Consider the following 144,179-nt stretch of genomic DNA (forward strand, 5'->3'; position numbering starts at 1 on the left):
AGAACAGTGGGAAGTCCAGTCATAACTATTTATGCATTATAAATATAGGGGATAAAAGCTATAAATACAAACTGACATTTGTTTCAGCAAGAAGTACACAAATGCTATTTTGATTTTAGCTTATCTGGCCAAGAAAATGATCTAAATTAAAAAGGATAAGATGCTGATATTAGGCCAAAATATTGTAAGCAAGTTTCTTGAAGCTATAAAGCAAGTTTATGTTCCTATTCTAAAATAATTATATTTCAATGTGGAAAATCTTCATAGAGGAGGATGCTTACTCTGTTAGGAACTCTGGAAGACTAAGGACAAACACACGCTGATATTGCCAGAAGGAACAAAGGTGATTTCTACACACAGATGCTCTCGAATGATTATCAAATGGGTACTTTGGGGAGAGGCCAGGTGATCTGCAGTCTGAGAGTTCAGAAAGAACTTTTACTTGCTAATTTGCTTTCTTGATGGGTCACTCATACGGTAGCCCAGGAGAATACTGTTGAAATTGTATTTTTGATCCATTTGACCCAATGATCTGTATTATTGAAGAAATGTGGTCTGGATACTATTATATTACAATATTATATGTTTTTATTCCTTAAGTGCACTAGAAATTGGTTGATTATGTGTACCCAGTGAAAGTCGATAAATGGATTATTTGTTGCAACAGGAACAAGAAGTGAGGAAAATAAATGTAACCCCCCCCAACAATACCATCAATTTTTTTTCTGGTTTCTTGCCCTAGGAAGGAAAGATTCTTAAACAAGGATACTGAAATTCAGCTTCTGTTCCACCGACTGGTTCTCCACTAATGCTTCTAGTGAAAGAGAAGGTCATTCCCAGTAACTATCTGAATGAAGCACTAGATATCACCCCCAGTCACATTATTCAGACCTTCTTCATGAGAACACTCCTAACATATGTGGACTTAGCATGTCTCTTCTGTAGACACTTCTGTTGTTGTTCTTGCACTTTATTATGGGAAACTGTACACATTCTGAGAAGTAGATGGAATAGAGATGTGGTTAGTATGTAATAACAGTAGACTAACCTTCTTACTGAAACAACTAGGAAAAGTCAGATAAATTATGCAAATTGAGTTTTTAAAGGTATCACTGAGTAGTTGAAGCAACAGGATGAAATGAACTGAAATTACAGAGAGATAAATCCATTCCAAAGTAAACTATGACAGCCAGATGTTTTCCTCTGGGAGTATTTGAAAATTCTGAGCATGGGCTGAAGACAGACTTTAGAATTCACAGAGGGGTTTTATAAAAAGAAAGAGATCAGCATAACTTTGGGAGTTTATATGGGTCTGGAGTATTAAATTGGGGACTTCAGGAGTCCCACTGCTTGGGAAATTTCCCCATGGGCCATTTTCTGAGTTCTAGGTCTACACAGGAGGCTCAGGAGGAATGCAAAGCACCTCAAAAAGGCAGAGTGGGGTCCTGGGAAGTTTCACTGCCTAAAAATGACAGCCAATATTCCTCAAGCTCTTTGATAAAATGTAAAGCTATGTGAGGATCTACAAAGATCATCTGAAGGCAGAAGCCAATCTCCTTCAGTGTTTCAAGATTAAAGAGGCTAGCACCAAAAACATCTCAATTAAAATCCCAGAAAGGATTTAAAATAAATATGAATCAGACCTACAACGGGTCTTATTAAAACTGCAGTCCAGCTCTGACTCAGCACAATCCTTGACTGAACTTTTTAGATGTTCATCCTTTCTCCCTCTCTTCCTAAGAAAGGAAATTGGAAACCTCTCTGGTGGGAAATTACATCAACTAGAGCTTTTATGGTTCTTCTACGGTAGAGCCAATATGGTCCTTAATGGTTCATTTTATCTCACTTATAATCAATAATTACTAGACAGAGAGTTGACCCATAAATAGTCCATATATTGGGGTTACCAGACAATGACATTAAAATTCCGTCAACAGCATTAACACAGTGTTTCATTGGTGCAAACACAGGCAAACTGAAGAGAGTGGCTGAATAGATATTCCAAAAACAAACCTACAGCTGTTTAGGCACCTGCTTTATGACAAAGCTGACTTAGAAGTACACAAGTAATATCAGCTTTTAATAACAGTGCTTGGTTAATGAGATGTTCATATGAGGGACAAATGTACTTTGCCCATCTCACACCATGGATAAGAATCAATTCCCTGTACATCATAAATTTATATGTGGCAGTTAAAACATCAAATCTTTCAGAAATAAATGTAAGAAGTCATCTTCATCACTTGGAATAGGCAAAAATTGTTTAAAATAGTACAAAGCATTTAAGATAAAGGAAAAAGTTGATAAAGTGGACTACATTAAAATTAAGAACCTGTATATATGAAAAGACGCCACTCAGAGTGTATAAAGACAAAGTGGAAGAAGATATTATCTTACATATACCTGAAAAAGACTCTTAGTCAGAACATATAAAGAACCCTTACAAATCAATAAGAAAAACATAAATATGCCAAAAAATTTGATAAAATATTTTAACATGTACATCACAAAAGATGATATCCAAATAGCCAGTACATCTATATTAAATGCTCAACTTCATTGTCATCAGGAAATTACACATTTAAACCACATTGTGATCCCATAATACTCCTGCCAAAAATTTAAAAAATGAAAAAGATGGAAAATACCAAGTGTTGGCAAAGATGTGGTGAAACTGGAACACTTCTTTAATGCAAGTATGAATATAAATTAGTATAATACCTTTGGAAAACAGTTTAGTGGCATCTCCTATCACTGAATAAATACACACCCTATAACCTATAGTAATTCTAGATATATACTCAACAACTGAACATGTATGTTTGCCAAAGGACATGAGATAGAAATTTCAGTGACACTATTTGTAACAACAAAAACCTGAAAATTCCAAATGTCAAACAATAGAATGGATGAGTAAATGGTGGTATATTCATATTTTGGAATATATGCAATAATATGAATGAGTGATTTACAAGTACATAAAATAATTCCCAAATATCTCAACCTAATATTGATGAAAAACCAAAGCACAAAGGAATATTCTATGTATATAAATTACATAAGTAGACAAAGATATGAGGTGAGATGCTAGGATGGATATAAACTGTGAGAAAGTGGGAGTATTAGCACTAAAGGGGACAGAAGTGGGGTCTTCTGAGGTTCTGCCAATACTTTGTTTCTTCATCTGAGTACTAGTTACACAGGTGTGTTAAATTTGTGAAAATCAGTCAAGATTTCCCTTACAAAGATGTTTTGAAAGTAGACAAAATAACATAATGAACTGCCACATATCCATGTAACCATACTCAGCAATAATGATCAGCTATGACCAACCTTGTTAAATATTTATGTGTAGTTACCATCTCTTATCAAACTAAGATACTACAATATTGACTATATTCCCTATGCTGTACTTTCATCTATGTGACTTATTTTATAATCACAAGTTTGTACCTCTTAACCCCTTCATCTCTTTTGCCCATCCTCAATCCCGTCCATTATGACAACTACCAGTTTCCCTGCTTATAAGTTTACATTCTCTGTTTATGAGTCTATTTCTGTTTGTCTGCTCATTTGTTTTATTAGATTTCACATACAAGTAAAATCATATGGTATTTGTCTTTCTCTGCCTAACTTACTTTAATTAGCATAATACCTTCTAGGACCACACATATTGTCCCAAATGGCAAAATTTCTTTCTTTTTTATGGCTGAGTAATATTCCATTGTATATATGCACTACCTCTTCTTTATCCATTTATCTGTCAAAGAACACTTAGGTTGCTTCCATATCTTGGCTATTGTAAATATCATTGTAATAAACATAGGAGAGCATTATAACTTTCTGGATTAGTGATTTTGTTTTCTTCAGGTAAATTCCCAGAAGTGGAATTATTGGGTCCCTTTGGTATTTCTGTTTTTAGTTTTTTTGAGATACATCCATACAGTTTTCCACAGTGGCTGCACCAATTTGCAATCCCACCAGCAGTGTTAAAGGGTTTCTTTTTCTTCACATCCTTGCCAACATTTGTTATTTCTTGTCTTGTTGGTATTAGCCATTCTGACTAGTTGAGGTGATATCTCATTGTGGTTTTGATTTGCATTTGCCTGATCATTTGTAATGTTTAGCATATTTTCATATGTCTGTTACTCATCTGCATGTCTTCTTTGGAGAAAGTCTATTCAGATTCTCTGCCCATTTTTTTAATCAGATTTTTTTTTTGGTGTTGAGTTGTATGAGTTCTTTATATATTCTGGATATTAGCCTTCACCTTATTTAAATATCCTCTCACTTCCCCCTTCTAGTATCATTTTGAAGCAAATTTCAGATATCATTCATTTCACATGAATTCACTTAATTAATTTTAGTCCGTATCTCTAAATTATAAGGGCTTTTTAAAAAATGTAGCCACATTAATATTGTTATACTGAAGTATTTGCCATAGCCCCTTAATACCATAAAAAATTCAGTTAGCATTCATGTTCCCAAATAAAGCATGTACATAGTTTTTTAACGCTAATGAAAGAGCTTTTGCCTAACTCCCCCTTTCCCTACCCTCCTCATTCCATCTTCCTAAATAGGCCTGGAGTGGTTTTTGGAGGCTCTTGGGTCCTGGCCATTGAGCATCCTGATGGGTTATATCAGTTAAATATTTCTTAGTGTCTACAGGTTCACAGTCCTAGACACTTTGCACAGGGGGAGAAGGAAAGGGTAGGAATGTAATTGACTATAGACACCTTGAGGTCTCAGAATCAAATCTGTTACACCACTGCTGTCGAATAAAACCAAAAGTAGGAGCCTGACTGGTTTGAGTACTGGGGAGATGATTTTATGTAAATGCATATGCATCCATAGAGAAAAATGGGAATGCTTTCTGTGGATCCAGAAGTTCACACTTTTTTGAAGTTAACTCAGTATAGGATCTGATTCCCATATTGCTTTCCTGACTTATTTTTCTCATCTAGTTTAACACTACAGACATGTATATACACATTACTAAGTTTAGTTAGTTACTAATGGTTTATTTAATGAATAAATGACAATATTTCCTGAATGTTATGCACACACACACACACACATACACACACACACACATTTGAACTCTTTAAAATGCTCCTCTTTCCAATGGATCTCTATGATAGGGTTATCTAGTTTTGTTATATGTTTTTTACTACATTCTGTTTTTGGAATGATGCATATGAGTAAACACATTTGATGAAATTGCTTTTTAAAAATCAACATTTTAAATTACAATTATAAGGCTCGTAAGAGAATTCACGTGGCAGAAAACAAAACGGCTTTCTGTTCCAAACTAGCTTTGTGGATTCAAGTGACATAATAATACAATGGGCATGTTTATCACTGTGGTTTGGGTATTTATATAAAGGAATGATGGTGCTTCTTGAACACCGGATGTTTAAACCAATGATACTGTCTTTTATGATAGCAAATGTGATTTATATTACCATGACCTATCTTCCCTCAACATGTCTTGATGTTAAGAGCCTTGAGTCATCATTCAGGAAATGGGCCTAAGCCCCTGAAATATCATGGTGTCTTCCTGGATAAGTTTTCAATTAATAAACTTTTATGGTGACAAAAGCAGGAGAGCACATTGGCAAAGCTACCAATACTGACTCTTCTGTCACTGTAATTGGCCTCAGTGACAAAAAGCAGGACATGGAAGAAACTTCTGCTAGTTGATTTTATTCCTGAAAATAGGAGTAATGAGTCCTCTTGCTCCCAATAAAAGATAAAGCCAACATTTGGGAGCTAATCTCTGCTTGATTTTGATTGGTTTCCTCTTTTACCAGCACCAAAGGGACATCTTGCAAATTTGTGCTATTTTTAATAAAGGGAAAAGAGTAATGATAAGGGCTTTTTATTGCTGCTGTTTTGGTTTTAGAATGAGTTCCTAGTACTTTTCTTGTGTCATCACTGGTATTTCAGTGAGAAGTTGGGAGAGGCCATGTATTAGAATGTTTTAAATGCAAGGAAAAGGAAGACTATACTTTTTTATTAACAAAAAGTGCAGAGAAAAATAGTTCCAAGATTGACTCAGTACCTTCATGATAGTGTCACATAGAATCTTTCCATCCTTCCACATCACTCTTAGCATGCCAGCTTCCATCCTCAGACTGTTTGCTTCATGTCACAAAATAGTTGCTACATATCCATGCATTAAATCCTCATGTTATAATGTCCGAAGTTGAAGGAAAGAGGTAGGCAGGAATTAAAGGGCCTTTCATCATTTGCTTCTTTACTGTAATCAACAAGAAAAATTATTCTCAGAAGCCCACCACCACCCAAGCCAACCTCCTCATGTCTCCAATTCTGTTCATACCCGGGTGGAATAGGATTACCTTAACAGTTTGGACCTATTATGGCTTAGCCTGGGGTTCATCAAACAAAATTCAGTATTTTTAAAGAAAAAGGTGGGACAGACATCTGGCAGGCAAGGAACCACATCTGTCCTGGGTTGCAATGTGGCTGCCCGCCATGCACCATTTTTGAACAAAAGTCCTCACGTGAGTTTTCCAACAGTGCATTTCCCAACATGTGTTATATGCCAAATGTAGGTCAACAGAAATCAACATGAAAAGTAAGAAAAAGATTTAAAATAATTTGCTTCATAATACTTTCAGTGTACAGAGATAACAATGCACAACACATATTTTAACAGAAGGCTCAGTCAGGTCATATATCAGAATGTAAACTTGCCCTTGCTAAATGAGTAAGCTGACATGAGGATAATACTTCCAATCTTACAATAACACCACAAAGAATTGACAGAAGTGTTAATAGATGAATGCAAGCTCATCACCACCATGCAAAAATAATTAAAGGATACGCACTTCTGATGATATTTCATCTTATACACCAGATCATCAAGTCATTTTTGTGAAATCAGAATAAAATAACACTGTGAAAATGTATCAAAGAACTCCAAAAGACAGCACAAAAGTCCACCAAAGGAAGGAAAAATCAACAAATGAAGATAGAGATTATATAGTAATTACTATTCCGGAACAAACACATCTGAATTTATCTTCTTCCCAAATATTTATTTCATTTGCTGAAATAGTTTTCCTGATGTTTTAAACTTTTCATATGGCTAGACACTCTGTGAATTGGCAACAACACTGTAAAACAGTGATGAGGCAACTCTATAGAGGATGAAGCAACATTTGGCAATATAAACACTTGATCAAAATGGAAGATCAACATCTTTGCAGAAATGTGTGCTCTATATATCAGCTTTTAATAACAGGGTCTATCAGGGCAGTAGATTGTTACTGTTTGAACAGACGGATGGCATTGGATCAGATTATTCCCAAGAATGGGACTGTAATCCTCATGAAAGGAAGATCACCCAAGAGAAAAGATGTAAATCTGGATATGCAGGTGCAGGAGAAGTAGAATGAAGACAGCACTTGGAAGCAACAGGAAGATAGTGAAGAGATCAAAGCTGGCAGCTCCTACTTGTGGGGATTCTTTGATGGCTTCTGGGGCTCCTTCTTAGCCTGAGCTACTCCTTTGTACCATGATCTTTTCTCCTACTCAAAGTGGCTCCCCTTTAAAAGGCAATGCAGCACACCCACACGGTGGGGCCCAAGTGGTGTTTCCCGGGACACTATTCTTCACTCTCTTCTCTCTTTATTCTAGATACAAGCCAAAGAGTTTTTGGTTTGGTTTGCACAGCCTTTCCTCTTCCCCTACTTGTTTTGTTCTGGAAGGTCCCTTACAGTTTGCTGAAGAGGGGGTCTAGCCAACAGAAGACACTGGCAGAAGATTGAAGGCTAGGAGGAGAAAAGTGAAGGTAGTTCTTTCCTGCTTCCTCCCTTCTCCAGAGCTGGGTGCCTGGCAATAGCCTTGTTCCTGCCTGCAGCCTCTCCTCCAGCCCTCCAGCTCTCAGGGGGCTCTGGTAACTATTCCTTCTCCTGTCCCTTCAGCCCCAACAGGCTCTCATGCTTTCCACTGAATTGCTGCCCGCTCCTGGAAGCCTCACTATCCAGCATTTGCTCTCTCAATCCTAACCAGCCTCTACAAGAAGGCCTTTTATTGCAATCCTTACGTTTGAATCATTTGGAGTAATTCTGTGTCCCTCTGGGACCATGATCACACAGCTGCTGTCTCTTAAAATTGGGCAACTGCCTCTTGAAAGATCAGAAAACTTGACAATACCAGGCCCATATTCTCACACCAAGCAAATCACCTGAGCAGAAAAAATTTTTAGCTTTTAGACCAGTGCTTCCCAAACTTTTGCGTGCCTGAGTATCATTTGGGAATCTTGTTTAAATGAATATTTGGATTTAGTAGTTCTGGGGCTGGGCCTGAGTTTGAGCATTTCTAACAGGCTTTCAGGCAATCTCAGTGTTGACAGTTCATGGACCACACTCTGAGCTGCAGGGTTTTAGACAGGACCTAAGCTCTCAAGTTTATCAGTCTCATGTATACTACTCCTTGCCTAGCATTTTCTGTTGCTCCACCAATCCTCACTCATTTATGATATTAGTCTGACTTGCAATCTTTGCTCCAGCTATTCAACTTGGTTGATTTCATTTACTCCAATGGTCTCAACTGTACCTCAAGTTCAGATTTCTCTTATGGTCTTCAGATGAAATGTGTCACCCCCACTTAGAAACAGTGATCTCAGAAAAGTTCCCTTTCACCTATCTACATTTAATTGCTTACAATTCCTGCTGTTTCTGCTCCCATTAACCTTTTCCATCTACCAGGCCTCACCATTTGCATTTCTACCGCCCCCAACCACACTCTCCTCATCACCCACCTGTTAGGACCATCTAACTGATCCCCTTTAATTTTTATGTCTTCCAACCCATTCTTTATACCAGTACCAGATTGTTTTTTCTAAGAAGCAAACTGAATGCCGTTCCACCGTCTTTTGGTGTCTCACACAACCTACAAGAGGAAAGAGAAAGCCCTTAACAATCTCACTTCTACCTATGAGGCAGCTACTCACCCACCAATTTTATGCTACAAGAGCACTGGAAACTTGTGTCAGACTTTCAGGTCCTCAAGATTTTGTCCATGCTTTCTTCTCCCTGGAATGCCTTCTGCACCATCTCTTGACTCCTGTAAACATGCCTAAGTGCTTTTCCCTCTAGGAGAAGGTCTTCAGGCCAGAAACAATGTCTTTTTTAGATCTCCAGGGCCTAGCTCAGAGGTCTTTATTAAGTGTTTGATGAATATATCATTTAAAATGGGAGATTAATGTTCCCATATTTCATTTCAGTTTGTACACTAAGATTTATTTTAAATGTTGTTAGATATTAAAAAAACCCTACGATATTTTCCTTGATAATTCTGGTAGTAGTGTTGTGATTTTTAAAGAAAGAGAGTAATTATATTCACCCTGGCTCCCAATTTGGCCTTCATTAGAGATTAACTAGTTACCTCCCTTGGGTCTGTGCTTAGAATCCCTCAGAGGGTGATAAAAAAATTTGTCCAGTGTTAACCCTAATTTGGATTAATTGTGTACCAGTTGAGCAAATAAGTAATTGTAATTTGTTTCATCTTCTTTAACCACAACCCAGGAAATTTATATACGGAAGGAATTTTTCTTGGGCAGGCAATTTGGGAATATTTATTGAGCACAGTCAGGATGAATCAGAGTACCAAGTCTCAGTGTTTACAGATTAAAATAATAATTACGTGAGGAGTGCAATGGAGGGAGTAGGTGAGGCAACTTGCTGAGACACAGAGATTATTAAATGTTAGAATTGGCAACCAAAGATGTTGCAGAATCTCTCTCCCTAAAAGTCCCTAAAAGCCATATACATCAACTTTGGGAAAATCACTCCACCACTCTATACCTTAATTTCCTCATTTGTAAAATGGGGAAAATAAAGGACCTTTTTCCTAAACTGCCATGAGAATTCAGTGAGATAATAAATGTAAAACAATTAAGTTAGATAGCAAGTATGAAACCCGGCTCACTGTGATCATTAATAATATTAGCCAGTGAGTAATCACTGTATCTTGGTGACTCTTAAATAAAGAGAAAGCAAAACCTTTATTACAGTGACTCAATTAAAAAATTAATCCATAGTCATTTCACCAAAAGTTTATCTTATTCCCTAGAACTCCATGAAAACACCTTTGACTTTAATGTTTGTCTTGTACTATGCTCTTAACACTTTGTCCTATTACTGAAATGATCATTAGCATAATAAATAAGCCTTTTGTAATGCTGCTTTAAACCCCAGATGACTATGTTATACAGCGCTTTATAGTTTAATGAGCACTTTCTCACACTTTGTCTAATTTGTTTCTAACATAATCCCATTGAGGCTGGTTTTACCATTTCCATTTTGTGCATAAGGGATTCAGAGAAATTAAATGACCAACCTAAGGTTTCAAAATTGCCAGATGGCAGATTGGGACTCAAACTTTGGTCATCTTACTTTAAATTTCATGTTACTACATGACTTTTGGGGTTGGCAGGGCATTTGTGGAATCTTCTGTGGGTAGACAGTACTTTGGGAGTGGGTTTGCTGATCTTTTGAGGCAATAGACCCTCTTCATAGCAGTTCTCTACATTGGTCTATAGTTATTTTACTTTCTAATAAGGAATTATTATATTTATATCATCCCTGGAAAAACAAAACCAAAAACAACCACATGTAAAAAAACAGATTACTTCTTCTTTTTCTTTGCAACAACACACATTATAAGTTTGAAATAAATGCAGGTCATTCTCCACTTAAGCTTTTGAGCTTCTCATAGAATATATAATGAAAAAGGTAGATTATTTTAGTTTTTAAAGGTATGAATGATTGTATGACCAAATATATTTAATCAGTGAATTTCTGCATCACTTTTAGTTGAGATTTTTTTCCTTCAGATAATGCAGTGCTACACTTTAATTTTGGAGAGGTTATTTCCTTAGTAAAACCACAATTTTCTGTTCTATCAATTCCAGTTTTGCTAATTTTCTATAGGATACTCCTTATTCCTCTGAGATTTTGTATTGCACATTAAACATCTGTTATTAAAATGTTTATTTTTGATAACTTATTTTTGACAAATGATTTCATTAAATAATAACTAAAGCATACTGTTGTTCAGTATGAGGGTTTGAAAAAGCCCTTACTAATTCTGCATAACTTGAAATTTTGTTGTCATAAATTTCATGCTATCACTTTTTGCTTATAGCATGTCTTTCTCTCATTTTGATAGGGAAATTTTAAAGAATATTATTGCAAATTGTAATACTCAGTGTGATGTAATCACATGCATGATCATCATCAAATTTCCCAGCAAATGTAGGCAGAGATGAGCCTTCCACATGGAGACACTATGGGGCTGGAGCCCCAGTACTTCTGTACTAGAGATCATTAAAAATATATATATTCAGAGCATAATCAGGTTCATTTTAAACTTTATCCAGTATCATTGTGATAAACATCAAAGCCATCACTATTTATAATTTAAACAATAGAGTGAGCCATATTATTTATTATAACAAATGTGATGTCACTATTTCTAATGTTATTAAAGCACTTATTGTTAATCAATAATAAATTTAGATTCTCATACTGCTCTTAGCAAGATCACCAGCAAGATTGTGGTTTCCATACAGAGAAGGTATTTTTGGTCCTCATTTTCTTTACCATTTGTCAGATTTTACAAAGTTAAGTATTTCTACCATTTTAAAACTCTCTCCTCTCATGGCCTTGTGGATGACAAATCCCTTTTTATCACTTTTTCCTTTCTCTGACGTTGTCCCTTGGAAATCAGAAGGATTAAAGTCATTCTAGAGTGTATAGCCACTCACCTAACCCTCAAATTGTTCTCCAACTTCATAGTATCTATCTTCCAGAAGTCTAATAAATCCTACCACCCTTTTCACTTCCACTGCTTAGGTTTGGGACTTTATTCTTTCTGACGTTCTGACCCTATGCCATCCTTACTGGTTTTTCTGAACCTACTCTTGACCTGTTGGTTTCATTCCCTACAATGCTGTTAGAAAGAACTCAAAATACAGAGTTTTAAACCCTGCAGTGTGGACAGCTCAGTTATAAAAGCATCCATTGTCTTTCATGCTCTTCCTTCCTTCTACTCCTAATGACTACTGACCCATGTTCTTGCAATTCCTTAATTTGCAGATCCTCTCCCACTTCTGAGATTTGCACATGCCATTCTTTCTGTCTACAATGGTCCTGCTCACATGCATCTTCCTTCACCACCTCAGTTTTCTACTGATTAGCTTCTACTCATTAAATAAGATGGGCTTTGCTTTCTTCAGAGAGCCTGCCCTGACCTCTCATCCACAGCACCCGCAGATGGAACTATCAAGAAACACACTTTCTCTTCCTCCTAGGCACCACATTCCCCAGCCTCCCTTGAGGCTATCATGGTCATATGGCCACAATGGGCCTGGCACAGAACAATGTGCCTAGAGCTGCTCCATGTTTTCCTCTTCCATGGCTCCATCCATATAAACAAGGCAACACAGGAAGCCCTGAGATGAAGATGGCAGAGTCAATATATGGAAGAATCCTTGTCTCTGAACCACCACTTGCAGGAAAGTTTCTGGCTGATGAGGAATACCTGTTTCGGACTTTACATGATTGAGGTGCCAGTCTCATTACTTATCACTACAGATGTCCAATGCAAATACACTGTATACTCTGGGGCACTTCTCTTTCACATTAAGTTGGTAGATCCTTATCTACTACCTAGTAAATAGTTACTGCTTAATAAATATTTCTGAATTAATCAAATGAGTGAATAAAAATGCTAGGAACAGAAAACGGAGAACATAACAGATGTGGCATCTTCAATTAAGTTGTCACATTTGACATCCAGATAGCTTAATTCAAGAAAACATTACAGCTTTTCCAAGGTAATTTGTCAATTACCCTCTTTAGAAATTTACTTTTCTTCAAATTGTATCTATGTTAGATCCAGATATATACATATGGTATGAAACATTTGTTACATTTTATCTTGGATAATTTTCTCTTGGAAACTCAGTTTTGTCCCCAACTTACTGAATGTAATATATTTGAACAAGTAAATGACAACCACAATCTTTTATTTACTTTTCTTGGTAATCTGCCTTTTATTTAGTAGGAGGTTGGTAATAGTCTTCTGCAAGAGCTAGAAAAGTTTCCTAAGGCTACCATTGTTATCTATTTTGATTTGTGAAGTTGGTAACAAAAGGACCATAGGTGAGATAACCTTCAAAGCAATAATTAAATTAAGTGATTCTTTTCCAGTAGCCAGGAATCAAATTTTAAAGCTCAAATTATGAAAACTTAGTGTTCGCCCATCATTTATGTAAGGTAGTCTAATAAAAAGACATAATATTGACTTAGAATGAACCACTCCTTGTATAATTATATGGAACTATAAAAGTGGGTGCAATCTATTGACTGTGTGAGAAAAGGAACAGTTCTCTACTTGGATGTGTATACCTGTGTGTGTGTAACAGTAGAAACAGGATGTCGTTTTCCATGAATAAAGGTAAGCACAATTTTTATTCAATATCTTGTAATTTTTGTACTTTTAAAGGATAATGCATATATTTCACATGTTAAGGCAAGGTTTCTGATATAAGAATTAGGATAATTGCAATTCTACTTCTATATCTAAAATGCTAGCTTGGGTTTAAACTGAAAGGAATGTAGGTTCTCATTTTATATTTGATGTTATTTAGCTTTAATCTGACTTAGTTCCCATCATGAGTTGAGTGACATAAAAACTTTATTTTACATCTAATTCTGTTTGAACTGTTTGAGCTATGGTTGCCCAGAATTCACTAAGAGGCTTAAGACTTGGGACCCTAAAAAGTTTTTCTCCTCAAAGACTGAGATATGTCAACATATCTTGGAAACAGTAAAACAAGAACATCTCTATATACTGAAGACAAACTTTAAACTACAGATATTTGTGGTATCTACTTAAAATAAATTCAATAAAACGTTTTCATATAATCATTTAAAATATCCTTGGGCTCAAAAAGTCCCATATATAATAAAGTTATTAAGGTAAATGGCAGAGGTGCTTAAAGAGAAAAGAGCTCTCTTTTGTGCTCTTACTGTGTCAGTCTAAAGTGATCTGAGTGTAAAGTTATAAAGTGCATAGCAGGTAGAGTTCTACCATAGGAACTTTTCATAATCAGCAGGTAGCTTCAGTGTACTTTCAAATCTTATACTGAAATACCACTACTATGAGAAATCTGCCAGTATCTCTCATTCACTGGCAGATATCATGGAAACACATTTTAAATGTTGGCTGTTGCTTCAGGTTAGATAGAAATAAAAGTTCACAGTGTAAAGATTAATTTCATCACAAAATTTTGGCTGTTGCTTCAGGTTAAAGTTTATATAAAAATTCATTGAAGATTTTCATCATTTGATTAAGTTCTGGAGTAAAAATTTATAGGAATATAATACAAATAAAATAAATGTATATACTTTACTTTATTCCAAAATTTGAAATACTGTTTGCCATAATACAATGGACTTTCAGCAAGGTTTTCCTTATCTAGGGGCCAACTTAATTAGCTTTCTTTAATATCTCACAATTTAAATAGTCTTATCAGATTTATTAATTGTTTCAATAACCTCTCTAGGAGACGAACACACAGTCCCCCTAGACCATGGTTGCCAAGGGCCCTGGGAGTGCTGCTGGCTTTAATAATCTGTGTGTATCAGTTGGCCTTTTCAGAAGTACACAGGGCACGATCTGCTTCAGGTGACTCTTTAACAAAGTACACTGAATTTCTCTGATTTCCTAGAAGAGAAGAGCATTTCACAGGTGTCAGCAGTAATGTGTGGGTGTGCGCATGCATACGTGTGTGCACATGTGTAATATCTCACTATTCATATTAAACAGAATTTTCCATCTGGATCTCAGCTGTCACCAAACTAATTACTTGAACTGATGAGTAGTAGAATCTCAAGAACATGAGTTTCCTCCCTCACTCCCTGACCCAATCCTTTTCTAATGTGACTTAAATATTTCAGGACATCCCATAGAAAATATTGGTCCTTTCCATATAAGTTGGCAGAAACAGGGCAGAATTTTTTTAGACTACATAGAAAATAAGAGAGAGAGATTTGATTAAGATAGCTGTCTGAGCACACATATCTACCTTCCCACCTGAAAACCTATGAAATGGCAAAAAATGCTGTTTTTTTAAATAACGTGTAAATCCAAACCAAGGTAGGAAAAAAAAAGCTACATTGCCACCAGTAGTCTAGAAATGTTAAAATTCTGGAAAGATGGAAGGTGGACAGGACCAGATCTACAGACATATAAATAAAGGAGAACACAAAGTAAATATAGGTGAAAGTAGACTGCAATGGGAAGAATGATGGGAGGGCCAGTGGCCGCAGGAAGACAGAGGTGGGCTTCAAGCATTCCTCACGTGGCTATTAACCGGGAAGAGATCGTAGGTGAGAGACTACTCAGTACCCCGCTTCTCTGACTTGCCCTCAGCAGCAGACAGCTATGGTGCTTGCTCACCAGCTACAGCGGGTGTGGGCAATGGGACCCCAGGGGCAGGCACTGCTCCAGGGAGGACAGGCGCTGCTGTACAGGAGGGAAGCTGAGGCTCAGTGCACAGGCCTCCCAGCTGCACAGCCGGCCATTCCCGCACAATCCGGAGGCTGACCTTGGCAAACAGAAGCAGCAAGAGGAGACACAAAAATGAGCAGACAGGGATTATTCAACATTTGAAGGAAACTAACAATATTATAAAGAGAAAATGAGGTCAACAGGACAAGCAGATCAGGACTTTAGAATAAAATGAAATAAAAATATGAGAATATTTTACACTTACAGAGACTCTACCAGAGATTTTGACATAAAAATTTCTTCATGAAATTAAAAAGAATACTTGATAGATGGACTTACTGAAGAACAAAATAATGGGGGGGTCGAGTTAAAGAATTTTGCTATGATATAGTGTAAAAGGAGAAAGAAGTAAAAGAAAATATATAGCAAGCTCTAGATGCAAGAGAAATGGAATAAGATATTTTAATATGTGTCCAGTAAAACCAGACAGATGTATAAACATCTATAAATCCAACTGGAAATGGCACCAATTCCTCCTTTTGCCAATTGCACTCCACTTTCTCTGAGAGGATAGGACACTATCCTTCCCTATTTTCAGTCCATGCAGTTTGGGCAAAGTTGGCTTTAAGTCTGACTTTGATAGAAGGCCTGTTAACTCAGATCTGGACAATCAGACCATTGTGTTTCTGGCTACAGTGCTTGGCTAAGATATTGAATTCATAACCCAATTAGAGCCAATGGTATATCATGACATTTTGTAGAGCAGGTAGATAATTCTGTGTTATAGTTAGAGATTTTAATACTCCTCTCTCAGTATAGAAGAACAGATAGAAAATCACTAAGAATATATATAACAACACGATTAGCCAACTGGATGTAATAACATATTCAGAAACTACTAAAAGACAGTAGAATACACATTCTATTCAAGAGTACATGGAACACTCTCCAGGATGGACCATTTGCCAGCCATAAACCACATTTCAATAAGTCCATGGATTGAAATCTTACAAAGTATGTTCTCTGAACACGACCAGATTGAACTGGAAATCAACAATAGAAAGAAATTTAGGGAAACCCCATATACTTGGAAATCAAACAGCACACTTCCAAAAAATAACTGATGAGTCAAAGAAGAAGCCACAAATGAAAATACAACAATTCTAAGTTTATGGGGAGCAGCTAACACAATGCTTAGAAAGTATTTTGTAGCTATACATGCTTGTATTATCAGGAAGACCCCCAAATCAGTAATTTCACATTACGTATCAAGGAAGTAGTGAAAAAGAGCAAATCAAACCTGAACTAATGAGAAAGAAAAATCAGAGAGAAAAAACATGTAAAACAATGAAACTGAAAGTAAAAACAATAGAGAAAAATTAATAAAACTAAGAGCTGGTTCTTCAAAAAGACCAAGAAAATCGATCTACTAGCTAAGAAAAACATAACATTACTAAATTTAGGAATGAAAGAGGGGCACGTTATTACAGAAACTATAACAATTTAAAGGATTGTAAGGGAATTTTGTAAACAACATTATGCCAACGAATAGATAACTTAGTTGAACAGATAATTTCTTCAAAGACACAAAATACCAAAATTTACTCAAGCAAAAATACAAAATCAAAAAAGGTTCTATAACTGATAAGAAAAGTGAGTTGGTAATTAAATATATGCTCAGAAAGAAAACAAAAACCCAGATAGGTCCACAGGGCTGCACTGTTGAATTTTATTAAACATTTTAGAAAGAAATTATACCATTACTACGCAAACTACTTGAGAAAATAAAGGGAGCATTTCTCAACTGCTTCAGTGAGGCTACTATTATACTAATATAAAAGTCACACAGAGACATCACAAAAAAAGAAAACTACAGACCGATGTTCTTCATGAGCATAAACACAAAAATCTTTAATGAAATATTAGCAAAGTGAATCCAGCAACATATAAAAAAAACATATAAAAACAAAAAAAATATTAGAAAATCAATTAACCTAAAAACAGCATAAAATGAGAACAAGCATAATAGTTGAAGAGAGCATCAGACAAAATTTAACAGCCTATTCATGATAAAAACTCTCAACAAAGTAGGAATGGAGTGTATGTTCCTTAACCTGATAATAGGCAACTATGAAAATCCTACTATTAACATTATACCTAATGGTGAAAAGTAAATGCTTTCCCTCTGAGATTAGGAATGTCCACTCTCTGGACTCCTATTCAACAATGTCCTGGAGCTTCTAATCAGTGCATTGAAGTGGGAAAGGAGAAGTTAAAGACACAGAGTTGGAAAGGAAGGAGCAAACTGTCTTTATAGTATAAACATGACCTTATGTGTGTATATTTTAAGGAATCCAGAAAAAAAAACTATTGAATTTAATGAGCAAGGTTAACAAGGTTGTAGGATAAAAGATCAATACAAAAATTCCATTGTATTTCTATATATTAACAACAGAGAATCTGAAAGTGAAATTAAGAAAACAATTCTATTCAAAATACCTTAAAACTTATTAAAATACATAGAAATATATGACCTGTATATGGAAAACTATAAAATAGCGGTACTGCTGAGAGAAATCAAGAAAGAGCTATATAAGTGGATGAAAAGATCATGTTTATGGATTAGAAGCCTTAATATTATTAAGATGGCATTTCTCACCAAATTGATCTATAAACTCAATATAACTCTTAAAAAATTCTAGCAAGTTTTTCCATGGAAATTGACAAGATCATCTTAATATTTATAGTGCAAAGGACTTAGAACAGCTAAAACAGTTTGGAAGACTTCACTGTTTGATTTCAAAATTTACCATGAAGCTACAAAATCAAGACTATGTAGTATTGGCTTAAACACAGACACATGGATCAATGGGATAGAAGAGGAAGTCAAGAAACAAACTCATATTTACGGTCAGTTGATTTTTGACAATAGTTTTCAGGCAGTTCTATGAAGAGAGTATAACTTTTTTCAACAAATGATAAAGATATCCACATGCAATAAAAATGAACTTAGAGCTTTCTACCTCACAATATACACAAAAAGTAACTCAGAATGGATTTATGTAAGAACTAAAACCATAAACTTCCTAGAAGGAAATATTGAAGAGAATCTTCTCAGTCTTAGCCTTGGCAAAAATTTCTATGTATAACACCGAAAGCACAAGCCACAAAACTTAACATATTAGACTTTCATCAAAACTTGAAAGGTTTGCTTTTTTTTTTCAAAAGATGCCATTAAGAAAATAAAGAGAAGTCATAGACTCTAAGAAAATATTTGCAAATCTAATAAAATACTTTTATTTAGAATAAAGAAATGTTACAACTCAATAGTAAAAAGACAACTCATTTAAAAAGAAGAAAAAATAATTTAATAAACATGTCACTAAAATGTCATATGAATGGCTAATAAGAAATACCATTAGCCATTGGAAAATGCTTATTAAGACCATAACAAGATACCACTAACTACGCAGTAGGGTGACTATAATCACAAAGATTGCTGACACTGTTTTTTAGGGAGGATATGGAAAAACTGTAATCCTCATACTGTGCTGGTGGGCACATAAAATGGCACAGTCAAGTTGGAAAACAGTTTGGCAGTTACATATAAAGCTAAACACATACTTTCATATGACCCTAGGTATTTAACCAAGAGAAATGAAATGAAATGTGCCCATAAAAAGATTTATATGAAAAAGTTCAGAGCAGCATTATTTATGATAGACAACAATTAGAAATAATCCAAATGTCTATCAATAGTAAAAGGATAAAGAAAATAAGGTATATTCATATAAGGAAAATTACAGAGCCACAAAAAAGGAAGAAACTATTGATATACACTATAGTATGGATGAATCTCAAGTGCATTATGCTAACAGAGGAAGCCAGATACAAAAGACTACATAGTGTATGAGTTCTTGAATCTAAAATTTCCAGAAAGAGCAAAACTATAAAGACAGGACACAGACTGAAGTTTGCTCAAGGCTGGACATGGAAGATGGGACTGACTGCATTTGAGCAGGACGGAACTTTCTGGACTGATAGAAGTATTCAAAATCTAGATTATGGAGATAACTTTAAAATTGTGTAAACTAAAAGTCATCAAACTGCACACTTTCCATGGGTGAATTTTATGTTTTTCAAAAAGATGCAATACAAATTTTCTTTTCCTTAGTAGGTTTATTGGACCTCTTTTCATGACATTATTGAGATAAGGCACTTAAGGTAAAGTAACCAGTTTTACCTTCAGTTATATGTACTATTACTAATATATTTGGATTAATGATGCTTTTTTAAAAGTAAACATTTTGTAATTAATTTTTGAATAAACGGAAACAAATTTATTTAAATAAAGTAAATTTTTTAGCTAAGTAAGATAACAAAATAATTCTTGATAATTTTGTTTAAAGTTACTGAGCTGATATATAACTGTTTTTATTTTCCCTGAAAACTTAAATAAAATCCTCTTTATTATTTTTTTTCATTTTTGTAAAGTCCTGTGAAATATCAAAAAGTAATTTGATAATAAAAGTTACCTTCTGGACATTTCTATGAAAGTTTATTTTATCTAATGATTATCCCTATTTTGGAATTAAAATAGGCATAAGATACTGCATTTTATTACTATCCATCAATAATTAAACTTCCAAGGGAATAAGATCTTGATTGTAAGTGGTTAGATACCATCTTGTTCCTCTCTACATTATGCATTTTGAAACCAGGATTTACAGTAACTTTATAAAAGAAGCCCTCCCTTTGAAAAGGAGGTTTTTGATGGGTAGGAAATAATTTTAACCATTAATAAGAAACACTGATGGGAATTCCTGAGAAGTCTTAGAGGGACACATACTAAAAAGTGCCTGAAATGGACAAAGTCCAACAAAAGACAAAAGAAAAAAATTAATGATTTCTATCTCTTTGTTTTCATAAGCAGAAAGTGGGAACAAGTCAACTCTGTAACACCAGTCATATTTATTTTCTGGAATTAACCCAGGAGGGGACAAGTTAAAAAGAGTACATGATTTGGGTGATGGAAACAGGTAACAAGCAAGAACAGAAGGTATCATCCTGTAGAGATTCTGTCCTGGCAGCAGAAGCCAGGGAGTACTCTGAAAGAGGGATGGGGGTCTCCTGTGACCCTCCTTGTAGCACACCCTCCAATGCTGGAGTTCCCTCGCCCCACATTCCTCTCTCAAGGCCACACAGCCAGCTGATGTTTATACCCTGACATGCCCCCTGCCCAGCTTCCAAAATGACCCCTTTCAGACTCTTGTCTTCTTTGTCTTAGTGCCCCCTTTCAGCTAAGTGTTAGGGGAAGAGCAATTGATCAAAAGAACTGAAGATAACAAATTAAAAGTCTTAATATTCTTATGATGCATTTCCTTTTTTAAACGGGGGCCTAATGTATGTAAAAGGCCAGGCAGCAATGATTCAAAGTTATTCTTTTCTATATTGGTTTGTCCAAATACATTACCTACTTCAGCTAAATAATAGCAAGGTTTGTATCCAGCTGGTCCCAGTTCTGTACTCCCTGAACATAGATGCTTGTGAAAAACTGCAGGTGGTTAAATTGAATGTTATATCCTTCACTGATCTTGCAAAAGGTCACATTTATGGGGTGGATCATTAGTGATAAGTTCAATACTATCTTTCCAAAGAATTCCATTCCAGGTGTAGAATTGATGGCAACCTGCCATATCTATTGGAATATGAAGGGGTGCCTTTGTATAGTTACACAGTATCATCATGCCACTCTACCTGTCCTTAAGTTCAGTCCAGTCTAGACCCTAGGTACAGGTTTGTGTAGACCTAGCAACACACAAATCTTTATTTAGTGTGGGCTCTATGCCAGGTCTTGTGTCAGGTGCTAGGGACTACCAGGTGAATATGAAAATCCAGGGTCATAAAGGAGCACACAGATTGTCCAAACAAAAGACTGTCAAAGCTAAGTTGTGGCCTGTACAAAGTGTAATCAGCTTTGAAAAGAAGTTTGGTTTATTTTGCATTCAAATTTTGAAGGGTAAACATAGCGGAAACAGTTTCAGAGGCACCATTACCTGTACATAAAATAACTAGCCTTCTATTTGAGAGGAGACATCACCCCTCCACAATTTACACCTATGTTTTTGATTAATAAATACAGCTCAGGCCCATGAAGATAAGCCTTTCAAACAAAGCTAAGGCTAAACAAGCCGACACTAGTCAATATGACTTACGTTTTACCTAACAGTCATTATATGAGTCATTCTGAAACCCCACACCGTGAGGGAATTAGTATTGTTATCCAAAGAAATGGAATCTGAGGTTCAAAGGGATTTGACCTAATCTCTCAAACCAGTGTTAGGATTTAGACTTTCTCCCTCTTCTTCTGTAAAGAGTTATTCTAAAAATCTTGTTGCCAAATCAAAGAGGCTTCTGAAACGAAGTGGACATGGCAAACACCGGCCCAAAGCCTTTCAGAAGGAAAAAAAATCATAAAATCTTCCCAATATACCCAGTTATCCTCATTCTCTACCCCCAACCTCATCTCTGCTGTCCCTCTGCAGAACGGGGTGGGGCGTTCTTAGGGTTTTATTATAAAACGCTCGATTCCCTGGATTCACTCGAACCAGCAACCCACTCAGGGTGCGCGCCGCTCCACCTGCAGCCGGCTCAGCAGGCCGAGCCTTCCGCTGAAAGCGGCGAGCCGGGGACGGACGGCGCGGCCGCCCCTCGCCGCGCGGGGACACCGGGGCTGCGGCCCTGCCTCCTCCCCGCGCCCCACCCGCTTCCTGAGCTAAAAGTAGCCTAAGCCGCATAACTTGCAGAAGTCCTCTCCGCCTCCGGGAGGGCGAGCTGCGCGCAGGCCCTCCACCGCCGGGTGCGTTAGACCTGGCGCGCAGTCCGCCTCCCCCGGCCCCGGCCCCCGCGCCCGCGCCCGCTCCCCGTGCCCGGCCCCGGTGCCCGCTCCCCGCCCCCTCTTGGCCTCGTCCCCGCGCCCGCTCACCGCGCTCTCCCGCCCCAGACGCCGGCGCACGTGGGGAGCAGCTGCTGCAGGTGGCGTCGCGGGTGGTGTCAATGAAGCGCAGCCTGAGGAGGATGCTGCGCCCTGGGGAGAAGGAGCCCCAGAGCGCGGTCTACCAGGGCGTGGGGGACGACATGGACGACTCCAGGGACTCGCTGAAGGTACTCGGGGCGCTCGGAGGGCGGTCCGCACGGGCTCCGAAGTCCGGGCGGGGGTCGGCTCTCCCTCACTTGGGCCCCCTCGGCTCGAGGCTTCCGAAAGCACAGCCCGGGACTGGGGGACGCGCGGCGAGGTGAACACAGTTTGCCTCGGGGCGTGAGTGCCGCGCGGGAGGGACCTTCCAGAATGTGGGGAGCCAGAGACCCCGCGCCGGTAAGGCGCCCACTCCGTGCCTGCTTTGTCTTTCTGTGGGTGTGCTTGTTGGTTCAACTTGTTTTCACTTGAAGATGGGCAGCTGCAGTCTGGGGTCTCGAGACCTATCCAAAACAAGTACTCGTGGCATTTGGCACAATCAGGCCAAATGAGGACTACATTTTGAATTTGGAATCAGGACCTAAAATGAGGACAAGTTTGGAGTGTGTGCTGTTCCGCTAGACCTTTCATAGATTTTATTTAGCCGGAAACGACTCGATGGCTGCATCTGGTAGTCGGACAGCTGTGCGGGAGGTGCGTCGGGGGTGGGGAACATCCTTGCCTTGTGGGGTGAAACAGAAACCAACACATGCAAGTGAAGCGTTAAGGAACTGCTGGCAGGACGGGCGAATTCCTTCACGGGTGGGGGCATCAAGAAGGACTGTGACCGTAGCATAATTTATTCAACCAATCCTGCATGGGTGGAAGAGGGGGCACTTTGAAGATGGGCAGGTGGTCTTCGGGAGGACTTAAGGGCTAGGATGGGACTGGATTTCTCTTAGAGTTCTGGGACATTCTGAGGGCAAGACGGCACACGCTCCCGCTCAGGCCCTGACTCCGTGGTCTCAGGATAGAGGCTGTGGGCTGCTCAAAACACCCGCCCCCGGATTCCTCACTTTGCTGGCAGTAGGAAGGAGCTCTTTTTAAGCGTTAAAATATTATTAAAAGTGTCTCTCCAAAACCCCACTCCAAATTCCTTTACACAGTGGAACCATGTGAACAGGTCCTTATATATGTTTTCCAGGAGGAAAATGTTCATATTATGTTTTATTTACACAGTATGAAATCACAGAGATTTCCGCTTTGATTTACTCACAAAATGTACTGTAGAATACTTTTAAGTCAGCACCTGGAGATGCACCTCACGCTTTTTAGCAACTTCATGGTATTCCGTTATGTGACTGTATCATAATTTAAGCAATCCTGCACGGGAGGACACTTAGGTTATGTTTGTTTTTGTTTTGCTATCACTCACATGAGTGAGTGCGTGTGTGGGTTTAGATATGGCTCTGTCCGCTGGTACCTTAGTGAGTATGTATGTACATTAGAGCCTAGCAAGTCTCTAGGTGTGTATGTATGGTCAAGAGGTATGTACAGCTTGAATTTTGGCCAAATGGCCCTCTAAACAGGTTGTATGAATTCACATTATTGCCAGTTATGTGTGGTAAATCAATAAAACCAGCAAACCAAGATGAGTCTATCTGCACATCCAGATTAAATGGTTTGTTGCCCATCCTCCTTAATATTAGTCAGGGTCTTTGGGCTTAATCCAAAGAACTGAGGTCATGAGTGGATCTGAAACACCAGTATAGTGTCTTTGGAATTAATATAATGGGACAGGAAGAAATTTTTAAAATTTGAAAAACACCAGAAACACTTCCTGTGCTCATCAATATGGTTTTGTTTTCTAGGGATAGTTGCTGAGTATTCTGAGGCACAAAGTCTCAAACTTATTTTTCTTCATGTTTTTGTTTGCCCTTAGTTTTATTGTCTAACTGGAGCCATTTATGTTATTTAAGGTATTTAAGGCCTTTGTAAGCCGCAGTAATGCTTGTAGATTGAGGAATATATATTTTATTACCTACAGTAATTCCAGATCATTCTGTAGAAATCTCAGTGGTGAGACTAATTCAAATCACTACATATACCACTGGAGAGTTCTGAACTCTAAGGATTCCTGATTTAACAGATAGGGTGTACATTGTTTTCTACAGGGAACACACTATCTCAGAAATACTAACAAAATTGAAGGATGGCAGAAACCTTACAAGATGAGAAATATTGAAAAAGAACCACCTGATTGATGCCAGTAACCTTTTATAGTGACTTTCTTTCAAATGCTTAGTACTTTAGCATTTGACCTTTCATTTGTTATAATTTCCCTTCTTTTTGCCCCATTACTACTTACATGTACTTCATTAAAGTAACCTTAAAGTACATATATTAGATATCTCCATTTTGAAGGGCTTGATTAGAATTAGTTACATTAACACTGATCTAGAATATTATGTTCTCTATCTAGTCACATATGTCAAAATCCAAAAGAATCTGAAGTGGCCCTGTGACAGAAGAAAACTATATTGAATGAATATAAAATAATGTGTCTAAATGGCATACTTGGCTTACTTCCAGAACTTTCTTTAATACATCTTTTCAAAGCCTAACTTAACATATCATGTACTGAATTCAGGCTGTTTAAACACGTCTGATGAACTTGTAATAAAGACTTTAAACACTTTTTTGTCATTGTGAATTCAGCAGTACCTTGTAAGCATTTGAACCTGGTACTTGTTCTCAATTGGGTTTGTGTTGAAAGCACATCACTAAACAGACTTATAAATTGCTCTCTCTGGTGGGCAATATAATCATTTTATAATTCATGTGGTAAATTTATTGCAAATGGATTTAGATAAACAGCTTCTTTGATAGGGTAAAACATTGAGAAAGAGCTCATTCCTGTAAGAGGCTTATTTTTTAATTTATTACTGAATATGTACACATTTGGAAATGTCAGATGCTCATTGTTATATCCTGTATTCACTAAAGCTCTATGTAGCTTATACAGAATCTTGTAGTTTTAAGTGGCACATCTGTAGCTAAGGGACTATCATCGAAGAGTGATTTCTCAGATACTATTCTGTGATGAAAGAGTAAAAACCAGAGTTCAAAATTTTAAAAGATTTCATTTTATTTCAATCTAACATCTATTGAATGAATCCTGATATGTTCAATTCTTTCTTAATTGTATTAAAATACATCAAGTGCTTTAACCCTTCATTTATGATAGCTTTCAATTTTAATAGTGAGAAATGTTCTGCTTATCTTTAAAATAACAATTATTTTGAAACATGAATTAGGGCTTTTGAGACATATATTATCGTGTATTGGAAGTGACCACAGTCAAAAGTAGAATTAAATCAAGTACTTGGATCATTTGTGAGGGATAGTTTTTGCATTTTCCAAAAGCAAGCACTTTACAGTGGGTTAAAAATATATGTATTTAATTCATCACATGGACCAACAGCAAAATGTTCTACAAGACTACATTTTCTCCTGGCAAACAAAATTCCTATATTTTCACTATACTTATTATTTTTTCAGATCATATCCCTTATATTTACTTCAAAACTTTTCTCAAGGCCTTTATTTCTACAACATATACAGGTTTATGATCAGAAAATCAAATCATTTATTGAATGTACTTGTCAATGCATAGGCATTTGCTTATACCTTCTGTCTGTAAGCATGTTTGTTCTTCAAAAAAATATTTACTTTATCATAAGCACAGTAAATAGTTTTTAATGATTAACTTATAATTAGTAAGTTTTACACATGGTTGTTTGAAGTAACAGTTTTTCACATACTTGTAGGTGGTTTTTGAAGGAAGTGAATGCAAATTAAAACGCTTTATGAAGAAACAGAAGGCATCAGGCAGATATGATGCGAACACCTCCCCTCTGCACCGTGCCGCAGAAGAAGGTCAAGTGGAGCTGATGGAAATGATCCTCAATGACTCCTCATGTGAAGGTATCAGAATGTTACAATGAGTGCTCCATAAATGCATCATACCATTAGATTCATTGGGAGGAGCACTATGAAGTGATTCTGAAGGATTCAGATTAGTTCCAGAGTATAAAGAGCCTAAATATCTCCCTTGGGAGTGTGCATTTCCCTATAGGCCAGTGATCCTCAATTTTTTCCACTGAAATACTGCAAAAGATACTTCAGAGATCTGAACACTGCACAACAAGCAAGGATGTTCAGAAAAATTCATACCTATTTTATGTATTCTTCTATAGTATTTCCATTGAGGTCATTCTATACTTAAATTACCTATTGTTGATAAGAGTAAGACTCCAAGAAGATATAACATCCTCCCTTACCCAAGCCTCATACACCCAACCTTGGTTAAGAAACTCAGCTGTAGCCAAATAAGGAAGGGGCACATCACAGAGATTTAAGCTTAGATCTTTAAATAAGACCTTTATTATTTAAGATAATTGTATCGGTATGGTAGAAGATGGATTGGAATTTGAAGTCCAATTAAAAAACTATTCCAGTAGTAAAGAGGAGATGAGAATCCATGAGAATTTTGAGGTTAGAATAAAGAGAAAGGGTGGGAGAAAACACTGAATGTGAGGAGTAAGTGGCAAGGAATTGAGTTACTTTGGGATCCCTAAGTTAGGAAATTAAGCTAATATTACAACCATCCAGAAAAGAAGGCATTTAAGGAAACAGAAGAAAAGTAAGGTGCTGGTATGAGGGGATTTGGTTTTAGTCATACTGATTTTGAAAGGCCCAAGGAACATTCACTTGAAAATATTCAGTAGACTAGTCGACTAATACTTTGTATTTTAGTAGACTAGAAATATGGTAGGAAAGGAGCTACCCCCACAGGGCCATTGTTGCATAGGAAATAGCTGAGTCTGTGGAAATGCACAAAAATCCTGTAGGAGACCACGAAATTGCCCACAGAGGTGGCTAAGGGTAGAACACCAACATTAAGGGTCAGAGGGTAAAAGAAAAGCCAGCCAAAGAATAGTGAAGAGCATGATGGAGAAGAGATTAAGGATCCACAGGCCAGGGGAGAAGTCACTGAGTAGATAGATTAGAAGGAACAGTTGCCACAAAGAGGTCAAGTAGGAAAATGACAGTAACCCTTATATCAGGAGGCCTCAATGGCCTTTGTAAAAGTGGTATCTGAAAAGTGATGGAGATAAAACCAAATTTAAGTTATTTAATTAGTGAATGTGAGTTTGTAACTTTAAGTTCCTATTTAAGTTTGGTGCTGAATGACATGCTGAATGGAGTATTTTGCCCAGATCAGACATAATGGTCATGGGATGTATGTGAGTATGTGTGTAAGTGTGTGTCTGATTGAGCATGAGGCATTTGAATGAATGAAAAGAGATAGTGACATGATACATGCTGGGAAGGGGAGAAATGGGAAATATAGCTGCAGCATGGTTCCAGATATTATAAATGGTCCCAAATCATATTAATGAGTGAGTACATTCCCCCCTCCTCAGACATAAAAATGTATTGCTGCTAATTAAAATGGTTGATAAAGCAGACAGTCATGTCTGTTTTAGAATAGATCTAAGACACGGCAATATGAAAGGGCATAGCCTTACACTGAGCTCACAGGGTAAATAGTACAATCTATTGTATTTATAGAAATATGGGGAAACCAGGTGTGACATCAGGGGCTCAAACTCTCGTTCCAGTCTTGTGTTTAACAACGTTGATGTCATACTTCTGTGCATCCCTTATAGGTGTCCATTAGGTGTTTCTTGAGAGCAGAAACTATATTTTTATTTTTTCATAAAGAAGGTGAAGCCTATGACAGTAATACTTGGCACTGAGCCTTGAAGTGAACAGACACGCAGTAGGTGTTGAATGCAGTCCCAGCAAACTCTAACCCGTATTTTGGTTTATTTATAGTGCTGAATGTGATGGATGACTATGGAAATACCCCTCTGCACTGGGCCACAGAGAAAAACCAGGTGGAAAGTGTTAAGTTTCTTCTGAGCAGAGGAGCCAACCCGAACCTCCGAAATGGCCACATGATGGCCCCCCTCCACATAGCCGTGCAGAACACACACAATGAAGTATTGAAGGTACGGTAGCTGGCTGGGTCCCACAGGGTTGAGCGTTGTGGAGTGGGCATGGACCTGTGTCCGACTGCCCTTTTGCGCCATAATGGTCAACCTGAGAGGCCAGGGTGAACAAAATGCAATGACAATGTCGACTTTGTTTCTGACCCTGTACTGATGATAGTGATGATGATAATGATGATAGTCATACCTTTACTGAAGAGTTCTTATGTACCAGCATTTTTCAAAGAGCTTTATATGTGTTGGGGTTTTAAATCTTCATTAAAAAAAAAAACTATGAGGTAAGTCTATTATTATCCCCATTTTATAGCTAAGGAAACTGAGGCCCAGAGGAATTAAATAACTTGCCAAATGTCTATAATTGGTGAAAACAAGAATTAGAGATTTTTTTCTTATCTTTTGTCCACAAGTTAATGCTTTCCTGCTTTTACCTGATTTAATGATTAAAAGGAAGTTGATGAACAAGGATGATGTGAAGAAAAATGAGAGAAATCAGGCTCTCTTAGACTATAGTAAACACTCAATAAAAGCCACTGTGGTTCATGTTAAAAAAAAAAAGAAGGTGATGAATGCCTGAGAAGACAGAAAACATTTATGATTTACTGTTTTTGTTAGAGTGAGCAACATGCCTTAGTGGACGGTATGTCTTAGCAGAAGACAAAACAATACTATTGGGAAATTTCTTATTTTTTTATACATGGCTTCAAAGTGAGTTTGGTCAAACAGAGGAAAGAAACCCTGGTAAATGCCTAAAGGGTAAGGCTTAGGCCATGGTTTTTAAACTGTGTCTAAGGGTCTTACAGACACACAAAAAAACACACACACTTACTTAAAGAGGACTGCAGTTTACAAATGGATCATGTTCCAGAAATTCATTTCTAAGGTAGGCAATTTGGAACTTACAGTAAGTTTTCTTATAGAAACAATATGGCGAATGATGACTTTTGTATTGTGCTAGGCCACTTGTCTTAGTTCCGGCTGCTGGAACAAAGCAGTATAGGCTGGGGTGGGAGCTTAAGCAGCAAAATCTGTATTTCTCATAGTTTCGGAGGCTAGGAAGTCCAAGGTCAAAGCACAGGCAGCGTTGATGTCTGGTAAGGGCCTGCTTCCTGGTTCATATAAGGCCCTCATCTTGCTGTGTCCTCGCATAGTGGGAGGGTTGAGAGATTTCTGGGGTTTCTTTTGTGAGGGCACTAATCCCATTCTTGAGGCTCTGCCCTTATAACGTAATCACCTCCTGAAGGCCCCACCTCCTAATATCATCATGTTGGGGATTCATATATCAATATATGAATTCCAAGGGACAAAAACATTTGTCACTCCACAGCAAAACCTACTTTGTCTATAAATCATCAAAGGGACCTCAAGGATGCCCGTGAACCCTATGCTCCCTTTAGCCCAAATACCTTCCTCTCCCCTGAGTGCCAGTGCAGGGCTCCTTTAAGCCAGGCAGAGAGGGTGTGAGGGGCGCGATCTTTCTGCTTTCCCTTTGTGCCTTGAGTATAGCTACCAGTTCTTAGCACATGGTATTATAATCATATGTTCATGTGCTTTTCTCCCCCTCTGGCTGGTTGTCCTTGAAGGAGGGACCGTGTGTGACTAGTTTAAATATCTCCAGTCCTCAGCACTGCTGGTAAATGATGGCTCTTGAAGGAATGAATGAGTAAAAGGGCGTTTTTGGCTGTAAGAGAAGGGGAGAACTTAGGTATCAGCACCTAAGATGAGTCAGGGCAGCCCCTGGAGGAAGTTATTGGGAAGGCCTTTGGCAATAGGCTATTTGTTTTTTAAATGTCTACATTATTCATCAACCAGGTGCTGCTTCTATATCCTCTGCACTGGGGCTTTGGTGACTGCAGGGACCCCAGAGATGCCACACATTTCCCCAGGGAACTCTCTGCAGGCTTTTTTTGGAAACAAATGCCATTGACTTAATTAATCTTGGCTCTGAAAGTGTCATTTGGGAACTCAAAGACAGCTAACAGTTGCAAGGCTATTGTTAATTAGAAATCAGAAATCCTCAGACTAACAAACATGGAAAGGTAGGTATCACATAGAAATACAAAAGAAAATTTAGAAATAAGCCCATAATTGGTTTATAACATGGTGGATATAACAAAGGTATTCCTGGGTGATACCAGAACAAGAATAAAACAAAAATAGGGTTATAAGAGAATTGAAATTAGCTGTTTTTCATTTGCTTCATAATACCAGCCATACCTATAACTAAAAATATTTTCAAGCCCCTGTGCTTCACCAGAGGTGAAGAGAATAGAAGGAAGAAGAGGAATTCTGGAGTGTCCCTCTGTGTGCTTGCACCTGCTGTGCTCTGGGCGTGCCTCCCCAGTTAACGCCCATGGGCAGGCCTGTCCCCACCAGCTCTTGCCAATTTAGAATGCTTCTTTGCTCTGCCAGCCGCCCCACAAGATTGCCAGTCTTTCCCATTAGCAAAATAGAAAACACAGACAATATGTCAGAAATAAATATTTGCTGTTTAAGGCCCCCAAGTCTATGCTATTTTGTTATAGCAGATTGAACTTACACTACTGCCTATGTGGTTATAAAGTAAAAACCTTGTGGTCACCTCAAGTTCTGGCAGAGATACCAATGGTATGCATAGTGTTCCCTGGGCACACTGGCCTAAGGGTGAGGAGGTGACCTTGTATCTCAATAGCCTGCAGGCCTTAATCCTTGGAGCCCAGCCTCCAAGTATCCAGTGGTTTGACCCTCCAGTGAGGCTTCCTGGATTCTCATGAGAGGGACCTCTAGAGGCCTCACCTGCAAGCCTGCAGACCTGCCTGGTCACCACTGAATCTGCACTTCACGCACAGTTTAGTTGCTCTCGCTGGGCCCCCTGCCACATATGATTTAGCACCGTTTTATAAAAGATTGTGTTTATGGTTATAAACAATAACATCCTAATAAAATGCTGTGAATCTCTGATCTAAGAGGACAAAGAGAAAAATCTCTTTTTACAGACTTGGGTAGGTTACTTTACATATGAATCTAGAGTTTGTTAAGAGCAAAATGTGAAGCTACCTAACGTTCATCAAATGAAACTTGTGTTCTCATTTTCCTTCAAACATCAATAATCTCATGTGTTCTCATGTACTAAATAGTTTAATTTTCTTTTATGAGCAGAGGTAGTGAAGCTAAATTCATTTGCTGACACATCAGGGCACATTCTATTAATAAGGGTCTCTGTATGCCCATTAATTTTAGGAAATAGCTTGCTTAATAAATCCTTTTTACACAAATTAATTTTAAGCACATCTTATAGTTTATCATAGTCTTACTGCAAAAGGGTATGTCTCTACTAGGCCAATTCAAAGATTTCTGTCTCACTAGAGACATTTATATAAGGTAATTATTGTTAGATTTAGTATAAAATGAAGACTGGTTAAAGATCTATAGATTCTTGGCCAGTGATCAGCTGCAATTCAACCAGGTGAAGGAAGTGGATAACTGGTCTTCAACTAAATTCCATCAGGAAAATAGCTTAACCATTTTATCAGGGATGCTAGTTTATTACATCAAAGAAAATGTTTCTGTTCTGGAATAAGTTTAAATTAGTTGAGTTAGGCTTTATCAGTGTTACATGGAACTTTTTTTTCCTCTACTGAAGAGAGTGGAGTTTTAATTGACATTTCTCAGAGTCCTTGCAACTGAGGTAAAGAAATAATAAAGAAAAAAAAAATGACTAGAGGAGAGAAAAATCCCTTCCCTCCCTCTTCCTCTGTCCCTTACCCCACCTCACTTCTTCCTCCTCTACCCACATATTCCAAATGGCTCCACAAATTTATTTTCTTGAAGATATGAGTTAATATAGCTCAATGCAGGGGCGGAGCCAGGATGGCGGCGTGAATAGAGCAGCGGAAATCTCCTCCCAAAACCACATAAATCTATGAAAATATAACAAAGACAACTCTTCCTAAAATAGAGACCAGAGGACCCAGGACAACATCCAGACCACATCTACACCTGCGAGAACCCAGCGCCTCGCAAAGGGGGTAAGATACAAACCCCGGCCGGACGGGTCCCAAGCGCCCCTCCTCCCAGCTCCTGGCGGGAGAAGAATAGGCAGAATGGGAGGGAGACGGAGCCCAGGACTGCCGAACACCCAGCCCCAGCCATCCGGACCACAGTGCAGACACAGTGCATGCACGGGGCCCTGGATACTAGGGAAACAGGGAAGCAAGAACGGTGAGCAGTTACCGGAGGCTGGCACCGGAGGACAAAAGAAAAGCGAGCGGACATCTTTTTTTGTTGTTGTTGTTGTTGTTGTTTTGTCGTGGTGAGTGCTTTTTGGAAGTCTTAAAGGGACAGGGACCCCAATACTAGAGAAACAGGGCAGCAAGACCGGCGAGCGGGTATCGGAGACCGGCGCCAGAGAACAAAAGAAATGCGAGCGGCCACCCTTTTTCTTTTTCTCTTTTTTTTGTTGTTGTTTTGTTTTGGCAAGTGCTTTTTGGAAGTCTTAAAGGGATAGGGACCCCAATACTAGGGAAACAGGGCAGCAAGTCCTTTGAGCGGGTGTCCGAGGCTGGCGCTAGAGAATAAAGAAAAACGAGTAGGCATTTTTTTTTTTTTTGTGTGTGTGTGTGTGTGGTCGTTGTTTTGTTTTGGTGGGTGCTTTTTGGAAGTTTTAAAGGGGCAGGGCAGGACACTTAGTCCAGAGGTAGGGAATCCGGGGATCTCTGGGCACTCTAATACCCTGGGCTGCAGGGAGCAGGGAGGCCCCTTACAGAGATAAATAGCCTCCAGGCCGCTCCCCCTCCAACGTAACTCCACCACTTTGGAGCGGCGGCCCGAGCCAGGCCACGCCCACAGCAACAGCGGAGATAAACTCCATAGCAGCCGGGCAGGAAGCAGAAGCCCTGTCTGCGCGCAGCTGCCCAGCACAAGCCACTAGAGGTCTCTGTTCTTCCAGGAGAGGAGGGCCACAAACCAACAAGAAGGGAGGTTCTTCCAGCCATCACTAGTCCCAGCTCTGCAAACTATTCCTATCACCATGAAAAGACAAAATTACAGGCAAACTAAGATCACAGAGACACCAGAGAAGGAGACAGACCTAACCAGTCTTCTTGACAAAGAATTCAAAATAAAAATCATAAACATGCTGACAGAGATGCAGAGAAACACGCAAGAGAAATGGGATGAAGTCCGGAGGGAGATCACAGATGCCAGAAAGGAGATCGCAGAAATGAAACAAACTCAGGAAGGATTTATAAGCAGAATGGATAAGATGCAAGAGGCCATTGATGGAATTGAAACCAGAGAACAGGAACACATAGAAGCTGACATAGAGAGAGACAAAAGGATCTCCAGGAATGAAACAATATTAAGAGAACTGTGTGACCAATCCAAAAGGAACAATATCCACATTATAGGAATACCAGAAGAAGAAGAGAGAGGAAAAGGGATGGAAAGTATCTTGGAAGAAATAATTGCTGAAAACTTCCCCAAACTGGGGGAGGAAATAATCGAACAGACCACGGAAATACACAGAACCCCCAACAGAAAGGATCCAAGGAGGACAACACCAAGACACATAATAATTAAAATAGCAAAGATCAAGGACAAGGAAAGAGTTTTAAAGGCAGCTAGAGAGAAAAAGGTCACCTATAAAGGAAAACCCATCAGGCTAACATCAGACTTCTCGACAGAAACCCTACAGGCTAGAAGAGAATGGCATGATATATTTAATGCAATGAAACAGAAGGGCCTTGAACCAAGGATACTGTATCCAGCACAACTATCATTTAAATATGATGGCGGGATTAAACAATTCCCAGACAAGCAAAAGCGGAGGGAATTTGCTCCCCACAAACCACCTCTACAGGGCATCTTACAGGGACTGCTCTAGATGGGAGCACTCCTAAAAAGAGCACAGAACAAAACACCCAACATATGAAGAATGGAGGAGGGGGAATAAGAAGGGAGAGAAGAAAAGAATCTCCAGACAGTGTATATAAGAGCTCAATAAGCGAGCTAAGTTAGGCAGTAAGATACTAAAGAGGCTAACTTTGAACCTTTGGTAACCACGAATTTAAAGCCTGCAATGGCAATAAGTACATAGCTTTCAATAGTCACCCTAAATGTAAATGGACTGAATGCACCAATCAAAAGACACAGAGTAATAGAATGGATAAAAAAGCAAGACCCATCTATATGCTGCTTACAAGAAACTCACCTCAAACCCAAAGACATGTACAGACTAAAAGTCAAGGGATGGAAAATCATATTTCAGGCAAACAACAGTGAGAAGAAAGCAGGGGTTGCAGTACTAATATCAGACAAAATAGACTTCAAAACAAAGAAAGTAAAAAGAGATAAAAAAGGACACTACATAATGATAAAGGGTTCAGTCCAACAAGAGGATATAATCATTCTAAATATATATGCACACAACACAGGAGCACCAGCATATGTGAAACAAATACTAACAGAACTAAAGGGGGAAATAGACTGCAATGCATTCATTTTAGGAGACTTCAACACACCACTCACCCCAAAAGATAGATCTACCAGGCAGAAAATAAGTAAGGACATGGAAGCACTGAACAACACAGTAGAGCAGATGGACTTAATAGACATCTATAGAACTCTACATCCAAAAGCAACAGGATACACATTCTTCTCAAGTGCACATGGAACATTCTCCAGAATAGACCACATACTAGCCCACAAAAAGAGCCTCAGCAAAATCCAAAATATTGAAATTCTACCAACCAATTTTTCAGACCACAAAGGTATAAAACTAGAAATAAATTCTACAAAGAAAACAAAAAGGCTCACAAACACATGGAGGCTTAACAACATGCTCCTAAATAATCAATGGATCAACGAACAAATTAAAATAGAGATCAAGGAATATATAGAAACAAATGACAACAACAACACAAAGGCCCAACTTCTGTGGTACGCAGCGAAAGCAGTCCTAAGAGGAAAGTATATAGCGATCCAGGCACACTTGAAGAAGCAAGAACAATCCCAAATGAATAGTCTAACATCACAATTATCGAAACTGTAAAAAGAAGAACAAATGAGGCCTAAAGTCAGCAGAAGGAGGGACATAATAAAGATCAGAGAAGAAATAAACAAAATTGAGAAGAATAAAACAATAGCAAAAATCAATGAAACCAAGAGCTGGTTCTTTGAGAAAATAAACAAAATAGATAAGCCTGTAGCCAAACTTATTAAGAGAAAAAGAGAATCAACACAAATCAACAGAATCAGAAATGAGAATGGAAAAATCACGACAGACTCCACAGAGATACAAAGAATTATTAAAGACTACTATGAAAACCTATATGCCAACAAGCTGGAAAACCTAGAAGAAATGAACAACTTCCTAGAAAAATACAACCTTCCAAGACTGACCAAGGAAGAAACACAAAAGTTAAACAAACCAATTACAAGCAAAGAAATTGCAACAGTAATCAAAAAACTACCCAAGAACAAAACCCCTGGGACAGACGGATTTACCTCAGAATTTTATCAGACACACAGAGAAGACATAATACCCATTCTCCTTAAAGTTTTCCAAAAAATAGAAGAGGAGGGAATACTCCCAAACTCATTCTATGAAGCCAACATCACCCTAATACAAAAACCAGGCAAAGACCCCACCAATAAAGAAAATTACAGACCAATATCCCTGATGAATGTAGATGCAAAAATACTTAATAAAATATTAGCAAACCAACTTCAAAAGTATATCAAAAGGATCATACAGCATGACCAAGTGGGATTCATCCCAGGGATGCAAGGATGGTACAACATTCGAAAATCCATCAACATCATCCACCACATCAACAAAAAGAAAGACAAAAACCACATGATCATCTCCATAGATGCTGAAAAAGCATTTGACAAAATTCAACATCCATTCATGATAAAAACTCTCAGCAAAATGGGAATAGAGGGCAAGTTCCTCAACATAATAAAGGCCATATATCATAAACCCACAGCCAACATTATACTGAACAGCGAGAAGCTGAAAGCTTTTCCTCTGAGATCGGGAACTAGATAGGGATGCGCACTCTCCCCACTGCTATTTAACATAGTACTGGAGGTCCTAGCCACGGCAATCAGACAAAACAAAGAAATACAAGGAATCCAGATTGGTAAAGAACAAGTTAAACTGTCACTATTTGCAGATGACATGATATTGTACATAAAAAACCCTAAAGACTCCACCCCAAAACTACTAGAACTGATATCAGAATACAGCAAAGTTACAGGATACAAAATTAACACACAGAAATCTGTAGCTTTCCTATGCACTAACAATGAACCAATAGAAAGAGAAATCAGGAAAACAATTCCATTCACAATTGCATCAAAAATAATAAAATACTTAGGAATAAATCTAACCAAAGAAGTGAATGACCTATACTCTGAAAACTACAAGCCACTCTTAAGAGAAATTAAAAGGGACACTAACAAATGGAAACTCATCCCATGCTCGTGGCTAGGAAGAATCAATATCGTCAAAATGGCCATCCTGCCCAAAGCAATATACAGATTTGATGCAATCCCTATGAAACTACCAGTAACATTCTTCAATGAACTGGAACAAATAATTCAAAAATTCATATGGAAACACCAAAGACCCCGAATAGCTAAAGCAATCCTGAGAAGGAAGAATAAAGTTGGGGGGATCTCACTCCCCAACTTCAAGCTCTACTATAAAGCCATAGTAATCAAGACAATTTTGTACTGGCACAAGAACAGAGCCACAGACCAGTGGAACAGACTAGAGACTCCAAACATTAACCCAAACATATATGGTGAATTAATATTCGATAAAGGAGCCATGGACATACAATGGCGAAATGACAGTCTCTTTAACAGATGGTGCTGGCAAAACTGGACAGCTACATGTAGAGAATGAAACTGGACCATTGTGTAACCCCATATACAAAAGTAAATTCAAAATGGATCAAAGACCTGAATGTAAGTCATGAAGCCATTAAACTCGTGGAAAAAAACATAGGGAAAAACCTCTTAGACATAAACAAGAGTGACCCCTTCTTGAACATATCTCCCTGGGCAAGGAAAACAACAGCAAAAATGAACAAGTGGGACTATATTAAGCTGAAAAACTTCTGTACAGCAAAAGACACCATCAATAGAACAAAAAGGAACCCTACAGTATGGGAGAATATATTTGTAAATGACAGATTCGATAAAGGCTTGATGTCCAAAATATATAAAGAGCTCACACGCCTCAACAAACAAAAATCACATAATCCAATTAATAAATGGGCAGAGGAACTGAACAGACAGTTCTCCAAAAAAGAAATACGGATGGGCAACAGACACATGAAAAGATGCTCCACATCGCTAATTATCAGAGAAATGCAAATTAAAACTACAATGAGATATCACCTCACACCAGTAAGGATGGCTGCCACCCAAAAGACAAACAACAACAAATGTTGGCGAGGCTGTGGAGAAAGGGGAACCCTCCTACACTGCTGGTGGGAATGTAATTAGTTCAACCATTGTGGAAAGCAGTATGGAGGTTCATCAAAATGCTCAAAACAGACTTACCATTTGACCCAGGAATTCCACTCCTAGGAATATTCCCTAAGAATGCAGCAATCAAGTTTGAAAAAGACAGATGCACCCCTATGTTTATCGCAGCACTATTTTCAATAGCCAAGAATGGAAGTAACCTAAATGTCCATCGGTAGATGAATGGATAAAGAAGATGTGGTACATATACAAAATGGAATACTACTCAGCCATAAGAAGAGGGAAAATCCTACCATTTGCAGCAACATGGATGGAGCTGGAGGGTATTATGCTCAGTGAAATAAGCCAAGCGGAGAAAGAGAAATACCAAATGATTTCACTTATCTGTGGAGTATAAGAACAAAGGAAAAACTGAAGGAACAAAACAGCAGCGGAATCACAGAACCCAAGAATGGACTAACAGGTACCAAAGGGAAAGGGACTGGGTAGGATGGGTGGGTAGGGAGGTATAAAGGGGGGAAAAAGAAGAGGGGTATTAAGATTAGCATGCATGGGGTGGGTGGGAGAAAGGGGAGGGCTGTACAACACAGAGAAGACAAGTAGTGATTCTACAACATTTTGCTATGCTGATAGACAGTGACTGTAATGGGGTTTGTGGGGGTGTCCTGGTATAGGGGAGAGCCTAGTAAACATAATATTGTTCATGTAAGTGTAGATTAAAGATAACAAAAAAAAAAAGAAAGAAAGAGAAGGGGATTACTCCCTGATAGGATAAAACTAACCGTAAATCAACGATTAATGCATGCTTTAAATATCCTTAATTTTGATCACTTAAAGGGTGTCAGATGATTGGCTATGGATGTACACTTTTCTGATAATATTCCTCTCTCTTAAAAAAAAAAAAAAGCAGTTCCTGTCTGGTGACCTCCAATGCGTTCTACACAGTGGTATAAAGGGCATATCAAAGTGTGGGCAAAGGGTCTGTTTGTGTTTATACAGAGGATCAAAGCCTAATTTGGCTACCCAGAAAATGAACTAGGATACGATATGAAGAAGAACTTCCAACATCGGCACTCTCTGGAAGAGTCATACCAGAAGATGATAATCTAAAAACCTCAACAAAGATCCAGGCGATGCTGCAGTTGTAGCTGCATTCATCCCACCGGTTCCTGGACTTGCCATTGGAATGAAGAAGGACATATCTAAGCTGGCCTGTGCATACAGTAAAACAACAAATTTGACTAGATCTATACTGTTGGAACTCAACCAAGAATTAGGAGAAGTGCAAGTTGTAGTGCTGCAAAATCTTACAACTACAGACTATCTACTGTTAAAAGAACATATGGGATGTGAACAGTTCCCAGGAATGGGTTGTTTTAATTTGTCTGATTTCTCTCAGACTGTTCAAGTTCAGTTGGACAATATCCACCATATCATAGATAAGTTTTCACAAATGCCTAGGGTGCCTAACTGGTTTTCTTGACTTCACTGGAGATGGCTGGTAATTATAGATCTGCTTCGGTTATGTAACTGTATTCCTATTATGTTAATGTGTGTGCACAGTTTAATTAGTAGTTTAAAACCTATACATGCTTAAGTTACTCTACAAGAAGATATGTCAAAGAAATAATCAATCTTCCCATGTTTTCTTCCATCTGCTACCTCTATAGCTTTTCTTCTTCCTTCCTAATTACAACCCTTAAATAGAATTCATGCCTCATATCGAATTCACTGTGTATCATAACTCCTCCAAGTGGTAAAGACACCTCAAGACAAATGCTGGGCATAGAAGCCACAGGGCATAAATCCACAAAGTAAAAAGCTAACTTTTTCAAACAATATGGCTTCTCTCTCACTTACCAACTTTACATTTCCCTGTATGGCCCCGGAAGATGACTGGTTAGCCAGAGACGGGTAAGATTCCTCAAGGGAGGAACAACCTAAGACAGGCACAGTCGCAGGGGGGTCTTCAGGTGAGAAATTGGGGATCAACAGAGGTGAGGCTTAGAACCTCACCCCCCCTGTTCTGAGAGAAATCTTCTGCATCCGTGGATGTATTATTGCCCTTGTCTAGCTTGGATTAACACATAGTCTACAGGCACACACCTGATCACCTACATTTGCTCTCTTACAACACTAAACTATGTTTTCTACCTTTATCTTGTATCTACCTACCACTTCAGCATTTTATTAAAAAAAAAATAATAATAATAATAAAGGGAGAAATGTGGGATTCACATATAAATCAAGTATAAAAATCAAACGAATATTCATATTTGACCTGATTGTTTATAGTTCATAATGAGTGATCAAAACCAAAAGTTTTTGTGATGACTGCCCTTGTACTGTTCACCATGTAAGAACTTATTCACTATGTAAGAATTTGTTCACCATGTAAGAACTTGTTCATTATGCTTCAGAAGATTGGAGACTGACGAGAATTAGGCTTGGGGTGGATTAATGATTGTGCATTGAGCATTGACTCCCCTATACAGAATTTTATTGTTGTTAACAATCATTTGATCAATAAATATGAGAGATGCCTTCTAAAATATATATATATATATATACATATATATATATAGCTCAATGCAATTGGGAGGTAGTACATGAGCTATGTTAACATATCTACAATTCTTATTCTATTTCCATAGAATAAGTTCTTATATATTTCCAGTTCCAAAACTTTATTTTGTCTTAATTGATGTGATATAGAAATCATCATTATTTCATCTATCTGAGAAATTTATGTAGTACCTACTACATGCAATGTTTTGTGACAGATTCTGTTGGAGTGGGATGAAAAAACATAAATAAGGACATAGTCCATGGCTCCAACAGCTTATTATCTAGTAGAAGACAAATACCCTACTTGGAAACCCATGTTAACTTTTTGACAATTTTTCCCTCTTCTGTGTAGGTCTTGACCGAGCACAGCAATACTCATATTAATTTGGAAGGAGAAAGTGGAAACACAGCTGTGATGATTGCATGCTCCAAAGATAATAGTGAAGCACTGAAAATTTTGGTTTGTATTTTTGTCACAGTTTTTGTTTTCTTTATCTTTTCATTAGTACACCATGAATTATTGTTATTTACAACAGCTTTCAGTTTCTCTTCTTAACAAAATACAAAATGCAGAAAATATGTCAGAAAAAAGAAGTTCTATGCATTAAAGAAAATGTGAGAAGATCAAAGTGAAAAGAAAATATAGACAGGAAAAATTAATCTGAAACTGGTGGTCAAGCTAGGATACAAAATACACAAAGTGTAAACAATCTGCATGTTAATAAAAGTGGATCATACTTCTGACTCTGAGCTTCGTTATAGTCAAGGAAAGATAAATATAGTCAAGTGTAGACTTACTGGGCTCATGAAATAAAAGCCAAGAGAAATAGCCATTCATATTCCCAAGATGAGAGGAAATTGCTGCCATGGGTTCTCAGAAAGGGAACCCTGTGTGATACCCCCTCCAGGGTCTTTAAGCTACACACCTAAAAATAGAGGCAGCCTGCTCTCTGTGGTGGGATTCCTGGGTGGCCCACAGAAACTCTGGAGGTGCCCATCCAAATGACTGACTCCTGTCCCGTGTAGCGCCCTTTCTGAGAGTGACACTAGAATTCCAGTAAATAGCTTTCTTTTAAATATTCCTTAATGACTTATATGTTTTTCAGGTCATGTTCTATCTTTTTGCCATTTGATTTCCCCTCTCCACCATCCCAGAGGATAGGAAAATGAAATAAAAGATTTTTAATTCATTTAAAATATCTTGATATTTAAATTGACAAATATTTTCTACTGTATTTACTAGATATCTTGGCAAAAATACATATACGCTGTCATGATTGGACCAAAATGGTAAATGTACTTAATAAAATCAAAGAAAATAATGAGCTAACTCTCTAAGAAAAATAAACCAAAAGAAAATCGGAATAAAGAAATGGTAAAAGTTGAAAAAAATAATAAATTTGAAATTATTTGATAGATCATGAGATTTCTTTGGAAAAGATAATAAAATAGATTTAGTATTGGCAAGTCTAACTACGAAAGAAAAAGACAATACACAAATCAGCAAAATTAGAAATAACAAAGGGATTTACCTGGATATGATGGAGAATTTTTAAATGACCAAAGTTTAGTATGCACAATCCTATCCTAAAAAAATTGGAAAATCCTTTTTTAATAGCTAAATACTGGAAGGTAAAGTTTCAAAATTAACTAAAAAATTAAGGACCTCTAGGGAACCATGAAGTGTTTAAAAAATATATATATATTGTCTAAGCTCTGGAGGCAGTTAATATTATAAGCTTTTATAAGTTTTACAAGTTCTTGCAGACTTGCAGGGAAAAAGTTTCCATTTCAGGAAAACTCTCTTAACTCAAGAAAAGAGTGAAAATATCCAGATTAATTTTAAGAATCAAAGATATTTCCAAAATCTGTCAATTCCCTTGAAATAAAAATGTAGGACAATTTACATACAAATATAGGTGCAAAATCCGAATAATCCTAGTAAATTTATTGAAATAATTAAAAAGAATAACAAGCAATACCATGTCAGTCTTATCTAGGGAATATACAGATTACTGTCAGATTATAGCACATCATTTAGCCTGTGCAGACAAAGCATATGATTAGATCCACCTATTTATTTTTAAAGGGATATAAATTTATAAAGTATTCTTATAAATCTATGAGGAAAACACAGACTTTGTTCCATAGAATATTGGCAGGGAACAGAGAAAGCTTAATTAATTTCTATAATAGTCAAAGAAAAACATGTTAAAATGAGATATCATTTTTTCATCTCTTAAATTGGAAGGATGAAAAAAACTTGATGATATTCAGTGTTAGAAAAATTTTGATCAGTCGAGGAATTTCCTTCTCCACAGATGTAAATACTTTTTGAGTCACCAAATCCAATTCTTGGAATACATCTTGAGATAATTAAAGCTATTAATGATATTAATATCAATGTTATATATATCAGAGAGAGAAAACTGAAAAAAAGTTCTATAATAGGGATTCATTGTATAGTTTTGTGTTCCCCGAAATGTAATATGTACTTAATAAGATCACACTTTTAAAGGATATTGTTAAGTAAAAACTTTTTGGATAATATGATTAAACAGTATTCACATAATAATTACTTTTGCAAGGAAATAAGACAAATTAATTGTCTTCTAAAATGTAAACCAATGCTGTCCCTAGAAGGCAAGATTACAGCTAATATTTACTTCACACATTTCTGCTTTTGTGTGTGTGTGTGTGTGAAAATAAAAGATATTTAAGACAAAACTGAAGTCCAATGATCTATAAAAAATGATAGTTGAAAATGATTGACTCAGAGGTCAAGTATTATATGATTGAGTTCTTCTAACATACTTTTAGTAGAGAACTTCCATTAGTGAAAATACCTGTTATATATAGTTTAAAGAGTGCTGGTCTAATCATTCATTAATTTATATAAATGTAAGGAAAAGAATCTGGAAATTATTTATTTGTATAAGGAATTGGGAATGGATGTAACAGGAGTCATGATAATATTTTTTTAAATCTCATATCCATTGAAATATGTGTGGCCATTAGTTTGTTGGAGTATAAAGATAGACTATTTTGTATCTACACTGTTTCTTTTTTTTCTTTTTTATTTATTTTATTTTTTTATTTTTATTATTTTTTATTGAAGGGTAGTTGACACACAGTATTACATTAGTTTCAGGTGTACAACACAGTGATTGAACATTTATATACATGATAATTCTAGCTACCAGCTATCATCATACAAAGTTGTTACAATATTTTGACTATATTCCTTATGATATACATTACATCCCGGTTACTTACTTATTTTACAATTGGAAGTCTGTACTTTTTGTTTGTTTGTTTTTTTGTTTTTTGAGAGGGCATCTCTCATATTTATTGATCAAATGGTTGTTAACAACAATAAAATTCTGTATAGGGGAGTCAATGCTCAATGCACAATCATTAATCCACCCCAAGCCTAATTTTCGTCAGTCTCCAATCTTCTGAAGCATAACGAACAAGTTCTTACATGGAGAACAAATTCTTACATAGTGAATAAGTTATATGGTGAACAGTACAAGGGCAGTCATCACAGAAAATTGTTTCTTCATATTTGGGACACACAGTGTCTCTAACTCAGAATTTTCCCTTAGTTCCAAAATTACCATCTTGCCTAGATTTCTTAAACTATGAAGCTTTTTTATATAATTTTACATAGACACAGAGTAATTAAATGGTCTGGGAAAGGCATATAAATTATTTTTCATTCTTGTAATTTGTGGTTTAACTTGTATCATTTAATTTTTTTCTTTTATTCTTTATTTTCCTCCAGTTAACTAAAGGTGCTAAGCCATGTAGATCAAATAAATGGGGATGTTTCCCTATTCACCAGGCTGCATTTTCGGGTGCCAAAAAATGCATGGAAATATTACTAAAGTTTGGTGAGTAGAGGCTTTCTGACATTACACAATAAAGAAGCCTAATCTGGTGAATGCTACTAATTTGAAAAGTATTTAATAGAGTTTATACTCGGGCTTTTATGTAAGCCTAGATGTCCTTTTTTTTTTAAAAAATTATTTCATCTATTTATCACATTTATTATCTTGAAATTTTTTTCTTCTAAAGGTGAAGAAAATGGATATAGCATACAGTCTCATATTAACTTTGTGAATAATGGGAAAGTCAGCCCTCTCCACATGGCAGTTCAAAGTGGTGACTTGGAAATGATTAAAATATGCCTTGACAATGGTGCACAGTTGGACTTGATGGAGGTAACTGTTCACATGCCACATGATACGTTTATTTAGAATTGTCATATGTTATTTTCCAAAAAGCCTTATAGCTTTTTAACCATTAATTTAGGTTGAAATACATGTTATTTCCTGCTGTTCATGAAACAGAACAAGAGAATATCCCGGATTTCAGACTATCCCAAGGATTTTGAGAGCTACCAAAAAAAACTGCAAACACAAATACAAATGCAATAAAAACAATGATACTGAAAATGTTGTAGCAGAAGTACTGTCAGAGTTGTCAAGAGCTGTCAGATTGCAAGGAAGCAAAATTGCTACCTATGATTCTTATATTGATGCTTGATTTTTTTTCCCTGGAAAGGAAAACTCACAGATAAATTTTAGGTTATATCATTAAACTGGGACTTTGACTAATTGATTCTGATAGCAAAACTCTTTACAGAATGGGAAGTGCACAGCCCTTCATTTTGCTGCCACCCAGGGAGCCACTGAAATTGTTAAATTGATGATATCCTCCTATTCTGGTAGCAGCGATATTGTTAACATTGTGGATGGAAATCAGGAGACACTGCTTCACAGGCAAGTTTCCTATGTACCATTCTGTGTATGTATTTTTAGTCTTCACGTGTTAAATTGTACTCTGCAAGAAAAAGTTAGCATTGTAGAAGAAGAGATTCTACAGTTCAAAAGAAAAGAACAGAGATAACAAAGATTCTGTGGTTCAAGTGGAATTTCTATGGTCCTCTGGAATTAAAGTAGAAAATTAAATAGATTTTCATAGAATAAAATCTCTGGAGGTATATTCTCAATCAGTGCTTAGTCCAGTGGATACAGGCTCAAGATTAATTTATTTTATGTGCAGGAGGTCAACATACATGACTTTTCAAGCCCTTTCTAATCTGCTGTATTTCCTCGTGTGTGTTTTATCCTTCCTTTTAGTGAAGCTAATGGAGCAGACACATATAGATGTTCCACTTTTCCCATCCTATTCCCCTTTCCACCCACCCCACAATTACATATACATGTTTTCAAGACATAGTTTTAAGAAATGATAGCCAAGCTCCAAGCCAGATAAATGTTTCTGTAGAGCTTAACAGAAATGTACATCAGGGAAAAAATAATCTGAAACTATAAACTCAGGAGATGCTAGGACAGGAAACAAGAGTGTAGATGGAGTTCAATTCCTTTGGGAGACCAGGATTAGTGTATGTGAAGGGTAGCTGAAATGAACCTTCTCTGTCTCTCTGTCTCCCTCCAGTTTTCTCTCTCTCTCTCTCTCTCTCTCTCTCTCACATACACACATGCACACACAGCTGTGAGCATACTGGAAACCTGGAATGGCAGAAAAGAGCTGAGATATTCCCAATAGATGAGTGGACCTGGAAATCCACAATATCCCTCAGGAAAAAGGAAACTAGTTAGACTGGGGATATGGGGGATGAATGTACACGTTAGCAAAACCACAAGCCACACTGGGTTCTGAGTAAATAGAAAAGAACCTCCCACTGAAGATGAGTTTGCAAACTGAACTTTCATGGCATAAAGGAAAACTTATTTAAAAAAAACCAAAATCAATAAAAGGCTAGTTTGCTTTCAAGAAAATAGAAAAATTAGGGCAATCTGTAAATAATTTTAAATTAAGGCTCTTTAAGATGTTCACAAGTTTAAAGAAGGAATAATCAGGTAAAAAGAAGTAGATTAAGATACCAGATTATGAAAAACAAATTGGACTTTATGAATTAAAATTGGTGATATAAAAAAGATCCAGTTAGAAACTGTAGAAATGGCAAAAAAAAAAAGCAGCTATTAAATTAAAACAAAGGCTGGAGATTCTGCACATCAGAATCATGTGGGGAGTTCATGAAATTCCAAAGCCAGTTCATATCCCAGATTACATCAGAATCTTTGGGATATGATTAAATCTTTGGAATATGTCAGGAATTTTTTAAAAAGTCAGTGATAGCCATATTTTCAAACCTAGTTACAAACCCAATGATCTGGGTATGGTTTAAATATGCCCATATACAACACAGCTTTAATAGACCAATATGCATAAGAAAGAATTACTTTAGGAAAATAGACCCATTTACTTGACCCATAAGTATCCTTAGCCTGGTAGTCACTCCTGCTGGATATACTCAATTTCAATTGACTAAAGTTTCTTGGACCAGTTCAGTCCAATTCTGATTAACTTAATACTGATCTAAAATCTTGGAATGTCCTTCTAAAAGCCAGTGACATTTGGAGTTTACCTTAAGCTTCAAAGGGAAGTTTGCTCTTTGGGCTAGAATTTCTTTTATTAATGTAGTATAAAGACCTCAGCACAGTGTTCTGGTGAAACAGTGGGCTTTGGATTAAGGGGAATGGAGTTCCAGACCTAGTATTAACATAGGTAGGTGGATGTTTTAATATAGATAGGACATTTTTATTTGTTCTGTGAATTGATGTTATCCTATGACTGACTGTGAGATAATACCAAAGTGATTTCAATTCTCCCCATACTTTGTCTTTGTCTTCATAAAACCTTAGGAAAGCTATCACTGCCTTGTTAACTTGTGATGAAGCGGATGTTTTGACGGCCGCAGATGAATTGTAGGCACATCTTGCAGGCAGCTGCTGTTACTCCCCATGGTCAGCGTGGTGACAGCCAGTTCTTCTGTCTTTTATTTTAAGCTCTTAGGACAGACGTTACTACTCACTTCAGAACTTCTTCATGATGTCTTTATATGGAGAAATAAGTTACTAAAAGATGAAGAAGAAAATCCTGTGATATATTTGATCTTTATTATTATTACTTTGAAAATATTACTCTGATCATATTCAATTATGGATTTTGAAAGGTTATTAATTCTCTTGCATTTTATTGTTATTAAACGATCATTTAAATTGACTTTCCAAGTATAGTAGCTTCATTTAATCTATTCATATCAATAGTATCTTAATATGCTTATATTTCTCTTTTACAGAGCCTCATTATTTGATCACCATGAACTAGCAGACTACTTAATTTCAGTGGTAACTATTCCATTGACAGGTTTTTAAAATTACTATGTACAGTTGAAAAATTATATAATTACATCATATAATTTTCAAAAATAAATCTTAATTTTTTTGTTTAGCATTAAAAAGCTTACAAAAAACAAAAAAAGACTGACACATCTGCAAATAGATGAGGCTGAATATGGAATGAGATATGTATGAACACGTAATGGCCAAACTTCATTACTATGACATTAGAAGTACCCAAAATGTACTTTTGATACCTGTTTCAGTGTTTTTAGCATGGGGAGCTGGTGGATACATGGCAAGGGAAGCTCCTCTTAAAATGGTCCTGGCAGAGTGTTAGGCCTTGAGATTCTCTTGGCCCTTCTTCAGCGCAAGTGGCTTGGAGGTGGAGATGAGACAGGCAGCGCAGATCACCTTCACCATGCACTGTAAGCTTCCACCCCAGCGGCCTCAGTGCCAGCTTTCAAACAATGAAAAACTGAGAAATTAAACATATTGTCCAAGGTCTGTCACAATTGAAAGCACAACATCTTTTTTCACACTAAGAAGTGTAATTAGCAGTCAGCTTTCGAATTAAATTTGAATAAGCTATTTATACAGATGAATACGTGATGTATTTATTTAAGCCCCACATCTCAGCCATGAATGTCGTTCCATTTGTAGTATTCAACATGTGTTTGCTGTCAATAGCAGCTATTGAAATTGTGACATATACATAGAGGAATCCTAGGAAGACTCTTTATCTACTATAGTTTTGTCATGTCTGGTTTCCTGTAAATGCAGCCATCCATCTCCTCACCTGGCAAGAGAACTGTAGCACAAAATCACCCACCGCCATCAGGCTTTCACAGGGGGCACTGCTGCCATTATCTGTATTCACTGGGTCCCCAAAGAGCAGGGAAATAGCCACAAACAGAGTTTAGGCTATTTTTTATTACCCTTTCCAAAAGATAAAATTTTTTCACAAACCTTTTAAAGGCCTTTCTTTCTTGTTATATTAAATATTATAACCATAACATATAATGGTAAGTATTGACTTGTTTAAAAAATACATATATATTTGATGTGACTTTTAAATACAAATTTTCTTAAATATTTAGCTAAAATTTTACTTTAGTATTTGAATTATTTCAATTCAGTTATTTAAGTTCATCTATTTCAGATGAAGTAGATTTTTAAAAAGTGAACAGTTTCTTGTGAATGTTTCTACAATCAAATATGCAACAAATTTGGAAGATATTTATTGTGGAAATTAAAAAATCTTACAGTAGAAATTAAACTGTTGCTATAGATCAAAGGATTTTATTTTTACGATTTACATAGTAATATAGATCTATTGCCAGATGTCAATTAAAACACTGTCATGGGTGGATAATTTTTGTTGTTGAAATTAGAAAAGAATGCCTTGATTTCCGATGTTATAACATATAAATTATAGGGAAATTTCAAGCAATTCCATAGTTAGCTACATGCTTGAGTCCTGGCCATATTATGGATACTCTATTCCAATGAATTGATACTATTTACAGATTGCACTGCAAGCTGTTTTGTCTGATCATAAGCTCTTTGTTGAATGACATGTTTTATTTTAGGGAGCAGATATTAACAGCATCGATTCTGAAGGACGTTCTCCACTTATATTAGCAACTGCTTCTGCATCTTGGAATATCGTAAATATGCTACTCTCAAAAGGTACCATGAGGGACCAAGCCAAGTCTTTAGAATTACTACTCAGTTTGGTTAGATAAACATTTACTCCCATTACTAACCATTTACTGTGGGCCAGGCTTTGGGCCAGGTGCTATAAATACAAAGATAAATAGAATACTTCCCATCTCTAGAATAGTTTTTAGTCCACTAAGGGAGTGGTACTTAAAAATATTGTTTCAGAACAGTAACATAACATTTATAAAGAAATTATTATTTCCCAGACATTTTACTGAACACTTTATCTACATTCTCTTAATTATTAATCCTGTGATATAGCTGCTATACCTGTCCTCATTTGAGATACTAACCTGATGTGATGATAACAAAGAAGAGAGTTATTGTCCCCTCTTCTGTCTTGATCTTTAATTTCCCCATCTTTATACTTGATGCTTTAAAAGGTAAGACTTCACATGGTGATTAATGTAAAAATCACATATTCTCTACCCCTCATTTACACATACACATACACACATACATCTTTAAATATATTTAAAATATATTTACTTTTCTTGTCTAATTTCCTGTAGGTTAAAGGTTGGCAAAGTTTGAAGTCAAAATCATTTATTTTCTTAAAATTGAAAATCTACCATAGGCCATGCTTTATATAAATGAGTAGAAGTTATATTTATATTGTGCTTTTTAAGGTGCCTGTGTAGACATAAAAGATCATCTTGGACGAAATTTTTTGCATTTGACTGTACAGCAGCCTTATGGATTAAAAAATTTGCAACCTGAGTTTATGCAGGTAATAGATATGTATGGATTTCCATAAACTGAGTTAAGTTTAACAGAGAGTAAAGTGATTTTCCTTAAGATTTTTGTTATTATGAAGGTTGATTTTAGATTTTAAAAATTATTTTTAAATGTACCGTATTTGAATATTTATTTATAACATAGTGGTGATTATAGTGATTCTAATAAATTGCATTGGGATTGAATTTTCCAAGTTACAGAGAGTTCCCATATATAAATAAGTTAGCTTTCCTTTACTCTTCGACAGTTACGAATTGCTTGTTAGTAGAAAAGACAAGTATATGTATGAATTAATAATGTTTCTGATTAATTAAAAAAACACAACATACTTGTTGACAGGTTGAAAAATTATCTCCATATTTGTCCTGAACATCTAATATTTGTTGAGTGATTAGTAGATGTATCTGAAATGTATCACATTTTTATAATAAATACCCTTTAATATTGTCAGTGCCCTTAAAGAATCAAAAATATATTTGGATTTGAATATTTGAAACAAAATGTTTGTTTATTGATTGGATTCAGTTGCTCATTTGTCATTTTTTAAATTTAATACTCATAAAAGATAAAGTAAACCTAATTTTAACTTCTCATCCTATTTGCCTAAGAGAACATACTAGCATCAAGCTCTTAAGTGTGATTTTGGGGAAAAAAGTGAAGGGAAGGGTGAGGAGGTGGTCTATAGCCAAATATGTTTAGAAAATGCTGGGTTAAAAATTTTAAGTACATTTCCCACTCTTAGGATTTCTCATAGCCTTTAGTATGGTAATGTACATTATAGGGAGACAGAGCATGCACTGTCTTCCATATTTAGTTTTCCCTAATACCCTAACTTAAAATTTTGCCCTCAAGTTATATATATTGACCCTTGTTGGAAAAATACTATTCTACAGAATAGTTTGAGAAACACTTTATTAGCATGATAGCAGAGTTATATTTAGAATATTTTTTTCCCATAGATGCAACATATTAAAGAGCTGGTAATGGATGAAGACAACGATGGGTGTACTCCTCTACATTATGCATGTAGACAGGGGGTCCCTGGCTCTGTAAATAACCTACTTGACTTTAAGGTGTCCATTCATTCCAAAAGCAAAGATAAGAAATCACCCCTACATTTTGCAGCCAGGTAAGGGTAACTTTATACAACGTATGAACATGTTTCTTTTTGTTTAATATTTGCTTTGAAAATATGAAATCTAATTTTTTCAAGTTATGGTCGCATCAATACCTGTCAGAGGCTCCTTCAAGACATAAGTGATACAAGGCTTTTGAATGAAGGTGACCTTCATGGAATGACTCCTCTCCACTTGGCTGCAAAAAATGGACATGATAAAGTAGTTCGACTTCTTCTGAAAAAAGGTGCATTATTTCTCAGGTGAGCGTATATGATGGGAATATTTATATATTCTTTTTAATTAGCCATTTCAGGCTGTTTTTCTATTTTATTTTTAATTATGATATCTAACTTACTATCTAGTTGCTTTTATCCATCTCATTGAATCTGCAAACATGTATGACTTCTCAAATATTGAAAGGGACATTGGTATTCCAGTTGACGAATGAAGACATCAAGGTCTATAGAGTTGAAGACTTGTTCAAGGTCACAGAATAAACAGCTTTGTGCAGAGTAGTTCGCAGAATGTTTGAAATACAGTGCTGCATATTTTACTTCATCATGCTGCCATTTTTTATGCAGATACAAAATTGTGTGTATGTGTACATGTGTGAATCATATTGTAGGTACATTTAAGATCATTAGGCTTGAAATTAGCTCATTTGTTATAAACGTAATAAATATTTCATCAGACCCACTTCTCAAATGGGTATTATCCCTTCCCACATCTCATCTGTAAAGTGAATGCACATATCTTTTCTTAACTTTTTAACAGTGACCACCGTGGTTGGACTGCTTTGCATCATGCCTCGTTGGGCGGGTACACTCAGACCATGAAGGTCATTCTTGACACTAATTTGAAGTGCACAGATAAGCTGGATGAAGAAGGGGTAGGTACTGTGTTTCTCAGGCCTATCCAAAATCTTGCCATAGAAGACCTTTCCAAAATGCAAGATAGCTTTCTTCTTAGCTGCTCTCTTTCTTTCTTGCCCCATCCATAGCCTTCTGTTGGGTTCTTACTATGCAGACCCTGAGAATGAGGAGGAAGTAAAGGGGACAGAATAAGGAGAAAGCTGAGGGGTGGGTGCATGTTGTGGACACCTCTTTAGTTTCACAGAGGCCGATCCACAGGCCTACAGGCATTGATGATACTATTTTCATCACACCCTGGTGAACTGAGAAAAATGAAGAGGGAAAGGGTAAGTTTTCATTAAACTAAGTGCATTTGATTTGAAGGACTGTTCTTTATTCTGCTATGATGTTCTTCCTCCTTTGTTGGAGAACAAGTATTGAAATGTGCATTCTTTCACAAAATATTGGAGATAGAGGATTGTCATTGCTTTTTTTATATGTCTTTATATGGCCAAACTAAAGATTGACTACATTATCTCAATCTCTGACTTTTTTTAGTTTTATAAGCCTGAAAAATCCCCAAATCTGGAAATCACTGCTGTACTAGACAATAAGGCTTCCAAAAGTATTTTCTTCTGTGTTTGTTCCAGTGTCCTGACCCTGAATGCTTGTCCGTTTGTGCTTGTGGAGTCCTACCACAAAAGCAAAGCAAAACAAACCACTTGGAAACCACATATGTTCACAAACCCCCTACCTTACACACACATACACAAAAATGCACACACATACACAGCACATTTGAAATACAAACATTATTTTGAAGCTTGATTCTGGAAACTAGTTTTAAATTTTATGTATTTTGATATTAAGTGGTTAGTTTTGTTAATAATTTCTTTCAAGCAGTTCAACAATGAGACAAAACAGTTAAATAGCTGGAGGACAATTAGCCATCATCACTGGATTTTCCTTGTCCTGTTTTTTTCTAAAAGAATACTGCACTTCACTTTGCGGCAAGGGAAGGCCATGCCAGAGCTGTTGCACTTCTTCTGAGCTACAATGCCGACATTGTCCTGAACAAGCAGCAGGCCTCCTTTTTGCATGTTGCAATTCACAATAAGAGGAAGGAGGTGGTTCTTACAACCATCAGGAACAGAAGGTATGCTGTCTTCCTGTCCACTGTCCTTTAGGGTCTTCTGAGTGAAGGATGATTCAGAACCTGAGAAGAAACAGGAAGAAAAAATACATTTCAGCTACCAATCACCATTTTAAAAACAGCGGCTGCTTACATAAAAATCTTAAGGAACTTCTTGGATGACAACAGACAAATGATCTTCACTTCCCCTTCTAAGTTGTGGGACCATAGGCACCTTCAGAGCACTCTTGGGCTCATGGGGCTCAAACCTGTGCAGCATCTGGCCCCACGGTAATTGTAAGGCAAGCTCTGCCCTGCCCTCTCTGAATTTGCCCAACACTCTACTCTCTCTTGCCAAAGAAACCCCAGAACTGGAGGTTAGCAAAAATATTCTCCAAGGTAAATCAGTTTTAGTTACTATCCTGCAGGTGGGGTAGACCAGATGCCTGAGGAGCTCTGGGGGACACACTGATGGGAATCTGGGGCCATTTGTCCAGATTTGGTTCCAGGAGGGCAGCCTGATGGGGCAGTTACTAGTTAAACATTACTAGTGTCGTCTACCTTAACACATGATCTTTTGTGGCTGTGGGTTTTTAAGCCATACTCTAAGGAGTTTAAATGATGAAGTTGGAGGGTAGTTTGTCCCTCTTCTTCTACATAAATTTTTGTATATAATCACAAATAGATATGTACAATGAATGGCCCAGTGTCACCTAACAGTGGACATGGCGGTGAGTGAGCAATCTCATATTCGAGGCAGATCAAGCCTGTGTGTGTGAGCGAGGCAGTCTCAAGATCCACCTGCTGAACATTCTTTTGAAACACCAGTCAGCGCAATGGTTCAACCAGAAGTTTTCTACTGATTATGCAGATGTTCTAGATTTTGCTGATTTTACTGATAGTATTAACAGAAAACTTGCATAGGTTTTAGAACTAGTGTCTATTGACATAGATAGGATCTTGGAAGTAAATGGGCTCTTCTTTACTTCCTGTTGTAGATTTATTTCCTCTTTGTTATCATTAGCATCTTCTTATCCTGTCCAAATGGATGGCAATGAAGAGAGGGGCAGAGCCTGCAATATTCTGGCAGAACCCATGCTTATTTATGTGTTTGATACACACTATTTTATAGATAATTCAACATTTGATATATACATGGATAAAATGTTTAATATGTTCTTAGTATCTTGTTGCTGTTGTATATATGTGAATGCAGATAGCTTCACCCAATGTGACCAGCTCATATTAATTCATGATTTCAGGAAGAAAAAAAGTTAAAAGCCTACTTCTTTAGAAGGCAGTTAGAGAAAGAGAACAGTGATTATAACAGCCATGCTGGAATTTGTCCTCATTTCTAATTTCAATTAATGAGCAAAAATGCTGTTAATGGATTGATTCCTGGTTTACATATTGGTTCCACTGGAACCAATTCAGGTTTCTCCTAAGGATATAATCTTGAGTTTTAGCTGATAGCTTTGTTGTTGCACAGAATGGAAGGATTAAGACTTGTATTTGTTTTCTTCTTTTTTTAAATTTTTATAGATGGGAAGACTGTTATACAGTTTTCAGTCATCATTCTTCAAGCAATAAGTGTCCAATCATGGAGATGGTAGAATACCTCCCTGAATGCATGAAAGTAAGCTCTCTAAACAAAACTCCTTCTGGGCACATGATTGGCATGTAATATAATTGAAATTTTATTATTGTAATCACAACTTGAATAATAGTAGTTTCCACCTTCGCAAAAAGTTACTAGTTTTCCATAAACCATCTATGAAGGAGGTTAACAAGGGAAGTTAGTTATTTAATAAGGACCTACTTGGGTTAATGAATCCTATTAGTTGTTATGTGGAACATAGGAAATATGGTCGACAGATATTTTTTTATCCAAATCATTCAAGACTAGAGCAGGGACTACTATTAGTGGCTGCTGGCTGAATAAAGCCTCTAGATGTGTTTTTTTTTTGGCATGCATATTATTGTTTCAAATTTACATTAGTAGGTAACATTTAAAACCAGATGCTTCTCTTAAGGATCTAGATATCTGGCTTCCTGTAAGAAATGAGAAGGTCTGGTGACTGCGCCTATCTTTTCACAAGGCAGGTGTCGCTGACCAAGTAGCAGCTGCTTCCTTTAGGTGGGCCAAGCACTCTCCCATTGGTACACTCCACCTCTTCCTTTTTTGTATGCACTAATGCCTAGTGTTAGTTGCCATGTATTGTCATTCTTGTGCAATTGCTTTCCTTGCAATAGAAAGAGAATTCCCTCCAGATGCCTCTATCCAAACTGTGAAGATGACAACCAGCCCAAGGAGAGCCAACATTTAAAGAACAATGGGAAAGAGCTCTTAAAGTCTGGCTCAGTTCACTCATTTATACTACCTGCCTGCCCTCTGTGAGTCTCCAGATGTGAGAGTCTCTCTGCTAGATTAAACACACATCCAGCACGTGACTAGGGGCACACTACAAGAGAAACACTCACAAACTGTTGAGCACATGTTTGTTAAAGGACATGGATAAAAGACCTCCTGGGAAAGTTGAGATTTGAGGATTGGGATAGACCTAGAAAAGTCAAGAAAAGAGGAATGACTCCAAATATCATTCATAGGGAACAACGTATTCAAATACTGGGAGAGGCAGGGAGACATAGTGCCATAAACTAGAGGGCCAGATTTGGACCCTGGTGGCCCTGGGATTTAGTCCTGGTTCTGCCTCTTGCTGTGCTGCTTTAGGCAAGTCATTTCGCCTCCTGAGATTCATTTGCTGTTTTCTTTATCTCTGAAACAGTGATGCTAGTACTCCTCTTACAAAGTGATTATGAAAGTTAGAGGCTCAATATATAAAATGTTCAGGATAGTGGGTTGGCCATGTTATACCTCCTACTACTTTAATGCTGCTTATGTAGTTATTAGTACTGCTAACCCTTTTATTTATTCAGTAAGCACTTAGCATGTGCTGAGAGCTTCATTTTTTCTGTCTAATAGCTAATGGAAATTGGAGCCAGTCCAGATCATAGATTAACATTTTAGATGTATAAATTTCATCAAAGGGCACACAAATATTCAGAATTGAAATGATCTTAGGTTCTCTTACTCAATAATTCCAGTTTTTGGAATCTTTCCTAATGAACAATTAGAGGTACAGACAGATTTATATACAATGGCATTTCCTGCAGCATTTAATAATAGTAAAAAAAAATGTTAGGCATATTCACATATGGAAAACATAGGATGAATTGAAGAAATTATATCAAAATGTTAATAAGAATTATCACAGTTGTGGAATTACAGTTGGCTTTTCTTTTCTAGTTAGTTTTCCATAATGACTTTGTATTGTTTTAGTATTGTGAAAAAAATTTTTAAGTAGGGGAATTAATTTAAAGGTCTTTCAGTGTAGCTCACATCACACTTCTGAATAACTTACATAATCCTTCCCACTCCCCCTGTATCCTCCCCTCTTCCAAGACAGCCCAAACCTTACTCTCTGCCTGTGCTGGTTATTGCAAAGCTGTCAAGTGGTAACAACCAGACCTGACTCTGGTTCTGCCTGGCACAACACTATGAACTAGCTTTGTCTTTATTATTCATGATGACAGTATGACCCTTAGTACCACTGCCTGGTCACCAACAGAGACTTTCTTGGAATATTTTAAGTCCCTCTGGTGCTTGACACCAGGTAACATGGTAATGCCCTCCTGGTGGGGCCTGGGTGCCTGTTTCTTCCCTTCAGGGCCCAACCCTCTACCTTTATATCCTGCAGGTGGGGTAGACTAGATGCCTGAGGAGCTCTGGGGGACACACTGATGGGTCATCTGGGGCCATTTGTCCAGGTCTGCTTCCAGGAAGGCAGCCTTATTGGGCAGTGTTTCTTTCTTGGGATCATGAATTTTGGACTCAAATTATTTATGTAGATGGGGACCTCACAAAGATACTTGTTCTCCCATAACCTAGAGGCAGCTCTACTGACCCTGTAAGTCTTCTCTCCCTTTGTTAAGTATCTAGAGGGCCTTTAACATTTGTCCCTATAACATCTGTCCCTGACTATCCTGTCCTCATTGCTATGGATGAATATTTTGTCAGTCTTGCTCAGCAGGCAAGTACAGAAGCAAACACAGTCCTCCAGGCTTGAGCAGTATAGAACATGGGATCTGGACCAAAGAAAGACCCCAGTTCTCAGCTGAAAAATCTCAAGGACAATAAAGTATCACTTAATATGCTGAGCAAAAGAATCCTTAATAACCTATATAGTCTTTAGAAGCCCAGAAAGACATCAAATCTTAGGCAAAACTAATGGAATATTTCTTACTCAAACTTTAGTAAATGCAAGTTCATTCTCAAGTGCATGATATTTTTCTGAGCACTTGCTGTTTCTGAGTTATGCAGTAGTAGTTGTGACACTTTATATTTTATTTCTGAATCACATGTATTATAGTTTATCTTTGAGGTGCAAGAAGCAAAGGAAGTGGAAGGGACTTAGGTGTTATTTAGAAATGGCATCAAATTCTTTCTCCTATCTAGTCTGCTGCTCAATATCTTTACCATTTGTTTCTCTCTCAAAGGAACTTTTAGATTTCTGCATGATGCCCTCCACAGAAGACAAGTCCTGCCAAGACTACCACGTACGTTGATCATATTATTGTAATTTGAACTTTATTTCATTATGATTCTATAGAGAATATTAAAAATAATGGTAGAGTTCCACAATATCAAAAGATGTAATCATTGTCTTCATTTGTCATATTGTGTTATCTACTTGTGAATTTTCCCCTTAGAACCTCTGTTTTCCCTCAATATTTTAACTGTTTCTAATACCATTATTTAGGGTTGTTTCTAGTCTTTATATTTTCTTGGGTAGTATTGCCTGAAGAATGAAGTTCTAAGAGATCTAAGTAATCTTTTGAGAACTCATCTTTTTCCATGACTACGAGTTATAAAGCAATTGAACAACAGCCTTCTAAGATATTTGTTTTTGGAAACTAATATGCAATAAGTTAATTTATTTTTCTTCAGGTGAAATGATTCAACTTTATTTGAATCATTTAATTTTCAGCAGAATTGTAGCTTGTGCATTTGATTTGTCTAGAACTATGTTGGAGTCTATCCCAGATTATAATTTTAAAAAATTTTATCTTCTACAGATTGAGTATAATTTCAGGTATCTACAATGCCCAATAGAATTCACCAAAAAACTATCACCTTCACAGGATATTACATACGAACCTCTTACACTCCTCAACGTAAGTCCACTGTGTTCACTGTCCAGGTTGTCTCTGCATGGGCTCTGTAATGTTGTGGTACAGTGGTTCCAGGAAGGAGCTTGAAGATAATTCCAGATTAATGGTTTTATGTCTGTGTCTGCCATGTGGCCTAACCCTTTATTTTTTAGTAAACAAAGAAGCCATTTTCTACAGTTGCTATAATTTAATTGCCTTAAAGTTCCATTCTCTTGACTACTTTAGTCCTAATGGTCATGTTAAACCTGCCCCAACCCAGAATCCAATAAATCACGGTCAACAGGCTGACAGGACTTGCTCCCCACCTCCATCCATGCACGGATAGACATACATATTCGGGTTTCCTTCTGTGTAAACCACAGAATAATTTAGGGGGTGACATTTTATAGTCATAGCTTCCAAGTTCAGTCAACCACTGGGCTCTTTGGTAAACGCTGACCTTCCAGAAGAGTGAACCCAATCTGACAGCAGGCCCTAAACACACAGTATGGATCCAAATTTCCCAGGAGACTCACTCCAAACCTGCTCTTATTCCAAAGAGTACTTTCACATTTCCAGCAGATGAGGCAGTAAAAGCCACCCCAGATGATCCACTGCAGTCTGCACCAGGGGTCTCAGCTTCAAATAACCACAGGCAGTAACAGATAAGTGGGCTTCTTGTTTAAAAGGACAGCAGCTAGTAGTTTCAACAAATTGTTGCCATGTGTGAATGGCAACTGGCTTATGTAAATATCGGCAACAAATTAAAGTCCTGTGTGTGCAAAGGAAAACATATGTGAGGGTTGGCTTTGCTAATTGTGGCCTACGGTCTAGATCTGTGGTTGTCTATTATGGCAACCATGAGCCACATGTGACTACTTAAATTTAAACTAATTACAATGAAGCTAAATCCATTTCTTCATTTTCAGTAGCTACATTTCAAGCAACTCAGATAGGCTATACGGCTTGTGGCCATCATATTGAAACACACAGATATAGGATATTTCCACCACACAGTTCTATTGGACAGCAATGTCCAATAGATCAATTAAGATCTAATGTCTTAGATCAATTAAAATTTTTCATTTTTATCCACCTTAAATGAACTCATTTCCCTACATGGGAACCTATGGTATAGACCAACCATCACCTGAGTGAGCTCTAGAAGGCTTACTGAATACGTGGAGTAGAAAGCGTGTGGAGTCAGGTGGATTTTATGCCCCCAAGGCTGCGATGGCAGCTGACTCTCACATTTGCTTTATGCAAAGCATTTTAGCTCTGCTGGAGTATGTTACATTTTACAGTCATTAGTGTAGTTCACTCAATAGCCAGGTGACATGAAAGTAACTACACTACAGTTATATGAAGGAGAATTCTTATGTATGTATATGGAAGTTTTCAAATTGTAATTTAAAAACAGGCCACACTTCTTTCAGAGTTTATTGTCTCCACCAGCGGAATAAGAATAGGGTGAAATAAAATCTTTGTAGCTTCTAATATAGGAATGGACTTTACATAATGTGGACTCAGTATAGTTTATATGAGACAGGCTTGCTTGAAGACACCTCACACAGTGGAGGACATACCAGCACATGACTGAATAGTACCTTAGTAACGCAGCAGATCTTGCCTTAGTTATAAGTGAGCTGAGTCAGGTTCTTCTGGAGGGATAGCCAGTCTGATATGTGTAGGAAATTATTGTGCACAAAAGTCTGAAAATCTAGATGGACCTGTCAGTGCTTAGATTTAGGCAAGACAGAAACCAGTCCCTTGGGCAAGCTGCCTGAAAACTTAGAATACTGAACCCTCGTCAAAGAGAAGCCAGGATTGGGAGTTTTCTCTTGTTCTCAGTGCTCTGTGCTAGTTGGGGGAGAGGCTACGCCAAGTATATGCCATGAATTTTCTTGCTCTCTTTAATGTACTTCTTGGATACAGGCTCACCTGAGGTGCAGGAACCTCCTAACTGGTCTCTGGATTTCTCACGAAGTCAGTTGGTCCTCGTAGTGTCATTAGGTTGATGTCTCCTGTCTCTGTGGGTGAAGGAAGATTCTTCCATCTTGCTAATGACACTTCTCTATGTATTTCTTGAATAATTAAAAATTTTGAAATAGATACTGGTAGTTTCTAATAACTCATGAACACTTATAACTAACAGACTAACTAAACTACTACTTCTGTGTACTGTATGTTTAAATTCCTTCTAGAAAGATAAGCCTGAGTTTCTTCAAGGAAAGAATAAGGTTGTAGCTCTATTTTTTTCCAGTTGTAACTTTGTATAAGATTAAAACACATGCTTTCCCAACTAGTAGAAATTAAAAAAGACAAAGTGAATCAAATAATTGTTTCTGTGTATCTCTAGCTTATATTTAACAATAATTCTTAATGTAATTTTTGATTTTTCAAATTTTCTTGAAGAAAATTTTTTATAATACCGAAAGATTTTTATAATATCAAAGTAAAGTTACAAAACCAGCAAACAAAAAGCCTATTTTATACTCAATAGTTTAATATGGTTGTATTTTTATTGGTCTCTGTATTTCTCAGACAATGGTACAACATAACCGCATAGAGCTTCTCAACCATCCTGTGTGTAAAGAATATTTACTTATGAAATGGTAGGTATTAAGTAGCATTTCTTTTTAATAATTTATTAAAAGTCTAGTAAATAATTATGTTTTAATGGTATTTCAGTGTTTTAGATTTTATTATTTTAATGTTTTACACCTTGAAAAAGAACTGTGCAAAATCCAAATTTCGGCATAAAAATGCTAATATTGTTTATCTTTAACATTAAATGAAATATTTGGGGGATATATTGTATAAGGCATGAAGAAGCATTCCTGGGTCCTGCAGTTTAGTGGACAATGAAGTGGGGGGGGGTGTTCCTGGAAAGAGCAATCAGATTGGATTCAGAAGATAGGAGCTAATGTCTCTGTTCTTCCATTAATTGGTAAGAGATTTTTTAAGTAAATTATGATTTTCTGGGAAGCTGAGATTCCTTTTCTGAAAGTGAGAACAATGAATTTGAAGATCTTAAGTTCTAAAGCTCAGTGAATTTACCAAATAGATTTTTGAGAGAGATAATTACTTTTTCTGCAGATATCTTAAGTAGATATTTTTTGTTGAAATTACTCAATTACAGTTTGTTTGTTTTTTGTAGGTTGGCTTATGGGTTTAGAGCCCATATTATGAACCTAGGATCTTACTGTCTTGGTCTCATACCTATGACCTTCCTTGTTGTCAGTATAACGCCAGGCATGGCTTTCAATTCAACTGGAATCATCAATGAAACTAGTGATCATTTAGAAATATTAGACAGCAAGGTATTTTCAGTTGGTTTTCAACTTTCTAAAATAAAGGATTATTAAAAAGTGTGTTTTTTGTTCTGAATACTATACCCATTATAAATCTGTAATATTAGAACTTTGATTATAATAAATAATCAATAGCCTTCATGAATAGCAGCAATTTCTCCTAAAATCTTTTATGGAATGAGAGGAAATATAAATAAATAGGTCAATAAATGAGTTTGTAAATTAATTTAAAAGGAATTGACATGTAAGAGATGCTTACTTGAATAGACCTTCAAAAACGGTCTACAAGAAAGCAGATTTGTGGCCGCCGGGGATTTTGGGGAGAGGAAAGTAATGCTTAGTGGGTATGGGATTTCCATTTGAGGTGATGAAATGGGATGGAACTAGATGGTGGTGACTGTTGCATGATGTTGTGAATGTACTTAATGCTACAGAATATACCTATAAAGGTACATGTAAAATGTAAAACTTTTAAATCAGTAAATTTTATGTTATGCATATTTTACCACAGTAAATACACACACACAAAAATTTTTTATGGAAGTCTACAGATTCATATTCCTTTAGAATTCAATTGGTAATTTTTGAGTCTCTCCTAGTTAGGACATTATGAAATGAGTATGTCATCTTTATATTGGCATCACAGTAATTTTCTGTTTAAAGCAAATATGGGCAGTACATAGAAATGACGAAAAAGAAAAACAAACTATATATTTAATTGTGGAAATTAAGAAGTTTAAGTGTTTATATCCCTCATAATTGCTTTTCCTGCACTTCTTTTGTTTCAGAATTCATATCCTATAAAAATTTGTATGATTTTAGTTTTTTTATCAAGTATATTTGGATGCTGCAAAGAAGTGGTCCAAATTTTCCAACAGGTAAACAATGCATTTTATATCTCTAAAGTTGCAGCTGTGAACTTACTTGGCCCAGGACTCCATTTCAAATGGGGTTTTCTTTGAATTCCTTTCTTAAAAGGAATGCTTTACCTTATTGGATAAAATTTCAAGTTATAATAAAATTTGGGGGCATAATTCTACTTTATGCTCTATTTCTTTAAACAAGGTGAGATCACACCCACAAATTATGTAAATTATCTGCAGGTACTTGCTTTGGTTGATATATGGCATTGATCCTTTATTTCTCAGTGTGGAGATTTAGAGTCTTTTATTGTTCATTTTTTTGTCAATGTTTTTTATAAGTTATACAACTTTTACACATTTTATTTTCTGTGGAAATTTACTGTTACATAATATAGACACATGGATATTTGTATTAAATAATGATGATAAAAGTGCTTTGCATTTGTTTAATGTTATACACTCCAAGTACTCTTATGTACTTTCAGTAAGTTGTCATAAGTCTGTGTTATACTGTATTGTTCCATTGTATCTAAAATAATTTAAGGAATATTATTTAATCGCTCTTGTCACTGTTTTCATTTTTTTAAAGATGAGAATTACAGATTATAGTCTAAATTGAACTATAAAGTTATATGATTTCTCTATCAGAATTGGGCTCAATTTTCTTATTGATATTTAATGGGCTACTCTACAGGAAATTTGATGTTCAAAACATGAAATCTTTAAGAATAGGAAGTGACACCAAATCATCTGGTAATGAAGTCCTAGCACAGGTTTTAAACCTCCTTGGAAGCAGCTTTAGTTAATTTGTATCCTGAGCCATCCACATGCATGTCCTTATACAGGCAAGAAGGATTTACTAAACCAATTTGTGGAACCACAGGAGTTTCCTAAGATGGAGTGGATTCTACGGGGAAATCCCAGAAACTTGTAGAATTTCCTTGGGCATGTTGCTCCCAAAGTGCCAGTTAACAGAAGAGGCTGAGCCACCTCCAGCACTGACCCATACCCAGGGCTCTGAGTTCTGTCCAGCATGGCAGGGACTGGCCACTTGGTCCTAAGCCTTCACGGCTGCAATGTCAGAGAAATGTCATTGCTGGTGGCATATATACAACCATATGTAAGATGCCAGGTCTCAGTCTGTACACGTGGTGATTCTTCATTCTTTTCAACCCCAGAAAGGCAATTACTTTTTGGATCATAACAATGCAGTTGAATGGGTAGTCTACACAACAAGCATCATTTTTGTGTTGCCCTTGTTCGTTGGTGTTCCAGCCTATGTGCAGTGGCAATGTGGGGCAATTGCTATATACTTCTACTGGATGAACTTCTTACTGTATCTTCAGAGGTATGACCAGCATGAGTGATTTCTGTATACCGTAGGCATTTTAACTACTCTAAGTGCTATCAACTTACAACTGGCTTGTTCCTTTTCCAATTGTTTTAGACTGAAGAGATCTTTACATACTACTAAGGAAAAGGGGAGGGAGGTTTGCAGTTCAGAGTGTAGACCAGGATTTCCCAGCCCTGGCACTGCAAAAATTTGGGGCCAGAGAATTTGTATTGTGGAGGCCTCCCTGGGCATTATAGAATGTTTGGCAGCATCCCTGGCCTCTACTCAGTAGTGTCAGCAGAGCCCCTCACAAACTGTGATGACAGACAGTGTCTCCAGATATGTCCAGAAACCCTCTGGGTGGGAAAATCACCCTGGATCAACAACCACTGGTCTAGACAAATCTAGATAAATGTGGAGAGAAACTGGGAATAAAAATACTGGTTATTCTTGTTCTACCTGGTATTTGGTAAGCATTTACTTTAGTTTAAATCTATCAAAATCAAGTGATGTGTATGGGGAATAATAGTGTATAAGAGAGAAAATAAGCCCAAACAATCTAATTCTGGAGGGGACAAAGAGCTAAGCTCTTCAGTCTCCCACAATTGCTAATACTGAGTTAAATGTTATTTCATATAATCTTTATGATAACCAGAGGTAAATGTTTTTACTTGTAGTGCATAAAAGAAGAAGCTTTAGCACTGAGTTAAGTAACTTGCCCAAGATCTCAGCTAAATCAAGATGTAGGCATTTTATCCAAGTCTTTCCAAGTCCCAGGACCATGCTTTCCCCAGCACAGTGTCTGGATTGCTGTGCCACATGCACAATGCTGAGGGCTGAGCCTAGCCCTTTGGAAGGAATGTGGTATTGTGGGAAAGCCATGGCCTGGAGGACAAGAAGCACCCATACAAGTCCAGACCTGCCACTCCCTTGGCTCTATAGTTATCAGTGACCTTAGTGAGTTACTGGAAATCTCTGGGAGCTTAGTTCCTGTGACCTCTGAAGTCCCTTTCAGCTTTAAAATCTTGTGATTCTTCCTATTAACAAGTTTTCTTTGCCAAAGGAAATGTACAAATTAGTGGCTGGATGATACTGTCATTATCTACCCAAACATTTCACTCTGCACTTTGCTGGGGGAGGAAAAGGAAACCTCAGACGGTTATGAGGGTGGTGAGTGTAAGTCATATGCATGTGTCCTGTAACATGTGGCTTTGGTGACATGAGCTCATTTAATCAATCTCTGCTGGATGCTTCACACAACTCTTCTCTCTGATCCCTTTACCAAGCACTTGGTAGCATTGTCATTGATACTGGGAAGCTATGACATTTCTCTCCTACTTTGGCTGAAGTAATATCCAGTGGTCAAATGGTAAAACGAAGGTAAACATTAACAAGGAAGAAAAAAAGGAACAAAACAGTTTGACAAACAGCTTGTAAATAAGATTTGACTGTTGATGGATTCTCAGGTCTCCTGTTAAAGTAACGGGCCTCAGTTATCTCCTCTGGGAAGCCTAGTACTGGTGCATGATAAATACTGACACTGAATGGAATCCAGTTTGACATGAGAAGTGAATAAGTTTTTTAATTTCTAAAATTTTCCTAGATTTGAAAATTGTGGAATTTTCATTGTTATGTTGGAGGTAACCATGAAAACTTTGTTGAGGTCTACCATTGTATTCATCTTCCTCCTTCTGGCTTTTGGACTCAGCTTTTACGTCCTCCTGGGTTTCCAGGTGAGGCAGTTGCATTAGTGGTGAATATGCGGCTGTAATAAGTGTCTATGCTTAAATCTTAATGGCCTAGAAAATTAACAATAATAATATTTGAATAGTTTATTTAAAAATGTGATGTAATAGCTTTCAAATGATGTTCATTGCAGTAAAAAATATGGTCTTACTAAATGACTTTTTTCCATTGTGATAATGTTTATGTATAATGCATGATGATTTGTTCTAAAAGATCTTTTTGATGACTACCACTACTTTATTAGTAGTTCTTATCACTTTCAGTAGCTGTAGGCCCATGATTGTAAAAAAATATTTTAAATACGACATACCATTTTACTTTCCAGGAAGCATAGTTTTCGCTGCATGCATTTTACATGTTGTTCTGACCTTGCCGTCTTTCCTCAGGATGCTTTCAGCTCTCCATTGCTTTCCATAATCCAGACCTTCAGCATGATGCTAGGAGATGTCAATTATCATGATGCCTTCCTAGAACCATTTCTGAGAAATGAACTGGCATATCCAGTTCTGTCTTTTGCACAACTTATAGCCTTCACAATGTTTGTCCCAATTGTGCTCATGAATTTACTTGTAAGTAATTTAACCTTGTGTTTTCTGTTTGTTGATCACTTGGGGCAGGTAACAATGATTAATTCTTCTTTGCCTCCTTAATCTCTCTCCATGAAGGGAAAAAGGGACTACCATAAAATCCATTTTTTCAACATTCATTTAGTACTTGGGGTATGCCAGGCACAGCCTGAGGCCCAGGGGATGCAAAAATATATGCTCTTGGCAATACTTAAGAATCTACTAAACGCCAGACACTGACCCAGGTTGTGAGCAACAGCTGTGAATGGAACACACCCACACCCAGTCCTTACCTTAAGCACTATACTGCCATGCCATGCTTGTCATGGGGATACATGCTGTGAACAACTACAAAGCAGAATACGGAAATACAGGGGAATGGAATATGCTGCTTTGGGTTTGCAGTGGGCATCAAAGGTTTGGAGGAGATCTGCATGGAGTGAAGGTTAAGACCTCATCTCTGCCCTCAAATTTCTTATTGAGCAGAGATTCAAGTGGGGAAGAGCCTCTCATGCAGAGAGCATCAGCAGCATCCCAGTGACACTCTAAACCAGTGAGAGGCTGGGCACCCTCAGCAGACAGGAATCAGCCCTGCCACAGAGAACCTGCTCTAGCTACGAGCGCCTGGGCCAATACAGGCAGAAGTAGCTCCCAGGTCCACGGAGAGCCCTAGCTGGCTTTTCAGTGCTTTTCCTTATTCATTTATGTGTACATGCACATATTCAGTATACTTTTTCTGAGTCTGACCATGCAGCAGTGACTGTGATAGGCATCTTTCTGCGAAGAAAAATAATAATACAGATTCCTTACTATTTTGATTCACTTATTTGATATAACTCCAGAGTTTTATTTTGATGACCTAGAAAAATAAAGGATGGCCCTAAGAATAATAAAGAACGACATAAAGGCTGCACTCTTCTCTTTGAATCACTTATTATTGGGAAAGATAATTATCTAGAGGAGACTTTTGCCTGTAAGTAGGACAGGCTGATGCCATGCTCACGGTCCACATATTCGGCACCCACTGAGCGCGCCACCCGCATATCCCAGAGGAAGATGGGAACCGGCGGAGCCAAGGCCGACAGCACTCTTTCCTTCAACGCTGTGGCTGCCGTCCAGTAGCACCTCCTCATCACCTGACTCAGATCGCTGGAAGCTGTTCTAGATCCACTTTCCCCCCTCTTCCTCAGTTCTTCCAGGAGCATTTGCCTCTCGCACCTCCTTGCAGTCAGCTTCCACACTCATGGTTCCTTTTTCATGCTGCTGCGGCAGCCTGAAGAGTCCGTCTCACCTCACTTCTTTGTCTAATGCTTCCTGCAAATTGTCACCATGGTGATGTTCTGATGAGGAAAAGCTGGGCTGGGCAGTGGCTTTTTCAAAATTTTTTCTATGATTCTTCAAAGGCTTCAGTACAGTTTAAAACCATCAACATAGCCCACAAGGGTCCTCGTGATCTACATCCTACCCAGATCCCACCCAGCTCCCCACTTGTCAGGACTTACCCAGACACACCACTCCTTTACTGGGTGTGCCAGAGTTCACACCCCCTGGGCTCTGCACAGTCTGCTCCTTTTCCTGGAAAGCCCTCCCATCTTGGGTTAGCTCTGTCTAAGCTCTCAACACTCTGCTCAAGTGTCATCTCCCCTGGGTGGACTTTCCTAACCAGTCCCTACCCACACAAACCTAAAATTACCTAGGTCTGAATTGGTGCCCCTTCTTTGTATTTTCATGGTTTTGAGGACACAAATCAGAAAAAGACAATAAAACCTCCTTTGTAGGTGGTTGTAAAGATGAAATGAGCTAATACAAAGCACTTAAAACAGGGTTTGGCACATAGTAAGCAATCAGTAAATGTCAGCTACTACTAAATATTAATAATTGATCCACCGTGTGACTTATAAGATCAGATACCTTCATAGCCCAATCAAGTATCTTGAATGGGTTGATAAGCAGCTGGTATGAGGCAGTTGGTTTTGATGGGGTCTGATATAAACTACAGAGAAAGCCCATCTGAAAGGCTTGCAAATTAAAAAACAAAACAAAACAAAAAAACATTATCCTGCCAGAAAAAAAACCACTTGCTGACTACGTATGGTTCTCAGTGAAGGATTGCACAGCCTAGAATATATACTCTTGTGTTCATTCCTTCAGCAGCTACTTTGTTTCCCTGCTATGTATCCTGCACTGTTCTAAGTGCTGGGCATACTGTGGTAGCCCAGACAGAGTCCTCATCTCATTGAATTTACTTGACTTTAAGCTTCTTGAGAGCAGGGACTAGCTTTTTCTCTCTGGCTGCAGCATACAGGAGGCTGGTAAGCACAGACAGGTACCGAATATGTACTGAATAATGAAGGAGTGACTATAAGCTGATTTAATTTGGACTGATCAGAACTGAGCTGACAGCCTCCCTCACCTGATTCTATCTAGTCATGGATTTCTAGATGGAGTTTTTTACCAGAGCCTCCCCCACTCCTAAAGTGTACCTTTTTCTGCCTGCCAAATACATATGAATTCCTTCATTGCCTCAACTTAATGTTTTAACTTTTCCATGTTGTCAAGTCAGTCTTGTTTATATCTTGGATGCTGAACTCCTGAAGTGTGTAACCATGTTGCATGACAACACCGATAGCATCTGCTATCTCATCATGCCCTGTCCTCTCCTAAAATAGCATATTTTTATTTTAAATTAAAATGAATGTCAGATTAATTTGTGTGTCTTAATTTTTCATGATAACACTTAAGATTATTGGACCCACCAATGTGGCCATCACTGTTGCAAAGATCTGTAGGCTTTGCAGTTTTCTGTATGGTGCATTAGCAAAGTGGGTTGAGGGCATTACATGCCCTCTCCCCCAAGGTAGCCAGAGAGACCCTAGTGCCTTTTTAGGTGAGCCCTTAAACTGGTAAGATTCAATGCTGTGTTGTATTTCAGATTGGTTTGGCAGTTGGTGACATTGCTGAGGTCCAGAAGCATGCCTTGTTGAAGAGGACTGCTATGCAGGTAGGTATTATATTTGTTTAATACATATTGAAATTAGCACCATTCCAGTTATCCATATACAGGAATAGCAGATTTCTGGAACACAGTTCTTTCATCTGGGTGTTTTAGTACTGAGAGGCACCCCAACATCCTATGCCTGTGGTGCATGTTCTCTGGTGAACCTGCTCTTGTCAGAGAATCAGAAGTGATGAGAAGATATCCTAGAGTAATCTCAGTAGAGAATTGGAGAAATGGCCCAACCCTCTGTTTATGTCAGCATGGTGCCAACCAGGCAGTGGAGCTGCTGGACCAAGAACATCAAAGTGTGAGGTACTCTGCCTTGTCACAGTCCCACTGTTTGAAGGAACTCTTGCTATTGTGGCCACAGAATTACAAGCTTCCTATGGCATGTGTTTTAGCAGTTAACTGCAGCCACGAGGCCTGTTCCCTTATGACATCCCTTTCATTTTTCTGGACAATTTCAGGTAGGATTTGTTAGAGTCAAAGGTTTCTGGAGAGGTCCCTGCTATTGAATCTTATGAAGCAGTTTCTTACTCTACTTTGAAAAACGATTTCTATGCTCTTATTTGAGCTGTTACATTTCAAATTTGGATGGGAATATTTGATGTTTTGAAAATATCTGAGGACCAGTTGAACACATGCATTCAGAAACTTAGGCCAGTTAAGAGAAAGAAAAGTTCATGCTAAGATACAGCTTTCTCCTCACTCTTCACTTTTATTTGTCACATGGTTTTCTTCTCTGTTATTCAGCCAGCTGTACATTAGCTTATATTTATTTAAAAAATTGCTCCTGTATATGGTATGTGCAAAGCACAGTACAACTTAGCATGAGACTCCAGAGGGATTAAAGGGTTGTGATCTTTGACTTTAATAAGTGAAATAAGTCTAATTAGAGAGCTTACCAACTAAACATCAAAGTCATTTTAGAACCATCCTTAAAACTCTACATTTTGTGACTAAGCTGTGTGTTATAAAGAGCTATGTGGTGACATATTCTATGTGGAAATTCTATGTGGAAGAGTTGGGATGTAAGCCAGGCATTGCAAGATGGGCTTTGGAAGGGCAGTGGTGCTGGTGCAGAAAGGAGGGACCCAGCAGGAGCCAAGGGCAGAGGGCAGACCCGGGGAGATGGCTAAAGACAGGTGCAGGGCCCCCAGGGCTGAAGGTGGGTGAAAGTCTGCTCCTGATGATAAAGGGCTTTATTTAAAAGCAGCGAATGCTATATTGTACACTTAAAACTGATATAATACTGTGTCAACTATACTTCCAATTAAAAAAGAGTAAGAAGAAATAAATAGATGTGTTCTTACCTCTCAAAAAAACAGAAACAGCAAAGAAAAACCTTAGCTTTGAATGAAAGGGCAGTGAATGATGAAGTGCTTTAAGTTAATTTTTGTTAGTGAGTGGGACATTATTATCAGCCCTTCTGAAGAACGAGAACAAAATAAAAGTAATATAAGATGATCTATTATTATCTTGGTGTAGTGGGGAAAGATTGGAGGAAGGAAGGGCCAATGACTGGTTATTACCATAACAAAGATGGAGGGAAGGACTCCAGATAGGTGGACGAGGAGAGGAAAAGGGATGTATAAACCTCTTAGTAGGCAGGTCAGCAGTACTTCATAACTAATAACTCTTGAAAATACCAGGAAAAATTTTTTTTAAAAATGAGAAAATATCAGGGAGAAGTCCACCAGACTACAGGGTCACTGCAGTTGATTTGAAAATTATATAGTATATTGTTGAAAATTATACATATATTAGATTTGATCTGTTCCCCAAAACAAAAGAGTACAAAGGCTTTAAAAAGAAGCAGGCAAAGCAAGTACTCCTGTATTACCTGTTGTTTGGGTCAAGGACAATGTTGACTTGAAAACCAAAAAGCCATTCTCTGAGTTGTAGTTGAAGCAACTCTACATCTGTGTCCGACTCTCTACATCAGACTTACCTCTGTCTGAGCCCATGGCAGAACTGGGGCATGAGGGGATGGCAGTGATGCATTTCATACAGGGATATTTTACCTCTTCTATGGTTTGAGAACCATCTCAAACACCAGTGAGCACAGAAGGGTCTCTGGGACAGCACATGCTGGGCGATGTGCGCACTAAGTGAACTATCAGTTCCTAAAGGAGGACTTGGACCTGTTTGATCAGTTTCTAACACTGGCATCCCCACTCTCCAGGGCCGGCTGGCAGCTGTAGACATTCCATAAACATTCCCACACATGCTACAAATCACAAAGAGAAACCCACGGAGCGCATTACTCTTCAGTGTGGGAAAGCCACTTGTTAGAGGAGGTGAAGATGCTCCCTTCACCCGGAGGAGCCACACCCAGTAGCTCCCACTGGACCCACCAAGATTGGACTTGGGTCTTTGCTTGCCATCCTCCCCAGGACTGTTTGTGAGAAAGGAAATCTGGCAGCAACTATGTAGAGAAACAGCAAGGTGAAGACACCTTTTCTTTATAGGTTGGCAAACACTGGACTTGAATAAATCTCTTTCAATCCATTTTGAGTAACTGAGTGATAACATGTGACCTCTCAACAATGTATACGGCAAGGGGAATGGCATATTGCCCTAAAGACCCAGGGGGAAAAAGGAACCCTGAAAGTTATTTATTGTAGAAACTTAAAGATGACATCTAATTGGTATTGTTAACATAATACCATAAAGTATCACTTACATTGAAAATGGAATGACATATAGTACGTTCAGTGGGAGCTGGTGCTATAAAAATAGAAGGGATGTGTTATGTGGGAGAGGGAGGTTACAGTTTTGAACAGTGTGGTCTGGGAAGTTGTTACCATCTCACCTTTTATGCATGCAAACCACTTCAATGTCCATTTATAAAAAAGCATGTGGTCTTAGGTTAGAAAGCAAAATCTCACTCCTATGGTAATTATACAAAACATAGCTAAATAGCAGACACAGAGGCTATTAAAGAGTCAAAGGTAAATTTGGCAAACACAAAGAAAAATAGAAAATATGAGCATTAAAGTAAATATAAACTCAAGAATGTTAAGTGAGATGAAAGATTACATATCTTAAAAAAGAAATTAAGGTAAATCGAGGGTAAGCTACTTTGCACCTGGTAGCACAGCGTGAAGAACATACAGATACTCTCAGGTGTACCAGCTCTAATCCTTTCGTGGCTTCCCTTTGAACCCCTCCAGGGAGGCCCTCCTTCTCCCGCCTTCCTCTCCCATCCTCACTTCCCCGTTGTGCTCATTTCATGGTGTAATGTTCCAGGAATACGGACTGAGTCTCCTTCTTCTTTATATGCCCAGTGTAGGTCACAGTCCCAAACAGTGAACACCTTCTCACTTAAATGGAATTTCTTCTTTAAACAGCTTACCCCTGACTGCAGATCGCTGCCCCTGTCTTGCCAGGGAATAAGGTGGGAGGAAGGGCAGGTGACTAGCAGGGACGGGAACTCGGCCAGCTCGGCTGCTTGTGCATAAACCAGGACACAGGAGTCAGTTTGCCGTCCGCCATCCTAACGATTGCTTCTGTGCAGTGTAAGAATTCCAGATACTCATTACTAATTCTTATCAATAAATCCCCAAATGCACTTTAGGTGGAACTTCATACCAGCTTAGAGAAGAAGCTGCCACTCTGGTTCCTACGCAAAGTAGATCAGAAATCCGCCATCGTGTATCCCAATAGATGCAGATATGGTCGAGGGTTCATAGTAAGTATGTAGCAAATATCAGCATAAATCATGTTATACTGCTTGGCATTTGTTCATTATGTTATTCCTAAGGGTTCCCTTATATAGACTTTTTTAAACAAGTGCATGATTAACCCATCATGTGAAACTGATGGGTAATGGGAGGGGGAGCATTTGCTCCCCTCTTCCAGTGGTTGATGCACTGCATTGGTGTTAAATATGTACCATGTCCCCATGAGGGCAGACAGGTAAGTGGACAGCTGTACCCTGTAAGTATCTTTGTTACAGTGCAGGTGTATTTTTTGTTTTACCTAGTTACATGTTCACTTACATATATGTGCAGATAATACCTAGAACACACATATAGATATACACAGATATACACACACACACATGCATGGGGAGTGTACAGTGTACAAAATATACAAAGTGCCACAGGCCCTTGCATTAAAATAGAACAAGGACTGAAGTGAGTCAAAAGTACAGATGCTAACCCTAACCGTGTCAGGGCTCCCTCCTATCTCTAGGAATATTCTTTCTGAGTTCTTTGTAGTTTAATTTTCCATTGCAGAGTCACAAAATGATAAAGTCAATCCAAGTATTGGCCTAGGGGCTTTATTCTAACTCTGCACTATCTCCCTATCTGATTTCACTCATATCCATGGTTGCAATTACTTCCAAAACACGAAAGCTCAGCAGTTGATTGTCTAGCCTAGAGCTCTCCTGTGAGTCCCAGGCCCCAATATCCATCTATATCTCCTTGGTCTTCACTGGTCTGTCTCAAAAGTACCTCAGATTCAGCATTTGCAAAACAAACTCGTGATCTTCACTCCTCCTGGTTTCATTCTCTCCTAACAGCCCCACAGGGAAAAGGGGTGAAGGCCTCATCCTTCTCCAAATTTTCTTAGTTAATGTCAGCACCATTCCGTGTCTGTGCAGGATGTCATCGGACATGCCCGCTCCCTCTCCTCACCCCTCACCCCCCCTCTGCCGTGTTGGCTCCATTGGCTTCTGGGCGGCCTGTGCAAGAGGTCATCTTTGGCCCACACTCCTGGAATCACCCTGCTCCTAGTCATTTCATATCTGCCCTAGACCCTCTCTTGTCCACCATTGCTTTAAAAGACACTTACTTAAAAACTACAAAAGCAGCATTTCAGAAATTTCCCCATGTGAAATTCACTTGTGTTGGCTAATGACACAGAGCAGTTTTAGAGAACACACAACTAACTCTGTATGGAATGCCAACATTTATGATGGACATTTTTCATGAGAAAATACAAAATGATTCAGATGAACCATTTCCTGGACAACTACCCACTCCAGTCAGCTCCTTCTTCTATATTATTTATATATCTTTTACATTCCTCTATTATAATATGTATGTATGTATAATTTTATAGCTCTTCATTTTATAGCTCTTTACATGTCTGTTTCTCTCAGCAGACTGTGAGTTCCTTGAGGGTCCTGGCTGTGTCTTAGAATACTTGTGCTAGCATGTCTGGATCAGTAGCTAAATCACAGCACTTGTTTAAGAAATAGTTTCTGCATTGAGTTCAACTTGAGTAATTATTAATATTTTATCCCATAGCATGTATTTCATATCTTTTGCACCCATGAAACAAGACAGGAAATACCAAATGTCGATACAGCTTTAGAAATAGAAATATTGAAGCAGAAATACCGGTATGTACTTTTCGTTTTTATCTGTATTTGAGACCTCGAAATGCTTAAATGATGTGCAAGTTATAGTGCCTGTTTGTGTTTATCTCACATATTGAGTCATCGTTTAACTGACTGATGCTGGTAGTATATTGAGAATCATGAGACATTTTTTAGACACAGCAACTTATTTGCTGTAATTCACTAATCAGTTTTGCAATCAGTGTCTTCATCTGCATTTTCCATGAGCCATCTGGCTTCATACATCCAAGCTCTGAAAGCTTTTGAGGTTCCCCAGAGAAGCTACATTGTACACACTGGTTAAGCATGAGGCTTTAGGGTTAATTTAGCCAAGCTCTCAAAGCCCTACTCAACTATTTACTAACTGTATGACCTTGGGCAAGTCATTTAACCTTTCCGTGCAACAGTGTGTAAATACTTAAAATGGGAACAAAAATAAACTAGTGATGAACTAACAGTGTAACCTTTAGGAAAAATCACTTAAAATTTATAATATGTAGTCCTTAGACTATGGATTATGACTACCTGGGCAAGGTTAATCTGATACAGAACACTTCTAGTCCCTAGGCCTTTCTGCACTCAAGGGCTGGAAAGATAATTGAATATAAATTGATGAAATATGTATGTCCCCTATAGGCTCAAGGATCTCAGTTCTCTTTTGGAAAAACAGCATGAGCTGATTAAACTCATCATTCAGAAGATGGAAATCATCTCTGAGACAGAGGATGAAGATAATCATAGTTCTTTTCAAGATAAGTTCAAAAAAGAGCAATTAGAGCAAAGGCATAGCAGATGGAATTCTGTGTTGACAGCAGTAAAGGCAAAAACCCACTAGCCCTTAGCATTAGTAAACCATGCCTGGAGCAGGGCTTCCTATGAGCAGTTTGCATGACTTACTGGGTCTAATTTCCAATTTGGGAAGAGTGAGGAAAAAGCGGAAATGCTATTCTGATTCCATTCCATATGAAATCATGGTTTCTGCATTCTATATAAAAGTTAACTACATCTTTCTATTCATATTTTCTGCCAGTCAGTATGTATAGGGAATATCTTTGCTAATAAGTCATTGGACTTTATCTGTCATTATTTGAGTGGGTAGAAAACCAATTTGCTAGAATACACATCTTAATGATAAGGAGCAATAAAATATAGCTACTAAGCTAGAATACAAATGTTAGTACTGGACTCCTGCTTGATAATTATATAATATGTAATACATTAAACAATAAAGTATTTTATTAGGCTTTACCATTTGATATGCTTTCTTGTGTTGGGAGAACCTGTGGGAGCCTTGTGCACTGTTGTGACCATAATAAATTGCCCCGCCCTTCTTGCTGTTCCCAACATACCCAATGTCACTTTGAGTTGAGGCTCAAATTAGTAGACTCTATGATATGCATGAATTTTACTATAGACACCATATGTTACTTCTGTATTGTTTTGTTCATCGAAGATCACAATAAAAGTAAAACCTATACAGTCACTGCAGTGATTTCTGTGCAAGCCTTTTATTGCATTTAGTTTTTTGGGAATTGAAAAAATCTCTTTGCTTCCATTATATACACCCTTTGTTCTTCTGATGCCCACTGCAAAGTGCGAATCAGTCACATGCCTCATCGCTGATCCTTCCAAGGTCCTTACCTTGTTTTTCACCTTTCACCCTCATTCTCCTGTTATTTCCTCTCTATCCCAGGAGACACCCATTCTACTTAAGGTTTTTCACCATATATGTATCCTTGTGTCACACTGAAGAGTGTTGGTTTGGATGTGTTTTATTTACATAGGGTTCTTGTCCTCTTCCTTCTTTCCACTAGATGTTTATGTCTATAAGATGCGGCTGAGGTACCATCTGTCCATCTAGCACAAGGCTCTGACAGTTGCTTAGTATCATTGTGTGCACCCCCACATTGGACTCATATCTTCTCCATAGATGGGCCTCTTGGGCGTCTACACATCCCATGATCACAAACACCCCTAAACATACTCACACTTACAGAAACAGAGTGCTGAGTGATAACATGTTATTTGAGAAAAACAAACATATTTTTATTTATGGTCCAGCAGAACACATGGCCTGGAGGCAATGTTGGATATGCCTTAATCTTAGGTTCAGAGAAGATCTTTGTCTTTTTTTTCCTTACAACTGAAAGGTTGGAAATTTACAATACAGAACAATAACCAGGGATGTCTTGATAATGAAAACTGTGGTCTTTTCAGTATTCAGCCTCCTCAATCTTTGTATAGCATCGCACAATACAGATCTTCGTTCAACATTAATTGAGCACCAAGAAGGTGTGAATTCCCCTTTTGTGGGAAATATTGAAATAAGGATGTTATCTTACCTGCTAATTCAGATTAAAACTGAATGAGTCATCATTTAACTTTCTGAAATTCTTTCTTCCTTTTACCCCTAAACACCCACTATTTTTCTACTGCTCCACCTAGGTTTCCCACTGACTTCTCTTAACTGCCTGCTAGCTGTATGTTTACACCCTTGAGGTCTATGCTTGACCCTCTTCTCTCACATACTCCTCTCTGTAAGCTCACTGGTCATAGCACAACGTATCAGCAGTTTGTACCTGATTAATTGATATATTCCCTTCTGTCCCTTCTCCCGAAGTCCAATTATGTATTTCTGTAGTTCCTCAAATTAACCTATATAAATATGAGTGGGGGTACTAAACCAGCTCCTGATCTCCTATGTTCCAACAGCTTCCTATTCCTAACAGCATTCTTGCAGGCTCCTGGACTTGAGTCTGGCATACTGTATTAATTTATCTCTTAAAGTACAGCTCTAAGCCTTCACATTCACTCTAAAGAGCTTTAAAGGCTTTCTTTTTCCTTCCTAAGCAACCTAATCTTCTTAATGTGGCTCTTCAATCTCATTTAGCCTTCTCTTCCAGTATTGTGCTCTTCACCCAAATCAGAAGATCCCTATTTCATCAAAAGACTTCATGGCTTCCCATCTCCCTACCTCTTTCCATGCTCTCTTCCATGCAGATGTCATTTTTCCAACTCTTTTAAAGCTCAGTGTAATGGCACCTCCAGCTTGAAGCCTCCCTAATGTCCCAACTGACAATGTTCCCTGCCTTCTCTGAACTGGTGCCACTGCATTGAGAAATGCCACTTCAACCTGTTTGTGCGTGACTCCCTCGCCCACTAGGGGGTAGACTCCTGAGTTCCATGGTTCACTATCATTATTAGTCTCAAACTATCCAAAGAATTATATCCTGCTTCCTTTTTTTTTTACCCTATATAGCTCCTGGCACTGTACCCTGCACATAATAGATGCTCAATGAATACATACACATACATTAAATAAAAATCTGTGAAAATAATATAGGCTTGAAAGGTACTGCAAGAAAAGTGGTTTAGCTTGCCTTCAAAAAGTCATTTACTGTCCCTATTCTGTTGACCCTGTGTGCTACACAAGTTGAGTGGTTTTCCCCTAAATCGTAGAAGGGACACCTAAATACCACTTAGATGCCTTTTCCACTGCTTCATTCTGTTTGTTTGTATGGTTTTTAACTATGGTTAGCAAGGGCAATAGGAAGAGCTTGTACTTTGCAATAGACAGTTTGAGCCTTAATACTGACCCTAAGTCCTATTGGTTGAGAGACTCTAGGTATGTTTACACATCTGTAAAATAGTGATAAAGCCACATATGTGGTGTTGGTAGAATCAGACAATATCATGCATGCAAAGTACCTACCAAATTAAATGCTATTTCCATGTGTTTAAGACAACTGATTTACCTGAGCTAAAAGAGGTCATAAAACACTGCAGCTTTTATACCATATGGATCACTCATGGAATTCCCTTGGAAGCTAACTAATTGGCAGCCTGATACAAGCAGACATTCCCAGGTACTTGCAGATCTCATTAGCTAAACAAATCCTAGAATATACATATACTACAATAGAAAAAAAAACCCTCACATTTAGAAAAAAACTGGTTAAAATAATCATCATAGCACTTTTCTTATCTTTGTTTTACCTTAGATTCAAATCAACAAACATCAACAGAGCAGCAACTCTTGCTAGTCAGAATAAATCATTGAGTATTTTTTAACTATTTTGACATTTGGTATGAGCAAATTGAATAATAGTAACAAGAAAAAGGCTTATAAAATATTTACTATATCAGGCACTGCTGAAAGTGCTATATATTAACACTTGATACTCCAAACAAATATGAGATAAGTGCTATTATCATTATCATCCTTGTTTTGTGAAAGAAATCAGAACACTTCCAGAATGAGTAGCTTGTTCAAAGTTACATTGTGAGATGTGAACTTGGCAGTCTACTTTTGGATTCTGTGTTCTTACCATTTGATATATACATGTAATCTTTTTCTATGATATGAAAAATATTTTCTATGAAACCTAGTGTCAGCTTTACTGTCCCTTAAATAAAAATTAGGAAAAAAAAATTTTTTTTCCACCCAGGGATTTTATACTTGAAAGGCTCCCAAGTAGGTATTTGCAAACACTCATAGATAAGTGCATTTGAAGGTTAGGAGACATGGGATGTTACAGACATAATAAAGCCGAGCTGTTCTCTAGCTGTGTGAACAAGATACTGAAAACTCTCTGTTAAGTGGGGATAATACAAGTACATATCTAATAGAGTTGTACTGAGGATTAAATGCATGAATGCAAGTATAATGTTTGGAATAACCAATTGGCAGTATTCTAACTATAAGCATTAAAGAAATACTAGCCATCAGGGAAGAGTGAATCATTTGCAAAGACCCGGAAGAACAACCATTCATTTAAAGCGTTCTTTTTATGTTTATCCACACTGAGGAATGTAAGAACTATACAAGGACTTACCTTAAAAATTCAGCCATCATATCCTATTTCAGATTTTTTTCCTAGTTCAGTTCCCACCTTTGTCAAGTACAGTTGAATTCATGTACTTGATATGACCTCACCATTTCACCAGATCATGAGGGACATTTTCTAAATTGTAAAAACTCAAATGGGCAATTGCTTCTTTTAACATGACTCAAACAGACATTGTGTACTTATATGTCCTTTCACTAGTCTGGTATCTGTCTCAAGTTATGGATTTATAAGAAGATGGTGAAAATAAAATGTATCATTTGAAGACTGGAAAAAAATGTTAGTACATATAAGAATTTTCCATGTTCTCTTCCTATCTGCTAACTATGTTTAGGCCACAGATTTATTTTAAAGGCTTAATTTTAAGGGTAATGAGATTTAAAAGACAGCTTGGAAATTAGCTGCATCTTCCCAAATAACCATTGGCATGATAAAAAGTGATTTTTTTTCAAACCTATCAAAGTACACCTAAGAAATGTTTAACTTCAAAAATCACTTTATGCATGCATTGTACACAGGCCCAGGGCTGAGAGAGAACCCCATAGCCCAGGGATTCCAGGAGCCACGCTGGCTGTAGAGCCCTGCAGAGCAGCAGCTGCATGGCTGTGTGGTTTCCAGTGCAATTAAGGGGCAACTGCAAGAAGGGTGAGCTGGAACACCTCCTGAGGACGTTAGGGAATGATGTCTAAAAACTAGTCAGAGCCGAATGACAGAGGATCTGTCTCTGATGCTAGGGCTCATCACAGTTCCATTTTCTGGTTGCTTCATGACAAGTTAAATCTAACTATTACAACAGAACACTCTACCTTGAAGTCTCTGATACCAAAATCTTTCATACTAACATGCCTCCAAGCAAAAGAAGTTTCAGTGGGGATACAAGAGAAGACAGACTGAAGCTGTAGGCCACTCTTTGCAAAAATGTAGAGTCCCCAAAACAGGCATCCCAGTATTCCCACAGGTCTCAGGAGGCAAAGGAGACTTGAGAAAACTGAGCAGCAAACCTAGGGTCAACAATGAATCCAGCGCCCTCTAGAGGTGTGATTAATATTGAACCTAAACAGAAGACACTGAGGGAGACTTCCATTTCATGCAGGAGAATCTTTTATCTCAGGAAAACCTACAGTGACAGTTATGTATGGTTCTGCTGCTTCTGTTGAAGTTTATTGGTCACTTACAAGGGTAAAAGTAAATGGTAGTATTAATTTAAAAAGGCTTTGATTGCAGTGGTGGCATTATAGTACTTAGGTACAGAAGGAACAACCACATGTATGAAATGGTACTTTTATGTGAATCAGAAGTACTTAGCATCTCAAAGGAGGTATAATCCCCTCTCTAGAGCCAAATCTGAAAAAACATAATTACTGAGAAAAATTCTCAGAACAGAAAGTTATCAGTGGTAACCTCGTTTTTAAAAATTGATGGAGAGTCCTCCCTGGTAGCCTAATGAATAAGGCATTTGGCCTCCTAAGAATTGATGGAGAAGAAGAAGGAAGAGAGTTACTATGGCTCATGGACAGAAAGGGTCTCAGCAGTGTCAGTGCCAGCAAAACTTGAAAGGGGGGCTTCACTTGCACCTTCTAAATAAGCTTACAAGAGTCCAATTTTGAAGCAATACTGCAGCTCTGAAATCTGTTAGAATAACAACCAACTTCAGAGCCCGACAGATACAGTTGCTCTCAGAACTCAGATTTCTCATCAAGACCTGCTGCTGGCATGGTCAAGGGGCAAAGCAGGATCCTCAGTTCAAGTCCGCACTTAAGGAAAAAAATAGAAATATTGGGCAGTGGGGTGGGTGGCAAGTGCCTCAACAAAGACAATTGGGTTTTCTTTGTCTACAAATTGACTCAGTAATGGCCCAAAAAACCCTACAAATTGGTCAAGAACAATAATAGAGCATTAATTCTGTAGATGCCAAAGCTGTCTGAGGAAATCATAGTGGAAACAAACCAGGAGTTGGGGTTGAAGAGTGCAGACATCTGTATTTTCAGGACATCTTAGGCAGATACAAAATCTTCTGCAAGAAGATAAACCTGCAAGTCCCAACTTTGCATGATGCTGGGTGGTACCCCAGGCCTTGAGATGTAATAGGTTAAGTCCTGTGAAGGAATGAAACCAGCAAGCCATACTGCAGTCTTCAGCAAGGGACTCAGTCTCTTTGTCCCCCATGGTAGCCTGATGACCCAGGTAGTTTTGCCTTCTGAGTGTGCTCGAGAACAGAGAAAAGTCCCAAGGAACTCTAGTACAAACTGCTTGTAAAAATGTTTGCAGTTACCATCATCCGGTGTCACTTTGAAATTTTCCAATTATAAATTTGCTAAAAAATATTCATTCATCCAAATTTAAATAAGATGGGGAAGTTAGTAAACCAAATTGCCTTACTCCTGTGAGTAGAACCCCAGTTCTGAAGCTGTTAGAGCACCGCCATCTAGTGGTCAGCTCTGCCATTGCAGAACTGAATGTTAAACGAAATGACCCTCCTTTCCATCTAAATCTCTGTAGATTTACCATGGAGCTTACAAGCACTGACTGCAAGTTTCACCATCCTAGAATTGCTATGCTGCCACATCATGCCATGAAATGAATTCGACCCCAGCTGGTAAATTACATTGCCAATAAATGAGCAAACCAGAAGATCAGGGATTTTGTAAGTTTCCATAAACTGGTGAATGACAATCCACAGAATTGTTAAACCTTTGAAATGAGGTATATGTTAATTTTTTAATATGAAGAGTGTACCACCTATGTGACAGATCTAATTTTTCAAAATGTTAAGTTTTTCAAGAAGTCTCAATATGTTTTTATCTATGAAGAAACATCAGAAAAAATCTAAATTCTATGAAAATATTTTGAGGTATGCTTGATATTGCCACTTTAAGCCCTAGCATTTATGATAAAAATCATCAAAATGTGGCGATTTCCTAGTTACCGTGATAACACCACAAGGGCATCATCCATATTCTTTCCTTTAGAGGTTCAGCGAGAGAAGTTATCTGTGAAAAGTTGAATTGCTGGCTTTAGTTTCCTCCAAGAGAGTGACACAATACCATAACCACTTTGAAAAAAGAATAAAATAGGGCCAAAAAGTGTTGAATTGCTTAGTCATTCTGTTCTATTTTTAGTTTTTAAAGTTGTTTAATTTGGAAAGCATGCTACTAAAGCAAACACCTAGGATAGCTCTTTCAGGCTGTGCCCAGCTCTGCTGCTTGTGAGAAATGTTTCCTAAGATTCTGGTTCTTGGAAAAGAGTTGGAGAAAGTCAGTTTTGTCTCGGAATTTCTATTAAACCATTTAGAATAGCAGGTGCGAAGAAAAGTACAATTTTAAATGTTTTATTTATTGTCAATATTTGCCTTTAAATAACTATTTTAAGAAGTCATTATCATAGAAAAATATTACATGTATATGTACACAAAGTATCAGAAAAAACTAATTAGCTGCAGAATTTAAACTCTCAAGTATATACACATAGATCTTCATATTCTGGAAAAATTCTAAGAACTACTTAAAAGTGAATATACTGAGAGTTACTACTGAAGATAATTTTTGATGTGTAAAATCTGATTTAAATAGTATATTTCAACTGGCACAAGTCAGATGGGTAAATAACAAACTAGGGCTATATTTTGGGATGCTTGTTAATATACAGAGTTTTATATGTGTAACAAAAACTTTTATTAAGATAAGACATATCAGATGCTTTTGAGCTAAATAAGGAATCTATCACTGATAAAAAAGAAACAGTCACTAAGCAGCTATCATAATGTTCAAAGGAGAAGATTTAATGCCACACAAACAAAAATACACTTTCAGCTTAACCTTTACATGTAAATATCCTAAGTCAGCTCTAGACAGGGTGGTCAACTCTGCACTGCTAATGACATGTGTGACCCACAATCCCCAGCTGGATTTAGCTTGTCTGCACTGCACTTTTAAAGCTAGTTAGAAAAGGCAAACTCTGTTCCTCTGGTGTCATATGTATATGTTTTGGCTATTTCAGGATATAAGGTAATGGAAACAAAAACACCTTTTGTTGCATTTTTCATCATAATGAGGCACACCATTTGACATGTGTGACAATTCTACTAGATAAGACCAGGGCAATAAAACACAGGGCTGAAACATGAAGAAAAGAATGTTTCCTATGGTCTTATTGTACATTGGATAGTGGCTTTATGATATTTTGAAACTTGTCTCTGATCATGCCTGAACCCAAACTTTGGAACAAGAAGCACCTATGAATTCTCACTAATCAACAAATGGTCGAGATCAGGAATGCCATCACAAGCATGTGTATGTCACAGAACACAGATGTTTACTGTGTGCATTTCAAAGACCAGGCCAGTGCTATGTAACTGTAAGTTATACTTCCTGTATTGATCACTGACCGCTCTGACAACTATAAAATAAGTCAAACTTGGCATTTCACAGTTATGGGTGGTGAACAGAGGATGGGAAACATACTAAATCACTCATTTTTCTTCACAAGGAGTCAAGTCTATTCAAATCAAAGTTAAAGATAGTCTTTCATATCTGCATTTGAATCTAAAGAAATATGTTAGACAATTTCTTTGAAGAAATGTTAAGTAACCACAAACATAATTTAAACAGAATAAATACCTATCAATGCATTAAAAAACAAATAAAGCAAGCAATATGTAAGAAAAGCTTAGAAAAAGGGAAAAGAAAACACCCATAAGAATCCAAAACAAACAAAACTACACAAGTACAACAAACCTATCAATTCTGACCACAAATATGATCAGAAAAAGGCAAAACACTCTCCACTTAGGCAAAGAAATTTATAGAGATCAATTTAAATGAGCATTATAGGAAGATAAGCAGATACATCTAAAAATGTGAACAACAAGAGTATTAAAATGAACATAACACAAAGAACTCAAGGGAAAATTATAAAATTAGGCAAAAATACTGCTTTATACCAACAACAGTTTTGATCTACTAGGAAGCCATAGGTTATTAACCTCTTTGTTTCAAATATTTATCAAAATATGTCAAGCCAAAACTGGTAGAAATATTGTGGGAGAATCTTTTCACACCTCCATTAGCCTAATCCCAGTTCTACATATATGAACCTGTGACTCACAAAGGTTATTAAAACACAGTTGCCAAGGAACCAGGAGAGAAGAGTCCTCTGGGCTAAGGCAGCCAGCAGGGATTATCAGCTGTTAGAGCCCAACAGGTGCCAAAATTAGGTTCCCAGACTACAACAGGGCCTGGCCAGAAGGATGAGTGTTTGGCGATAGGAGGGTTCTTGAAGCCTTTAAATATCTGTACCTTTCAGTGTTACCTCCTCACCTGGCTCACATTCACCTCTTTTTGTTGCAGTCCATTTCCCCTCTCCAATTTCTGACATTAATATCCCATTTTGAATAGTGAATTAGAGAGTTAAAAAAAATTCATAACCCATGGAACGTGAGTTTGTGGGTAGAGAGAGAAAACAGTAACTAAATCTGAACCAACACTGGGTCTGGCTTTCTTCCTCTCTCTTACCTGGGTTTAATGATGAAAATGAAGCTACCTTAGACCACATGCCAATTGAGGGGCTGTCTCACCATCCCTGTGTCCCTTCCCCAATTAATTTAACACCTAAATTCTAGATTAATGAGACCTTCCCCTCTTCAGCTATTTAAATTTAGTCTTGATCTCTGCTCCCTCCAAAACTTGCTTTTCATATGGGTTTGTCCCACATTCCATCGCCCCTCTACGCAGCATCCTTGTCTAAGCGTTTGGTCCTCATGGTGATAGGATATGTGTCGGTATGTCACTGGGCTGCCAAATATTTCTTCCTGACTCTAGTGTGTTCTAGTGCCTGGCTGTTCAAAGTGTGGTCTTGGACCAGCAGCATGGGCATCCCCTGGGAGCCTGTTAGAAATGCAGAATCTCCGACCCCACCTTAGGCCCACTAAGTCAGAACATGGCATTTTAACAAGATAGCCTGACGATTGATATGCACATTATAGTCTGAGAAGCACTGCCCTAGTGATTCACATTAATACTGCTGGATATGTCAGCTTTCAAAAAAATCTGTGGTCAAACATGGGAAATGTTACATACTTAACCACTCTCACTCTGGATTAACAATGCATACTGGCTAAATAAAAGGTCTGATAAACCTGTCATGAATAAACCAATTCCTTTTTTTTTTTTTAAAACATCACTATTTTTGAAACTTATTTTTCCAAAGATTCCCCTGTCACATGATAACTAGTGGCATCCTTCAGAATTTATGATCTATGAAACACACTTTGGGAAATGCTAGATCAATGGACATAATATGACAAAAGAAAGCAAATCACTAAATAGTCATTTTTTTGGACTTGAACTTCCTCCCCTGTGCAATGAGGGTGAAACTGTGACCTATCAATCTCAAAGAGTGGTTTGAAGAAAAAGATGAAATAGATGTGAAAGCCCTTTGAAAATAAAAGTGGGAAATTTTCATTCATTTATTTATTCACTTAACAAATATTTATGAGTACCTGTTAGGTCCTGGCCTTTGCCAGGTGCAGGGGCTACAGCACTGTGAAAAGCAGACATGGTTCCTACTTTAATGGAGCCAGAAATTAGTTCCAGTGAATTAAGGATTAAGATCTGTAAGCCACAAACATATGCACTGATTCTCCAGAGGTGATCAATTACTAAAGGAATTCCATCAGTGCTGTTTTAAATCCAAATTATTTAATTAGCAGAATGCCTTCTCAAAACCACAAGGGAGCTGGAGTACCCACTGGGTAATAATAATGATGTTAACATTTATTAAGAACTTACTACACAAGTTTTATTTTGACCAATGGCATGCTGGCAAGCCAGTCCCTGACGTACAGGGTTTGCCAATTTCCATGCTGTATATACTCTCACCAAGGCCAATTAATGCCAAGCTACTAATAAGATGTTACTGAATGTGGGGATGGGAATATTTAGAAAATCAGAAAAGATATACACTAGTAGTCCCTGCACCACTACAAACCACCTGCAGCACATCATGGCATGGCTTATTGTAAATAATCCACATAAAGTAAATCATAACTACCCTGTAAGGACGTAACTATTATACTCCTCACTTTACAGATGAGGAAACAGGCATAGAAAGATGATCCAACTTCCAAGATGACGCAACTAGTAAATGGAAGAGCTGGGGTTCGAATCCAAAGATGTGTGGCTGTTCCCTTTAGACACTCCAGCCCAGGGCTTATGGAAAGCTCTGATGTAATTCCTTAGGTGAGTGTCAGCCGAACCCACCCATTAATTCATTTATTCTTTGAATAACTGACCAGTGATGGAGATTACACTTTGGCTGAGAGGCTCATAGTTGCTCCCTGGAAGGAAAGTGTTATGTGTGGGGACTGAAGTAGACCAATCTTTGGCTGAAGCTAACACACTCCTGTGAGATAAAGCTGTACTTCCACAGGACAGCCACAAGGCGCCCTGGCTTTGGCATCCCAGTTAAACAGATTTGGCCAACACTGCTGATCAGTGATGGGGCTAAGAGGTTATAAAAGAAGATCAGACAGCCACAACAATATGCATGTAGTTCTGTTATCTCAATGATAAGAATATTGCTCTGAATTAAACAAAGGTTACCCTAGCCCACCTTTAATTGTTTAGAATAGTGGATTAATTTGCTGGCACTGCCATAAAAAATACCGCACTATGGATAAAGTGAAGGTAGGTTCCTGTGGCCAGGATTCTCACCTGGCCCTGGTCAGCTGGCTCACTACACATGTGTGGGCAATGTGTCGTTATTGACTCTATATACTTAAAGAGCCCTGCCCAGTGCTCTATGTGACATCATGGTATAGCTGCAAGGTTGCAGAAGAGCAGAGATGAGACTGGAGTGGTGGCAGCGCCGAGGACAGAGACTGAGACAGCTGTGGGGGCAGAGAGGCCCAGAGGCAGGGGCCGGCTTGCTGCATGCAGATTCGCTCTGAATGGACAGGGTTCTAGTGACTGACCTACCACTTGGGAATAGAGTTGGGTATAAACCCTTTCACCCTGAGAATGTTCCACTAGCATTTCTTTGGTCTCACTGAATCCATAGTGAACTTCTCCGGGGCTGAAACCCACTGGCAAGACACACAGACAGTTGGCTTAAACAACAGTTTATTGTCTCTTCATTCTGGAAGCTAGCCAAGTTCTTAGTGTCAGCAGGGTTTGTTCTCTGAGGGCTGTGAGAGAAAATCTGTTCCATGATCCTACCATCTTCTGGTGATCTGCGGGCAATCTCTGGCATTCTTCAGCTTGTGGAAGCATCAGCCTGATCTGTGCCTTCATGCTCCCATGGCATTCTCCCTGTGTACATGTCTGTGCCCAGATTTCCACTTTCTATAAGGACACCTTTCATACTGCCCAGATCAGTGCCCACCTTAGAGACCCAGCTTAACTAGTTACATATGCAATGACCCTTTTTCCAAATAAGATCACATTCTGAGGTTCTGGGAGTTAGTAGTTCAACATATGAATTTGGGGGAGGTGGAGACAGAATTCAACCCATAATTGATGGGTCTGTCTGCTAGAGCAAAATGCAAAATAACATGACTATAAATGAAAAGTTTACAGTTAAAATAATAGAAACATGAAGTTTACTTCTCTGTAACATAACAAAATCTAGAGGTAAGTAATATGGAGCTAATATGGCAACCCTGCTCCCCAGAGTCCTTTGCTCATCATCCCTCCATCCAAGCATGTGCCCTTGTCTTCAAGGTCCAAAATGCTGGCACCCTCGTTCCAGGCTGTGGATTAAAGGAAGTGACAGGAGAAAGAACTGCACCAAGTGCCTCTTAAAGAAGGTTCCTGAAATCTGTACACACTACTTTGTTTATATGCCATTTCTTCGACTTACTGTTGCTTTAAGAGAGGTTGGGAAATACAGTTCTTATTCCATGCTTCAGCATGCTCCGTGAAACTTGCGATTATTTGGAAGGATGGCCCATTCGAAATAGGCAATCAGCCAGCAATTTCCCACAGATTATAAGGGAAAATTATACCACATGTTGGAGACAGAAGGCTCTAAAGAGGGGAGCCATTTCTCATGTCAGTTACCTCATCTGATTGGGAAGGTATGAGTCTAAGAACAGAAAATTTCTGTGGGAGGGAGAGTTTTAGTTAAATGGGAGAGAGAACTTTGCTCAGTCTGGTCTTTGAAATGTAATGCTAATACATAAACTAGTCAATGACATATTCCAAGCAAGGCCTTTTTCCTTCTGGAGGTCCATGGGGAATGGGTCAACAGTCAACAGCCCCCAGAGAGTAGGCACTTTTTGCCAAATTATTTAGTTTATGACACTCTGTACATTTATCTTTCTTCTTACTCAAGCATTTACTGCAGCTTACTTTTTAACATTTATTCCTGTTTCAGCTGTGAGCCAGTTATTGAGTGAAGGGATTTTGCTCACACTTAGGTCAAAATTTAAATGATGAAGCAGAGCCCACTGAAGGCCAGTGTGGTAGAGGCAACCGCGATTCTCTAACTGCAGACATGATTCTGTGTGACCCTCACCCCTAACTTCTTCCCTGTTAGCAGAACTTCTAGAGCTAACATTGGGCATTTGGAGTGTGTGTGTGTGTGTGTGTTATTAAAGGTTACCTTACCTCACTGCAAGTCAAGCTTCCATAGTCTATTGCACACACTTGTTCTCCCAGAGTATGGTCCCCATTTTCCTCCTGACTTTTGCTCATTCCCTGAATTCAGTAGTTGCTCATCCATGGCCACCAGTTATGCTGTGCTTAACCAGAAAAGGACTAGTTAACAGCTTTCTCCCTGCTTTGATAACCAAAGGAGTCAACAGCAAGGAAGACAAAAAAAAAAGGCGTGTGGATACTTGCAAAATTCCTGCATATTTGACTCCGGTTCTCAAGCTCTAGCAGGCCACTGATTGTTGAACTAATGGAAAGCCTTAACAGTGGAGGTTTACTTCAGACTCTAGAAGTTGCATGAAAATCTAGTCTCAAGTGGCTGGAGCCAAAAGTATGTCAGAAGAATGAAGAATAACATAAGGTGGCCATAAAGGAAGGTTTGGGTGAAAATCTTTATCTCCAGGAAAGCATGAAACTGTTTTATCAGGAAAGAGGGAGGAAAGAGGGAATGAACTTAGTGAACAGAACACGGGATCTTCCTGCTCCCACACATCTGTTAGCAATATGAAAAGACTCTAGCAAATGTCAAATTCATTTTCCCATCCATACATCCTGAGAGCAGAAGTTAATTCAACCTCAAATAAGCTTACTTCTGAAGATTCAGGAGCACAGAAATAATTTTTGTCTTTTATAAAATGTGATTTTGTATTTTCTCTATTTCAGTTTCACTACTGTTAAAGGATTATGAGAATTCTCAAAAATGAAGCTTGATAGAATTATAGTCCTTAACATGTTTTACAAAATTGATCACTTATTTGAATACTATGAGTAAAATATTTTCTTTTATTCTACTTATAAATTCTTTAAGTTTAGCATTTTGTCAATTTTCTTGTTTAACAAGTTCACAAAATCAACTATAAAAGGAATATTACATGAGAATTGGAGATATTTGAAATAAATTGGTGACATTTGAAACAAAGGCCTTTTCTGTGTATGCTCACAGATGTATTTACTATAGGTATAAGACAAACATGGAGGCAACTTGATGTTTACCTAAATAACTTTTACTTATAAGAAAATATTTCATAGCCTTTGGAACCCAAGTATTTCATATCTGTTAAGAGGCTTCTCTTGATTTGGACTTTTTTTAAGTGAAAGTTTAAATTCAGTTGCAAAAAATGATGAAGTACATTTCTTAGTCATCTCCACAATGTATTTGTGAATTATAGAATTTCTCTTTCTGCTACAAACATTCTGCCCAGGAACTAATGCATCCAGTCCTATGAGATTATGGCACCTGAAAGAAAAATCTATGGAAAGAGAGTGGGTACCAATGAATGAGGTCCTGGGGAGATGAACAGAGAATAAAGCTGAGATTCTGAGCCACAGGCTGTGCCTCCGTGGGCAGGAAACACGGGGATTTTTCAGGACACAGACACCACAGTGCAAGACTAGCTGTTCAGGAGAGACTGTTTGCATGCCCCACTTTAAGCTGAATACGTAGGGCTAGAAAGGAATTGAGGAAATATGGGAAAAATCCATTTATCTGGTTGACACTAGATGGCAGTGAATGATAGTAGGAAATAGGAATTGGGTGTCAATAATGGCATTATGGACATTTGGGACTGTTTGAGCCTTGACATAGAACAACAAACAACAAAATCCTCTGATGCACTCTTACCTTGTTTCGCTGTGTATAGCTAAAAATCAAATGAATATGAAAGGCATTGCTTTTTCCTTCTCTAAGGGTGACTGGTTTTGTCTTGATCTTCTGCGTGACTCTCAGCTTCACTATTCCTCGTTTTGGTTCTGCCTTGTGTTTTGATCTTTCACATTTATGTGCCTTAATGTAAATATCTTGTTTAAAAAGAGCCTATGTATTTGTTATATATAAGCTCTTTGAAGACAGGGGGTACAGTTCATCCTTTTGTTTATTTGGTTGCCATCAGTTCCTAGTCAAATATTTTAAATGCTTTGGGCTTAGAGGGCTTTTAATAAATACTGAATTTTTTAATTATATACTTTATTAATTTTTGGTTTTGTTTTGCCATACGTGAAACAAGCCTGTGTGGTATTTGTTTTCTAATTGTTACTTTTGTTCTCTGTGTATAATATTCCTAAGGGAAGAGATAGTGTCATATTTGTATAACCCCAGGAAGTGGAATTTTAGCGCCTTGGACCATCAGGGGACCCTGACAGTCACGTGGTCCAACTCTACTCGTTTTCAGATGAAGTGACAAAGGTCCAGAGAAGTTTAGGTCCTAGCCTGAGGTCACACAGCCCGTTGGTGAGACGGCGGAAATAGAACCCAGGTGTCTTGGCCTGCGTAGCTTCTTCAGTACCTTCTCAGCTCCGAATGGAAGGTGCCGAGTGGAAGCCGCAGGTTCCCTCCCTTCCGCCGGCGTCCGCGGCTTTGAAGCCCTGGGCGCTGGGCCAGGAGTCCCGCCGTCTCTGCTCACCGCGCCTGGGGCAGGGCGGCCGGCCGGGGCCCGCGAAGGACCGGTTCCCGCAGTGCCACCGAACAAGCCCTCCCAGGTGAGTGTCGGACCCCGGCCGCCGCCTTCGGGAGGAGAGGGCTGCCCCAGGCTCAGACTCAGCCCGCAGGGCAGCTTGGGCCCCGCGGGGCTGCGCACCACCCAGCCCGTCACCGCCACGTCCGGGACGACGAGCGCCCGCGGCCCCAGCGACCGTCAGCGGGGCAGGGCCGCCGGCCCAGACCCCCGACTCGGAGACCACCTGTCGGAGTGGAGAGTCCGCAGGACGCTGAGCAGGCGGCGGTGGCTGGGCGGTGGCGCTTCCTGGCCGGCGACGCAGGCTGCGGGAGCGGGAGCATTTGCACCAGGGCGCCTGCCTTGGTCGGCCCTGCGCTACTGCCTTCCAGCCCCAGGTCTTCTCGGCCTTACATAAATACACACCTGCTCCTGGAAACTGTGGGGCCGCGCTGGCCTGAGGCTGGAAGAATTGAAAAACAAAACAAAACCTTCAAAGTTTAAGAACTCTGCAAGATTTAAGGGGCTTGGGCCTTTGTGGGAACTCCTTTTAACGTCAGACCAGCTGCCAGTATTAGCCAGTATGTATGTGCTGGGCATCTGCTACCTGTCGGACTGAGCATGGGGTTACTATGGTAGGTAAGACAGATCTGGTTTCTTCTCTCATAAAGTTTAAAGCTTAGAAGAAAAGACAGGTATAGTAGGAAAAAGTAGTTACATGACCAAATACTTAGTGGGAGATTAACTTAGAGTGCCGTGGCGCGCTGCAGTCTGCTGGTGCCAGCTCCCCAGAGGCCATGGCTCCATCTTCAGGAATTCTGTCAGCTGCATGTCAGACACAACCAGGCTTGCAATCAGCTAAGGCGGAAGTACTAAGACCACTGAAATCAGCAAATGTCACATACCAACCCTTCCCCCAGGGCCTGTTGCTAACCATTCAGCTGCACACCCTGGAGACCAGTGTATGTCTCTTGTGCTGGGGCTCTAACCTGCAGCTAAACAGGAAACAGTGAGTACATCCAATTACCAGCTGGGCTGGGGGAGCCAGAAGGGAACCCAAGGCATCTGACACCAGGTTAGTGAAGCCACCAGCGGGTGTTGTCTCCTTTCCATTAGTAATCTGATTGACAGAGGATTACTTATTTGGCCATCTGTGCCAATGAGGTAGCCAGGTGGTGGTGGCAGGGCACCCACATGTGGTATAACATCTTTGTTGAGCAGAAACATTTGGATGCTGGAGGTTTGATGAGTTCAAGTAAATTCCCCAAAGCTCTCTCTGAAACTTTAGACATAAGCCTTCCACATCAGGATTTTGCTCGTTCTACATACCTCCTGTCCTATAAATAACTTTACATTTTCTTTAAATAGACTTACTTTATCCTCACAGAGAAATATTTTAAAGGAAACTTTAAACACTACCTATAAGAAACATCAATATTGTTTGTAATAAATAGATAAGTGATCACAAAAATAAGTCCAATGACAAAAACAATGCTATTAACTTCCAGCCCTGAATTTGAGGTCTGCTCAAAGATTAAACATCAATACAAGGTATATGAGATATACTAGTGCCACGTGGTAACATTTTCTGGAGGTCATCAGAATAACTGAAATCAAATGAGACAGGAAATAACCTCCTCAGTGTATGATTTAATGTATTATTTAATGTCTTACTTGAATACCACTTTATCTTGTTATTACAGAGGTGATAGTTATCATGTACCAAGCATTTCATATATGCCTAGCACATTTTTAAGTAACTCTGTTCTAAGTAACTTCAGAACATCTGGAGTAATTGGGTGTTATTGGAGCTCTCCTTTATTCAGCCTTTGCCAGTTCTTTTGCAAATCTACTTCAGTCTTTTTCTACTCATAATGCTTCAACTGCTTCTATTTCTACAGAGCCTGAAGGCAGACACAATTCCCTACTGTGATAGATATCTTCTAATGAGCACAAAATTAATTTTTCCAGTGAACTGGTAGGCATTACTTTAAAACTTATTTTTGTCCTATTACTGTTATAAATGCAAAAAAATTATTTCCCTAGAAACAAAAATAAAATCAAATCAAACTTTCCTGATTGATTCATTCATTGAACAGCTATTTCCTGAGGACCTGTACTGGGAGCAGCAGGTAGAGGGAGGATGAGCTTCCCTAGCTGGTGTCCTAGCCAGAGGCCCTGAAGTCATTGTCTCTCCCAAAATGTGGACACAGTGAATGATCACGTTGGTATCATCAGTTACCTGAAAGAGTTTGCTTCAGAGCAAAAGGAGGGCCAGGGGATGAAGTTCATGACTAAGAGACCAGACTTCTGAAAGGCGGAAATAAATAAAAAGTACAGTGATTATAGTGAATAATACTATAGCTTATAAGTGAATGTTGCTTAGACAGTAGATCTTAAACGTTCTTACTAGAAGAACAGAAATAGTAACTATGTAATGGAGATGGTAGCTAATGCAATGGCAGTAATTGTTTTGTAACTGGTAAGTGTATCAAGTCAACACCCACTGTACACCTTAAACTTATACAATGTTATGTGTCAGTTATATCTCAATAAAGCTGGGGTGAAAAATGTCATTTTCTTCCTGTGCAGTATCTGATGGCATAGAGCAAAGGCAAAAATATTTTAGTGACTCATTGAGTGGGTAGAGTTTATTCATGATCTACACTTCTTGTGCAAGCCAGCAATGGGAGTGAGGGGACCGTGGCTAGTCTGAGAACAAAGCAGGCCCATCTTCTCTCCAAGCCAGAAAGTAGGGCCCGGTAATGAGGATGGTAATGAACAGAGACCCCAGGGCCTACCCAGACAAAACCCAGTGTCCACTGGGACCCCAAATACTACCAATAAAAGAATTGAGTACAATAATGACAATTTTATACACTTTTTTTCTTTTAGCTAATTCAAGCTCTCTCCTAGTGTTTTCCTGACAGAGCAATTCAGTCATTGCACAGGCAGTATTAGAAAGATGGTTCATAGTTTAACTTCTAAATTGCTACCCCTGCCCTAGCTAGCCTTCCTGGTTAGCACAGATTTTTTCCTTTTTAATTCAATAAATTGAAAGATTATTAGGGTGTGTTCTACTATTTATTCTTTCCCTTCTGTCTATACATGAGCTAATTTCCCCAATATTTTTCATAAATATTCTATCTAGATCCCACCACACCTCGGTTGTCTGGTTATGTTAGTCCCGCTTTAAAAGTCTGGGATGCAGCTGGAGCTTTATGGCGACTCCCTCACCACATCTAGGGCAGAGAGCAGGCAGTAATATGTCCCATCACTGTGGGATACAGGATAAAGGCATTAAAAGGAAAACAAGACACAAGAACAGAATACCTAGGGAAGTCCGCCATTTACAGGAAAGGGAGCCAGAACAAGGTAGAGCTGGGGCAAACTTTGAGCCATCTATGAACAAAAGCCAATATTTTTCTTCTTTAGGGCATTTTATTTTCCTGATGAACGTCTGTTTCATTTCATGATGGCAATTGCAATGCAGAGTCTATGTTGTTCAAAGATCTCGGAGTTGGGGATAGGCCTGTTACAGTATTGAATACTTGATGTATCACAAGCCAAAAGCAATTTTATTCTTTTGTAAGTCTGACACTACAAAGGACTCATTGCTCTTTACCCATTGGCAAAAACTTTCCAGTCGATTTTAGGGAATAACAAGTTCTGTCTGAAAATGAAAGGTTCTCACCTAGTTTAACCTGTCTCCCCTGCCCCCCGTCTGGCTTGCCTTAGAGGCGCGTGGTGTGGAAAGGATGTGTCACCCTTTGCCCCTACTCCCTCTCTTCAGCCCTGCTTCCAGGCTCAGTATGCTGGCTGTAGGAAGGGGAAGGGAGAGTTCCCCTCCGTCAGTGCAGCCCTAACTGTACGTGGGCGCCCCTTGGTATGGCGACCTCCGAAGCTGACTCTCTCGGGATGCTAGTACAGTGAGTCCTTGAGAGTCTTCTGGGAACCTCTACTGCAGTGCCCTGGTGGGAGTTATTTATCCTCGGCTGATGGCTTTTGCCTCCCACACCTTACCTTTTATATTCAATGTCATAGATCTAGCCTTTCTCGGCTTAGATGCCTTATTCCTGGTTGGAAATCCTGTAGGGAAGGGTCCTTTACAAGATGGGTAGTGGCTGCCACTCTCTGGAGGGTCTACATGTAACCCATAGAAAGTACATACCTTTACCCACTAGATGGAGATGCAGCTTGCTCCCTACTCAGCCCTCTGTGACTTTAGAAGTACAGGATTAAAGCAGCGGAACCCAGTGGGGGCCAGAAAATGGGGGCAGGGACATTTTGGTTGTCACAATTAGCATGGGGGGAATGCTAGCTGCATCTAATGCATATGATGCCAAATGTCCTACAATGTACAGAGCTGCTGCTACAATAAAGAATTATCCCCCAAATATTCACATCCCCAGGTTCAGGAACACTGCATTAGAGAAACATATTCAGTACTCTAGAAACATCTCTTATACCCTAAAAGACTTAAGAGTGAAACAGAATGGAAATCGAAACTGAGAAAGCTCATCACTTAACTATTCTCTAGAATTTCCAGAAGATGTGGCATATTCATCTCCTGTCACCATGCATGGGTTCATTCATAGTTATAAGATACTCTCAAAATGTGTCCTAGCTACCCACATGGATGTCCTTTGATGCTAGATCATTTTCTCCTTAAGGGACTTTTGCTAATTCTTAAACTACCTCCTTATTTTGCATTTCTGTAAGTCCACTTAGCATCGCATTTGAAAATAAGAATATTAGTCAGCACTGCATCTGAAAATAGGAAGATGAGTCAGAAAACAAAAATGAGCATTTCTTGGGTACTTGTTTTGAAGGCAAAAGTCTTAATCACCAATCATAGTTGCATTTTGAAAGATATCATAACAAGAAGCAGGGCACAAAGAGCCTTGTTTTTGGCCAGGCAGCACTGTGGGGGCCCCTCACTGTGCTAACGATGGTGAAGGCACTAGAAGTGTGCAAGGCTCAGCCTCACCAGTCAGGCACTCACACGTCATCTAGGAAGACTGACATTTATTTCAATTTAAACTGAACAGGTATAGTGAAATGACTTGCATTTCACAAAGTTGGGGCTGCAGAGAATTATACCATTTATTTTATAAATTGAATCATTGTCAACTTCATGTTTATTTCAGATGTTCATAGGTTATCAACAGACAGCAAACAACAGAAGAGAATGGGTTTGGCAATGCAGTAAGGTGGCAGTTGTAGGATGTAATATATAAGGAAATATGTTCTATTAAAGAATTATATGTCTTATTATACATAATATTGTGTATTTATATTTTTATGTTTATAAAATAGTGTTACATATTATTAACATAATAATTATTACATATAATTATACATATTATATTTCCACTATAGTGGAAAGAATCACAATAAGTGCAGCTGCAATCATAGGATTTTGGAAGAAATATGTAAATGAGCAATGGAACATAAACATGATGAGGAAATGGGCAGGGCTAAGCCCTATAGAGGTTAGAGTAAACACAGCTTGTTTAAAGAACAGAGATGGTCCTGGTAGCTCAGGTCTCCTGAGTGCAAACAGCTTATGTCTGATTACAGTACGTGGTAGCAAGAATCTTCTTTACCTTGAGTAAACAGGAAGTTACAACCGAAGAAGGCGCTGTAAGACTGTATGTAACCTGATCTGTACCACCCTGTGCACATGCACAGCAGTGTGGCTGGGTCTATATACAAAGAGCTTTAAGTGGTAAAAGGCTAGATCTGTTTATCTCTGCATTGTGTACTTGGAAATTAAGACAAAATTAAGGAAATAGCTTACTGTTGTAGTAAAGGTACTGAGTGTAATGTTTATAATATAAAATTCTTTTCATTAGAACGTGCAGGGCACTATGTTGCCGGAACTTCTAAAACAACACACAGAACAGAACATTCGTTCCACGGATGAAAACCTAAGTGTGCCCGTCCTTCCCCAGCACCCCTGGCTGGAGCAGTAGTGTCATGTCAAGAAAGTCAACTTGAACTGAAGGTGAGAACCTTCTCTCTGGCTCTCCATGCCTGGATTTTATCGGAGATTCACTTTTTGTCCATGATGAAGACTTTGTGTTCAGTAATGGGCTTGTTGAGATGTGCTGGCCTTGCACCTCTGTCCTGAGCCTTTATTCAGGGAAGCGGTGTAAGATAAATTTTAGCCGAAATAAGCAGGTGAAGAGAGGTAACAAAGGGCTAGGTAGTTTACTTGAACGCCCCGGGCGAGGTTCCCTAGTCTACAGAAATGGAAGCTGGGAAGTCGCGCAAAAGTAGACAAGCAGCGAGTTTTTAAAGAAGGTAGGGGGAGGCAGAGCTTAGATTTACAGCAGAGCGAGGATTGACTAGCCTAAGGCACATTTTTCAGGTTGGAAGGGGCAGCAGCCGGGGACTTTGGCATGTCATCAGTGGCTGACGTGCTTCCCCCTCCCCCGTGTGCCTTCAACTTTACAAGCGGCAGACCTCCTTATTAGAGAATACCAGGACTGCTGTCCTTCAGGGAGCCAGAAGCAATCCCAAGGAGACCCTGAAATGTGCTCAGGGCTGAGTGCACAGGAAGTGACCAGACAGGACTGGCACCCTGGACTTCTGATTCTAGGTTCAGGGTTTTAACTGCCTCCCACCCAATTGCTGATGGTCCCAGACATCTGTACAGTCATATTCATAGACCCACATCAGTCTGGAGGGTTCTCTCTGGCCATTCTAATAACTGAAACCCACCTGTATGTGTAAACCAAGCCTAAGGATATTTGATCCAGAGGAAGGAAGGAAAAAGACAGTTCACATGGATTCATTTTTTCTGGAAGCCTGAGAGAGGTGGCCCAGGTTCCCCAATGTACCCTTCAGTGCAGCCTAATATCACTTTGGCTTTAGCATTTGAGTACCTCGCACGAAGAAACTACATGTTGCTCGTTACAGAAGCACAAACAGCTCTAAGGCTGACTACAGCACGATTCAATTTATTATCTTACCATCATGGCAAACTTCAGGCTGTACTTTTATGCAACTATGTTACTACCTCTTCGATGAAAAGGATAAACATAGTGCTGTCCTTGTTGAAAATGTAGATTCCTGACTCCCTCCCTGCAAGATCCGGCAGCCGAGGGTGTGGCCCAGGGACTTGCATTTTTGGAAAGCTCTCACTCTGATGCACAGCCAGACACAGAAACCACGGGTTACAATAATTCCAAGAAAATAAAACTATTATCTTGGGAAAATAAAATACATATTTATATTCAGTGTTAACTAAACCAGGCATTAGCCTGGGAGAATACTATTCTGATGCAAGAAAGGTTTAAATTTAGTGCGTATAATGTTATAGGTTGAGATTAAGAGGGGAAATGAGCAACAAGCTCTTTGGTTGTTGAAAATATTTTCTAAGCTAATGTGGGTAAAGTGCTTATAATAGTACTGGGCACACTGTAAATGCCTAATGGTAGCAATTATTTTTAGTATTGAGTAGAAATTATATTCATTAATTTAGGAAAATTGTAAATGATCATTAAAGTGGGGAGTAATCAACTCTTCATGTGAGCAAAATGTCTGTTAGAAATTATGTATCAACATCAAAACATATTAAAATTTCATGTAGAATGTTACCTTCTTACATTTTCCCACTGAGAAAGTTTGGATAGTCCTCTTGTTACTCTCACTTTTTCCTGTTTAAAACTGATACTAGTAACCCTTTTGATTCTTCTGAAAACAAACACCAAAAACTACCTGGAAAAGACATATTCTCATTCAGAGAAATCAGAGCTGGAAAAATCCTTTAGATCAACTAGTCCATCCTTGGGACAAATGTTAGAAGAGAATTTTGAAACACATACCAATATAACACATGTATCTATACTAAAATTTCATAAACATTTCCTGATTTGTCCTTCTTTATAAGATATATCTGAAACAGATATGATGGTTCAAAGGTATAAAATGTTTGGTACAGATTGCTTCCTTTCGTAACTGACTAGTTCATTTGAGTTTCAGGGGAGTTCCTAGTCTTCCTTCATAAGCTTTTTGTACCTAGCAGGCATCAGTCCACTTCCTCCCTGCTCTTAGCTGGGACAGGGTGGTACTTCTTAGCAGATACAAAATGACTAAGTAACTTTTAGTGATGTCAATCATGTGCTGGGTCATTAATGCAAGACCACTTTGTGACCCCGCTCAATTATTTTAACCTTTCTTCTCCCCAAGGTGTCCTGGGACACTTAGCTGGAGCATAAGCCACTATTGAAACATGATTATAAATCATGGTTATTTGCTCACTGACCCTTCTTACAACACCAAAAAAAGAAAAAAAAAGAAGCTGTGTGCTCTGGGGGCCCAGGCCTAACTTAGACAGCATCTCTGCTGTTGATGAATCTTTATGGAAGCCTTATCTTATTTTTAACAGCAGAGCTTGGGCTCTGTTTTACTGACATTGTTTATGTATCTAATCAGAGTAGATCAGGAAATGCAGTTGACAGCATAGGGCTGCCTGAGAAACATAATATTGCTGGCCAGCATTAAGGCAATCTTTCAGGGTAGAGGCATGATCAATGAAGTGTGCCTGAGGCTCTGTTTAGATTAAGGGAAATAACGCATTGGTGGCCACATTCATCCTGAGCAAATCATTTTCTCTCATGCGGGCTACAGTGGAAGTCTTTCCAATAAACCAAAGGCAGGATTAAACACAAGAAACTTCATATGCGCCTCATGTGGCTGTTGGTCACAGGTTGGGGGAAGCATGGGATCTAATTTGACCACGAGGAGGATATGGCCTTGTATGAAGGAGCAGCCTACACCCCACGCAGCCACTAACCAGCCGCGTGGCCTATGGCAAGTTAATTTATATTGCTGAGACTTTGTTTCATCATTTGTAAAATGGAGATGTATTAGTCAGAGTTTTCCAGAGTAAACGAAAGACAGAGAGAGAGAGATTTGTTTTAAGGAACTGGTAGATGCAGTTGTTTGGGTTGACAAATCTGTTCTCTGCAGGGCAGGCTTGCCAGTTGGAGACCCAAGCGAGAGCTGATGATGCAACCTCTATCCAAAAGCAGTCTGGAGGCAAAAATCCCCTTTTCCTCAGGGGAATTCAGTCTTTTTTTTTTTTTTTTCTTAAGGTCTTCATCTGATTGGATGAGCTCACTCACATTGTGCAAGGTAATCTGCTTTACTCAAAGCCTACTCATTTAAATGTTTATCTCATCTAAAACATACCTTAGTAGTGACATCTAGATTGGTGTTTAGCCAAAAACTGGGTACCACGGGTACCATGGCTTAGCCAAGATGACCCAGAATTCACCATCACAGGGGGTCATTATCCTGTGCTCAGAGATGTATGGGGGAAATTACGTGTGGATGCCTATAAAACACTGTGTACAAGTCTCAGTAACTGACTCTGAGTCTCAAGATCTCAGGCAGATCGACTAATAATTGAAGATTAAATTTTAAAAACATTAGAAAACCTGAGTTACCATTGTTTAACATGCAATGTGGCATTGCCATCAGACAGTAGCTGATCAGAGTCCTTCTCAGACATGTTAAGGAGCCTCCAGCAATGAAATGGGCTTTGGTCTGTGTCCTTGAAAATTACGGGGCAACACAGTTGTAGCAAAGTTGTATGTTTGGCTCATAGGCTTTTTAAAGACTTACCTTCTGTTTTTGAAAAGCCATAAAGAAACTTAATGGGTACAGGCAACTCTTCATGCATATTTTCATACCTTGTGGCCCCAGAAATTTGGAAGGTAGAGGAGTAAATTAAGGGCTCATGCAACATTTTCTCAATGAGTGCTAGCCCCAACAGCTGGGAAAAGGTGCTTGAGAATGTGGCTTCCATGTACATCTTTTCTCTGCATGGTATGAAATATGGCCTCAAAGAAAACTTCATTGTTTCCATTTTAAGGTCCTTTGGTGCGGGGAGAAACTGGGCGGTTACTGGTGAAATGCTACCTTTCCGAGATTTATTAGGAGTTGCGGAGGACTCAGTAACCTTGGAAGGTAGCTTTTGTATCCTATGGCACTCAAAACTGATTTAATTTTATGTCAGTCCTGGAACTGCAACCACAATATGAGCTGCAAGTTTATAAATTACTCCTTGGAGCAGTTGACCTTGCAGATGGGAAAGTTAAAGGGGTGGAAAAGCAGGGGAATCTGGAAGATTGACAACTGGCACATGGGGTGAGCAGACAGATACATTTCACCCGAGCACTGGGGTTCTTATTCATCCCGAAGTTCACCCCCAAAGCCCTTTCTTTCCCTTGTTTGTCTCTTGCCTAAAATACTCATTTGTTTCTGAAGGATGTCAGATGAGATGTGTGAGGGAAACTGGATGATGCTATGATAAGGCCTCTTGGATTTTCAAAGATTATTTCATCAAAATTCTCCTCATGAGAAACTCAGAATATACAGAGGAAAGCCTAATTTACGTCTCCTCTCACAACAGAATCCTTGATAGGAGTGTTAAAACAAACTTTATGTCATTAAGAAAACAAAGCTAATACTCAAAAACACTGAATTCTTACAGGAACTAGAAAGTGTGGCTTGGTTTCATTGCATCGATTAAGTCATGCCTTAGAGTGAGCATGATGCAGCAGACGCTGTTATTGGAAGGAAACCCCTCCTGAGTATCAGGAAAATCTCCCAGCATATGGCAGTTCCATCACAGTGGAGTGTTGTCTCTGCAGGTGGTGGCAGCCTGTTCCTTCCTGTCACCTGAAATTATTCTGGATCAAGCATTTTTGTAGATAATGTGAGGACAGCCTTGCCTTGGTGACAGAATGGGGCATGGTTGTGTGAGAGGTATTGCCATGTCTCAGAATTCATGCTTGCAGTTCAAACACAAATTTCTTGTAGAAGGAATGTAATCTAAAAATAAAGTGTAAAAAAGCAAAATAATAAAATACATCAGCACAGGTTGCCAGCTGTAATTTTTGGATTTGAGGAACATTCTCTTATAACATTCATGGCATTCAGTATAATTCATCAACTAATACAGATTCCTAGTCACATGGTCTCAGTATTATGTAGAGAAATATGTTCTTTGTGCTAATAACATTATTTCAGATATTTAGACAGATATAAAGACTGTAATTTTGTATGCTTATATTTTCCCTGGCCAACAATGGTCTTTGCATGGTATTACATTGGGTATATCAGCAATTAGAGAATGTGAAGATGATAGAATCATAATTACACACTGAAGTCTTAGCAACATCTACCATGGTCATGAAAAGAGCACATTGGTATATATTGTAAAGTACACAAACACACTCATCCCTATAAAGTCAGGTGGAGGTTAATCAGGCATCATTTTACAATACTCATGTGCTATGTGCTCATTGCTGCTCCCTTAAATAAGGGAATTTCCTTGTGTGTTACCTTGCATCTGAATCAAACAGAGAAGAGCCATAATAAATGTATTTCTTGTCCAAACTTCAGAGGAGAAATGTGGGTTTCAGTCTGGGTTTAGTGTCATCCACCTGATCTGCATTCCCATCTCTTCACTCAGCGACATATTTATACCAGAATTATACCAGGTGGCATTCAAGTCTCACAGGCACTCTCAAACCTAGGCTGTACATGTCCATCGAGATCTGGAGTAATGACAGCCATGGAGTGTATTCATCTTCTGAAGGGATATTGTGTGAAACAGTAGTAGTAAGAGGGAATGGTTAAAAATACATATTTGTCTAGTTCCAAAATATTTCCGTTATTCCTGGTGGCACAACATTGTGAATGTACTAAATGCCACTGAACTGTTCACTTTAAAATGGTTACTTTTTAGGTTATGTGAATTTCATCTCAATAAACTGTTTTTTCAAAATGTATTTACCTACCATGCAGCCATGTAAGTGATCTAAGTGTGCAGCAATATCTTAACTCCTCCCTCCCTCCTCTCTGTGTTCTGGTTGCAATTTTAAGACTCCTACTGTGAGGTAGGTGAAGAGTGGCTGATGGCCCCCTCACCCCCTGCTGTCCTCTCATCTGCTCCATCAGGGTCCTCAAATCCCGTGTGTCCCCTTGTTACCTCCAAACCCAGAGAAATGCACCTGATAAACATTTTTGGAGGTAGTAGATTGATGTTTTACAACCAAATGTTGGTGTTTTGTTCAGTCATTTATTCACCAAAAATATTCTGAGCACCTACTGCTTGCCAGGCTAAAGTGTGCTAGGCACAGTGTTGCGTAAGGCAGCTGTGTTAGTGACCCAGGTGAGTTAAGAAGTCAATCCCTTTCAAATTAAGGATAGTTGTGCCAATTCAAGAAGTCGGTCCAACAACATGGAAAAGAATTTGTGTCACACTCCACAAGGTGAGTTAATTTTTAAAGGGAGTTTTGGTAATAGTCACACAATATTTTCCACATTCAATTATATAATTCCCATTTAAATTCCAAAATAAGCTTCAATCTTTGACCCAAAGTAAGTTCACCTTCAATTAAGCTTTAAAATAGGCAATTTAAAATATGCAATTAAAATATGCATGTTAGTCAGATGGAAAAAGTACCTAATTTGACAAAGACCTAAGGAAAAAAAATCTGTTTTAAAGTCTAAATAGGACAGAACATTCATCTCAGAAATTCTTTATAGGCACTACTGCAATTTTTTCTGGAAAATTCTCTTTTATCAGAACTAATGGGTCAAGTATGCACTAAATTACTTCTTTCAATGTGAAAGTTCATCTAGACCAAGTTCACTCATTCTATATGTGCATACATCTACCTGTGAAAACACCCAACCATTTCCACAGCCAAGACCCGATACATCATCAACATAATAAATCTTATAGTCACTAATTTTACAAGGCGAGAGACAAATTTCATGTGAAGTGATTTTCATTTGGGTTTTCTTCTTGTTCTAGTTTAAGAACATTCCTAAGGTAAGCATCCCATTTTAACACTTGGGAGAAAAGCAGAACTACTACATAAAACCATAAATGAACCAAAATTAACTTAGTGAGTGTTGATATGAATGAATTTAAATGCATTACCCATTTAAGGGTAATACAATATTTAGAAAAAAATTTAGTTATGAAAATAACTGAATAAAAACATTTGCATACATTGGCATTTAAAAAACTAACCTGATTATAAAAGTTAGTAAATTCCTTATGAGATAAAGAAATCTCTTTTAATGTGAAAGAAATGGTAAATTTAAAGCATTTAATCATGCTGTACTTTATGTAGTTATTAACAAAACCAATGTTAAGATGGTTACTAAATATCAAGGATAAAATCAATTATTTATAATTACATATAATAATTTTTTAATTATAACTTGCTGAGTTAAAGTCAGAACATTTGGACATCTGGGAAGGGATTCGAAGTTTGTGTCCCAGTTTTCAGTTACGTGTTGTCCTTACCTATGCATAATATATTGAAAGGGAAAGTATTAACCCAGCAAAATCCCAGCCTAACATAATGAGGAAGGCTGAAAACTCAGCTCTGACTTTTAGGAAGTCAATATGTCTAAATAGAAATTAAATTATAGGTTTACTTAGTTGACCTTTGTATGAATGAAAAGGAGGTAACACTGAGTGCCCAATGCAGAATGCAAAGACAATGGAAACTTTTCATATACCCATCAGAAGTTTTACTTACAGAATTTAGTAAAACATAGACTAAAAGACAAAATAAATAATTCCACAAAAGTGTATTTGGAAGAGATAGAGCCATCTTGATTTGAAACCTTCTGGAAAAAGTACCTTCATGGTTTTTTGGTTACAGTTTAGACTGCAATGCTGAAATACATGTTTCCTGGAATTTTTCAATAATTTATGATAATATACTTTTACAAAAGTATGTTATTAAAGATTTTAAGGTTAACCTTGAGAATACTTTAATGTACTAATAATCATAACAAATCACTAATCAAATATTTCTAAAGTGTAACTTTTTGTATAATAAGAACTAATTATGTAGTCTATTGTATAAAAATTTGGAAACATATCAAGTGCTAGTTACTGTCAAGTACTTATGAGAAATAGGGTTTATTGTTACAGTAGTATGTAAATTATGGGTGTGTGTAGCTAAGCTCTAAAAATTCTAGGAACATTTGTTGAGCTTTCCTCACATGCCTGCTGAGATAGAGGGGAAGAAAAACCATCTTTAATTGAGCTTCTTTTATTTCCCAGACCCCATGATAGGACTTCATAACTTTTTAAATCCTAAACCTACTAGGTAGCTGTTATTACTCCCTCAATCGTATAGCTGTTAAATGGAGATACTATCTTTAAAAGTAAGGTCTCCTAAACATCCAAAGAAGAATTAGTGCCAGTCTTTCTTAAAGTCTTCCCAAAACTGAAGAAGAAGGAAACATTTCCAAATTCAGATGTAGAAGTGTATTTGCTAGTTCACAGGATATTATCTCGTATTTCAAAAGTGATGACTTTCATTGTCGAGACTGTGCTTTTTATGTAAGTGGTGGAATTCTGAAGGTAGATAATGGAGTGGTCGTATAATCAAAGATAAAGGGAAAATTGAAGGGCCAACTTTGCATCCTTGGTGTGCTCGTGAGGAAATTCAATAAAGTGACCTTCCCCGAAGAGATGGTAGTCACGAGGTAGCACAGAGGCCAATATCAGGAAAGGCCAGGAGGGTAAGGTAATGATTTTAAAGACTAACTTGCCCAAAATGGGCCAGAGCCTCTCTGGGCTGAAGGGAGAGTAAGACTATTGAGAGTGAGGGCATCCTTACTGGGGCTGAGGTAATGGACTGGTATGAGATTAAGTGCAGGGCAGCAGGTGGGAAGGTTGACTCAGCAGATGGGATATTCCTGGAATCCATATCTGTCTTCCCTTTTTGATTTCCAGCACCATCCCCCAGTTCAGCTTCTCATCATCTATTCCAGGACTAATGCAGTGCTTCCTTCCTGGTCACTGACCCTCCAAACCAACTTCCATATCTTGGCATAGACAGTCTTTAAAGAATAGCTTTGGTTTTAGTACTTCATTATTCAAAACCATTCAGTGGCTTACCATCACCACGTAAATAGATTACAAATAGAATTTATTATTATATTAAGAAGCTTTTAAAGTGTGGCTTCAGCCTTCATTTTGAGGCATTGTTCCTTATTATCCTATTTTTAATTAATATCTAAACTTTCATTAAAGTGTTTTTCTATGTTTTGAGATTCAAATAGTTCTACAAGATTTGTTACAAAAATCACAGACCCTGGCCTTGTTACTGGTGGAACACTCTGTGTTTCTCTGATTCTTGTCTTCTTGAAGGAAAGAATTCAGTTGAGAGACCAGATAGCAAGAAAAAGTAGCACAGAATTTTTTGGGTTAAAACAAGAAACCAGAAGCAGCCCCACCATTAGGGTTAGGTTGGCTTTTTCTTAAGATGGCAGGAAGTCCTGCCCTGCATGGTCCTTCGGTTGACAGGCTGATTGACAGCTCTAGGTTATATAATCTTTTTGTCAGTGTGTAGGCACCTTACCCATAAGTACCCAAGTGAAACGGGGTGGGGTGTGTGGGAGGTTGTGGAGGAGTGGGGCAGAGTGCAAGGCACAACCACAATGTTAATTAGGTTCAGATATTATTTTAATGAGGTAGGGTTATTTTTGGGAAAGGTCTTTAGATCTTGCATGTGCCCTATAATCAGGGAAGCCCCTGTTGGTCCTGGGCCTCTTGACAACCTAGTTGTCCTGTCTGGCCTCCTGATAAGCTGGGCGTCCTTGATGTGGAACTGGGAACTAACAAGGGCTTAGGGTTGGTCAGGACAGAGTCTTTCTTGGTGATGGGCTGACCCCTTTTCTTGCTTATGTCAAACTAACTGCCAACTCTAACAGTCCCAGGTATGTGTTTCTTTGATTTTAGTGAATATTCCCTCGAAAGTGATTAGGCCAATTTATATTTGCACTAGCAGTGTATGAATTCCCATCTCCTACCTCCTTACCAAACAGTATTATCAGAGTACCTACCAATCTGGTGGGTGTGACATTTCTATTTTAACTAATATGCTCCCTATTACTAGTGAGGGTGAGCATACTTTAATGCATTTATTGGTCACTAAATTTAGATCCTCTGCCCATTTTCCAATTGGGTTGTGGGCCTTTTAAAATATATTTCTTATGTGAATCCTTTTCTACCATTTACATTTGGCATATCCTCTTCTAGTCAGTAACTTGTCTGTGTTTGCTTATTTATAGGAGGTTTTTTCATTTCACCAGTTTTTAAATATAATAATACACTAAATTTTATTAGTAACTTATTAATCAATTCTTTTATGTTTTGTTTATTTTGTGTTCAAGAAATCTTTATTTTGATGGCATAAAGAAATGTAACTGTATTTTCTTCCAGAAGTCTTAAAAAGTTTACTTTTCAAACTGAATCCTTTAAACCATTTGGAGTTTATTTTTGTGTGTTTTGTGAATTTGGGACACAATTTTATAATTTTCCATAGCCTACTTTCCCCAAATCTTTAACTTAATAGGACATCATTTTTTTCTCATGGTGCAATATCCCAACTGATCATTAATGTACTGATTTATTTCAACAGAGTTTCTAATGTCAACTCATCCTTGCATTCCTATGATAAACAATAATGGTCCTAATATGTTTTACCAGCATATTGGTGGATTCAGCATGCAAATATCTTATTAGAAATTTATCCTATATTCAAAAATAAGATTTTAATTATGATTTTTTTCATTGATTCATGAATTACTTATAAGGGATTTTAATAATACAAAAGTATTTGGAGGACATTTTTTTATTAATTATCACTACTTTCATTTAATCACACCCTATTCACAATACAGTCTGTGTCCATGTATGAAAATTCTTTGGTATTTCTTAAGATTTATTATGTACTCTACTACATAAAATTTTTTTGTAAATGTTACATTTGTCCCAACACAACATTTTACTATTAGAGACCTGTATGGATATGTGCATATTTATGTAAGTTTATACAAATAGTGCATACAATTGTGAAAATTGTGAATATGTATGTTTTTATGAGGTCTCAAACTCTGGGCATCATTCGTATCCCCAGGCCTGGTAATACCAATTGTTGAAAACAAATTCCAAAAATATGCTAACTTCTGTCTAGATGCTCAGGTCCTGATGCTGAGATGAGAGTACAATGCATTAAGAAAATGGCACAATTTGAAGAAGATACAATTCCTGAAGAGAGAAAGAAAATGGCTGACACAAATACTGCATCACATACTTAGGACCGAAGACCTAAGATTCAGTGCTAGTTTGTTAGGATCTACTGTCAGGCTCAAGGTATTTTCAATACATCTTTCTCAAAAAAATAGGTAACAAGTATATTACACATATTTTCTGTTATTTTAACTTATTAGTAGGAAAGAACTGCTATCTCTGAATAATAACAGTATATCAAAATTTCATTGTGAAACAATCTAAATAACATTTTTCCAATAGCTATTTCCTTATTGCCTTTAGAAAATAAGTTTTTCCTTTAGAAAATGCCTTTGAATGAATATTAGAAATCAATGAAAATCAAATATAATCTACTACTGAAGAAGAAATAGAAATGGCCAGCAAGTGATAGTTTTCATTCATCAGAGTCAAAAGTAATAAAGGTCATTACTATTCAGTATCAGCTAGTATGCTGTGAAATGGGTGTGCTTCCTCACTGGTGTTGAGAGAGAATACTGTAAATACTTTGCTAGACAACATTTGTTTATTTTTGGCTGTTTAGTTTCCACTCTGCTCTTTTTACCCTCTGTATCTCCAACTGCCTTTGGGAGAATTCTCCATGTGCAGCTATGGCAGTGGCTTCTGGGAGGCTGTCTGTTGTAGTGGCCAAGGGCATGGACTTTGAGACCACCCTGAGTTTGACGCTTGACTTTTCCATTTACTCTACCATCTCAGGAAAGTTGCATACCTTCCCTGAAACTCAGTTTTATCAGTCATTGATATCTCTGTGAGAATCCTTGTAATATTTGTTCCAATGAGATAGCTACCTGAGGTCAGCTTTGACTTGAAACCAGAAAAAAGCAAACAGAAAAAAAGCAAAATGAGTCCAGGTATGGTGAGCAGAAAAGAGCTGATATTTACTGAGTTCCTACCTGCAGTTTCCTAGTGCAGGTACATTGTCTCATTTTAATCCCCACAGCCATTTCACAAGGTAGGACACCCACCATTTTATCAGTGAAAAAATGGAGCCATTCCCAATGTCATACAACATTTGAATAGCAGAACTAAGATTTAAACTGAGGTCTGTCTGAAACCAGAGGCCATGCTTTTAACCACTACTTAACACTCAGGAAACTGTAAGGGAAGCCATGAGAACACTAGATCACAAGAGAACGGGGACCTGTAGAAGGCAGGGAGGGCTGAAATCCAATTGATTTTGAAGGTTGGATTATTGGCGCAGCCACCTAGTTCACCACAGAACCACAATCCCAGACAGCAGATCAGCGGGCCTACCTTCAGTGGCTGATGGATAGCTTCCAGGTGCTCTGAGGATAAATAAAGTCAGGAATAAAAAATCCTTTCAAAAAAGTAATGGGGTTATCTTAAGTGGCCTTCTTTTTTTCTAAGAAAAAATCAGAGGGATATGTCACTAAAAAAAAAAGCAAACTAATCCAGAAGGAACTGTTGGCCATTAGGAAATATAATTTTAAAAGAGCTTTAGACTACTGCCTACATGAAAAGTATTTGAATTAGATTTGGAATGCTTTGCTCTGTTTGAAACAGGTGAAATAAAAACTATTCACAGTATGAATCTATTCAATATGTAGAGTCTCTCTTCCAGGTCAGTTTTCTACTGAGAATATGAATGAATATCCAAGTGGTAAGACAGGGCTTCAATCACTATTGAATAAATATCACATATTTTCACAAGAAAAGAGCATAGTTTTAATACCCTCAACTTTTACTCACCAAGAAAATGCTAGATTTACTTATTAGGTGAACATATTAAAAACCAACAAATCCTAAAATGTCCCTCATTTTACAGGAATTCTTTTGATGTCTTCATTGCTACCTGGGCATTCAGTTTTGCTGCTACCAGTGCTGCTACCGGTTGCTGGCAAGGTGTGAACTATATTGTACAAACAGTGACCTGAAACACATAACTGAGAAGCTTCAGCTGCAATGAAACAGTTGGTAAGTTTGGATACCTGTGGTCTGTAAATAAAAGAAAATAACGAAAAACAAAATTCACTAACTATAGAAAAAAGGACTCATTCACTGGAACAAAGTCATAAAGTTCATAATAAACCTGCTGTCTTTGTCAGCTTGGGCTGCTGTAACAGACTATCATAGACCAGGTGGCTTAAATGACAGACATTTATTTCTCATAGCTCTGGAGACTAGAAGTCCAATATCATGGTGCCAGCTAAGGTGATGCCTGGTGAGGGCCCTCTCCTGGCTAATCGATGGCTGCCACCTTGCTGTGCCCACACATGGAACAGAGAAAGAGAGAGAGTTCTGGGGTCTCTTCCGCTTCTTATAGGGACACATAGCATTATAAGGCCTTACCCTCATTACCTTATCTAAACCTAATTACCTTCCCATGGCCCCCCCACCAAATATCATCACATTGGGGTTGGAGTTTCCAGCTATGAATTTTGTGGGGGCACAAACATCATCTGAAACAGCTACCAGCTATGAACTCCAGAGGTCTTACCCCTCAAAAAACTAGCAAGATCAGTTTCTCATTTCAACCAGTTCTGTGAATACTAGTTGCTGAACATTTAAAGTTCTTACTTGCACTGTTTTCTTTCTTAGTTTCTGATCCCTTACCTAATTTATAAGTTTACTCCTCCAAAACTGTCCAATTTTGTCTAAGAGTGGTCTTTTTATCCATGAGGTCTTTCATTTATTCCATCCATCTACCACCTCTAGCATGCAAAAGTGAGGAGCATTCTCTTTTTACAAATGAAAACCCATTAGTGGGCTATACTCACACACCCTTTATTTTCACAAATGCAACACAAAACATCTTTTCAAAACAAACGACAACGTATTTAACTAAACTTGGATTTCTCAACCCAAGCCTATCAAAAGCTAGACCTGCCTTCTTAAGATTTCAAATGCTTTCCATGAGGAGTCCTCAACCTTTTCTTGAAGAGGAAGTGTTCCCAGCTGATCCAAAATCTTGTCATAACCTGCAGAGTTGAGGGGGAGGTGGTAGAGGTGTGACAGGACCGAGGATACCAATCTGAAAGCCTCTCAGGAACTGCTTGGGGACTGCGCCTGTTTGTTGGGAACCCCCTCAAATTCATATGTTGAAACCTAATTCCCAGTATGATGGCATTAGGAGATGGGGCTTTGGGGATGACTGGAGCATGAGGGTAGTGCCCTTGTAAAAGGCACCACAGAGATCCCTGGGCCCCATCTACCATGTGAGGGCACAGTGAAAAGATGGACATCTATGAACTAGGAAGAGGGCCCTCACCAGATATTGCATCTGGTAGTGCATTGATCTTAGACTTCCCAAACTATAGGAAATAATGTCTGTCATTTATAAGTCACCCAGTTTAAGGTATTTTGTTACAGCAAACTGAGTGGACTAAGACAGATATTGGTATGCTGAGAAGTGGGGCGTTGCTGTACCGAATACATATAAATGTGAAAGTGTTTGGGCCTGGGTGATGGGTAAAGATTGGAAGAGTTTGGAGGTGCATGCTTGGAAAAGCTAACATTGCCATTGTTAAAACACAAAATTCTTCAAATTAAAAAACAAAATTTGAAGATCTTATTGGATTTATTAAGCCATTCATGAGCTGTACAGCCACCCCCCTAGAAAGTAATAATAGAGATAATCCAGGGAATTGTACAAAATGGAAGCTTTTATAGACAGGAGGGTAGGGCAAGAAGTTATTAGTAAAAGAAAAGAAAAGGATTGTCTCAGGCCAGGTCACTCTCCCTTTGTAGGAAGAGCAGGGAGTCTTATCACACAGATGACCTGTCTTCTTTTTGGGAGGTGGAGAGAATCTCATGGGACATTTTATTTTGTCCATGCTGACCAAAATTCCTGACTGACTACATTTCTTGTAGAGGTTGAAACTGCAATTAGATTCGGTATTAAGCCTGGTTTAGTAACTTGGCCTATGAAAGTGACACTATGTTGGATCTGTTTTTATTTTTGTTACCATGATATAGAGAAAATGGAAATTTATGATGAGGATTCTCACCGGGCTTTAATTTCACCCATTGTATATATAAAAGAGCCTGTTTCCTTATCTCTGGGAGGCATGATGTTTACCAGGCAGACAGAGCCTCCTGACTGTCTTGGGAGTACCAGCCCAGGGGAGGGGCAGGAAGGAAACACACAAGTGTCTGTTCCAAACTGGTCAGGTGTCTGCCAGCCACCATAGAGACCCACTCACAGAGTTCCTCCCAGGGCTGGCGTGGGAAAGGAGAGCAGAAAGAATGGTGAGAACAGAGAAGTAGACAGCTCAGGGGGCAGAGAGCGGAAGCAGTTGAGAGAAGCCTTGGAGCCCTGTGCTGCTAAGCAGGAGCAAGTGGAGATGCCACCAGAGCCACCAGCAGAGCCCTGGTGCCAGAACAGGGGAGCATAGCCCCAGGCCACTGATCAAGAGGCAGCACTAGAGCTGTGTGCAGCTGGAGCTGGGCCAGAGGCTGGGATGGGGCAGGCGGGAATCTAGTGCTTGACCCACTACTGTGAGAATAAACATGCATGAGCCCCTTTTAATGCCCGACTTTCTACTGTCTTTTTTCAGTCTTATCGATTTCACAGTGAACTTGCCCAACACAGAGAACCCCCTCCTCCTAGAACAACACATCAGCAGACCATCAAGGACAATTCTAGTAAGAGCTCAGAAAGAAAAGAGAAAAACTATAGAGAAAGCCTAAGTTTTCTTAGGGAATACCTAAGTAGTCCTGAACAGAGTTTTGGTAGGAATATGGATGGTCAAGGCCATTCTGATGAGGTCTCTGGGGAAAATGAGGAACATACTAGTGGAAAGAGGAGGAAAGGCCATCTTTGTAAAGTGGTGCTGAACTTGGCTGGAGTATGTTTGTTCTAGTGTTTTATGGAAAGTAGAGTTTATAAATGATGACAGTGGCTATTTGACTGGGAAAACTTCAAAACAAAGTGTTGAAGGTGCAACTGGTTTCCCTTGATTGCTTACAGTAAAATGTGAAGAGAGAAAGGACAGAGGGGCAGAATTGCTCATCAAAAGGGAAGCATAACTTAAAATGTAGAAGATTCTCAGCCTGCTCGTATTGTAAAAAATGAGAAAGTCTGTTCAGGAGAGAATAGGAAAGGTGTGGTCAAATTTGGGAAGGAGATAAGTATGGATTAGCCTTGTCAACATCAGTCTGGTGCTGTTCAAGACAGTGGGGGCATGAGTCAGCATCTGAACAGAACAGTAGGATCTATTATTCAAGACAATGGATGAATTACCATGAAGGCATTTTGGAGCTCATCAGGGGTTCCTCCCCTTATAGGCCCAGAGGGTAAGGGTCTGTGAGGCAGAACCATTTCCAAAAAGGGGCCACTGCTGCCCAGTGGGCCTCAGAGCCTCACACCTGGGCTCTGCACTCCACGCTGGCCCCTGCACCCCATGCTGGCCCATATTCCTCAGCTACCCCAGGTGTGCTTTGGTGGGTCTTAGAGCAGTGTGAGGCACACTGAGCTGCAAGGGAGTGGCTGCCTTCACATTATTTCCAAGGATGAGCCACCTAGCGCCCCTCCCATACAGGCAAAGGGTCACTTTGGAGTGAGGCCGCCACAGAAAGCCCCCACTATGGTAGCACCTGGTAGGCTCATCGGCCAGGACCATCCCCACGGCTCCGGACTGGTAGAGCCACCAGCTTGCAATTGCAGTCCAGGAGAGCTGCAGTGCGAGCTATGCCCCAGTGCATCCAAAAGGTAGCAACTCCAACCCAGTGGGCCTGGAGGGCAGAGCCTTTGACCAGAGATTATTCTTGAGCCTTAAGGCTCTGGAATAGCTTGGGACCTATCGCTCCTTTCTGCTTTCATGTTTTCCCTTTTGGGGTGGGGTGACTGTTTCATGCCTGACCGACTATTATAGTTTGGAAGCACATGACTTTTTTGATTCCGCAGGTTCATAGCTGGAGAGGAATCTGCCTCAGGATGAACTGTACTTGAGTCTCACCAATATCTGATTTAGATGATACTTAGACTAGACTTTGGACTTAAGACTTTTAAGTTGCTGATAAGTGAGAAGGACATGAATTTTAGAGAGCAAGGGTAAATTATATAGATTGAATGTTTGTGTTCCCCCCAAACTCCTACACTGAAGTCCTAACTCACAAGGTGATGGTATTAGGAGGTGAGGCCTTTGGGAGGTGTTTAGGTCATGAGGATGGAGCCTCCATAAATGAGGTTAGTGGCCTTATAAAAGAGGCCCCAGAGAGTTCCCTCTCTTCCCTTCCATCTTGTGAAGTTATAGCAAGAGGGCCTTGTATGAGGAAGCTGCTCTCGCTGGATGCGGAATCTGCGCGCACCGTGATCTTGGACTTCCCAGCCTACGGAACTGTGAGAAATAAGTGTTCTTTACAGGTCAGCCAGCCTGTGGTATTTTGTTACCGCAGCCTGAATGGACTAAGACAATTCTGCTTAATACGGTAGGCTTTTATATATTTTTAAGACTTTTAAGAGAAAAGTCTACAGCATTTTTCCACAGAATAATTAAATATAGGAGGGGAATGAAAAGTGTGTAGGGAACTCCTAAAGGAGATTCAACCCTGCTCTCTTCAGTAAATTTGAATTCTTTCCCTCTTTCCTATGCATTAGCAGTCTTATGCTCCTTAAGGACACATCTGTTTTTCATGCAAAGCTTCAATTCACATGTACAGAAAGACATTTGTGTATACAAGTGAGATAAGAGGAACCAAATCTCAATACCCACATGTGCATAGGTGTCAGTGTTTTAATGGAGAGTCACTGAAAGCACACTTAAAATGTCACATTTCATAAAACTTGCCCCCACCCCAATACATAAAGATTTGGCTGGATTTATTTGTAAAACTGAAATTACTCTCAGAGAGGCTTAGCTCACCTTCCCATGGCAACCAAAACAAATTTGGAATTTAAAGGATATGAAACTGCAGATATCCTTTTAAAAATATCATATTAATACTAAAAGAGGCATTGGAAACCAGGACATTGTTCTAAGACATTAATTTTGCAAAAGTTGCTTCCATATTCAGTTTGGTATCAATCCCTTCCTTGTGAAAGTGGGCTCATGAGTTTTTAATGCAGATATTAGTAATGGCCCTTTCTGACCAAGTGCGTAAAGTTCTCAGAGGTCCTGTGTGTCAGTTCTCCACATTCAATGTTTGCTACAAACCTGGATGTAGAGAGAGGATCAGGAAACTTCTTCAGGGGATTTGGCTTCCCAACCCCTCACTCATGCTCACTCACATCATCCTTGTCACATCATCCTTGTTGTATCTTCACAGAGCCACTAAGTTCACAATTGCCTGTGAAACAAAGTCATTGTGCTGTGAACCCTGCCAACGCCCTTCACATGTCAGTGTGGAGGCTTGCATGCCCTCAGCACACTCAGACCCATGCCTACACCTCTGGCCACTGCCTGGGTTTCCCTGCTAATGCATTACTGCATTGCTTGCCTTTCATGTTCAGACTTTACTCCGAATAAAAACGATTGGAGGTCCCCCCTCTGTATATTCTGAAACTAAAAAGAATCAATTAAACCAGCCATATTTCCATCAGGGGGGCTACTGCTGCTCCCCAAACAGCTTAAGCTGTCTTCTCATAGTTTATGATGTCAGCAGGATCTCCCGACTGAAATACAGCCTTGAAATCTCACCCCACCCCCTCTCTGGCCTTCTGTCTGCAGTATATATTATTCTTGTAGTTCTCAGAGACAGCTGTGTGAATTAATGAACTGATGTGAGAATCAGAGTTGGCCTGGAGCCCCATTTAAAAGTCATGTCGATGACCTCATAAAAACAGCAAAGAATGCTTACAGCTTGCTTGTAAAATAAATCCATTTCTTAATAACTTGGAATGCCCACGTAATTCAGCACATATTTTTACCCAAAATGATTATTTCATAACAGAATGAAAATTTCCCATGAAAAAGACATTTACCCAACCCAGGCAACTATAAACTTTAATTGATATTTCACAGTATGTACTAGTGTGCTCTCCAGGGAGTGTAGAATATCATTCTTGCACCTGCACTTTAACTCCAGAGTTATAGTATTTCAACCATTAAACATTTTTCATTAAAGCACTTCATATAGAATTAGTCTAATCTGATTTTAACGAAAGTCTTCTAAATTTAGTTTTTCACACTGTATTAGTACGAACCGTTAGAACTAGAAAGGCTGTGCTTTCGTTCACTGGCAAAAGCAAAAGGGTGGCCTCACTTCAAAGATGGCCTTCACTGTGTCTGCTGTCCTTTGAAACAAACACAGCATTTCTGAGCAAAGGCACTCTGGGCAAATTGTAGGCCTTACACACACCAAGACACATGGTAAGCCTGACTGGTCTGTGGGATCTTCTCCTTTCCCTGTGAACAGCCAGAAAACCTCAACAGCTCCTAGGAAGCAGGGAAGGATGCAGAATATTTTTGCTAGGCTAAGCTGAGACAATGCACAAAAATTTGCATCCTACGGTTTGAGTTTCATAGCTGTTATCTTGCTGGTAATCTTGGGTGAACAGCTGCAGGATTTTAGGATGTGTGACTTGAACAAGCAAAGGAGCCTTTCTAAATGCTTTGAGTTAGAACCAGAGAGGACTGAGCAGCGTAGCTCACTTGGAATCCGAAGAGAACTTGCCTACTCCAGAAAACTTTTTCCTGCAAGGTTAAACTCTATTCTCTCTCATTGAGCACATTGCTTTCTCAGAATTAAGAATACCTGAAGTAAACAAAAGTAGCACTTTTTGAACAATGGTTAGAAGTTTTTTCAAATGAACAAGTTTCCAGGAATACTTTCCTGACTTGGTTTCTCTGGGTTTAGCACTTACTTAGGACAGCTTAGTATTCTTTTATTGATGTTTCAACTTGACAAGCATCAAAGCTAGTGTGACATATGACAGTTCACAGTTAACTCTGCCAACTAGACATGCTGTGCTGAGCTTCAGAACCACCCCCCACCAAAAAAACTAATATGAATATTGACCACAGGTACTAACTTGTATTATAAAAGGAAACCTGATGTGAGAAAAAGATTTCCATGAGGTATATTAAATTATTAAATCTTCCAAGATGTTCTGATAAAATGGCTAGTGGTTGACTTCCCACAGCATAAAACCCCCACTACACTCTCCTCAGGTTTGGTAAGTGTGAGGTGCTAGGTTAAAGTGTACAAACATACTGGTACTTGACCAGCTTACACACATGGCTAGTTTTAGGCTAGCAGCGCCAGGTCCTCTGTGAGGGTCACCTCACATGGAGACTGACCAGGATGGGGAGCCTCTGGGGATGAGTAAGGCAGTGCAGAGCAAAGGCTACAAAGAAGGGGCTCCATCAAGGGGTCCTGGGCTAACAGAGAGAGAGTGAAAAGCTACCAAAATGGGAGACCTCTCATCCACCTGGTAAGGAGTCACTCCTATCTTACTTTGAAGAAGCAGTCTGCATGCTGTTGTCCACAGAATATCGTTGTTGTGAACTGTTGAAACTTTTTGGGGAAAATCACTTCCCGGCTGAACCTTCTCTGACAAGTATGGCAGCTATAGGCAGGGGTGGCCATGGGTTCCTGGGTGGGTTATAGCTGTGGAAGACCCTAGCTTGCCTAGGAAGCAGGGAAGGATGCAGAATATTTTTGCTAGGCTAAGCTGAGACAATGCACAAGGTCAGAAAGGAAATATTAGAACTCTGACCTTGGATAGGAGGGAGAGGTCAAAGCCAGAGATTCTGCATCTGTCAAGGGATATGTACAACTTTGTATTGTAGTAAGACTTAAATGACAAAAAGCAGATAAAGCACCTGGGGCAGAGTAGACACTCGGGTAGTATTTTATAAACTAGCATTCTCATTAGTGGCTGCAGCAGTAGCAATAAAAGTTAAGTCCAAGCTGGTGGGCCAAGCCAAGTGGCTGGTTGGGCAAATGAGAGGCAGTGTGGGTGAGTTACATTCATATGAGGTGTTTATTTCAAACAGGCCAGTGTGAGGTGCCGAGGTGCTTCTTGTTTTCCTGGAAACAACTCCTACACCCCACTGATGAGGACTCAAAAGACTCAGTTCCTCCCATTCTAGGTTCAAAGATTCCTACAGAATCACTTTAAAAGAATTTGAACAAGCACCCTCCTCTTCCTTCTCAACACACACACACCCACACCCACACCCACACACACACACATATATACACACACGCACAAATACACAAAGAGGAGTCAGAATAGGGAGCGAGGCCTTATGAGGAACACACAGTATGCAGAGCACTGTCACTTTCTAAATCGACTCAGCAACATGGCCCTTCTTCCTACAAGACTGAAGGATGCCTGGCCAGAGATCATCTCTTGTCTGAAAGTAACTGCTGAAAACCAGCAAAGCCCTAACTGGGTTGTGCAGAACTGGGCAGGAAAGAGACAGTGTGGTAGGGGTGTACGAGGGATGCCATCTTGCCACAAGCAGTCAAAGAGTCATCTGTTTTTCTCTTTGTTCCCATCCCAATCTCTTCTTTGGTAAGTTGAGGAAGCTGATTTAGTATCAGTCTCAACTGGCTGGGAGTTTGAACATTAAATAATTTTAGTTTTCCAATATCTGTTCTCAACTCTTCTATCAAACTGTGTTGTATGAAAGGAGAGAAGGTTAGCACTCCCCTTGACAAGGATGGAAGAGGCCCCCGGGCCTGACAACACGCATATGGTTAAGGCATTGCCACCTACTTCTATCAAACTGTACCAGCTGGCTTTGTTTTCCTTAATAATACTAGTATGAGGAGACCTCTTTAAGGCACTTTAATTTCTTGAAAATTTTAACTTAGCTTTTAAAATATGCTCCAGTTTTTCTGTCTGTTTTTTTTTTTAAGTTGGATTGTATATTCATTTCCAGCTTTTCTCATCCCCAAACCAGCACAGGCTAGAGGGGCTGGGCTGCAGGTAGGATGGGACACTTTCTTACATCCATGGGTTTTAGATTGAATGGGGAGGAGTAAAAAGGGGACCAGACTGTGCTGGTTTTCTCAAAGACCCACAGTGAGGTTGCCATTTCTGTCCTTTGTCATGGTTTCTCTGTGCAGCCCTAAGTGGCCTCACAGTTCCCTCTCGTATGAAGTGTCCAGATATTGACTGGGTTGGAACATGGAGGCACATCACCAGTTCCTCAGGAAGGATGATGAGCTTTGAGGCTTCCACTCCACTAAAACTCCACTCACTCTGGCATGAGGCAAAGTGGAACGGTGGCTAGATGCACTCAGCCTGGCTGGTCAATGTAGTCAAATATCATCTACACTCCAGTGCAGCACTAGAGTCTCCATAAACCAGAGGGTGGATGGCACATAAGATTAACATCTTTGGGGAAACAAAAGTAGTGAAATAGTCCTGTACTAAATTGAGTGAGTCTAGAAGAGTGGTGCTTGAAAGGACCCTCTGGAATTTCTGCCCTTATTGTGTTATTTCACTGATAAAACCATAAATTGGAGGAAGAAGAATGGAGCAGAGAAAAAGAAGGGTGGGGGAGAAATTAGAGAATAGAAAACTGAAAAATAACACAGTGACTTCTTTAACCAGGAATATATTATTGATAAATCTCCTCATTAATGACTAACAGGAAAAGAAAAGGAAAAAAAAATCCCAGGAAAAGCACATAGAAGTTCACCCAGAGTCCTTACAATCTAGATTACAGATTTCAAAGTGTTTAAGATCTCCTTGTCTAAGAAGACAATGTAATAGAGTGGGAGGAAGCCCTGAGAATGAGCACACTTTATTTTGCAGTGAGAAGACATCTGTTCCATCTTTGGGTCTCTCTTTTCTACTCCATAATTGCACTGGACACTACTTGTTTGAAACACACACAACGCTCTTCCCTGGTAGTAACAGTGAAATGGATTGGTTTTGTTACAAGAATGCTGCATAACAATCAACCACAAAAATCTCAACAGCAAAGATGTTCAGGGAAGCAAAAGTCAGCTGGGCTCAGCTCTGCTTGGCTCGGCTTCCTGCATGCCTCCTCCTCCTCCTGGGGCTAGGAGGCTAGCTGAGGCCAGTCTTCTCTTGGAGGTAGGTGGCAGAGGTACAAGAGGGCAAGTGCAACCACAAAACCACTCTTCAGATCTCTGCTCACGGCATGCTTGCTAATATTCTCTTGACCAAAGCAAGTCACAAGCATGAACCCAAATATAAGGGATGGTAAAAATATTTCTTTTTCATTGAGAGAGCTACAAAATCATACGGTAAAGTGTGAGACTATAGAGATGGGTGAATAACTAAGGACATTAATATAATTTAGCAAAAATAGTAGCTGAAATTTTGGAAAAGACAAGTGAGGATAAATACATTGAAACTTATCCCCTAATTTCACCATCCATAGATAACTGATTAATGACGTTATCATATGTAGCTCCCCCAGGGGAAAGGTTTTCCCAGCCCAGGGCAAATCCCCTATGAAACTGGTAAAACCGAAATAAGTCAAGCGAAATGGTAGGTTGGGGGAAACCGTTTTTATTGCTCACAGCTTGCTCAGATTTCCTGGCTAGGCTTAGCACTGTCAGTCTCCTCTGGCCCTAACTCTCACTCTGCCACCTCGACGCCTTCTTTACTTGCCACCTACCCCTTCCGGGAGGAACTCCATTGATGGGTCCTTGGTGACTGGCAGATGCCAGACCAATTACATGCCAGGAACGGAGGGGAGGAGAGAATGGCCATTTTCTCTCCATCCTTTGCCCCAGATCTGCAGGAGGCTCTGCAGTAGTAAACACCTACTGATATGTAAATGAACTAAGGCTAGGCAAGAGATTCTGGAAATTCTGTCATTTACCCCACATCATACCAGTATTTTCTTTATTACTTTATTTTTTCAAATTTGAAATACAAACTAAAAGAAAAGGTTTTTAAACTAAAACTAAAATACAATTATGAAGGTTTAAAAAATCTCATCAAAGATTTATAAAAAATAAATATTGGAAGCATAAAAAATGGAAGCATTTTTTTATGAACTTTTCTTAAATTGTTTCTGCTGTCTATATGTTAATCTAGCATACATATATGCTATATTTTATTTAATCATTCCACTGTTGTTGGACATTTAGTTTGAGGACACTATTTTCTTAAAAAGTGGTAGGGATGCCCCCAATAACAAAAATGTCATTTCTCTGAGCCATAGAAGCATGCAGGAATATGCTAAAAGGACAGGTTGTACAGTATTAGATAGGGAATGAAAATCTAATCTGAAAAAAAATTAAAATATGTCTGTCTGGGTGTCCTCTTGGGAAATCTGTTTCTTCTTCATAAGAAGCATCAGCTATCTCTTAGCTTTTAGTAAGTATTTTGGGTACAAAACAAAAGGAAAAAACTGTGGCACTGCATAAGAAAAAACACATAACAACACATAACATCAACGTACGAAACCTAATTTTGCAGTGTTTTGCTTTACATATATTGCCCTCCTAAGCAATAGAAAAGTACTAATAGCCAGCAATTTTGGGTGACATTTCCAAGTGGCTTTCTAATCGTCATGCCATCCAATCAGGGGAAATCTTATGCCTTTAACAGCTGGTTAAATTATTCTAAATGGTTGAGGAGTTTTCCTTTATCAAAAATAGGTGCAGACATACTAAATCTTAGTACCTCTCTTTTTTATTGAGGTATAATTGACATAGAGCATTACACAAGTTTTGAGTATATAACATAATGGTTTGATGTATGTATACATCGTGACATGATCACTACAATACATTTAGTTAACATCCATGAACCTTTATTGTTAGTAGTGTTTTCTTTCAAAATTCAAATACATCCTGGGAAGAGAACAGTTTAGGTTAACTGTCAGTCAGTTACAACTTAATATGACTATCAGGGATTTTTGAAATGTAGCCAATACTCAAAAGAGGAGAAGTGCATAAATACATAAAACCCTAAGAATTTAATGAAGGGAGATGCAGGTAAGGCCTTAGTGACAAGCTATTCTTCATTTTCACTTAATAGTAACACAGGCTGGACTAAGAGTGAGCACATGGGAACCAGTGCCTGTCTCTGGTGAGTTCATGGGTTCTGCCTTCATATTCTTATGGGTCGTGTCTATGCAGTTACTCACTTCAGTCACTAGGTGGTGCTTTTGTGCACAGTAGCTCTTGGCTTGGCAACCTTTGTTCCTTTCCTACCAAAAAGTAATTAGAATTTTAAAATAAACCTCCACCTTCTTAACTAATTATCCTTCCATTAACAAAAATTACAACTTTAATTATTTCTTATGAAATATGAAATTCTTCTGTGTCAAATATATCAATGCTATCAGAAACGTTTTCAAATGTGCAATCTACCTACACTTACTCTATAATAATATAGTATGAAAACACTTTCCAAATAAAAGGGCCATCAACTTCTACTTCTCCAAACCAAAAGATCTGCTAAAAGCAATGCAATTTGTCTGGAAGAATAACTTAGTAAGGGACTTGGCTGAAATTAACTGATGTATCAAATGTTGAATTCTTCTATGTAAATAAAGATTGTAAATACAGCATAACTCTTTACCTGACAGTTTGACTGATTTACTCTTCCTTTTTGCACTCAAGTTTTTGGGTCCAATTACTTTAAGAAGTTTTGGGCTTGTGTTAAACATCCCCAAGTGAAGATTTTGCTGCTCTCACGTCTTCTACCTCCCCTGTTCTTCCCTCCCCTTTTTTCAAGAACACCAACACATGGTGCTTTAACTGGAAACTAAACTGCTTTCGGGCAGATGGAATGGAATCGTGGTTATTTCTTAGCAGTGTTGATATTCAACTGTTACACATTATCAGCAGCATTCATGTGGCTTTCTTCACATGGAGGCTTTCCAAGAATATATAAATTATATGATCTTACTGACAAAAGTGATACTCCAAACACCTTGAAGCTCTATAAAGCTTTCAATCATTCACTAATTAATTAGCACTGTCAGTGTCCTCCAGCCCGGCCTGGCCACGGCTCTCCCTGATCCTTAGCTGTGTACTGTAGCCCTCTCTGCTCCCAGACCTGCCCCGTGCCTCGGTGGCCCTGTACTTTAGCTCCTCTCTTCAATCTCCCCACGACACCCATTTCCCACCAGTTCTCCATGCCCATCCTTCAGAATCCATCGCAAATTCCACTTCCTCATACAAGACTTCCTAATTCCCCAGTGGGGTGATCACTGTCAAGTATAAATTCATAGCAATGTATATTCCACACACAAATAATTATTGCTGTATAACTAAAAAACTAGTTGTGCTCTAATTTGGGTATTGGGTATTTGTGTGTCTACTGGATTTCTAGGGGCTTTTCTCCCTTTTTTTCTAGAAGCTTCTGGTTGACCAAGAAGGTGACCATTTCCTATATAACTTTGCATTTATTTGATAAACATATACTCAGCCACTATTGGCTGAATGAATAGAAATAAATACTTACTGCTGCTCTTAGCATATTCATCAGTGGGAAGTAAGTCAGACATGATTACACAGCTAGAGAAAGAAGAAAATGTTCCGTATTCTTTCATTGTGTTCTAATGTTCCTCCAGGTTTTTATTGCACCCTGAGGTCATCTTATGGATTGGAAGCTTAAGGAGATGAGGAAAAGCCATCTAATGTTTCTTCCAATCCTTGAATTCTATGATCCTAGGAAGATCAGGTTATTGTAAGAGATTCTGATATTAGGAGCTCCATTAGTATTCTTGAATGAATGATGCCAATAGACAATATTCACACATATGTTTGCATTATAGAGAGGAAGGTGTCACCAAAAAATGCTAAAATATCCACCAACCCAGTTAATTAAGTGAAATATGAAAAAGGATGGGAGAAGAGGGAATAGATCATCTAAGGGTTGTGCAACATTGTAGTTCTATGAAGTATTTCATATGTTTAGCACACAACAGAACATATTATGTTTGATTTAATTTCCTACATGATTTTGGATGTTGAGTGGACCTAATCTCCATGATCTAATGACAAATGCTTCATTTAAAAAGCACATCCCTATCCTACATGACTTGCTAATTTGTTTTTCTAATATTTACTATACTTACAAAGAAACAAAAATTGATCTAATTGCCAGGAGAATAATATTTCTATTTTGATTATTTCTTGTAATGATAAGAAGATAGTTGCATAATTATCTATGTACATGGAAGTACATATTTTAAAATGCTTTTCCTATGTAAGTGATAATATTCAGTAAAGACAGAATTATAGTTTGCCTTTTGTTAAAAAAAAAAATTGAAGCTGTTGATCTGAACTTCATCAAGATCGTTCGGTACCTCCTTCCCCATAGCCCTGAGTCCCTGCTCGCTCACCTCAGGGCCCACTCCCCTAAAGCCCCCTACCTTCCCACCACACTCTCCTACTTCCTTCTTTCTCCCAAAGCCACCAGCTATCTCCTCTCTCAGGTGTGTATTCAACCTCTGCTTTTTATTATATTCTTCCTGTTTTAGATAAACAATGTCCAGTTTTCCTACTCTGAAAAATAATAGCCACCTTCCTTAAGCCTTTGTCTCTCTTTAGGTAATAGTCTATTTCCTCCTTTTTATGGGCAAACTTCTGGAAACAGGTGGAGCTCACTGTCACCTCTCCTTTATCTTCCACTAATTGTCTCAGTCAACTGCCTATGACTTCCACTCACATCACTACATTGAAATTAGCCATGTCAAGGCCACCAAAGACCTGCTAAATCACAAACAGACTCAACTCTTTCTAGTTCTAATCTTGATGTTATTGACAATTCTTAAACTTTCACATCCCTTGAGTACCAGACACTGCTGGTACCCACACTTCTCAGGCCACTGGCCACACACACGCTTTCTTACTTATGAGGAGAGAATTATGTTTCCAATATAGAACAATATGAAGTATAATTTAACAAACACCCACAACTCAGAATTAATACCTACTAACATTGTGTCAAATTTGCTATCAGGCTCTTTTTTCCCCTAATTATACCCTTAGGAAAATTATGTGAGTAATATAATTCTATATTCTCCTTTAAAAACAAAAAGGGAATACTGCCTTTCAGATAAAGCTGAAGCTTCTTTTATTCACCACCTTTATTCAGCCTTACTTCTTAACCCGTCCTTCTCCTTGGATGACCTTTATAGACGACCTTTATGATGAGATTGGTGTACAGCTTTCCAATTCATTTAAAATTTTTACTTACACACATATGTAGTCACATGCTATTTCGTTCAGCATGTGTTTTCTAAATTTACATACATAAATGATACCACGCTAAAATTTTTACTTTTCTTGCATTTTTTTTTTTGGTTCACCATTATTATTTTTAAATCAGTCTATGTTGTTATATACAAATCAGACTCATACCATTTAATTTATTCATGTGACCCTGCACAGCTGAATATTTGATCCTTTAGTAGTGAGTATTTAGATTATTTCTGGTTCTGTGCTACTGCAAAGAAGGCTGTAATGAAACTCTTTGCCTGTGTCTATTACCCACATGTCAAGAATTTTCTGAGGTATAAATACTTGGTAGTGGCATTTCTGGGGCTTTTCAAGTCTCGTTCAATTAGATGCACGTCCCACTCCACTTCCAAGGTCATCTTTTATACTAAAAACCTAACAGTGTGACTTTCCTGCTTAAAATCTTCAACTGGCTCCTCCTTCACTACAAAATGAATTGCACAGTCCTTGGGAACTTATATAAGGTCCTTCTTGTCTGGTTTCTTCCTGCCTGTCCAGGCTCCTCTCCAACCCCTGACCCTGTACTCTAGTCTATTGAATACTTGCAGTGTTGCAGCATTTCAGAGCTACCCTTCTCAGGCAACACCGTGGTCTCCTGTTTCTCTGCATTTGCGTGGGCTATGCCCTATGTTTAGAACACCTGCTCTTGGCAATCTATGCCTGCCAGCTCCTTCTCGTGCATCAAAATTCAACTCAGATGCCATTTCCTTTGGGAAGCACACTGTTTCCCAAGGAGACTTCTAAGATGATTTAGACATTCAAAACAAAACCTGCATCTTCTAATAATTAACCGTCAAGATTCCTAGTCAACATTGCCTTCTCCTGTGTCCATACATTAGGATAAAGAGCCTATAAAGTTTTCTGCCTATAACAGGTAGCAGATCAGGCAGGAATGCCCTGGAATAGACCCCATGGCCAGCATTCCTTTTCACTGAGAACATTGGGATTGGAAGCAAACTGCATACAACTGCCATTTGAGGCCAAATCAAAGAGGGGTAGATGCACTTCACTGTTTCACCTTTTTATCTGTTAAATCAACTTTGCTTTACTCTATTTTCTCTCTTTTCTCACATATACAAGAATGATTTTTAAAGACACAACTCAAAAACTCCTTTTCTCAGTGGGGCTGTAGTTACTCTTGAAACATCTGTCCCCTGTTTCACACAATCTCCATGAACAAAGGACACAAAAAACCCACTTGGGCTAAAATGGTTCCCCAGATTATGGACTTCACTGTGTCTTGACTTATGAAAGACTTTCCTCCTGCAGATGTGAACTGCAAGAACAGTCATAGCTGATCCGTTCCTCCACAGATAAATGCATTTCACACATAATCAAGAAAAATTATCATTTGAAATATGGGAATAGTGGAGTCTTGATCCTTTGTGAAGGCAATCAAGCATACTGCTCCATAAGGATTGCATTTCCAAAGCCTGCGGGGAGGGGGTTCTAACTTTGGGGGAAAAAGGGAAAAGAGAAAAAAGTTTGGTTAGTAATTGCATAGAGAGAAATGTGTTAAGTAAATAAGCCTCCCTTTTTCTTGCATATTGCTACTCTCAACAAGAAGCTTTAGTGAGTACCTATTACATGCTGGGCACTGTTCTAGGCACGACAGATAGAGAAATAAGGGCTGAGAGTAGGAGAAGGAGACCACAGTCCAGGCGAGGAGAAGACTCCCACAGCTAATTAAATCCAGTGTCATAATGCTAGGCTGCTGACACACAGGGCACTTGCTGTGGAACATGAAAGCATACAGAAAAGGTGCCTGAGGCCCGAGGGCCTGAGTGAGGCACAGGAAGGAGCAGGAGGAGAGTGTGCCGCCTCATGCACAAGGGGGCTTGCAGGGACAAGAAGCTGTCAGTAAGCCAGATTTGTCCTTAGTAGCAGGTCTGTGTGTGCATGGCCCCATGAGAGACACAGTGACCTGGAAGGGGTTTGGACATAGTACCCTCAAGTCCCTGAAGGCCACAGTCCCTTGGCAGGGGAGGACCTGCACAATTTTGTGCAGCTATATGCACAAAATGCTACTCAGGTGGCAGGTGCCACCAGTGCACATTTTGGGGCTGGAGTGCAAAGCAGAATCTTTGGTGGAGCCAGAAGTTCCTGTGGTGTTGGCTGGCCTGAGCTCAGGCCTTGGGATCCCTCATGACTCCCGAAAGCTCACCAGCCCCTTACACTCAGCCAGAACCTGAGGGTAACCTTCCAAAGGTACAAGGAGGAGATGTAGGGACTGACTGATCCTGGGACTGAGGCTATGCTTGGCTAGTGTGCGGAGATGACAGGTGCCTAAACATGCTGATGCCTCTCTGTTGCAGCTCCTGCCCACCTCTCCAACCCCGTCCCTCCACTCTCTGCTACTCACAGTGTGCCCTGCTCAAATTCTCACTGCACCCTGCAACTCACCCTGATTTCCTGATGCCATCCATGCACATTTTGTTCCCTATGCTGTAATGACCTTTCTTTCCTTTTGCAACTGGAGAAAATCTACGTATATTTCAGAGTCCAGCTGACTTACCTGAGTCTTCTTCAGGCAGAAAGAATTGCTTCCTCCATGTGTATTCATAACTCTGAATACCTCACTTCCTCTCCACTCAAACCCAGTGTCTTCTCCTATTGCTTGTCTTTGCAATTAGCACCTCCATCTGCCCAGGGCAAATATTAAACATTACTCTCTACCTGATCTCCAATGTATTACCAAACCTAATTAATTGTATCTCCTAAATATCTCTTAAATTTCTCTCTGTATTTGCCTTATTACTGGCTTAGATTATTGTTTCTTTCCTATAATGTTGCTTTGCTTTTTAAATAAGCTATTTACCTCTGTCTCCAAACCCTCACACCTTGAGAGGCGCTGTGGATGAGTGGTTAAACCCATGGACTTACCTGCCTGCCAGCCTTGGTTCAAATTTTAGCTTTGCTACTTATTCTTTATGTGGCTTAGTAAGAGAAGGAGTGCTAGTATTTACCTCTTAGGTTGCTGTGAGCATGAAGTGTGGTAATCTTACGTAAGATGCCTAGAATAAGTCCTGGCACAGAATAAGGACTTCCTAAGTGTCAGTATTTATTATTAATCTGTGATCTATGTATCTATGTATCTATGCTGCTTTTAGAATCAATTTCAAGTCTGCTTTTTTACAAGTCTGATAACATCCCTCCCTTGGAAGAAGTGCTTCAGAGACTTCTGGGGTCTTTGGTATTTACTGGAGTTTGCAAGACCCTCCATCACCTGCTCCCGTCTCCCATTCCACCTGTCTCTCACTCACTTCCACAGACACCCTGTGCTTCAGACAAGGGGAAGCGCCCACCCTCCCCTGGACTTGCAGCACTCTCTTTAGCCTCCCTTCTGGGTGAGTTATTTCACTAGAGGGCACATCCCCTTTGTCCATCTGGCCATTTCCAAGTCATTCTTCAAGATTAGTTCACAGTCCATGGTCACTATTTGCGGAGCCCAAGAAAACTAACAAACAAAAACAAAAGTTTTCAAGCATGTTAATGAATATTTTATATTTGTAATTATAATTATATATAGCATTATATATTGGTTATATTGCATGATAGTTGTTTGGGACTTTCCTTTTTTTCCACTGTTGTCAACATCCTGTTTAGGATTCTGAACAGACCACTAAATAGCAATATGACCTTTGCATTCCCCAATTTAAAATATCTTTTGGCTTTGAGTATTTAGAGTATCTTTGCTCAGTGACAGATATCCAGAGCCATCCACTAAGATTGCTCATATTTCAAAAGCATTCTACAATTTCAGTAAATTTGGATCAAAGATTAAAGAATTTTGGGCCGTGAGACTTTAGCTACAGTTTATTTTGTACTGTGTCAAATCTTGTCTTCATAATCTCATTTAATCTTCACAGAGCTGTATGAACTGAATACTTCCATTATCCCCATTGTAAAAGTGAGAAAACCGAGGCTGAGAGATTAAGTAACTGCTGGTAAGTGATGGTGAAACTAAACAGTAAAGTGTTCTGCCTCTAAAGCCAGAACTATAACCATGGACATGAACTGCCTTCCCTGTGGCCCTCTGATCTCCAGTGGGAGGCACTCTGCCTGCGGAAGCTGCTTTCATCAAGGATGAAGGGATCAACCTCCAGCTCAACCCTGTAACTCTGCCAGCACTGCAGACACTTTCCTGGAAGGAAGAACATGAGCCATGGTGACGGCTCTTGCTTGCTTAGAACAGCTCTGAAATGGCTGAGGCAGTCCCGGGCTTTGCTTGCAGAGCAGACCCAAGGGGGCCAAATAGTCCTTAGATGGAGATTATTGTGGTGCCTATTTTGTATCCCACTAAGAACATTTGGGTGCACTAGAAACCTGGCATTCAATTAAATATCTGTTTCTAAGTATCCATTCCCCTTACTAGAATGTGAACTCCATGAACACAGTGATTTTGTTTTGCTGTGTCCTAGGCCTTTTGTTTTTTTGGAGATTGAGAAAAGCTCAAGTAGATCTTTCTGGTCTAAAGTAGCTCTAGAGTCAGATCTGGATTCAAGGTCTTGCTCTGTTTCATGCAGGCTGTGGGACCATGGGCAACTTATTTAACCTCTCAGCCCATTAGTTTCCCCAGCTGTATAGCGCAGGCAGGTGTACTGCCTCCCCCCAAGCACTGCTGTGAATAAGATAGGGAATGTGAAGAACCAAGTGCTGGACCTGACATCGAGAAGGCACTGGACAAATGGTGGCTGTGGTACTTGGTGAAAGTAGTAGTCGTTGTGACACTCCATAACTACCACCAGTACCTCTATCCACCTTGAGACAGAGGGTTGAATGTGATCAAGTGTGTAGAGCCTTTGCATACCTAACCACAGTGTGAGGAGAGACGGCTATTGCCATTCCTGAAGGGACAGCAAAGGAACTGTTGCCACGCTTCAGATAGTGGCTGGGAATTTACAAGCGAGTTGTTTTGGAGGTGTGACTGAAAATGGCCTGACAGTGCCTTCCCGTGAATGAATTACTCAGATGATGTTCTCACAAAGTGAATCCTTGGCTTCCCCCAAGGGAAGGGGAACTTGATTCCAATCCTTTAAGTTAATATTGTAGAAAGAGCCTTTCAGCTGCTGAAAGGTACACCCCCCCAGGTGTGAAGTGGGTTACCAGCACCAGGAGGAATTGGAGTGGACATGTGGGTTAGTGGCCAGACTTAGAGACGCGAGAGGGGTTGGGGCAGGGCAGCCGCAGCATGGACAGTTGGACCAGGCTGTGCAGGTAGGTGGGGGGAGACCTGAGGTCTCAGAGAGCCCAACACCTGTGACAGTGCCATGTCCCAGTCACTGGAGGAAAGGAGAAATTCACAGATTCCCTTCAGATTTCATCTCGTTCCTGGGGTATGCATAGAAGAGAAAAGGTATCAGATAACTCAGTAATAAAATGTGATAACTAATATGGAGTGGACTTATGTATGTCAAGACTGTCCTAAGCACCTCACACAGATCAACTCATCTAATCCTCACAGCAACAACTGATTTAGAGGGAGGCTCAGCCATCAAGGGGAGGGAGGCAACAGCAGAGCCTGGGAACCTGGGTGCACTGGGTCCAGGGAGCCACTCCTCCTGATGCCATCTCAGGACAGTAATGACAGCTATCCACAGAGTCCTGGGAGTGCCTGACCCTGGTTAGATGTTGAGGGTAATTTAAACCAATGTTGTCTCAATAATGGGTGGTGGTTGAGAAAATTTTTATACACAATGAAAATAAGTTTTCCCAAAGTTCTTACACAGTCTTGAGGCCATGACTGCCCTTGTAGGATTTCTTTACTTTTTGGAATGAGATACACAGAAGCAATTACATAAGGTGCTTGGAAAACCTGCCTGGGTCACGGGGATGCCTTTATAGAACTCATGAGCACTCAAGGTGTAACAGGCACCATTCTAGGGAGAGAGGACACACAGGGTAATAAGACAGCTTGGCTTGCAAGGAGCTGTTGAGACAGTGGGACAGTCCTGCAACTTATACCCTGACTCAGGGCAACAGAAAAGTGGCATGTTCACAAAGACCACAGCTCATTCCTAAGAGGCTATAACAGCAAAAATAGAAAAAAAATGCTAAATCAGAAACGAGAGTCTTTATCAAAACCTGAATAACTTTCTTTTACAGCAAATATACATGAGACACCACACACACACACACACACACACACACACACACACACACACACACACTTGTCCCTCCCATTTACTTACAGCAAATATACATGAGACACCACACACACACACACACACACACACACACACACACACACACACACACACACTTGTCCCTCCCATTTACATGCACAAAAGTCACTTTGCCTAATATCCATTTTAGGCTGAATAGATTTAGAAATCAGATTATCTAGTGACATAGACAAATGAGATTTTTCTTTTGTTAGAAAACATGAGTTAGGCCCAGTAACTCATATATACTTAAAATCAAAATTCTTAGAACAACTATTTCTCCTACAAGGCACTGCTCAGAATCCCCTGCCAGCTGGCTGATGTGTGTGTGCAAAAAACCATAATATTTCAGGAGCTGTCCCTGCACCAGACATTTTTCTCAGGATCAGGGGCTGCTCACATGCTGCCTGGCACCTGCAGGATCAGTCAGTTTGCACAGGCAGCTTCCCAGGCAAATGACGTAGCTCCTCCTCTGTTGTTCCCAAAGACTAACATCTGTCGGAGATCAGCATATGCATCTGCGTATTAAAGCGCTCAGTGTTCTAAGGCCCTGCACTTAATTTTCCCTTGGGTAAACAGAGCCAATAATGGATAAATACTGAAGGATCAAATATCCTTAAACTATTGGAGAGAGCTGTGAGTGCAGACTTTAATCCTTGTCAGAAGTGAGAAAAAACACAGAGAAAGAAAAATATGACAGAGGCTCTCCAAATCATGAGTGAGGAGCCTGTAGAAAATGTGTGCCACTGGCCATGTAATGTCTTGGGAAGCATCTCCATGAATGGGGGCAGGGAAAGGGCATTTAGGAGTTCTATGGTTAAGTGTATTTAAATATGAAATATGGCTTGATCCAAGCAAATGATTTTTCTTTCTTTGGAAAATAGCCTAGAGTCTTTTTTGCTGCCATCCTCCAAACTGGGTCAACCCCACTCTCTGTAACCACACACTGAAAAGATTTCTACAAATGTCCTACCAATTGCACTTCGAGGCAAGTCCCAGTAGGAAGATAAACTTTGGACAGGCTGACAAGTCTTGGCCTTTGAATACGTGGTTGGCCTTCTAATGGCTAAGACAGTCCCTCAGGGAAAACACACAGCTTGAGTTTATCTTTCAAGTATAAACTTCTGAGGATGAACTCTCAGGAATTCTTGTCTAATACAGGGGGGCATAATGTATTTTATAATTTCTATCCGACTCTTTCTTTTCAAAGAAACACTCTAACCTTTGAAATAATTTTGCCTCAAAAAATTATTCTATCTAAATTTTATCACCATATGCCACATTATTATTTTCTGATTTGCTTTTAAAAAAAAGAGAGGGCATTCAGCATTCCAGATTAGAGAGTTTCTTTTTGTTATCTCAAATCATTATATGCTTTCTTGTTACTTTTTTAAGAAGTACATAAATCAATCTTGCCATGGACTGATACTCACCATAGCCATGTATTTACCTTACCTAAGCCATCTGGGTCTACCTTTGAATTATCCATATTCAGAAACCCCAAAAAGAGGTGAAATATATGGCTAAGGTAATAAACTGCCAGTAGGAAAAGAGAAAGAGAAATTTTGAGTAAGATGCTCCTTGGGAACCTGGCTGACGCCACCCACAGAAGAACCACCCAGGTGTCCGCACTGGCTCATCCTCTGCATCCAGAACTGCTGCCCTGTATAAGCAGCCTCCGAGTGCCCTTACCAGCAGCGGCTGAGGCCTCGCTCTTATTCAGCCTTTCCTGAATGCACTTGGATAACCTTCAGAGTGGACAATGTAAAACATCAGCTGTACTAGAATAAGAGAAGCAGGAGAGCAATGAAAGGCCTGAGCCCGACACAGACTTGGGCTCGCAGCAGTCTCCTCTATGAGAGCGAGTTGTTAGTACAGTGCCAAAAGAGAAGGGGAAACCTGGAGAGCGGCACCTGAGAACTACATCACATTTGTCTTCCAATGGGTTAAATAATGTTCAAGCCTTGAGAAATCAATGAGGGAATAACAACACATAGAGCCTATAAGAATACATCAGCTGGATATATGATTAACTGCTTTAAAACTGCATTAATAAAATTACAAATAACTGAAAAGGCAGAGACAGCAAAAAATAAATAAGATTGCCATCACCTGTAAAAGCCCTTCATTCTTATGGCTTATGTTTTCCAAGTGGGGCCTTTCCATTTATATGGTAAAGAAAAACTGATATGGATGTATGTTTAAGAGGCAATAGGGATATGACTGTCATTTTTAAGCCCACTTGACAAAATTTCTTCTTTAATTGCATGACTGTGTATTTGTAGATTTCCTTCCTGGAAAATTTATTCCTGTGCTTCCATCTTCCTCAGAACCAGGAAGATCTTCTAATACAGTTTTGTACATATTTTCTCATGTAATATTCACAGTCTATAAACTGAGTATTATGTTAGAATGAGCAAAGAACAGGCTTAGCAAGGCTAGGGAAAGTGCCTGCGCACAGTATGTAGAGTAAGACTCCTAACCAGAGCTAACTGAACCCTGAGCTTTGTTTCTTATTACATCCCGCTGCCCTTCCTGAAGAAATGGACTCCTGCCTTTTCACCACCAAGGGACTCTTTTTAATTTCTCTCCTATCAGGACCAAGTTTTGATAGAATTTTGACCAGCAAAGAAATGATACAAATTAAAAAACTAAAAAAATACTAAGTAACAACTAATTCCTTATTTCTGGTCATGGAAAACATTAAAAACAAGTGTCTGACCAACATGAGATAATACTGAGCTGATATAATTTCAGTCAAAGGGTTTTCAAAAGGACATTTTTATTAGTCTTCTCAACTCCTGTGTTTAAATGTTTAATCTCTGTTATTAGGCTTTTTTAAATATTAAAAAGAGCTGTCCTACAGGCCTCTGGGACTCCAGGGACTACTGGTCTCTAACCTGCTGGAAGGTACCAACCAGGTTCTGTGTTTTTAAATACCAGAACCCGGAGATGTGATTATGCTGTTTGTGAGAAAGCATTACTGTGGGTCAGAAATCCTTTCATAGACCAATCTAAATCCCTCCACTGCAGTGCAAACCTATTCTCTCTTCTGGTCTCAGGAGAAGTGGGAAACAGCTGCTGGTCATCTTTTAACTCTTCCTGTGTGACCCAGGGCTGGTCTGTTTGTATTGTCCATGCACCACACTGTAAGCCACGTGGGACAAATTTTGTCTGTAGGATTTTTTCCTGACTCTACTTCCCAAAATATTTTCCAGGGGTTCTCTTTTTGTTATGCAAGTAGGGATTTAGATTCTGGGTATACTGACACTAAAGCTCCAGGCTTGAGAAATATCTCACAAGCCTGTTCAGATTCTTCATGTAGTGCCAGGCTAGAGGAGCATGAAAATCTGACATCATGATAACTGAGACTAATATCTATTGCTGCTCTTCCAATAGCATTTAGTCGTTCGGGAAATTCTTGCCTCAGGTCACAGTCCTATTACCAGCTGGGGGCAAAATACAGCAGATGAAGGATTCATATTTCCATCTAATTCATTATACTGATGGCTTTTACAAAGCATCTGGAATTGGGCATACTAGGGGAATTCATAGAGAATCCATTTAGAATAATGACAAAACTGTTTTCTACCGATCAATCAAATCCTGCCCAATCATTAAATGATAGGTTCAGTTCTCACCAATTCCATTTTTAATGTCCCACTGCCAAATAAAAATATAGATATGAAAATAATATTTAATGCTACTCTTAGAGAATCCTAGGAGGGACTCCAGGAAGGGATCTGATCCATCTCCTTATACCACAAAGAACCCAAAATCCATGCTTTCCAGACAAAATGTTTTTCTCTTATTGTGTTGCTTTGGATCTCCAGTTGTGAAACCTCAAATATGTCACACTTGTGACAATATTAATAATAAATTTCAATCTTTTATGCAACTACTTACAGAACCAGTTTCCCAACTTGTAGTTGCTATGTCACTAAGGAAAGCAGAGAGGTAACATTCGTGCCATTATCTTCAATTAGCCCCAGTTCTTGTAAAGTCAAGTTTCTAATAAGAGCTGGATGCATCCAAGGGCAGCTGTTGTGTCAGTTCTTTAAAAAACTTTTGTAACAAAGCTGCCCTTCCTCCAACACAAAACATAATATATGATGACAATTAAATATAGAAAATTAATTTATAATGTTCAGCAATCTAACCACATGGTATATATCCAAATGTCAAATTACAGAGTATACAAAATTTCTTAACATTTTTAAATGTTAGGAAATCAACAATCATTATCTTGCTACTGTGGAATTCTGAAGACTTAATAAGAAGGTTGAGGGCAGTCCTAGTATTTTTCCCTAGGTACCAAATGCAAAGATGCTTTATCAATGAATAAATGAGATTGAGCAGCATATAAAAAGAGACCTTTTCTAGAGGCACAAGTTAGAAATTCTTTCACAGCTCTTTGTTGCTGTCAAGATGGTAAATACACTGCTAACTCCCTTCCCAAAAAATCAAGCCTGCAGAAATCAGGTTGTTGGTTGTTTTAAGCCAATGTAGGCAGGAGCTGGGCAGCTGCAGCCAAGAGCAGAAGGGAGCTGGACATGGCAGTGAAAGGGTAAGCTGGAGGAAGCCCTTTAATTTTCTCTTCCCTCACATCCCGTGTTGATGTGGTACAGTTCTTGCCCAGCCATTCCCTAAAAATGGACAAAAATAGCTCACAGCCCCAGTACTGGTGTTATTTGATACCAGGGCAATTCAAAGCCCCTGTCTGTGTGAACAGTAATTGAAAGTGGTGCTGGGTGCTGACCGAACAGCTGGCCTTGGGCACTTAATTCAACACTTTCATTCGAAACTTGTGTGGCTGATGGAACACCACCTAAGGAGCCTGCTTTTCCCTACTGCTGCATCTTCCTAAGGGTGGGAAGGTGAAACCCTGCCCAAGCGAGTTGCTTGGTAAAGTGGCAACAACAGGAATCATCAGTTGTCCATTTGGATATTGGAGCTTCTCCTCCTTTAGGCTCACTCTGTCCCTTCTCTTTAAACTCATCAGAACTGGTTAGTTTAGAGCACGGACTCCACTTCCTTCACCATATGTGTTTTCTGATACCTCCAAGGAATATCACCAACCCAAATAACTCAGAAGACAAAAAAGCTGAACATATGCACTGAAGCAGAAACCAATCAGCTTGATTGATTCACTATATTGTAATTTTGATTGATTTACTGTATTATAATATATTACTGTATTGATACACAATCTTAACTGTTGAAATTAAAAATTTAATATATCCTGAAAAATATATTTAAGAGAGAGATTATGGAAAATATTTGTAGTATAATTATGAGCCAGAAATAATAAAAAAGTGGAAATATTAGGTATGTAAAATACCAACATTGACATAAAGCACATAATAGATGCTATAAATAATAATAGGATGGATATAGTTGAAGAACTTTACCGAGATGGAAAGCCTGATTCAGTAATTCTCCAAAATAACATAAAATAGTAGAATATATATATGAAAATACATAAAAGTAATAGATATGCAAAAAAGAACTAGAGCTACCAACATATAGATGAGGAGAATCCCAGGGGAAGAAAAAAAGATTATGAAGAGAAGAAAATTTTTTTTTAAACATGAATTTTCCAGAATTAATAAGAGACAAAGACATCAGCTTGAACTTGACAGTATAGATAAGGAAACACACTTAGATATAATGTAGTAAGATGAAAGAATATTAAATACAAAGAGAAGATTCTAAAAGCTCACAGAGGGAAATAATAGATCATCTACAAAAGAATAAGACTGACATCAGGTTGACCAACAGCAAAGCTAGATGCACAATACAGTACAATTTTAATACATTAAAGAAAAATAAGTTAAATAAATAAGAAAGTAAATCTCAGACTTTGACATCAAGTTAAAACTTCACTGAAATATGAGTGTATAATAAAAATATTCGGACATACTAGACCTCAGAAAATTTTCAACACCAAGATCCACCTTGAAAATACTTTCAGAGAAAGTATTCAAATAATATGAAGAGAAAATTTGGGAGATATTTCATGAGTTATGGATTGTAAAAGAGATGACTCAAAGTTTGTTGTTCATTTTTCAAGCAGTAAAACAACAACAAGTAAGAACCAAAATAACAAAATGTATCTACTAACAAACTATAAGTAAAATTCTAGACAACATCAATATGATGTAAGGTTGGAGGGGATAATGTGCCAGGTTATCTTTTAAAATTTTGATAAACTTAAAAATTCAATAAAAGTGACTAAAAATGAAAAAGATTTTGAGTTGAGTAACCACCATAAGGAAAAAATTATAAGGTGTAATTTTTTTAACTATAGAAGAAATTTTGAACTATTCAATGGAAAACACAAAAAAAATAGAGAGAAAGAGAAAGGGAAAGAGAGAAAGAGTAAGGGGATAATATAAAATGAGATGAAAGAAGTTAAGTCCAAACAAAGTAATTACAATAAATACATATGGGTTAAGTTCACCAATTAAGAGACAGTAATTCTTAGACTGTATCAAAAATAAAACCTAACAATATATTGTCTAAAGAGCATACACTTAAAACAAAAGACACACCCACAGAAATACAAAGAATTATTAGAGAATACTATGAAAACCTATATGCTAACAAGCTGGGAAACCTAGGAGAAATGGACAACTTCCTAGAAAAATACAACCTTCCAAGACTGACCCAGGAAGAAACAGAAAATCTAAACAGACCAATTACCAGCAACGAAACTGAAGCGGTAATCAAAAAACTACCAAAGAACAAAACCACCGGGCCAGATGGATTTACCTCGGAATTTTATCAGACATACAGGGAAGACATAATACCCATTCTCCTTAGAGTTTTCCAAAAAATAGAGGAGGAGGGGATACTCACAAACTCATTCTATGAAGCTAACATCACCCTAATACCAAAACCAGGCAAAGACCCCACCAAAAAAGAAAACTACAGACCAATATCCCTGATGAATGTAGATGCAAAAATACTCAACAAAATATTAGCAAACCGAATTCAAAAATACATCAAAAGGATCATACACCATGATCAAGTGGGATTCATCCCAGGGATGCAAGGATGGTACAACATTCGAAAGTCCATCAACATCATCCACCACATCAACAAAAAGAAAGACAAAAACCACATGATCATCTCCATAGATGCTGAAAAAGCATTTGACAAAGTTCAACATCCATTCATGATTAAAAACTCTCAGCAAAATGGTCATAGAGGGCAAGTACCTCAACATAATAAAGGCCATCTATGATAAACCCACAGCCAACATTATATTGAACAGCGAGAAGCTGAAAGCATTTCCTCTGAGATCGAGAACTAGACAGGGATGCCCACTCTCTCCACTGTTATTTAACATAGTACTGGAGGTCCTAGCCACGGCAATCAGACAAAACAAAGAAATACAAGGAATCCAGATTGGTAAAGAAGAAGTTAAACTGTCACTATTTGCAGATGACATGATACTGTACATAAAAAACCCTAAAGACTCCACCCCAAAACTACTAGAACTGATATCGGAATACAGCAAAGTTGCAGGATACAAAATCAACACACAGGCTTTTCTATACACTAACAATGAACCAACAGAAAGAGAAATCAGGAAAACAACTCCATTCACAATTGCATCAAAAAAAATAAAATACCTAGGAATAAACCTAACCAAGGAAGTGAAAGACTTATACTCTGAAAACTACAAGTCACTCTTAAGAGAAATTAAAGGGACACTAACAGATGGAAACTCATCCCATGCTCGTGGCTAGGAAGAATTAATATCGTAAAAATGGCCACCCTGCTCAAAGCAATATACAGATTTGATGCAATCCCTATGAAACTACTAGCAACATTCTTCAATGAATTGGAACAAATAATTCAAAAATTCATATGGAAACACCAAAGACCCCGAATAGCCAAAGCAATCCTGAGAAAGAAGAATAAAGTAGGGGGGATCTCACTCCCCAACTTCAAGCTCTACTATAAAGCCATAGTAATCAAGACAATTTGGTATTGGCACAAGAGCAGAGCCACAGACCAATGGAACAGACTAGAGAATCCAGACATTAACCCAGACATATATGGTCAATTAATATTTGATAAAGGAGCCATGGACATACAATGGCAAAATGACAGTCTCTTCAACAGATGGTGCTGGCAAAACTGGAGAGCTACATGTAGGAGAATGAAACTGGACCATTGTCTAACCCCATATACAAAAGTAAACTCAAAATGGATCAAAGACATGAATGTAAGTCATGAAACCATTAAACTCTTGGAAGAAAACATAGGCAAAAACCTCTTAGACATAAACCTGAGTGACCTCTTCTTGAACATATCTCCCTGGGCAAGGAAAACAACAGCAAAAATGAATAAGTGGGACTATATTAAGCTGAAAAGCTTCTGTACAGCAAAACACACCATCAATAGAACAAAAAGGAACCCTACAGTATGGGAGAATATATTTGAAAATGACACATCCGATAAAGGCTTGACGTCCAGAATATATAAAGAGCTCACACGCCTCAACAAACAAAACACAAATAACCCAATTAAAAAATGGGCAGAGGAACTGAACAGACAGTTCTCCAAAAAAGAAATACAGATGGCCAACAGACACATGAAAAGATGCTCCACATCACTAATTATCAGAGAAATGCAAATTAAAACTACAATGAGGTATCACCTCACACCAGTAAGGATGGCTGCCATCCAAAAGACAAACAACAACAAATGTTGGCGAGGCTGTGGAGAAAGGGGAACCCTCCTACACTGCTGGTGGGAATGTTAGTTCAACCATTGTGGAAAGCAGTATGGAGGTACATCAAAATGCTCAAAACAGACTTACCATTTGACCCAGGAATTGCACTCCTAGGAATTTACCCTAAGAATGCAGCAATCAAGTTTGAGAAAGACAGATGCACCCCTATGTTTATCGCAGCACTATTTACAATAGCCAAGAATTGGAAGCAACCTAAATGTCCATCGATAGATGAATGGATAAAGAAGATGTGGTACATATACACAATGGAATACTACTCAGCCATAAGAAAAGGGCAAATCCAACCATTTGCAGCAACGTGGATGGAGCTGGAGGGTATTATGCTCAGTGAAACAAGCCAAGCGGAGAAAGAGAAATACCAAATGATTTCACTTATCTGTGGAATATAAGAACAAAGGAAAAACTGAAGGAACAAAACAGCAGCAGAATCACAGAACTCAAGAATGGACTAACAGGTACCAAAGGGAAAGGGACTGGGGAGGATGGGTGGGTAGGGAGGGATAAGGGGGGGAGAAGTAGGGGGGTATTAAGATTAGCATGCATAGGGGGGTAGGAGAAAAGGGAGGGCTGTACAACACAGAGAAGGCAAGTAGGGATTCTACAACATTTTGCTATGCTGATGGACAGTGACTGTAAAGGGGTTTATAGGGGGGACCTGGTATAGGGGAGAGCCTAGTAAACATAATATTTGTCATGTAAGTGTAGATTAGTGATACCAAAAAAAAAAAGGGGGGCAGTTCCTGTGTGGTAACCTCCAATGAGTTCTACACAAGAGTATAAAGGGCATATAAAAGTGTAGGGAATGGGTCTGTTTGTGTTTATACAGAGGATCAAAGCCTAATTGGGCTACCCCGAAAATGAACTAAGATACGATATGAAAAAGAATTTCCAACATCAGCACTCTCTGGAAGACTCATGCCAGAAGATGATCATTAAAAAACCCCAACAAAGATCCATGCACTGCTACAGCTGTAGATGCACTCATCCCACCAGTTCCTGGACTTGCCATGGGAATGAGGAAGGAGATATCTAAGCTGGCCTGTGCATACAGTATAACAACAAATTTGACTGGATCTATACTGTTGGAACTCAATCAAGAATTAGGAGAAGTGCAAATTGTAGCGCTCCAAAATCTTACAACTACAGACTATTTACTGTTAAAAGAACATAAGGGATGTGAACATTCCCCAGGAATGGGTTGTTTTAATTTGTCTGATTTCTCTCAGACTGTTCAAGTTCAGTTGGACAATATCCACCATATCATAGATAAGTTTTCACAAATGCCTAAGGTGCCTAACTGGTTCTCTTGGTTTCACTGGAGATGGCTGGTAATTACAGATATGCTTTGGTTATGTAACTATACTCCTATTATGTTAATGTGTGTGTGCAATTTAAGTAGTAGCTTAAAACCTATACATGCTGAAGTTACTCTACAAGAAGATATGTCAAAGAAATAATCAATCTTCCCACGTTTTCTGTCGCCTGCTACTTCTATAGCTTTTCTTCTTCCTTCCTAATTACAACCCTTAAATAGAATTCGTGCCTCATATCAAATTTACCGAGTATCATAATTCTTCCAAGTGGTAAAGATACCTCAAGACAAATGCTGGGCATAGAAGCCACAGGGCATAAATATGCAAAGAAATAAAAAGCTAACCATTTCAAACAATAAGGCTTCTCTCTCACTTACCAACTTTACAAATCCCTGTATGGCCCCGGAAGATGACTGGTTAGCCAGAGACGGGTAAGATTCCTCAAGGGAGGAACAACCTAAGACAGGCACAGTCGCAGGGGGGTCTTCAGGTGAGAAATTGGGGATCAACAGAGGTGAGGCTTAGAACCTCACCCCCCCATTCTGAGAGAAATCTTCTGCATACATGGATGTTTTATTGCCCTTGTCTAGCTTGGATTAACACATAGTCTACAGGCACACACCTGATCATCTACATTTGCTCTCTTACAACACTAAACTATGTTTTCTACCTTTATCTTGTATCTACCTACCACTTCAGCATTTTATTAAAAATAATAATAATAAAGAGAGAAATGTGGTATCCACATATAAATCAAGTATAAAAATCAAATGAGTATTCATATTTGAACTGACTATTTATAGTTCATAATGCATGAGCAAAACTGAAGGTTTCTGGGATGGCTGCCCTTGTACTGTTCACCATGTAAGAACTTATTCACTATGTAAGAATTTGTTCTCCATGTAAGAACTTGTTTGTTATGCCTCAGAAGATTGGAGACTGATGAAAATTAGGCTTGGGGTGGATTAATGATTGTGCATTGAGCATTGACTCCCCTATACAGAATTTTATTGTTGTTAACAACCATTTGATCAATAAATAAGAGAGATGCACTCACAAAAAAAGAAAAGTATACACTTCCAATGGTAAAATAATAAGTAACTGGGATGTAATGAATATAGTCAAGATATTGTAACAGCTTGGTATGGTGATAGCTGGTACCTAGAATTGTCATGTTTATAAATGTTGAATCACTATGTTGTACACCTGAAACTAATGTAATGTAATACCGTGTATCAACTACCCTTCAATAAAAAAATAATTATATAAAAAATAAAAATAAAAAAATAAAAAAGACACAGAGAGGCTGAAAGTAAAAGTAAGGAAAAGATTGGCCAGGCGAAAATGGATCAAAAGATACCTAAGGTAACAATCCCAATACATAACACAATAGAGTGAGATGAAGAGGAAAGTTATGTACGGGTAAAAGGAATAAAAAAAAGAAAATATATCATCGTAAACTTACATGGACCAATAAAACTACCTCCAAATAGAAAAAGGAAAAGTAAGAGAACTTAAGGCAGAAAAATCAACAGTTACAGCTAAACGTTTAGTACATTCTTCTCACAAACTACTAGATCAAGTGAACAAAAATTAAACAGAGATATCAAAAATATATACAATTTAACTGATAAGTTCAAGCTGTTAGACATATCTAAAATTCTGTACCAAATGGAGAATGCACATGGAATATTTACAAAAGCAAATCACGCATGTCACATAATAAACTCTAAATTAAGGCCTAAATAAATCCTAAACGATAAGTACTATAATTTGCTTTCGTTCTTATAATATGATAAAATTATATTAGGAATATAACAATTGACTTAAGAACTAAAATATTTTAGAAACTAATAACATATTTCTAAATAATCTTTGCAACAAAATGGAAATCACATAAAAATTAAGGGTAGAGAGAGGTTGCCATCACCATTGATAAGCTTTTTACATAATCTAAGACTTCTAAAGAAATAGAATA

General features: G+C 38.6%; 1 protein-coding gene and 1 non-coding gene across 4 annotated transcripts; both read left to right on the top strand.

Annotated features, from left to right (window-relative positions):
* Window positions 1–22,175: 22,175 nt before the first annotated feature.
* On the top strand, window positions 22,176–76,280 carry TRPA1 (transient receptor potential cation channel subfamily A member 1). 3 transcript variants are annotated; one of them, XM_036886287.2, is made up of 28 exons: window positions 22,573–22,716; window positions 26,338–26,494; window positions 28,412–28,587; window positions 40,988–41,095; window positions 44,423–44,531; window positions 44,716–44,861; window positions 45,286–45,422; window positions 47,810–47,858; window positions 49,442–49,541; window positions 50,204–50,304; window positions 51,272–51,441; window positions 51,526–51,690; window positions 52,205–52,319; window positions 52,539–52,628; window positions 53,271–53,437; window positions 54,956–55,049; window positions 57,971–58,030; window positions 58,550–58,648; window positions 61,169–61,239; window positions 61,785–61,947; window positions 62,727–62,816; window positions 63,980–64,149; window positions 65,738–65,867; window positions 66,267–66,449; window positions 69,379–69,447; window positions 73,025–73,138; window positions 74,706–74,800; window positions 75,434–76,280. In XM_036886287.2, the coding sequence occupies exons 1-28, from the start codon at window positions 22,609–22,611 to the stop codon at window positions 75,630–75,632; spliced, it is 3,435 nt and encodes a 1,144-aa protein (XP_036742182.2). In that variant the 5' UTR covers window positions 22,573–22,608; the 3' UTR covers window positions 75,633–76,280. The 3 variants fall into 3 exon arrangements, with proteins under 3 accessions (XP_057353964.1, XP_057353963.1, XP_036742182.2); XM_057497981.1 differs by lacking the exon at window positions 66,267–66,449 and having other exon boundaries at window positions 22,176–22,716; XM_057497980.1 differs by lacking the exon at window positions 52,539–52,628 and having other exon boundaries at window positions 22,176–22,716.
* Window positions 76,281–119,384: 43,104 nt separating this feature from the next.
* Window positions 119,385–119,511, top strand: LOC118912851 (U6atac minor spliceosomal RNA). The gene has a single exon (XR_005024950.2). It is a non-coding gene; the product is annotated as a U6atac minor spliceosomal RNA (small nuclear RNA).
* The last annotated feature ends 24,668 nt before the right edge of the window (window positions 119,512–144,179 follow it).

The sequence above is a fragment of the Manis pentadactyla genome, chromosome 3 (assembly GCF_030020395.1).
Source record: "Manis pentadactyla isolate mManPen7 chromosome 3, mManPen7.hap1, whole genome shotgun sequence".
NCBI classification, from domain to species: Eukaryota; Metazoa; Chordata; class Mammalia; order Pholidota; family Manidae; genus Manis; species Manis pentadactyla.

What these genes read in the sequence shown, in the direction of transcription:
- TRPA1 (XM_036886287.2), top strand. Translation starts at nt 22,609, where the DNA reads ATGAAGCGCAGCCTGAGGAGGATGCTGCGCCCTGGGGAGAAGGAGCCC. An exon ending in CCCCTACATTTTGCAGCCAG is followed by an intron (nt 51,442 to 51,525) that starts GTAAGGGTAACT and finishes AATTTTTTCAAG; the next exon opens with TTATGGTCGCATCAATACCT. An exon ending in TTGTGCTCATGAATTTACTT is followed by an intron (nt 66,450 to 69,378) that starts GTAAGTAATTTA and finishes GTTGTATTTCAG; the next exon opens with ATTGGTTTGGCAGTTGGTGA.